This window comes from Ornithorhynchus anatinus, chromosome X5 (assembly GCF_004115215.2).
Source record: "Ornithorhynchus anatinus isolate Pmale09 chromosome X5, mOrnAna1.pri.v4, whole genome shotgun sequence".
NCBI classification, from domain to species: Eukaryota; Metazoa; Chordata; class Mammalia; order Monotremata; family Ornithorhynchidae; genus Ornithorhynchus; species Ornithorhynchus anatinus.
The window spans coordinates 16,363,307-16,507,485 of NC_041753.1; the positions used below are offsets into that span (position 1 = coordinate 16,363,307).

The 144,179-nt window shown below is 42.8% G+C and overlaps 1 protein-coding gene, 1 long non-coding RNA gene and 1 other non-coding gene across 3 annotated transcripts; all 3 read left to right on the top strand.

Moving 5' to 3' along the window:
- Nucleotides 1-6,262: 6,262 nt before the first annotated feature.
- On the top strand, nt 6,263-120,741 carry KCNN2 (potassium calcium-activated channel subfamily N member 2). The gene is made up of 9 exons (XM_029054937.2): nt 6,263-6,615; nt 6,688-7,695; nt 9,027-9,122; nt 33,855-34,273; nt 87,856-87,997; nt 97,710-97,820; nt 111,245-111,372; nt 118,057-118,126; nt 120,138-120,741. The coding sequence occupies exons 1-9, from the start codon at nt 6,310-6,312 to the stop codon at nt 120,423-120,425; spliced, it is 2,568 nt and encodes an 855-aa protein (XP_028910770.1). The 5' UTR covers nt 6,263-6,309; the 3' UTR covers nt 120,426-120,741.
- LOC114808477 lies at nt 25,234-25,370 on the top strand. The gene has a single exon (XR_003756325.1). It is a non-coding gene; the product is annotated as a small nucleolar RNA SNORA7 (small nucleolar RNA).
- LOC120638161 lies at nt 50,359-51,063 on the top strand. Its single transcript, XR_005659669.1, has 2 exons — nt 50,359-50,406; nt 50,741-51,063. It is a non-coding gene; the product is annotated as an uncharacterized LOC120638161 (long non-coding RNA).
- Nucleotides 120,742-144,179: the final 23,438 nt, after the last annotated feature.

The following is a 144,179-nucleotide window of genomic DNA, read 5'->3' on the forward strand; positions in this document are numbered from 1 at the left end:
GAATGGGAAAAATCAATTCCCCGCAAGTGGATTCATCCTCTCCATTCTCTTTTTTCAACTATCAATGTGGCTTCATCATTTTAACTATAAATTTCATTTTTATAATTTCCCTTCCACTGCACATGTGTAAAGGAATTTCCATATTTCAACATGAATTTGTTTCTATTAGTCAAGAGTTGATTTTAGGTTATTGCCTGAAATTTACTTTAGTTTACACAGCATTAGTTTCTAGCTGCCTAACGGTCTCAGTCCCTTGAGGGTAGCTGTATTGTACAGGTCTAGATCTCAGGGCAGGGAATGCTAACAAACAGTTAAATCACATTTGAGTTTGACCTCTTTTTTCTTCTGTTGCTTCTGATACAGAAAAATACTAAAGAGCAGTGGCTGAAAGGCTGACAGTGCAAGGAGAAGGAGAAAAGAAGGGCATCCAGGTAACTCACGAACTGGCAAATAAGACCCCAAATAATCATGAATTGCTTGTACAGTGCTTTCCACGCTACCTCTGTGGCCATATGAACTCAGTTTGTTTCCACTTGATTGGTTTTTCTGTTTAGTGTTTTGCTTTCTCCAAAAGTAGCCATGTTCAACCAGAACTGAAATAACTTTCCTAAATATACCTGTGACCCGGCTGGCATCACTGGAAGCTTTGGTGGAAAATTTTAGAATGGTCTGAGATTTCCCTGTAGCACAAAAGATGACCCTGCCTCTACCTACCCCCTCCACTCTGCCCTGCCTCCTGCCCCTGGCCCCCAACCCATCCCAGGCTTTAGACCCTGAGGGCCCTGCCCGATTTTTGGAGATGCCAGCTGCTACCTTTATAACCCAAACTATCAGCATGCCGTTTTCTTAGAAAATTTACTGTCGTGTGCCACAGGGGTAAGCTGGTTGATCTTGACCTGGCTTCGTGGCTGGATCCCGCTTTCCATGTTGGAATGATAGCTACGATTTCTGTTGTTGTGGAACTAATCAAACCCACTGGACTTCCAGATTTAAGGTCACTCCTCACCACCTTTTTTCCACAGATGTTCAAAGAATCACAGCTCTGAATGATTACTGCCCTCTTTTTTCCCCATTTTCTTTGGAAGGTAGAGAGGAAAAATGTTCTTATTCTAGGGCTACTGGAGAGAAGCTTTCAAAATGAACAGGAAATGAATAGGAAATGAAAATGTTCCATTGATTAGATTTGAAATGCATTTTGTGGAATAGTATGACCTCTTGTGTTAGACAAGGGAACCTCTGGTATTTTTCTGATTGAATGGAAAGATGAAGGAAGCAGCACAAAACTCAAAGAGCTATCATGCCAACTCCTTGGCTGGTTTTATCTAGAGACCATCAGTAAAGGAGAAGAAAAGGTAGCTTTTCTACAAGGAAGTCTATAGCTAATGAATTATTTTGAAATGATTTTAATTTGCTAACCTCAAGTGTATTCTGAAATTGCAAGTGATGACAGCATTAAGAAACACTTCAGAGAATGCCAACCTGGACTGTAATATAGGTCTGAATCATTAATAAGACTCTGATACAAAATGAAATGTTCCCCAGTCACAGGTATTTGAATATGTTCCTGGATTAATGAGGTTGTAATGGGATGTATTCCAAGTGAAGGGCAGGAAGCAGCTTGTATCCTTCATCTCGTACTTAATAGCAGATCATCCCAAAACTATGGAGCTGGATTTTACCTATGATGATTCCATCTGTGATAATTTATGGATAGATCAATGGCAATCTAATATATGGCCCTATTATGTAACACCCTCAGTTCAGCCTTGCATAAAACCATGGCAGAGGAGATAGACTCTGGGCAGTGTCAGCCTGAAATTTAAATGTCCTGTTGGCAGCCTGTGATACTATGAGCCAATTTCCCATTTCCTGAACTTCTGCACTTTATGAATCTTTTTAATGGGACTATCTTGGAGGCGGTGGGAATTCTGTACACCACCAACACCAAAACCAATTAAACACATATTGAGTGCCTTCCGGGGGGTTAGAATATGGCAAAGGGATGCAGGTGGCATAAGAGTTGTGAAGTCAAAACTCTGGGTTTGGTAAGACCATTTTAAGTTCTCTGTCTAAATTTCTGTCTAAATTTGAGGACAGAAAGTCCTAGGTCAGTTTTTGGAAATTCTGATTAACACAAGTGGACAAAACCATTTTCTCATACCTTGGAGTTTCATAAAATGCAGAACTCAGGCATAATTTTCACAACTATCAATGTCATCATCACCATCATCGTCCCCATTGACTGAATGTGCAGAGCATGGTACTGAATGCCTATGAAGGCTAGGCATTGTACCTAGCACTTACTAATAATTGTGGTATTTACTTAGTACTAAATATGCACCAAGCACTGTACTAAGCGCTGGGGTAGATACAAATAACCAGAGCAAACACAGTTCCTGTCCCACACAGAGCTCTCAGTCGAAGCAGGAGGGAGAACAGGTATTGAATCTGCATTTTACAGAGGCGTGAACTGAGGCACAGGGAGGTTCAGTGACTTGCCCAAGGTCACACACGAGGTAAGTGGCAGAGCTGGGATTAGAACCCAGTCCTCTGACTCCCAGGCCCATGCTATTTCCACTAAGCTATGATGCTTCCCAATGCACAGAATGCCCAGAGAATTCTGTTGGGCATCAACTGTGTGTGAATGCACTGACCTAGTGGTCAATGTCTTTAAGAACCTCAAATAGGGGAGACAAGCAGGAATACATTTCCGAGCACATAATAGGAAAAGAGTTAGGACACACATATAAACGATAAAAAAGCAAGAGCTGAAATCATTAGCTATATAGATTAAATACACAAATGAACAGGTGCATCTAAATGAGTGTTAGAAAGGGGTGGCATGGACAGGAAGGTAGGGCTCTCGATTATGATACTGTAATACCTGGTTTCTGTAGGAACGCTCATCTCTGGCTCTGAGAAAGATTTTGAAAACCTGAACTAATTAAGCCTGAAAACATCTCTCAGGAATGCTTAAGAGATAGGGAGAGACTATTGTGCCAGTCACTGTTTTACCCCATGGGCCAAAGTAGAATGTTACATCCAGTGAAGTGTATATGGAGCGAGAGGCTGATGGGATGTAATGATTTGAGTTAGGTTTTGTTCAGGACATTATAATGATCATCTCACTTCCTTTCCACTCTTTTGGCTACCACCCTGGTTCAAGCCCATGTCATCTCCCACCTTGATGATTTGTTATCCTGCCTCCAGCCTCTCTCCTTTCAGTCTGAAGCAGCTGCTTGGATCATCTTCTTCAAACACTGATCAAGGTCCCATCATTTTCCTCAAGCACCTCTGGTGGTTTACCATTTTTCTCTGCATTAACAAAATAACAACTCATAACCACGGGCTTTAAAGCTCTCCCTCAGCTCGCTCCCTGTTGCCTTTCCACACCCTTATTCCACCAGAGGGATCGGGTCTATCTGTCTCCCTGATCACACCCAATGCCTTAAGGACAGGGATCCCTTACTGACTTTTGTTTTTATTTTGCCTATTGTCGATTTGTCCTTAACCCTTATGCTGTTTTAATATTTAGGGGTTTCATTGCTTCCAGTGTGTTTGTCTCTAATACTCCTCCCCACCCACTTATAGATTAAGAACTCCTTGAGGGACAGGGTTCATGTCTAATTCCCAACCGTATACTCTTTCCCAGCAGTTAATACAGTGCTGGGCACATACCTAAGCATTTAATGAATACTATTTCTACTAGTATAAATGCTATTGTACTCTCCCTAGTGCTTAGTAGAGTGTCCTGCACATAGTAAGCACTCAGTATCATCAGTTGATTGGTTGAGACACCCCAGTTCACATTCCTTGTCCTTCCCAAGCCATTTGAACCCCATATGTGACTCTCCTGGGTTTGACCCACTGTTCTTGATTTTTCCCCTTCATGGAACTCCCTCTTTCTCAAAACCACGCAATCATGCCCCTCCCCACCTTTAAAGCCCTCCCAAAAGGTCACCTCCTTCAAGAATTATTCCCCAGTTCACCCACCTATTAGCAGCCACCTTAGCAATCACTCATTCATCTGTTTACTTTTTTGTTATTTATTTTTTTTCTTTCTTCATTTACAGTTACTTTACTTTTTAACTATCATATATTTAGCAATTCATGCCTGATTTTCTCCTGAATTATGTAGTAAGGGCCTTGAGGGCAGGGATTGGGTCCTTCTATAGCTAGCACAGCCTCTGCAAACAAGAGATACTTAATCAGTGCCATTGATGAAGATGATTATCTCCCTAGAATTAAGAAACATTCACTTGTTTACTCCCCTCCGGGTCCATGGCTTTGCTCATCCCCACTATTCCCATCGGGGTTTCTTCAAAATCCCAATGCCCTATTGAATTACCGAGGCGTCTAAGCAGTGCTGCCTTCGGAAGGACATAGGAGCAATTTGCATGCTACAGAAACATTTTTATCAGCACAGTTTGGCAACCCTCTCAAATTTAGTGAATATAAAGAAGCCAATTCTCTGACCAAGTAGGCACAGTTGATTTACAAAACAGATTTTGTAATCATGATAGGAAATGATTTTTTAAAGTATTTTTCAAAGCAATGATTTAAATTTCCTGATCCCGATAACATTCATGACTTGAAAGTGATGAAAGCAGACTCCTAATCCAATATTAGAGAAAAAAATACATCTTGGCTCAGACCTTGTATGCTTTGCCAATTTCCTGATAAACAGCCATGAAAACTGAGCAGCATATGCAAAGTTGGATTTGGCCTCAGCTGTACGGCGGTGAGGACTAGCTTGCTGGGCCTGTGCAATTTTTACCCCTTTCACTACTCTTTCCTTAAGTACATGTTAAAAAAAAAAGAAAATAGAAATGATCTTAGTCACACATTACCTTCTCTAAAGGATCCGCTAAAATGAATTACCCCCTCCGGGTCTTTGGAAAAACAGAACGAAAAAAATGCTCGCAGGTGACCAAGTTTAGAGATGTTGCAGAATAGGATAGCAGGGAATTGGATCTGGCTCAGAAACTCAATTACTTAATGAAAGTGATCCCATTTCACTCTGGTTTCTTCGGCTGACCCATTAGTCAAATCTCCATCATTTAAATCGTGCTGCGGACTGCTGCTGGCGGATTTTAAAAACATTAAATAAACTCCCACTGGCCAATCTCCTTATTTTGCTCCCCCTGCCTCTTTTTCATTGAGGGTCTTGTTTCTCTCTCTCTCACACACACACACACACAGAGGAGATCCCCCGGAACCCGCTTTGGGCCACAGTACTGAATTGGAGTCTGTGTGGATTTTTACAGGGCGACGCGAATAAAACAGAATCGACCGTACAGCGTATTATAGTATCATAACCGCAGTAAAAATCGGCACCCCCCGCCCCCGGGGCGCTGTGATTAATGTTTATTATGATCCCTATTAACACTTTTCTTCCCGCTGCCTGCTAGGGGCTTTCCGTCAGCACCGGGCCCTTCTCCGTTAGTGCCCCGTGGCTCTGCCTTGTGTCCGCTCTGCAGGTGCCCGCGGCTCCCGTCGCTGAGTAGGCGGCAGCAGGAGCGAGAGGAGGAAGAGGAGAAGAAGGAGGACGAGGAGGACGACGAGGAGGACGACGAGGAGGACCGAGAGCCGCGGCCGCACTCCGTTGGACAGCTCCCGACAGCTCCGCCTCCCCACTCTCCCGTCCCCTCCCTCCGGGCATCCGACGGAGGGCAGACTCTCCTCGGCGCCGCCGAAGACGGGGACTGGGGGGCGAGGGGCAGCAGTCCGGATGTTTCGGAAAAGGCGGAAATGTGAGGGGCTGTCCCCTGGGGGCCGGGGCAAGCCTGCCCCGCTCGGGGTCCCATCCGCCCCTCACCGCCCCCGTCCCGGCCCCCGCTGTAAAGTCCAGAGATTTCTCGGCCCGTCCCGGCTCTGCGGGAATCCCCGATACAAACTTCCCGGCCTCGGCCTCAGTCGAGCCACGCGCTCCAGGCCGGGGGGAGGGGGGGAGAAGGCCCGGGAAAGGGAAGGGAGGAGGGCAGGACCGGTCGGGCTAAACCAGGCGGGGACACTCACTTTCCCCTCTCCCCCCGTCTGACCCTGCTGGAGAGCACCCGGTTACCCTGGAGGAGGGCTGGGGAGGGCGTCCCGGGAGAGGGGTCGGGGGGGGTGGGGGGCGGGAGAGAAGCGGGCGGCTTCACCTTGGGGAGGGGGGTGGTTGGGTCCCGGGCCGGGGTTAATCCCCCGACCCCACCTCGGGACGCGCTCCCTCCCACTCTCGTCCCGGCTGCCCCAGTCCGTACCCCAGCTCGCCCCCCCAAAGACTCGCGCCCCACAGCTCCCTCTCGCGGCCCCGCAGGTGATGTCATGCCCGTTGTTTTGGTGCGCCCGACCAATCGGACTCGCCGCCTGGATTCTACCGGAGCCGGAATGGGCCCTTCCTCGCACCAGCGACAGGACTCCCCTCTCCCGACCATAACGCATTGCGCAGGGTGCACCACAGCCTGGTCCTCCTGCAGCTTTAACAGCGCTGACATGGACACCTCATTGCAGTTCCAGCGCGGCTTCTTCTCGGAGCAGCAGCAGCAGCAGGAGCACCAGCACCTGCACTGCCTACAGCAGCAGCAGCAGCAGCAGCAGCAGCAGCAGCGCTCGGACAAGCCGTGCCTCTCCGTCCCGCAGCACGCACTCCATCAACAGCCCCACCGCTACCAGCACCTCCAACAGCACCACCACCTCCCGCAGCACGCACCCCATCACCACCACCAGCAGCAGCAGCAGCAGCAGCAGCCGCCGTCGCCGCCGCCGCCGCCGTCAGCCAGCGGCGGCAGCAGCCCATGCCTCCCGTGCAACAGCTGCGCTTCCCCCGGCGCCGCGGGGGCGGGCGCGGGGGATAGCCTGCCCCTCCTGCTCCGCACCTCCTCGCCCGGAGGCGCCTTTCGGACCCGCAACTCCTCTCCGGTCTCCACCTCGTCCTGCTGCTGCTGCTGCTGCTGTTCGTCCCGGCGAGGCAGTCAGCTCAACGTGAGTGAGCTGACGCCGTCCAGCCATGCCAGTGCGCCCCGGCACCCCCAGTGCTCCTGCTCCCAGCACTGTGCCCAGCACCCCCAGTGCCATAGCCTGCAACCGGCAGCCAGTCCCACCGGCAGCCTCGGCAGCGACGGACTCCCCCACCCCTCCCTCCTCCTCCTTCACCACCACCACCACCACCACCAGCAGCAGCAGCAGCAGCCGCAACAGCCGCCGGGGCGCCGGGAAAGCAACCCCTTCACCGAAATAGCCATGAGCAGCTGCAGGTACAACGGAGGCGTCATGCGGCCGCTCAGCAACTTGAGTTCGTCCCGCAGGAACCTGCACGAGGTGGACTCGGAGGTGCAGCCCCTGCAGCCCCCCGCCGCCGCCGCCGCCGCCGCCGTCGCCGCCGGGCCCTTCCCCTCGGGCGGCGGCGACCACCCCTCGTCCTCGTCCTCTTCGGCCGCCGCCGCCCCGGAGATCGTGGTGTCCAAGCCCGAGCACAACAACTCCAACAACCTGGCGCTGAGCGGCCAGGGCGGGCCGGGCGGTGGCGGGGGCGGCGGCGGCGGCGGCAAGTCGACCAAGAAGAAGAACCAGAACATCGGCTACAAACTGGGCCACCGGCGCGCTCTGTTCGAGAAGCGCAAGAGGCTCAGCGACTACGCGCTCATCTTCGGCATGTTCGGCATCGTGGTCATGGTCATCGAGACCGAACTGTCCTGGGGCGCCTACGACAAGGTAGCCCGCCCGCCCGTCCCGCTCAGCCTCCCGCACGCACAGGCTTCGGGGCACGGGGTGGGGGCAGGGAGCGCCGAGGGAGGTGTCCGTGGACCAAGGTCACCTCCCGCGCACTTCTCCCGTCGGGGACCTGCCAACTGCCGGCTGCTGCCGTTTCGCTTGCTTCTCTGCCTTTCGGTCGTTCATTTCCTCTCTGCTCTCCGTCTCCCCCGTCTCCCCTGCCCCCTGCTCCTCTCCGCCGACTCCTCGTCTTCCTTTGCCCCCGATTCCTCTGCCTCCTCTGCCCCGGCTTCTTCCGGCCCCGCTTCCTCTGTATCGTCTCCTCTGCCTCCTCTGCCTCCTCCACCTCTACCTTCGTTCGGCCTTGGATTCTTCTGGTCCCGGCTCCACTGCACCGACCCGACCGCCTCCTTTGCTCCCGACTCCTCTGTCCCCCGTGCCCCAGACTCCTCTGCCCCGGACTCCTTTGCTCCCGACTCCTCTACCCCCCGTGCCCCGGACTCCTTTGCCTTTTCTGTCCTGACCTTCTCTGCCCCGCACTCCTCTGCCACCTCTCCCCCCCCCCCCCCCCCCGCTTCCGTGCCCTCTCCCAAGCGCGTATAACGATGTTCGGCACACGGTAGGCGCTCAATAAATACTAGTCATTGATTGATTCTGCCTCCACTGCGCCCGATTCTTCTGTCTCTGGCCCTTCCTCTGCCCTTGTCTCTAACCCTCTCCGTACCTCTGCCCCCCCCCCCCCAATTCTGCGTCTGTCCCTTTCTCTGCCCCTACTCCCAATTTCGCCCTTGACTCTGTTTCTGCCCCCTGCTTTCTGTTCCTCCGCTTGGTCGCGGCTCCTGCCTCCCCTTTTCAGCTCCGGTGTTTTGCCGGTGCCCTAAACGGTCGTTGAGGGGAGGCCCGGGAGGGGCGGCTGGAGAGACGGGACGGTGTCGGGTGGGAGGGTTGGAACGATCTTCTCTCGGCTCACCTTGGGACGGTACGGGAGTGAAACGTGTCTTGCTTGGATTCGGGAGGGAGGTGGAACCAGTCAACCAGGCCGGGTCGCCCCCTTCGCTCTGGGGTCGGGGTGGGAGTGCGGGCGCGGCAGCAGGCGCACGCCCCAGCCCAGGGAACCACCCCGGAGAGGATCGGCGGTTGCGACCGCCAGGTTCGATTCGGTTAATGATTCCGTTACGGGGGGCGTTCGGGGGAAATCCTCCCCGTTCCCGGGAGGAGAAATGACGTCTGAGCCGCCCCGTCTGTCCCGGGCCCGGCGGGAGGGGACACATCCCGAGCCGGTGGTCGCGGGGTAAGATGTGCTTCTGTGTGTGTGTGTCTCTCCGTTGCAGGCGTCGCTGTACTCGTTAGCTCTGAAATGCCTTATTAGCCTCTCCACGATCATTCTGCTCGGGCTCATCATCGTGTACCACGCCAGGGAAATCCAGGTAATGCCCTGCCCGACGGACCCGGCAGACGCTCGGGCTCCGAAGGCATTTCCCAGAGACTTTCCGTAGAGTCGCCCTCCCCTACCCCAGATGCGCCCCGATGGGCCAAACACTGCTGATGACTTTCGCAGCCGCCGCCGCGATGTGTTCTCTACGGGAACCAGAACCGCGAACCTCACTTTACCCCGCGGGAGTCATCCTCCTTTAAATTGCTCAGGATATCCCCTAGCTTCCTCCAAGTAGGAAGACTTGCTTCTCCCTCAATCTCGTTAACAGAAGCGATTTCTGCTCTCCCCCACTTTTTTCCAGGGCTGGGTGAAATACGCTTCCCCGCCCCAGGCTGCATCCAGCCTGCTACTTGAGCCTATTAGATGCCCATTCCTGTCCAGCCCAAGTCCGAATACATAAAACATCATCACTGCACATGAAAGTTCCAGGATCGAGTTTACCGGGATGTTTCGAAGCACCGTAGATTCGATAACAAATTTATTGCTAGGTACAGTGAACACCGAATACTTCAGATGTGCAGCCCTCAAATGCTTACCCGAAACTCCAGGGGTCCACCGACCCAAATCATCGCCCACTGCCTCTTTACGCCAATCCAGAAAGTGTTCCGTGCCCAGATAATAAGGTTCTTTTCACATCTCACAGTAGCTGAAGTCTTTAACGTCTCTGAATTAGTTGCTGCTAACAGTTGTAAAAAACACTAGTTTTTAATGACAAGAATTAAATTGGACCGTGAAACTTCAAATGAGCTAGTAGAAAAAATTTACAGCCATCTAGTGGGCAGATATAAGAAAAAGGAAATGATTAGAACAGCCAGCTTTTCATTTATTTCTTTAAAAAAAAAAAGCAAACAGAAAAAAACCCAACCTCTCCACCAAAAACCTCTAAACAGAAACAATTTTAAAAGGTGTTTTTTTTTTTTTGAGATCAGCTCGGCTTAGAACTAACACAATCCCACAAATTTTGTGGAATTCGGCGAAAATCGTAACCCAATTGAAACCATTGTCCAGTGCCCTTTGATGTTGAAGGAAGCTCTCCAGAGGTTCTGTGGGGGAAAATGAATCCCTTAAATTTAAATCAGTGGCATATTTTAGTTAAAGTCATCAGCATCATCTTTTAAGCCCAAGGTTAATTTTCCCAGGTAGAAAAAAAAACACAGTAGAGGAAAAGCAAATATAAATCACAAGCTTGTGCTGAAATTCTTCAGTTTGACTTCTTATTCCTGTTGGGAAAGTTAAAGTGTATTCTGGTGAAGATAAGTAGAACAATATGCCCTTGGTTTTCTTTGCATAAGTGACATTACTAAAGCATCTTCATTCTGGGATGACGAAAGATTTTCAAATGAAAATATTGGAGAACTTTTGATTTCTTTTATCAAAATGCTCACAAGTCATCTCTGTTAATGTTTCCTTTGGGCCAACTTTATGCAAGTAGATTTTATAATATATTAATGTAGACTTGTATTTTTGGTAATCGATTTCAAAACCAAAAAAAAAAAAACCAAACCCTCAATTTCAGGGTGAATGAGATGTAATGTTTGAATATGTGGCATGGAATTGTCCTGCAAAATGCATACGTGCATGAAATATTCTTTTAAACCAGCATTGATCAAGCATTTTCTAAACCTCGGGTGGGGAGGACTCCATGATGATTTTTCCAAAATGTGAAATCATACCTCACTTCAATTAAAATTCCATAGTTGTTACTTCAGATTCTGAAAATCTCCAAACCCTGGGCCCCTGAGAGACTGATAACACTGATTTCATCTTGGAACTTTGATCTTCAGTATTTTCCTGCTTTGATGGCAGAGGTAGTGTTCCTGCTACGATTAATTGATTCAACTTTAAGAACTTTCATCCTGGCTATTGCATTGCATAGCATTCAGAAACACCCGTGCACATTCTCGTTATTCACCTCATCAGAGTCTGGAATTTCAAAGTGCCTCATTTTTTTTAATGTTTCCAAAACATTTCAAATTAATTTTTTAACAAGATTATAAATTTGGTAGTATTTGCAAGTACCTAATTAACTGACCCACTTAAATTCCTATTTCTTCTCCCAAGCCTCAAGGCCCTGAATTAGATAAAGTGGTTTGCACTGAGGTTAATAGCAGTAGGGTTTTTTTGTTGGTTAGCTTAAGTTGTTGTTTTGGGGTTTTTTTTGGTTTTGTTTTTGAAGGTCAAGTGGCTTTAAAAATTGCTGGCCAGAGGAATAGCACTTTTAGGTTGGGTAGCTCAGAATGATTCCCAGGTAAACAGCAGCTCTTCAGAGCTCAATCTGGTCACTCTGAAAAACCTCAGGCAATCATGGGAAGAGCCACTTCCTGCCCTTTAAACCTGCCTATATCAGGAGAAAAATAATCCTCCTGCGGAAAATACTGCACTTGCATCCTCACTGTTTCTGTGAAAAGAAGGGAAGTGGGTGGGTTGAGATTAAAGGCTCAAACCAAAGGACACAAAATTAATTACAGGTCCTTGAGTAATTTTGTCACTTTAGATTGGAAAAGGGCAAAGCTCTTCTTCACACACACCCGCTGCATTTGGAGTACTGCACTAAATGGTTGGGAGAGTATAGTAAAAGTAAAAGGCATGGTACCTTGGTTCTTGCCCACGGGAAGCTTACAGTCTAATGGGGCGGAGAAAAATATGTGCATACAGTGGAAGTGGGAGAAAAAATAGAGATACAATTAGTCATAGCAAGAGAATAGAAAATGAAGTAAATGAATGAGTAAATGAGTACATAAATCAATATAGAAGTTCCTTCTACAAATGTAGTAAATCTCTTTGTGGCTTCTATAGGCATTCCACCAAAAGAATATTTTAGAAAACTAAGCTTGACTACTTGTTTATTTGTAAGCATCTTTCACCACAAAGCTCAGGTAACAGGAGGAGTAAATTAGCATGGCAAAACCCTAAAAGGGGAAGCATTCACTTGTAATGTTTGTAAGGCTATTCAATTTTCCTTCCTGGAAATCTTTAGAAATCTACCCTGGCACTCGAGCAGCAAAGTATGTTCTGAGTGCAACTAAAAGCCCGTTATTCTGTCTTTTTTTTTTATGACACATCGCAACATTATGCAAGGTCAACAAAACCTCATAACTGTATTATTATTACCACCAATATTCATTCAGAACCTACAATGGGCAGAGCTGGCATAATTATGTAGAATCATTTCAAACCTGGTTCCTGAATTGAACCAGACAGTGAGAATATAATCCAAGCCACAATAAAGGAAGATTAAAAATTCAACGATTCAAAAATATCAGCAATTGACTGGCAGAGTTACCCGCTGCTCATAGGGGCTACGCCTCAAATACCTCACTGCTCTGGGCAAGCTGTCTTTAGTGATCAATTGCCACAGCCTTTCCAGTGTTCTAAGCTCTGTGATGGTGACTCCCCCCCAACTCCCCCACCCCCAAACCTGCGCTCCTGTGGGATTGCAAAGGAGAAAGGAGGCTGCACCAGAACTCAGAATTCCAGTATCATGGAGACTCCAGGCTGCATAGGTTCCGGTTTTTGCCCACCCTCTGCTCCCAACCAACATTTAAATCTCATGATGTTTGCCAAAACTTTTTTTTCCCCCGAGCATGTTTTCATTAATGAGGTTGCTTTAATCTTAAATTCCTTCTAAATTCTCCTCTGAGAAGTGTTTTCACAGTAAGTGGGTAATGCAGAGAAGAGAACCATGTGTCCACTAAGCCAGGAGTAGGGAACTAGTAAACCATGAACAAGTCTTATTTTAGCTGCGGAATGAATTTAAATGTGGAGCAAGCATGCTTAATTCTAGTCTTTGCTCCAAGCGCATTGCCACTAATGAGAAAATAAGCATCTCTTGTGCTGCTGGGAATATGTAAAATGCCTCTACCTTAAAAGTTATTTCAAGGATGATTGCCCTATTTGGCATCAAGATGTCCATTTGAGTCACAAAAACCGTATTGATGGGAAACATAAAACATGAGGATTAATTTAGAAATTGGATCTTGAAAACATTCATTGGTCTAAATTGCCCAGGAGTTGGAATCGAAGCTTTCTCTTTACTCTTTCTCTACTGATTAGATGTTAGAAAACAGCCTATCCTCTCTATAGGGCATAATCGTTGTCATCATCACCCTTATCATCAGATCATTATTGAGCACTTAACGGTGTGCAGAGCACTATGTACTGGACCCTTGGGAGAGTACTATAAAAGTAAAAGGTGTAGTCCCTGCCCTCAAGGAGTCTTCTACAGAATGGGAGGAGTTTATATAATGGATCAACACGTTTGGGAGGCCTAAATTTTTTTCATCTGGTTAATATAGTATGAGGTAAATCTATTTAATTATTAATCAAGACATGCCCTGCTATTCTTGACGCATATTGTCCAGGAATTTTGGAATGCATGTTTCAGAAGAGAAGCAGCATTGCCCAGTGGAAAGAGCACGGGTCTGGGAGTCAGCGGACAGCGGACATGGGTTCTAAACCCGGCTCTTCCACCTGTCTGCTGTGTGACCTTGGGCAAGTCATTGAACTTCTCTGTGTCTCAGTTACCTCGTTTGTAAAATAGGGATTAAGACTGTGAACCCCATGTGGGACAGGGGCTGTGTCCGACCTAATTACTTTGCATCTACCCCAGCGTTTAGAAGAGTGCTTGGCACATAGTAAGAGCTTAACAAATACCCTAATTAATCAATTAAGTAAGTCACTCATCATTCTTGAAAGGCAGTTGCCCGGGAAATTTACATTTTGGCGGCACTTTTCGGTACCTCGGAGAGCTCCCCCGGGCTGTACAGGCCTAAAAAGTAGTCGCCACTTTCGAAGCAAGGTAGAACGAATTACAGGCCGCTTTTTGAGTAAGATTCAGTCACTTCCTGTAAACAGAATGCTTAAGAAAAATTTAAAGCTCGATAAGCAGTGATTTAGTGGATTTTTCTGTTAACTGTATCTGTATTTATAACATTTTGAATGCATGTTAGGCCTGGCATTGTAAATCCATTAGCAGGACAAATTCATTTTTGTGCTCCAGTAACTATATGTGAATCATATAGTTTGCCCATCCGTCAGGGCAAAGTAATATGAGAATAAGTTCCCTAGATTATTGAATGTAGCAGGACTAAATATGTAGCACTTTTTGAAACAGGTAAAATGCAAAAAAATTTGGAAAGCAATCCAACTTAGAATTCCAAATATAAAAATTTTGACTTCATATTTCATTATCTAATTCATTAGGGAAATTCATAGCAATATTAAGATGAGAGGGATTTGAAGTTCTAAATTCATTTGCATTTGACACAAATGAATGAGGAGAGTTATTTATTTATATTAATGTCTGTCTCCCCATATAGACTGTAAGCTCATGGTGGGCAAGGAATGTGTCTACAAACTCTGTTCAGTTTTACTCTCCCAAGTGCTTAGTACAGTGCTCTGCACACAGTAAGTGCTTAATAAATACCATTGATTGATTGAGAGTGAAAGGCACTTTTCAAAGATGATAGTATGCATACCAAAGATCAAATTCCATAAATTAATGCCGCTGTGTAAAGTTGCTAGCCTTCCAAACTTTCTGGCTCTCTCCAGAGCGTTGTGGCTATGGAGTTTACTTTCTGCTCTTGGTAGTACCTGAACGATCATACTGGCAATTTTCAGCCACCAGTGAATTCACTGAAGGTAATATCTACCTTAAGGAGCTGCATCTCCTGTCCCCAGCCAAGATTTAGAGCCAAAAAAATCCTTAAAAAATTTACAGCCTGGTTCCCTCCAAGCCTCACCCCTCCCTTCCTCAACCCCTCCTCACCTCGCCCCCAGTCCCCCTGACTGCCCCCCCCATCATCAGTCTTTTTAGTGTTACAATATTTCACTATTCCCATTGTAGTGAGAATATGTGTCTACCAACTCTGTTGTGTTTAACTCTCCCAAGTGCTTAGTTCAGGGCTCTGCACATGGTTAGTGCTCGTGACTGTGGGCAAGTCACTTAAGTTCTCTGTGCCTCAGTTCCCTCATCTGTAAAATGGGGATTAAGACTGTGAGCCCCACGTGGGACAACCTGATTCCCCTGTGTTTACCCCAGCGCTTAGAACAGTGCTCTGCACATAGTAAGTGCTTAACAAATACCAACATTATTATTATTATTATTAATAAATACCATTGATTGATAGTACAGGAACAATGCCAGAACATTGTCCCCTGCCAACCACCCAGGAGAAGCAGCATGGTCTTGTGGAAAAAGTGTGGGCCTGAGAGTTAGGGGACCTGGGTTCTAATGCCAACTCTGCCACAAGTCTGCTGTGAGACCTTGGACAAGTCATTTAACTTCTCTGTGTGTCAGTTACCTCATCTTTAAAATGGGAATTAAAGCTGTGAGCCCCATGTAAGATATGGACTATTTCCAACCTGATGATCTTGTATCTAACCCAGTGCTTTTTACAGTGCCTGGCACATAGTAAGTGATTAACAAATACTATATAAAAAAATAAAATAACACTTCTTTTCTCTGTAGCCAAAGAGAAGATTGCCTCCTAGGATAGTTTGAGTCACTTACCAGGCCGCTACTACTGGTTGGATTTTCCTTTTCCCCTTTCAGGCCATTCTTTCCAATTTTTCCTCAGTAATGACAAAATATATCTTCCGCATATTTTCTCATCTAGCTTGGCAAACCAAATAGATTCTCTAATTGCATGTATTTCTGGAACTCACAGAGAGTAGCAAGTAGAGTCGAATGAGTGAGGAGCAACAGTATGAAGACATTGTAAGAAACAGGTAGTGTCAGCAATAACGACTACTGAAGTTAGATGAGTAGGGGTTGAGGAGATCTTGGGCCCCTCACTAATACCCAGGTAGATGTCCAGGCCTGTTGACAAATGGCTATTTTTAAGTGTGTCATATATAAAACAAGCTTGTCTTCTATTAGTCAGTTTCACTCAGAACTTATTTTCTCTGCAGCCTTGAATAAAGACCTCTGGATTATTCATGGGAATGACACTAAATAATCCGTCAAATGTACTTATTGAGTGTTCACTGTGTGCAGAGCATTGTACTAAGTGCTTGGGAGAGTACACTATAGCAATAAAGAAGTTATCCTTATGTAGACCCAGAGTAGCTTAACCAATGAATTAGAGCTTAACAGAAATGCATTTGCTGCCTTTCATGATCTGCCACTGAAGGACCAGGAAAGTATCTTGGGTAAAATTCCTAAAATATGGAAAACTTTGATTAGAGGGAAAAATAAATATATGAGAGATATGGTGGTATTCAGTATTGATTTAAGCGGATGGAGATTACGTTCATATGTATATGACCCTTTGACTTTAGGGAAAGTGTTTTCGCTAACTTCAGATCTGTACTGAGTCACTCCCACAGTTTAGGACCCTTTCTTTGCATCTCTTTCACTCTTGGTATTTTCGACAACAGAGGTAAGGATGGAGAGTAATAGCTAAAAATGACTCAAAATCAAAATGCAAGGGAAAATGCTGAATCCAACCACATCAAGTAAGTGTAGATAGCAAGAAATTGGGAAAGAACTGAACTTCAGCACTGGAACAGACCATATTTGTAACTGCTATACAACTGACATTCAGGTAATCCATTGGAGAAAAAACTGTGGCAGAAATAGTAGTAATAGTCGTAGAAGTGCCTTAGACTCTGAACCCATGTGGGACAGGCACTGGGTCCTACCTGATTATCTTGTATCTACCCCAGTGCTTGGCACATAGTAAGGGTTTAACAAACACTACAATTATTATTATTAATTTTTATGATGTGGGCTCCCTGAGGACCAGCTACCGTGTCTAATTCCCAGTTGTGTTTGCTTTCCGAGTGCTTGGGACAATGCTCTGCCCACAGTAAGCATTTAACAAATATTATTACTCCTAGTGGTAGCATTTGTTGAGTGCCCACCTGGTAAATGTGCATTCCCTGCCCCCAGGGAACTTACCCTCTCAAGGCCAATGATTCTCAGCGCCCATTATGCTGGGCACAGCACCGAGTCCCACATAAAAAAAAACAAACATGGCTTTTCCCAATGTAAGAAGACCAAATCTCCCTTTCACCTGTGGAGCTTCATTGAAACCTATGCTGTGATCTTTTACATGAATGGGCATCTTCCTCTAGAACAGGCCTTTTCTAAGGTAATAATAATAATAATAATAATGTTGGTATTTGTTAAGCGCTTACTATGTGCAGAGAACTGTTCTAAGCGCTAGGGTAGATACAGGGTAATCAGGTTGTCCCACATGAGGCTCACAGTCTTAATCCCCATTTTACAGATAAGGTCACTGAGGCACAGAGAAGTTAAGTGACTTGCCCAAAGTCACACAGCTGACAAGTGGCAGAGCCGGGATTCGAACCCATGACCTCTGACTCCCAAGCCCGTGCTTTTTCCACTGAGCCATGCTGCTTATTTGCTTCCTGGCTTTTAGTTCTCTGCTCAGAAAAGTGACTTCAAAGGCCAGGAATCAGAATCCTATTCATTAGAATTTGTGAGCTGTTTCTTAGAATTTGAAAGAAAGCCCTGAGTTATGTCACTACAGAGTGTTTTCACCCCAAATTGGTGTTGGGGACAAGATATGGTGTGAGGGAGAGGTTCATTCTACTTGAAATAACACCAATATTATTTTCCTCAAATAGCTCCGGAATCAAAGCTATTTGTAGCACCATTTCCTAGAATCAACATGGGCCATCCCAAAGCCTGCTTTGACCCTTAGGAATGTCCCTATTGAGAAATAATTGGTTTTGGACTTGGTTTTGATGTGCCTATAAAGACTTAAACATAAATATTTTGATCCAGTGTTTGCAATACATCAAAATTACAATTTGCCAACTTGCATGTCCCATATAACCATATAAATACAACCACTTCTGTTTTAAAACTAATTTTTAGGAGATAAAATTGCACAAGTAACATTTAATTGGCCTTTATAAAAATGCCAATTTGGGTGAAAATTATAAATGCATAATTCAGATAACATTTAATTTTCTTCATCTTTAAAAAAATAACGATCACTTCTGAAAAGGAAATACACTATGTCATTTTCAACAAGATATGAAAGTGATCTGGGAACTGAAGCTTAATTGGGAAAAGCTTTCTGGAAGGTGCGGTATTGAGGATGGCTTTGAAATTAGAGAGAACTGTAGTCTGGCAGATTTGAAGGAAAAAAGGGAGTTTTCATTTTACTATTATTATTATTATTATGTGATTTCCACTGTTCTAAGCACTGGGGTAGGTACATGCTGATCAAGTTGGACACAGTCTCTGTCCCACATGAGGCTCACAGTTTAAGTAGGAGGGAGTAGGATTTAATCCCCATTTTACAATTGGGGAAATTGAGGCACAGAGCTATCAAATGACTTGCCCAAGGTCTCACAGTAAGCAGTTAGCAGAGCCAGGATTAGAACCCAGGTCTTCTGACTCCCAGGCCCATGCTCTTTCCACTAGCCCAGGGTGCTTCTCCAGGCAGTAGTAAGGGTGAGAGCAGTGGGTCAGAGGCAAAGTCAAGAACAAGGCACAGTGAGAAGGTTAGCTTAAGAGTAGTGGAGACTAGAGATAGAATGTAGTGAGAGAAGAAAGTTTATTACATAAGAGAGAGGGGTCTGATGGAGAGATTTAATGCCAGTCAGAAAATTCTGCACGATGTGGAGGAAGTTGCGACCACTGGAGACTTTTGAGGAGTGGAGAGATGTGGTGGAATGATGGTTTAAAAAAATGCTCTGGGCAGCAAAGTGAAGTGTGAACTAGAGAGAGGAGAGAGGCTGGAGGCAGGATGTCCAGTTAAGAGACTGATATAGTAGTCTAGCCAGGATCTGGTGATCCCCCGGAATAGAGAGGGGGTCGTTGGAATGGAGAGGAAAGAGTGGTTCTGGGAAAATTAGTGGAGGAAAATTTGGCAGGATTTAGCAGCAGACTAGATATAAACATTGAAAGATAGTGAGAAGTCAGGCTGGACAGTCTAGTTCTAGTACCACTTCTAGTCCCAGCTCAACTATATGCCTGCCGAAGGACCTGGGCAAGTCACTTGAAGGGTACATTTTTAGGCATATTGACCTTGAGGGGCCAGTAGCTCACCCATGTGGAGATTTTCTGACGCAAGAGGAGACGTGACATTGCTGGGCAGGTGATAGGCCAGGGAACCTGGGAGTCATCTGTGTAGATAGAGGTGGGAGCTGAAGCCATGTGAAAGGTGGGAGTGTAACGTGAGAGGAGTAAGAGAGTCTTCAGGGACACCTACAGTTAAGGGATGAGAAGCAAGGAGAAGAGATTGAAGAAGATAACCAGGAGGTAGGAGGAGAACCAGGAAAGAACCATTTCAGTAAAATTGCATTTGGATAGTGCTTGGGAGCAATCAATAGTGTTGAAAGTGGCTGAGGGGTCAAGGAGGATTAGGACAAAATAGACCCTACTAGATTTGGCAAGGAAGCACTCATTTGTGGTCTCAGTGGAGTGAAGAGGATGGAAACAGTGGATTAAGAAGGGTGTTGGAGGAGAGGGAGTGAAGGCAGCATGGTCTAGTGGATAGACCATGGGCCTGAGAGAGGACCTGGGTTCGAATCCCGCTCTCCCACTTATCTGCTGTGTGACCTCGGGCAAGTCACACTTCTCTGTGCCTCGGTTTCCTCATCTGAAAAATGGGGATTAAGACTGTGAGCTCCATGTGAGACAGGGACTGTGTCCAACCCAATTAGCTTGTATCTGCCCCAGTGTTTAATACAGTGCCTGGCACATAGTAAGCACTTAACAAATACTATTATTATTGTGGCAGTGGGTAGATTCAACCCATTCAAGGAGTTTGGACAGGAATGAGGACAGGGAGAAGTATCCTATTGAGTAGCAACTCCATTGGGGGAAGTGAGGGATAGCTTTTAGGGCAGGACCTTCTGTGCCTCTTGGGCCTGGAAGGGGCTGGAGTAATAACTATGGCAGTTATTGCTCTAAACACTGGAATGGTTAAAAGATTATGAGATTGGACAAAATCCCTGTCCCACTTGGGGCTTGCAATCTGTCATGTCTCCATTTTGCAGATGAGAAAACTGAGGCCCAAAGAGGTTAAGTGATTTGACCAAGGTCCCACAGCAGTCCAGTCGTGGAGTTGGCACTTGAACCTAGAACTCCCAACTCCAGATCCTATACTCTTTCCACTAGGCCATGTTGCCAAGGTGTTGGTTCCACCTCTTGTTCCCTGTCACTGGCTTCTGGTCTGGCTCCTGTGGGGTTTCTCTCCTCTTCCCTGCCATTCTGTCTCTTCCTCTTTCTTCTTTTTCCCTCATCTTCCTCCTCCTCCTCCTCTTCCTCTTCCTCTTCCTCCTCCTCCTAGAGGACTAGAGGAGTTTCTGGCCTGGCTTGAGGTTCAGTGAGGGTGAGGGAATTCCTGGTGACAGCTGGCAAGGAGGAAAAATCAAGTGTGTCAGGGAGAGTGAGAATGCTTTTTCCTTTCTCTTCCTTTCCTCCACTTCCTTCTTTCTCATCATTTTCCACCTCTGTCTCCTCCTCCTTCTTTTCTCCTCTCCCCCTCTTTATGCAGCCCCCCATGCCCCTCCCCCATACTGCCTCTTCAATACTCCACCCCAAGATGGCCCCCTGCTCAAAATGAAAATTTGGTACCCCTGTTCTATTCAAATATTTTCCAAAATCAAGGCCAAAAACCTTGTCTAGCTTTAAGTCTGAACCTTGACATCTTTCCACCAGCAGCTGCTTCAAAAAAAAAAAATCTGTGAGGCAGACTTGCCTTTGATATATTCAATTCTTCCCCTCACACCCACTGGCTAGAATGGTGTTCTAACAACCTTTTCATTTGTGTGACTGAGGTAAATAAGTGTTCATGACTCTTAGGATGGCCAGCAGCAGCAGCAGCATCATTAAACTGGGATACGGGGAGAGACTTATTGGCATATTGGATTTGGAGTATGCTGCCTGAGAGGTGATCTGTGGAGTTTGCCTCCTAAGGGAACGTGTCTGCAAATTCTGTTGTACTCTCCCAAGCGCTTAGTATAGTGCTCTACATAGACTAAGAGCTCAACAAATAAGATCGATCAATTGATTGATTGATAACGGGGAACCCAAGGGAAAAAGCATCAGTCTGGTGATTTTTCATTAGGTGATCAGCAGGGGGCACTGAGTATAATCATGGCAATGTTCCTGGAATACTGAAACTCTGTGACACCAAATCCCAGGGCACCGTGGAGAGGGAGAAAGTGATGGGTACTGTAAATTTTATTTTTGTCCTACATCCTGTCCAAGTGACAAGAAATATGTTGCTTTTCCTTAGGCCTAAACTGGGTTTACAGCTGTGTTTACAACTGTGGCATGTTACAAGTCATAGTACCCTTTCCTTGCAAATTGTGAAAATAAGGCAGGTTTTTTGGAATATTGATCGGTAAAAAGTGCACCTTCATTATTAGGAGCACATGGCATTGCTGACTCAAACTGTAAGCCTGCATGTGGATTTAGAAACCCTCAGCAGAATTTTCCCCATGCAGCCCCAGGGGAAGCATCACTTGCTGCTTCTAGAATCCCAAGGAATGCACAGCTGTTGTTCCACCTCCAGCTTTATCCCTACCCCTTACTTCACCTCTAGTTATTTTCAAGGATTTGAAGAATTGTTGTTATTATTATTATTATCAGTATTCTATATTTGTTAAGCCAGAAAACACTTTAGACTGTAAGCTCATTGTGGGCAGGGAAGATGTCTACCAACTCTTTTATATTGTACTCTCTCAAATGCTTAGCACGGTGCACTGCACACACTAAGCACTCGATAAATACAAATGATTAATTGTAAAAAAACAGTTTTAATTATACCTTGCTTTACAAACAAGTGCAGTCCAGGTAGTTGATGCATTATGCAGGCGGAAGACATTTGGGCCTGACTCATTTCCAGAGAGGACCTTGTCCCTGGAAAATTCTAATGGTGACATTAAAGTAACCAGTAAATAATACAAGGGCAAGGAGAAATTGCAGATTTCTGTAGCTGAGATTAATTTATTTCCCACGTTAATTCTCTATGGGGGTTGAAATGATATGAAAATAATCAGCCTGGTTGAGTGTCTCCATGAAAAGTGAATTTGCTTTGTATGGTATCGTCACTAAGCTACCATGCTGGATTGACTAATAAGAGTATTCTGGAAAAATGGCTTACCACTCTGCCATTAAGGCAAGCCATTTGGAGAAACACTTTATGTTTATATATACACATGGGAAAGAACGTGTATATATACAGTGATGGTTTTAAAATTTTTCTGGAGCATTTATTCAGTAGTATTTATTGAGCACCCAAGGTGTATTTCATGCCTGGGGTAGTACAGTAAAAGACAATTTTTATTGATGAAGGCAGTGTATTGGAGGAATTTGCAACCTTTTACCTTTTCTGTCCTATGATTGCAAATAGCCAGCCATTTGTTGTATCTCCATTTTGGAACAAAATTTGTTGAGATGTAAACTTTTCTTTCTAAAGCTGCATTAGGGGTGGGTGCAAATCAACTCAAGAAATGGTTGGATTTGGAATATCAGCTCAGAAGTGGAAGGACAGCAATATTTTGAAACAGGCTTCCGTGACAGATCTCCATGGCTTGGAGCTGCTTTGTTTTTAGTCCTTAAGTTTAATGAAGAGGAAGAATACTCCCTAGAGTATGTCTCTCTCTGTAATAAATATGTAGTTATCATTACTATGGGTTTGTGCTAAGTAGCTTGGTAGTTGCATTTATAGTATTTATTTGCTATTTTGGTGTGATGTAAGTTAAGCTAGGCCTGATGAAAGACTGGCACGTCTATCCACATTGTTTTTCCTGTTCTCCAATCTGAGTTGATCTTGATATTCTGGATGCTTTAAGGGATCAAATATATATTAGAGAGTATGCCTCTCTCTGTAATAAATATGTAGTTGTCATTACTATGGGTTTGTGCTAAGTAGCTTCGCAGTTGCATTTATAGTATGTATTTGCCATTTTGGTGTGATGTAAATTAAGCTAGGCCTGATGAAAGACTGGCACGTCTATCCACATTGTTTTTCCTGTTCTCCAATCCCAGTTGATCTTGATATTTTGGATGCTTTAAGGGATCAAATATATATTAGTTCATTTAGTCTGGCATGCGTCATCTGTGTGTCAAAAGGCTGGAACTGTTGAATAGATCCTATTGATTCATAAGGGGAATAGATTGGTGCTCTATGAACATCCACTTATTTTCAGGTTTTGCATTCTATTAAAAATTGGAATGTAATTAAAGATTTTCTACCTCTCCATAATTAAATTGGATTTCTTAATGGCCCGTATGGACATGTTGCTATGCAAAGCATCATATAATACAAGTTACAGGCATGGTTTCATATGTTCTGCTTTACTCTTCTGAAATGTCAACATCACTGGTATTTCCTCATGCTTGCTTGGACAATGACTTTTCATTGGGAACCTAAATCCATTTAGGTGGCTTCAGATAAGCAGCTTGGCCTAGTGGATAGATATGGCCTTGGGAGTCAGAGCTGGGTTCTAATCCTGCCTCTGCCACTTGTCTGCTGGGTGACTTTGGGCAAGTCACTTCACTTCTCTGTGCCTCAGTTTCCTCATCTATAAAATGGGGATTAAGACTGTAAGATTCATGTGGTTCATGGACTGCGTCCAACCCTGATTACTTTGTATCTACCCCAGTGGTTAGAACAGTACCTGGCACATAGTAAGTACTTAACAAATACCATAAAAAAGATAAAAAAGATTTATTAGAGCATCTTGGTTTTTTTAGATACTTACTATGGGTCACTTCTCATTTCAGCATTCTTTCCCATGTTAAAGATAATATAAAGCATGAATAAGTCCCTGTCATTCGAAGTCTTAGTATTTTAAACTAAATTTAAGTAGCTGAAGTCTCTGGTAGTTTAAAGTTTGATTTTAAACATCTACCTGTGTATTGCATTGCAAAATTTTGAAGACTAGGCCTGAAAAGATGGTGAATTTAGGTTTCCTTTCTTTCCCAGAACTCTTTGCTTGAGAGCCTTGCTAATTGTTCTCATTTATCAGTGTCAAACTGCAAACTTAATGAATACATGCTTTTGTAGACTTTTTAAAAGCTGGTACCTAAAGGAAACCATCTAAATGTTGATTGAAAACAACTGTAAATCTTTGGGGCTGGAATGCAGTCTGCCCTGTGGGATCTGATCCCCGTGATCTAAAAAACACTAACTTGATCTGAGATTGTTTTGAAAAATAATTTTTTAAAGAATCATGCTTTGTAGATCCATCTATGGAAGCCATTTCTGTTTAAGGTATGAATTAGGCACCTGTTTTTACCATGTATCAAACATGGTAAGATTCTTGCTTTCCTTTTGTCTTTTTGGTCTTCTGCTTCCTCCCTATACCTGGCTTTTCCCCCTGCAGAAGAGAAGGAAAGTTTATCTGAGGCTGAGGGGAGGTTGCAGGTGTAGGCCTGTTGCATTTGTTGTCTTGGGTGGTTGGACATTTTGTAACCTGGTTTTGTATGGCAGGAGTTATTCAAAAATAATATAAAAAGCCAGGTTCTTAGGTATGAGTCTTTCCTTTATGTAGTCAGTTCTGAGAGTGAGAAGCCGAGTTTCCAGAATTTAAAAAGATGAAATAATGAGAAGCAATGTGGCCTAATGGAAAGATCACGGGCCTGAGAGTCAGAAGACCTGGGTTCTAATCCTGGCTCCTCTACCTGTCAGCTGTGTGACCTTGGGCAAGTCACATACCCCTCTGGGCCTCAGTTACCTCATCTGTAAAATGGGGATTAAATCCTACTCCCTCCTACCTAAACTGTGAGTCCTATGTGGGACAGGGACTGTGACTAGCCTGATTACCTCGTATCTACCCCAGTACTCAGAACAGTGCTTGGCACATAGTAAGCACTTAACAAATACCATTAAAAATTAATGTTTGTAGGTGAGAATATATATGTATATATGTTCTAGATGCAGTACTCATATTTTAGTAAACAACAATGTAGAATTTTCTATAGAACAGTGTTGCCCATTTTGGTCATTCAGTGAAGGAGACAAAAAGGATTCTGAATTGCCTCTTAATTTGGTTAGTGTTATTTTATCCTTTTCAACCCTGTGGCAGGCCAGGTTCTGGACTGAATGTGTTCCCTGCTCAGAGCTCCAGACATTTGCACATTTGCCTTCCCTAGGGAGTTAGGTCTACTCTCAGGGTTGCACCTGGAGTGTTTCCAGTACTCTACCAGTCTCGGCTATGGGAGGGAGAGTCAAGCAGAGGCCTACCATTCCATTCCTAGCTTGGGTAGTGGCTAGCAAGTGGAAGGCAATCTGCTACAGTTTACCCATGCTGGGCAGCAGCGGCATGGGAAAGAGTCGAGGGCTGAGACTAAAGTTTACTGCGTGGAAGGAGGCGATGGTAAACCACTTCTGTATTTTTACCAAGAAAACTCCATGAGTACACTACCAGAATGATTGCAGATGGAGAGTGGGGCATTCAAGGAGAGATGTGTCCGTGGTTTTGCTTTGGGTTGGAAACGACTCGACAGCATAAGACAAAGGCAAAGACAAAAGGGAGTTAGTTACCTGGGTGAGTATGGTTTATAGGCTTTTTATCCTTGTGATTGTTGATTAAATAAGAGGTTGAAGTTCCAATTCTAGTCCCCAAGTGCTTTGAGGATTTGCGGTGATCTCCAGAAAATTTCGGATTCATAAAACGAGAACATCAGAGAGGTAGGGAGAGGAGACTGCTCCTCCTGCCCTAGAGTTTGAGTTGGGAAATTGGCCATTTAATGCAGAGTCAAATTCCATAAAGGGAAAAAGCAAGAGGTGGTATTAAGCAAAGAAAAATCAGATTTCTTCTTCCTGAAGGGCAGGTTGTCTTGTACAGCCATGTGGCAGATTTGAATTTGCTTCGATACATGGTCCAGGAATCAAACTGTTACAACAGGAATTGTTGTTTGCTTATGTGTGACATGGAAGGTGGTGGGTGGAGGACTTTTATGACATTCCTCAGACAGGCAAATGGAGTAGAAGCCATTCTATCCACATTACTTTTTATGAGCTGTGGAATGTTTTAGAGGTGATTTTGGAACACAGGTAACCACCCTCATTTTTGTGAAATGGTTTTGATTTGCTTTTTGTTTCTGAAATGTGGATCATGTTTCTCAAAAGACTCAGATCCCCTTCACTGTCTTGGTGGCAGTGTTAAAGGACCAACGAGCCGATCAGGAAAGGCGTCAAAATCCCGAGGCAAGGATGAGGACACAGGGAGATAATTTTTTTTCCCTCAGACACATCCCATTCTTGATTGGTACAAAGTGAAATACTAGGTCTCCTCCTGGTGTCTAGGGGTGAAAATAACAAATGTCTTTTATCTGTAAGGAAAGCTGGTGTTGTAGGGGGAGCATGCTGAGGCACTGAAGACTCTGGTGATAAGCAAGCAAGGGTGGGGAATGGTGTTCTCCAAAGTGGGAGAGAGCTACTCTGACTCACCCTGCAGCCCAGTGAGGACAATGGAAATCTCACAGGTTCCCAAGCCAAGCTGAGCTCAGGGTCATCATCCTACCAGCTGAAGGAGCTGGAGCAGTGGGAGTGTGGATAACACCTGCTCATGCCCCAAAACACCTCACAGACTTGGTGAAACTTCCCAGAAGAGGCCTGGGACCACACAGGCTTGGGAGAGGGCTAGTCTCCATTCTTAGGGCTCCATTTGGTGGATCAGACTGGCCTAGACTCTGAATTTTCAGTCTTGGCAGACTTGGGTTGTGGTTAGGCTCTGTGGGTCTCAGAAACCTCAAAAGTGGGTGGTTGTAGAAGAGAGACTAAGGGGAGGCTCAGAGATTGGCCAAGAACTGCTGCTTCTCCAAACTCTCCAACCTCCTCTCCAGACTCCTCAGCCAGGGCTTTGTGAGGGGTGCTAGGTTTGCAAATACAGAAAGATTGTCAGAGGAAGGATTTCCTTTTATGCTGAGGGGATGGCAGTATAGCTTAGTTCATTCATAGAGCAGGGAAAATGGGAACACATGCTCCAGGCCCCATGATTTAGGGGGGCACACCCCACCTGCTTCATTGGCAGAATCATGGGACAATTGGACGCAGGAACCAACAGCTCATGAGCTCAGTCAAGGGGGTTGGGGAGTTTACAGGCCATTGACAAATAGTTCTCTTAAGCTGTTCTCCACTTCCACCTCTCCCATCCCCTACAACCGAGCCCTGAAGTTGAGTTGTCCAGAACTCTGCATGCCCTTTATCAGCTATTGAGAAGCAGCATGGCATAGTGGATAGAGCACAGGCCTGGGAGTAAGAAGGTCATGGGTTCTAATCCCGGTTCTGCCACTTGTCTGCTGTGTGACTTTGGGCAAATCATCTGACTTCTCCTTGCCTCAGTTACCTCATCTATAAAAAGGGGGTTGACAATGTGAGTCCCATATGGGACAGGGACTGTGTCCAACTTGATTTGCTTGTATCCACCCCAGTGCTTAGTACAGTGCCTGGTGCATAGTAGGTGCTTAATGAATATCATTATCAATTATCATTATTATTAATAATCACTATCCTGATTGTACTAACTACTTCAAGAAGAGATAATAATTATAATAATAATTATGGTACTTGTTAAGCATATTCTATGTCCCAAGTACTGTTCTAAGTAGATACAAATTAGTCAGGTTGGACACAGTCCCTGTCCACATGGGGCTCACACTCTTAATCCCCTTTTTTCAGTTGAGGAAACTGAGGCCCAGAGAAGTGAAGCGACTTGGCCAAGATTACACAGCAGGCTTACGGCAGAGCTAGGTTTGGAAACCAGGTCCTTCTGACTCCCAGGCCCATGCTCTATCCACTAAGCCCCACTGCTTCTCCACGCTGTCCACGATGTTGTCCCATTGGTGTCTTGGATGGGGGTTCCCTCCCTCTCTGGGATACTCCTAGAAAGTGATATTGGTATATCTGGTTCAGATGGCAATGGGCAGGTTTCTTCTGAAGCTCTCTCCCCACTCAGCCTGCTGATGTTGACAGCCTGTTACATGAGAAGTCAGCTTCTCCAGTGTCAGGATGAATGTGATTGAGTGACTGGAGTGTGGAGAGATAGAGCTGTTTCACTGCTCTTGAGGAGAGTATCAGAAAGTCATTCTTTTGGCCTCCACACCAAAGTGTTAACCCCTCCTGATCCTCCCATCAACTTCTTGAAATGGGAGAAGGGAAATGTCAATGTAGTTTGGCCAGTGACTTTCCTTTCTCTACAGCTGGGCCTCTAAATATCTAGCTCCTTAGGGCCCCAGTTCCTTATAATAATAATGATGGTATTTTCTTAAGCACTTACTATGTGCCAAGCACTGTTCTAAGCACTAAAGCACTGTTCAAATCCCGAGTCATGAGCCCAGACCTTTTTTCCCAGCAGGGTTTCTCTAACATTCCTGCCTGTTCAAGTTGTGTTATGATTGTTCAGTTGCGTATAGCCTCAGTTGGAATAGTGAAATGACAGCAGGAGCTAATCAGTCGATCAGTGGTATTTTTCAGTGGGCTAGTTAACTCCTTTACTAGATCTCTTCCTGAACTGAGCAGCCATGCAGATTTTCATTTCTGTCTTTCCCCATCTTTCTCCACATCCGAATGGACTGAGTAGTTAGGTTTTACCATCTTCCTCCTCCAAAAACAGATCCAGTCTTGGCACACTGGCAGAAGGGGTGGGAAAGTTTGCTAAAATATTTAGCCAAGGGAATTTTGCTCCTTGGGCCAGGTTTATAAAAGCCTCTAAAGCAATTCTGGCAAGCTGAATTGGGAGCACTTAGTAATGGTCTTTGGATGAATGGCTCATTGACCGCTACCTTCTACCAAGCAGTGAAAAGGACGAGGGGAAACGTCAGTTAAAGAAGAATGTTCAGTGGTATTTACTGAGTGCATACTTTGGGCAGAGCACTGTACTAAGCACTTGGGAGAGTACAATACAACAGAATTAGCAGACACGTTCCCTGATCCTAATGAGCTTCCAATCTAGAGGGGTTTGCAGCCTAGGAAGTCCAGCCTGGAGTCTTGCTCTGCTTCTTTTTGACCAACCACATACTACATGGTGAGCCTCAGCCAGAGAATCCTTTGTTTACCAAGTGAAGAGAGTTAGGACAGATTGCTTCCCTGCTCTGTGAAACTGTGAGATAGACCCCTAGCTGGGCTCACCAGGGTGGAAATCAGGCAGATATTGTTGGTGCTTACATATGGCATTTGAGTGGAAGTGTGACATCAGCGTGTGTACATCTCTCTTTGATGTGGGTCATGTAAGCAAATTGTGGAGACTGCTGTCTCTTTTGCCTGTTTAGAGCAGGGAAGGATTCTGAGTGCCTAATGTATATTTGGTTTTCAAAGCTTGGACTTTTGCTCATAAAGCAGCATGATCGAGTAGAAAGAGCACAGGTCTGAGACTCAAGACTCTTGAGTTTGAGTTCCAGCTCTGTCAGTGGCCTGTTGTGTGACCTTGGCATGTCATTTAACTTCTCTGAGCCTCAGTTTCTCATCAATCAATCATTTGTATTTATTGAGCACTTACTGTGGGCAGAGCACTGTACTAAGCACTTGGAAAGTACAATTCAGCAACAAATAGAGACAATAGAGCCCATGTGGGAGTGGGACTGTATCCAACCAGATTGTCTTGTATCTACCCCAATGCTTCGTACATTGCTTGGCACATAGTAAATACTTAATAAATGCCATAATTATAATTGTTATAAAAGATCTGAGGTTCCCCGAGCCTGTAATTTACATCTGTCACCTCCTCCATCAGGTGCACTAACCCCAATCCATACAGATGCAAATTAATCAGGTTGTACACACTCCCTGTCCTACATGAGGCTCACAGTCGTAATCCCCATTTTTCAGTTGAGGTAACTGAGACACCAAGAAGTTAAGTGATTTGGCCAGGGTCAAAGTACAGACAAGTGGCATAGCCGGGATTAGAACCCAGGCACTTCTGACTTCCAGGCCTGTGCTCTAACCATTAGGAAACACTGCTTCTCCACCCTTCCCCAATTTCTCTCCATTTGCTTCCTCTTCTTTTCTAAATCCCCCTTGATAGCCTTAAAACTTACTAAGGAAATAATCAAAGAAGAGAAGGTAGTTTGCATCCTTTCTATCTTATGCCTTCATCAGCACCATCAACAAGTATTTATTGGGTGCCTCTGGGCCAAGGACTCTACTAGGCACCCTGGAGAAGAATCATGATTTAGTCCCTGCCCCCTGGAAGCTTTCAATCCAAGTTGAAGATTGACATAAAACCTAACCAGACTTGCTTAATTTTTGAGATCAGGTAAGATTGGGCCTGTTCAGAGAAATAGAGCTGTAGTCATCCCAACCACCTCCAGGAAGCTAGTGGATGGTTGAAAGGCTAAGCCCAGCTAGTGAACTATTTTTTCCATAGCCCTTGTTGATTTTGTTCAAATTTTAGTTTTCTTCCTAAGGCCCTTGGTTTCCCAGACCCACTGCCTTGAATTCCCACCCCATAGATCTTATGACGCCTTTGGACCAGACTCAGGTATTTATCTTGTTCAGGACTCTAGAAAGGGATGTAGGTAAATGGTGGTCAAGCAAGGAATCAGGGAAATAACTGTCCCCTTAGTGTTGGGAGTGAATTATGCGCTTTCCCAAGAACCTGTTTTTACCAGGGAGTGACTTTGGCACCGAGGAAGACAGTACATAGTTAAGATTCACTTCTGATTTTATATGGTGGATACTCTGGTCTTTTGTTTACTTGAAACTGACTTTTTAATACCAAAAACCCAAAGGATTTCCAATTCAGATCCTTAAGGAATATTTTAGATTTCAAATGGTGTCTTAATTCAAGGACTAAACGATTCGGGGTTGATTTTGTTGAGAAGAACAATAGGGCAAACTTGTGCTGTAGCCCTTTTGATTTCTGGAGGTAGATTCTGATTGACTCATGGAATTCATGCTGAAACACTTCAGAGGGTCAGTTGGTCAGTTTAGCACTGACTGTTGTAGTTCACTAGATTGGGCTGGGTCACTACACTCATAGCCTCTTCCCCCAAATCTTTCTGCTATCAATCAATCAATCAATGGTATGTACTATTTACTATATGCAGAACACTGCACTAAGCACTTGGGAGAGTACAATTCAATAGAATTCTTAAAACTTCTGCCACCTACCTCCAGAATTCAAATAGAATGTAACAGGGTTGTGATGATTGAATGCATTTCAGAATTCTCTCTCCAGGATATACTCGAAACCTAATGTCCATCTCTTTATATAACACATCTCATGTAATTTCTGTGGAGTCAAATCTATCTTTCATTTTGATTAGAAGACCAGTCTCTGAGTGAGTGCTGGCATCCTATCTTCCTTACCGAGTATTGTTCTTATTGACCTGTCATAAGAAGAAATAGAAAAAGAAACACTGTAACCACCATGCCAGTGCTATCTACGGTAGCCAGTGATAAGTCTTTTGGGAGTTAGCTCTTGGCAGTGCTACTTAAGTTTAGAGATGTGGTTTTTATAAGGAAGCGGATAGGAAATTAGGTAGATTTCACTTATAGTGTCACCTCTTCTTCACGCCTTCACTATGGAGATTTGTGTTACGTGGTCAAAACAGTTGTTGAAATGCTAGCTTTCACTGTCCCACCTTTTAGAAGGCTGTTTTCCTCATGAATCCTTAAGAGCTTGTGTGCATCCTCAGTCTCCAGAGGCTCTTTGTGGTGACGGGGATCCCTGAAAGTGTTAGTGTTGGATTTGAAATCTTCCTCATGGCTGTCTTTGACCCACTTGGTGACTTTGGGCTAGGTAGTGCTGGGGACCATTTTTTCAATTGGACAGTTGGGTCCAGAGTGCATCTGAGAGCCATGAATGAAAGGCATCATTAAAACGCATAAATGGTTGGACCAGTTAAATGTTATATCATTTGCTTGCTGAGCATTTGGGTATTCAGTGGCAACATCACTGCCAGTTTGTTTCAGCTCTGGGGCCAGATTGGAAATGACTGTTTTGCTTTTTCCCCCCCTCCATCGTTGCCCTTTAGACTGTACATTGAACTTGAGGAGATCCAACAGTGGCGAGTTTTGAGCACAAGAGGAAGTGGCCAAACTTGAAACAATTAGATAATTACTCTTCCAGCTTTAAAGCCTTATTGAAGGCACATCTCTTCCAAGAGGCCTTCCCTGACTAAGCCCTCATTTCCTCTTCTCCCACTCTCTTCTGCGTCTCCCTGATTTGTTCCCTTTATTCACACTCCCCTCCCCTGACTCAGTCCCACAGCAATATGTACATATCTGTAATTTATTTATATTAATGTCTGTCTCCCCCTATAGACTGTAAGCTCACTGTGGGCAGGGAAAGTGTCTATCAACTCTATTATACTGTACTGTCCCAAGCATTTAGTACAGTGCCCTGCAAACAGTAAGCACTCAATAAATACGATTGATTGAGAACTTCTGCTCATAGTGATCAGAGATAACAGACTATCTGTGCCTAATACTGAAAGCCACAATCTGATCTCTTCTTTACACTGCACTACAGAAAGGGCAAGCATTAGAGGTTTGGCAGCCTGAGCAGATCACAGGGTTAAGACCAGGATGGGTTCTGATGCAGAGAGTGGGAATATGAAAAGCAGGAGCACTTGCTGGAGCAGTAGATTTGCTCCTTAAACCATCTTGAACTGAGCAAGAGACTCCTTAATTCTTGGGGTCCTGTCTGTCATCAGATTTTTCTTAATCTTGGTTTCTGAAAAGTGGTGGGCCTGGGCCACCCCCCACTTCTCCACCCCTAAAATGGGTTTTATAGTCCTACGTATTTAAGGCCAACAAGGAGCATCGTCTTTGACTGCTAAGACTATTTTTGCTACTTATGCAGTACAGAAGAGGGTGATGCTCATCAGAATGCATTTTTGTTTACCTTATCTAGAATGGCACAGCCTCTTGATTATCCAACCAGTTTGTGATGTAGACTACTCTTTGTGAGGCTGGATTCCTCTTCCATTAACTTAGAGTTGGGATTTTCCTCCTTAAAGAACTCTCCTTAGTTAGAATCAAGATGACAAACCAAAATATTCCACAAAATGGTATTTGTGGGAGTGATATAGGAATAGGACAACGTGGCCATTCTTCCCTGTAGCATTGAAAAGATTTGTTGTTTTTTTGTAAGCTGTTGAACTTTTTTTTGTTTTTTGCTTTGAATGTGAGCTTTTTGAACAGGAAAAACACCTATAAAAACACAAAGATATTCGGGGGTGTAGATTATTTGAAATGAGGCACATTCACAAGCCTCCCAAAGTCCCCTTTCATTCCTGAGGATGGAGTAACTAAAGCAGATTCAGAGCAGGTGGTCTCAGGTCAGGAAAGATAAGAAACAGGTGGGCCATATGCATCTCACAGGAAGCAGACAAGTAAATCTAGTAGAAGAGGGGAGGCAGAGGCAAAAGAGGGGAGAGGAAGCCAATTTCCTATCCTAGAATCAAATGTTTATCTCTGGAGCCAATCTCATTTCACACAATGGCTGATGTTGCTCTTGGTAGGTTGGGCTCACTTATGTTTAGTTCTCTGTGGTTTTTGTGTGAACTCTGGCATTCTTCAACTAGGTGAGAGGTGAGGTGATGCACTAGAAATCGATTTCACTGGGGCTGCAGTAGGAAGAGTGAAAATAGTATATTTTCAATTTATATGTCTTATTTCCTAAGGACAAGGTGATGATTTTCTAAAAGCACACATTTAGGCAGTGTAATTAAAAAACATTATCTTAGCTTTCCCCAAATGCATATTGAGAAGTCTGCACTATCACTTGTAGAACATTCGTGCCATACTGAAGTTGATTTTCTACTTTATTTTTTCAGTTGTTCATGGTGGACAATGGAGCAGATGACTGGAGAATAGCCATGACTTATGAGCGTATTTTCTTCATCTGCTTGGAAATTCTGGTGTGTGCTATCCATCCCATCCCTGGGAACTATACATTCACATGGACAGCCCGTCTCGCCTTCTCCTATGCTCCATCCACAACCACTGCTGATGTGGATATTATTTTGTCTATACCCATGTTCCTAAGACTCTATCTTATTGCCAGAGTTATGCTTTTGCATAGCAAACTTTTCACCGATGCCTCCTCGAGAAGCATTGGGGCACTTAATAAGATAAACTTCAATACCCGTTTTGTTATGAAGACTTTAATGACTATATGTCCAGGAACTGTACTCTTGGTTTTTAGTATCTCATTATGGATAATTGCCGCATGGACAGTCCGGGCTTGTGAAAGGTAAGTTCCTCACTTCTTTCCATGTGATCATGATGAATGATGTATAATCTTGACCACTCAGCTAGGAACCAGAGAATTTGCTAGGCTCTGGGGAGGCCTGAATTCTTGTTTTTATTTCCTCTTCTGTCCTCCAGAAGTTCATACCGAAGTCTGTATTGCTATGTTTCTCTGTCAAAGGGCCCCAAAGAAATCTTTTTTCCATGCCTCGTGCAGGGCATTTGGTTATGATGACTGAATTCCACGTTGGACCTGGGTGGAATTTTCATCAGGGTTTCATTCCAATCTGTTTAACAGTATGAGTTCATAAAAATGGTATTTATTACTTCACTGAAAATAAGTTTGCCAGCTTTGAAGCATATTGATCTGTGATTTACTATAAGCATCAGAGTCTCATTCCAATAGCAGGCAGAAAACCACAGAGGATTTTAGAGTCCACTGTATTAATTGGTTGAAATTCCCTAAAATGTAGTCTTTTGTTAGTTTTAGTGTCCAATCCTAATAATGCTCCAGTGGTAATTTGAAAATAGCTTGCAGATGTACAGCTTAGACTCAGTGCCCTGTATGGGGGAGGGGAAGAGCTCCTGGGAAAGCTTTGTCCCCGACAGGCTCACCAGAGCATTTGAATAGAGAACTCTGAAGAGGCTGAATGCTCTGTTTGCATTTTTTAGGCTTCAGGAACCAATCAGCCTTGAACCAGAACTGATCAGTTCCAGCACTGGCAGCTCAGAATAGTTTTTCCACACATGAAAAAAGGACTTGCAAAAAGCAACTGCTGTGAAATAAACAGGATAACCTCTAAATGCTTTGGTGAGGTCAAAGCAGACGACCCTGGTCCAGAAAGGCCCCACTGTTGAGAATGGAAGGATACATTGCAGGGGTTAAAATCTATTTCTAAAGTCAGCTTGTGGTTTTCTGCTTCAAAATAGGCAAATAGCAATTTTGAAGCAATTACCAGAATAGTATGGTAATTTCATGGCAACTCCTAATTAAGTATAGCCATCTGATTTTGGGGGGTTTATTGGCATTCTTTACTATACTCCATCTTGAAAACGTGTATTCATCTAGGTATAGCTACTGGGAGAAGGTGGGTTTGTGTTTTCATTCATCCTTCATAATAAAATGACCACTTTTTTTATCCTAAGCCCTACTGAAAATCTGTTAATATTTCTCAATTAGATAAAAATTCATAAAATTTATGCTAAAGTAGACATTGATGACCACTGTCCTTTAGTTTTCATTTAAAAAATGGACAAAAGGTGTGTATTGGCAACTGGAATATTGTGACGTTTTGGTGCTTGGTGGTGTATTCAGGCAATTGAGCCCACTAGTCCACATTTCTCTTCAGACAGTGTCATTTGTAGCAGAGGTTTCCTTGGTCTTTACCATCTTCATTTTTATATGTTTTTATCTTTACATAGATGAGTGGTATGGCCTTTGTCTAAATCATTCTTACGGAGAACAGTCCAGCAAAAATGAACTATGGTGATCAAATTATTTCATGTCAGCTACTTGCAATCTCTTCAGTGTTTTACTTTACAGCTACTTGAGAGGGTGTAACAGATTTTCCACATTTGCTTTGCACTGAACTCATCAAGGTTAAGAGCACCAATGCATTTCTGTCAGGCTCAAATTAGAGATTTGTGCCCAATCCTTTTTAAAAATTTGTCTCTGCTGATTCTTTTATTGGGTAAGAGGTGAAAAATGTTTCTTTGGCTGTGGTTAAGCATGACTTTTTTTACTGGGACTATATCACAGGGTTGGTAGAGGCTTATGAAAGAAACCATTCAGACCATAAGCACCATGTTTAATGAGAATTGGTTTTATAACTCAATATGCTGGTGGTACTGAAAGAAGCATATTGGTGGTCTTCCCGAGGGGTGGTATTTTGTAAATAATTTGCAAAGTTATGGCAGAGATATTTCCTATTTGGTCTTTTTCCAGTAAGAATCAGGATCAATAGGGTTTATTGAGTGTCTTCTGTGTGTACTGTGTTGGTCTAGGTGCTTGGAGAACACAAAAAAAGAAATAAAAGATGCAGTGATGCAGTCCTTGTCCATGAGAAGCTTACAGTCTACATTTCTGCTGATTGACACTGAATTGGACCAGAGGGTTACTGTGGTCCAGGGTCTGCATTACTAAATTTGAAATATACTCCCGAGAGGGATTTTCCTACCTGGCAGTCCCATGCGTTTCAAAACTGGGGGATGGGCAGCTGAATTCTATGGGAGTTTTTCTGTATTTCTCACTTGTGGCTAGTCACAACCTATGTATATATCTGTTCTGTCAGCACATCCTTTGTCCTTCTGAATCTTCTTTCTGATCATTTTACCACACTCATTCATCTTTTCATTCGCTGTAGGACTAATGTCTGGCTTGTATTCACTGGCCCATTCTCCAGTAAGTTGTATAACACTCCCTGACTTCTTGTGTGTCCTAATGGTTCTCTTGCATTGGATTCACAGTGGCCCCTATAATGTTTCATCAGATGCAGGTGGAGCTGAAATTGAGACTGGTATCGTGCTTATAGGACACTAAGAACAAGTAGCCTCATCAATTTTGAGGTGAAGCCACATCACATGCTTTATGGAGCAGACTTTTGAAAGAAGGTTGTGTCAAATTGCATTTGATTCCTGAGAAAATCAGCTGAAATAAAAGATTTTTTTCACAGACTGCCATTTGTAAACCTCTTACACAAAAGTCTAGAGGAAGGGATGGTTCTGGTTGCTCAGCCCTCCAGGGGGAACTAGCTAACTGAGTCAGGACCTCCCTGGAGAATTGATTGTCATGGTAGCTACCTCCATAGGAAGAAAGACTTCCCCAAAGGATCTCAAAGTGATTGGGTGTTTGTGCATTTCTGGTTTCTTACTCATAAAGTGATTCTGACACAGAGGCACAGATAAAACAGATGCTAAAAGAGAAGGGAAATGTACTGTTGGCTTTAGGGCACATCACTTCTTTAAAGACACTTGACATTTGAGACTGTAATAATTTATTGTGTGTTGAGTATTTGAGACTCTAGTAACTTATTGTGTGTTGAATGATCACTCTCTCCAAATCACCGGGTATTAAATGTTTGAGGACAGAAAATAATGAAGGACACTTGAGGGTTTGAAAGTAAAACTAACAACCTGTGGTTGAGTGAAAACTACCTGATTTGTTTTGTTTTGTTTGCTGTGGCTTTATTTGCAGTGGAAAACTGGTGCAGTGGCAATTGAAAATATTTTTGAAAACTTATCAGGTATTTCCCTAATGTGAGCCTGGACCAGGAATGAATTATTTCAAATATGAAGCATAGGATATCAAAGGATAGAATCAAATCTTGATGTTATAAAATGACTAGCCATCTCTTTGGGGGTAGTAAAGGGAATAGAGGAAAGACAGAAACACATGTCTAAATTCTAAATATTGAATTCAGATAATTGAGTGTATTCTCTTCCTTGAAAGGTGGAAACCAGTTAGACTTTTGTAGACATTCCCTATTTTCTTATCATGAATAAATTTTGCTACTTCGGTTTTCCATGCCCTTTTGGTCTCGTGAAAAGAAAAAAAAAACCTTTGAAAATATTCTCCTAAAAATATGTCAGGTTAAAGATTTGTACAATAAACTTAGAAATCCAATGTGTCCAGCAAGGTCTTGAAATTTGAGACTAACAACTTCGAGCCCCTTAGCCCCAATTCAAAAGAAATTTCTGATATCAGATTTCACTTTCTTATAGGGCTTAAGCTTCAGTACCTTGTAATTTCAGCATAAAGGCATTCGTTTTATTTCTTATGCTTAGGATAAACAAACTGAGAATAGTGTGGCTATTTTTTTTTTTTGCATCATGTTTGATTAGGTGCTTTTTCCAACTTGGCTGTGGATTTTACCTCTTTAATAATAATAATAATAATGTTGGTATTTGTTAAGCGCTTACTATGTGCCGAGCACTGTTCTAAGCGCTGGGGTAGACATAGGGGAATCAGGTTGTCCCACGTGGGGCTCACAGTCTTAATCCCCATTTTACAGATGAGGGAACTGAGGCACTGAGAAGTTAAGTGACTTGCCCAAAGTCACACAGCTGGCAAGTGGCAGAGCCGGGGTTCGAACCCATGACCTCTGACTCCAAAGCCCGTGCTCTTTCCAGTGAGCCACGCTGCTTCTCTTTCAGTTGTAACATAAAGTTTTATTCCTTAATATGTTCAAGATAGAATTGCTTTAGACAAAATTCAGTAAAATTTTTATTTTTCCCAGAGAACATAGAGTTGAAAGACAAACAGGGATCCACTCCTCAAAAACCTCATATAGTGGTCTTGGCCTCTCCTTATTAAGCAGAAATCCTGACCACTGATTATCAGACACCCGATCAATTCTCTTTATCCTACTTATCCGTCTTCTGCCACCACACCCTAGCCTGCAATTTTCATTTCTTTCAAGCCAACCTACTCCTCATGCCTCATTCTCATCTCTCCCATTGCCAACCCCTTGCTAACGCCCTCCTTCTTGCCTAGAACTTCCTCCCTCTACACATCCAGCAGACCACTGCACTCTCCATCTTCAAATTCTTTCTGAAGCTGCATATACAGGAGACCTTCTCCAGATGATTTTTCCATCTCCCCACCTTATATCCCCCAACTGCTACTTCAACATATTCACCCTTTCTAGTAGCACTTACATACATATCTTTATGCTTTATAACCTACTCCTACCTGTAATTTATTTTACTGTCCCTCTCCTCCACTAAATTGTAACCTCCTTAAGGGCAGGGAGCATGTCTATTAATTCTACCATACTTTCAGTAGTATTTATTGAGCGCTTAACTATGTGCAGAGCACAGTACTAAGTGCTTGGAATATACAATTTGGCAACAGATAGAGACAATCCCTGCCCAGTGACAGGCTCACAGTCTAAACCCAAGCACTGGGGTAGGTACAAGATAATCAGGTCTGACACAATCCCTGTCCCATGCCCAGCTCACAGTATGAGTTGTGGGGAGAACAGGTATTGAGTAGGCGCTTAATTTTTTGATTGATAAACACTTAAAATTACCACTTTCTTTTCGGTATTCATCATGGATGAGGAGGATTGATTATTCAGTGGTATTTATTGTTTGCAGAGCACTGTACTAAACACTTGGGAGAGTACAATACAATAGATTTGGTAGACGTGTTCCCTGTCCACAAGGAGCTTGCAGTCTCGAAGGAGGGAGGATTTTGTTTTTTATGAGGCTTAAAATTAGTGCCGGTTTTATTTCACCATTCTTGCAGTTTTTCAAGAAAAATTACAGTGGAAATTATTCTTTTATATGAACCCTGACCATTAGAGATGCGTCATTTCCTCTTGATTTATGTGAGTCAAGCCTCTTCAGTAGTTGTAAAATGCCATAAAATATGCATTGCCATGCTGATGAAAAATATCCTATTGACACCTTGATTTATGATACAGTGGGTAGGCAGCTCATTTCTGTTTCCAAGTTCACGTTTCAAATGCACCAGAGTGACCATTAAATGCTTCATCTAAATTTTTGGCATTTTATAATATGCATACCTGGTTTGTGTGTGTATGTAATGATATTAGTTGTGCTTACTATGTGCCAAGCACTGTTCTAAGTGCTGGTGTGTGTTCAAGCATATTTGATGTGTTCAGTGTTGATTTTCTGGTGTCAAGATGATATAATGTGATAGTGAGATTAGTATCAATATGTGTGGGTATGGAAGAAATGATCTGGAAGAGAAAGTGCACAGTGAAATCTCTAAATTTTCAAGTGACCCTAAAATCTTCCAGGTGGTGAAATGATGCTTTGATGGGAATAAATTGTAAGAAGAGTTCATAAAATTGAGTAAGTGAGCAGAAAAGCTGCAGATGTAATTAAAAGTGAGCAGTGCAAGGTAATGCATCAAGCAAACTATATGATGATGGGTCTTGAGCTATATCAGTCATGACTCTGGAAAGACAGCTGGAAGTCATTATTGACTGTTCTCTTAAATCAACAACCCAATGTATGGTGGCAGCCAGAAAGGCCAACAAAATGCTAGGTATCATCAGGAAAGGGATGAAAATAAACATCCAAAATAGTAATTCTGGTTATCACTTCTTCCTCTAGACTGTAAGTTTGCTACGGGCAGGGTACATGTCTGCTAATTTTGTTGTATTGTACTCTTCCAAGTGCCACTGTGCTTGTGCTCAATAAATATGATTGATTAGAGGGGACAAAGAGCAGGAGAAGGTACAAAAGGGCAACCAAGATATCCTGAGGTATGGCGCAACTTCCATTTGAGGTTGGTCTGGAAAAATAAAGGCTGAGAAAGGACAGGTTACAGAATACAGTAGGAGTGGGCAGCATGAGCACAGAACTGTAGTTCACCAAATCCTACCAGACCAGGATGAGAGGGATCCATCAAAGCTTAGTGGAAGTGGGTTCCAAAGAAAACATTTCCTACAGAAGATAACCACATTTGTTACCACAGGAAGTGATAGAGGCAGAAGATAGAGATAGGTTCAAGAAGGGTTTGGGTAAATTTGTAGAAGAAAGGACCATAATAGGACGTTAGTACAAATATAACCACAAGAGTGGATGCAAGCAGGGCAACCATCACTGTTCCTCCAAGAATATTTTGGGGCTGCTGAAAGAAGCAGAATACTGTTCTGAACAGACTTTTGGTTTGATACAGTTTCAACATTTCTTATGGTTTTATGTAAAAGCAGCAGTTCTTCCCATACTGGGCACATGTGAAAATTGCCCTTTTTTTGTGCTTTTGCATATGCTATTTGCAGCGTTTTCTGTTGCCTCTGTTTACCTCTTCCTATCACGATCCTCCCAAAGTCAAGCTCGTTTTTCTTGCCACCATTATCTGCTGGCAGTCTATAGCTGTACCACAATGAAGTGGTACTTTATGATTCTTTAATTTTTTAAAAGTTTTTTTTATTAATTTGTCTTCTGACTATGCATTTACACTTCCATGTGCTTTAGTCATGAAAATTGTCAGGGCATTCTGAACCTCATAATGATTCCCTTAGACTGTGAGCCCCCTGAAAGATGGGACAGGGACTGCGTCCAACCCGACAAACTTGTATCTACCCCACTGCTCAGAACAGGTTCTTAACAAACACCATTAAAAAAAATTACCAAGTAAGTTGTTACAAGTGACAAAATTCAGTAGTTTCCAAGAATGCATCCCACTTACTGTCTTCTGAAGCCCCAGACCATAATGTTGTTTGTCACATTAATTGGCCAAAGAACACTTTTTGTGAAAGGGAAACGGCAGAACCTCTTAGATTCCCTCTGGGTGCTTCTAAAGTGTTAATCATTACCTCCCTGCTTGTCTGGGGAGTAGGAGAGGGGTTAATGTATAAGGATTAGGGTTAAGGGTAAACACTCCTTCCAAACCCTGTATCTTTGGTTCATAATAATGATAAAAATAATGATGGTATTTAAGCACTTACTATGTGTCAGGCACTGCACTAAGCACTGGGGTACATAATAATGATGGTATTTGTTAAGCACTTACTATGTGCAAAGCACTGTTCTAAGCGCTGGGGAGGGTACAAGGTGATCAGGTTGTCCCACGTGGGGCTCACAGTCTTAATGCCCATTTTACAGATGAGGTAACTGAGGCACAGAGAAGTGACTTGCCCAAAGTCACACAGCCAACAAGCAGCAGAGCCAGGATTAGAACCCATGACCTCTGACTCCCCAGCCCGTGCTCTTTCCACTGAGCCACACTGCTTCTCAGCGTGGCTCAGCTTCTCAGTAGATACAAGCAAATCGGGTCAGACACAGTCCCTGTCCCATGTGGGGCTCACAGTCTCAATCCCCATTTTACAGATGAGGGAACTGAGGCCCAGAGAAGTGAAATGACTTGCCCAAGATCACACAGCAGAAGAGTGGCAGAGCTGGGATTAGAGCCCATGACCTTCTGATTCCCAGGCCTGTGTTCTAGCCACTATGCCACACTGTTCATGGCTACTGGGACTCCTTGTCACTGGCTGCTAAGGCAAGGCATGGGTCTTCCCTCCCCAGTTGGATCTGTAGGCCTTTGCCCAGATGTGAGGTTTTTAACCCCTTTTTCCTATGTAATAAACATCAGGTCCCATTTCCCATTCTTCTTACAACTGTGTCATTCATTAATAACCTAATGGTATTTTGGATTTGCCCATTGTGGATAAAAGTGCTTTGGCTATAAGGTAGCAAAACAGCACAGTTCAGCTTGCAGTTCAGTGGAGTCTCCGGGGAGGCCTGAGTGTGAGAACCTGTTCTGTGGAATATGAGGTTTATCAGCAACTCCGGCGTGTAACAGAGGGAGGCAGGTGTCAGGGATTCCCTTCTCTCAGCCTCAGGAAGAGATGGTGTCCTCCAGTGTCTAATTCTAGTAAGGCTTCTCAGGTTTCCGTTCCTTTACTTTCTCAAGCACTTATTATTCCAACAGCAATAAATAAAATGGCATTTTATGGTAACATTAGAGAGTCTGACTTGATTATATTGAAATTTTCTAATTGTGTCTGCCGCAGATCAAAATAATCATGTTATAGGCTCAATTAGGTCCATACATAATGCTGTGCTAGTGGCTTCAAAAGTCCATTTTGAAGAGCAGATGTTGAGAATACAAATACCCAGTGCAAAATAATGGAAATCTTGTAATCCCATGAATGAAGGTAAGTAGGTCCAAATAAAATTCTCCCTATCCAGGATACCTGGAAAAACAGCTCATTTAAATTTTTCTCAAGAATTTTATGGGGTGAAGCCAATTTTCAGTATACACCAGGCTTTGACCTAGTGAAAATGAGGATAGTCATGAACAACAAAGACTATTCAAGGCTGCATAATAATAATAATAATAATGTTGGTATTTGTTAAGCGCTTACTATGTGCAGAGTACCGTTCTAAGTGCTGGGGTAGATACAGGGTAATCAGGTTGTCCCACGTGAGGCTCACAGTTAATCCCCATTTTACAGATGAGGTAACTGAGGCACAGAGAAGTGAAGTGACTTGCCCACAGTCACACAGCTGACAAGTGGCAGAGCCAGAGGTCGAGCTTATGACCTCTGACTCTGAAGCCCAGGCTCTTTCCACTGAGTCACGCTGCTTCCCAGCATGCATAGGCACTGGTGCTGAGTGTGGTGATACACGGGGCAGTTTAAAGCACCTTTTATTCAAGAGTTCGCATTCTCAATCTTGGGTATTTTCAGATTTGTTCAGCAGTTGTGATTTATAGTCAGTCCTCTGTTTACTTTTTGTTGTAACCTGTTTCATCTAAGATATGTACTCCTTGATTGGGGTGAGTTTATTGTAGTTGGGTAAAATTAGATCTCCTTGTCCTAAATTGTGCTCTGCAGTTTGGATGCTTGCAATGTGGTCCTTTTAACATTCAACTCAGGAATAAGTATACCCTACTAGTTTTTTTAAGTTTTTATTGGCTAGTTCTTTAATAAGGAAACATGATGCTGTCTTGTTTTCCACATTCTACATACCCAGTTGTTTCAAAACTAGAATGGAGGTTTAAGAAATTACAAATGGTATATGGATCAACCACACATTCTCCCTTTCTTGCGCCTTCCACTCCCAGCCCCTCCACTGCCTCTCCTCCCATGGCCTACAAATCAGTCAATCAATTGAGTGCTTACTGTGTGCAGAGCACTGTACTGAGCGCTTGGGAGACTACAGTATAACAGAGTTGGTAGACACATTCCCTGCCAACAGTGAGCTTACAGTCTAGAGTGGGAGGCAGACATTAGTATAAATAAATTACAGATTTTTATGGTATTTAAGCACTTACTATGTGCCAGACACTGTACTAAATGCTGGGGTGGGACAAGCTAATGGGGTTGGACACGGTCCCTGTCCCACATGGGGCTCACAGTCTTAATCTCCATTTTACAGATGAGATAACGGGGCAAGTCACTTAACTCCTCTGGGCCTCAAAGTCACACAACAGACCTGAGGCATAGCCAGGATTAGAACCTAGGTCCTTCTGACTCTCAGGCCCATGCTCTCTCCACTAGGCCGTGCTTCTTCTGTGTACATAAGTGTTGTGAGGCTGGGGGAGAGGGTGAATAAAGGGAGCAAATTCAAGTGCAAGAGTAATGCAGAAGGGAGCGGGAGAAGAGGAATGAAGGCTTAATCAGGGAAGGCCTCTTGGTGGAGATGTACTACCTTCAGTGAGGCTTTGAAGGTGGGGGGAAAGATTGTCAGATATGAAGAGGGATGGTGTTCCAGGCCAGGGGCAGGATGTGTGAGCCCGTTGTTGGGTAGGGATTGTCTTTATTTGTTGTGAATTGTATTTTCCAAGTGCTTAATACAGTGCTCTACACACAATAAGCTCTCGATAAATACTATTGAATGAATAGGTGAGATGTAGGCCGTGAGATAGATGAGATTGAGGTACAGTGCATAGGTTGGCATTAGAAGAGCGAAGTGTGCAGGCTGGGTTGTAGTAGAAGAGCAGTGAGGTACCTATCAAAATCTCAGCCTCTGGTGGCAAGCAACACTGCCAGAAATGACCCTACCACTAAGGTGGCCACTGACAGCAGTGGAGAATTCAGGACACCCCTTTGTTGACCATGGTCCATCCCTTCCAATCAATCAATGGTATGTATTGAGTGCTTATTTTGTGCACAGCACTGTACTAAGCACTAGGGAGAGAATAATACAGCTAGTAGATACAATCCCCGCCCTCAAGAAGCTTACAGTCACCCCCTCCCCCTGAGACCATACACACACACATGCACACAAATCTTCTGCTTCCATATATTTTATTTCAATGTATTTTTCCTTTCAAATAATCATGTTCTAAAGTATTTATAGCTCTGTCAGGAAAGAACAATAGTAGCAACAAAAACTGCAGTAAGAGTAACAATGGATACTAATTGGTATTTAATATACCAAAAATAAAACCACTTTATATTGAACCCCAGCCTGTACAAAAGTACCAACAGAAGTGTTTCTACTTCTCTCCATTTCTGCTTGTCTCAGCTCCCCTTTTCTCGGTGGCTAAAAGCGATATCGAGAGATTAGGGGAGGGAGAGAGGTTCTCGAGCTCTGCCTCGTGGCAGAGAGGAGAGAGTCGATCGCCAGGACTCTGGGTCCAGCTGGACAGGGAGGCCAAGTGCCACGAAGCTCTCTGTGTGTGATCCTAGCTCTGGGCCAGTGCCAGGCCTCAGGAGTGGAGCAGCGGCTGAAATGATTTGGCTTGACATTCCCAGGGCCCAGTCTACTCCCAGTTCAGGCCATCCACCATCAGAATTTGTGGGCCCCAATCTTTCACTCACCAACCAACAGCTTGGTGGGAACTGGGGAGGATAAGGGGGGAAGGGAGAGGGGTCTGGTGGGAATTTCTCCACCTGAGTACAGTCCCGTGCCGCTGGGGCCCTGGGAGCATCCCCTTCTTCAACAGTGCTGCTATCACCACCTGGCCTGGGGGGTTTTGTACTGCCACTCGACAGCCCTAAAGTATAACACCAATAGGGAATATCGTACAAAGCCTGGCTGTACACCTCATGTGGGACATCTGGTCACTTTGTCCAGGTGCTATATGACTAACAAGCGTGGGCACAGTTCTGACTGTCGCTGCTGCTGCTACTACAGAGACAGATAGTGGAGGAGGTATCAGAAGTTGGTGAGTGAGAACGATGGGAGGGGGAAATATTTTTAGACATCCCATTTTATTAATATTCCTAAAATAACAATATCAAGATTGAGAAAGTATTTGAGTATTTTAAATTTTTCAAAGTGACTCGCTATGTACAGATATTTTTAGTTAATTGGTTTTTTGTTGAAATAGGAACTTTGTAGTCATGATCCATTAATGGAAGAAAAAAATGGACTTTCCCACTATGTTGTAAATTTTGTTTACAGCAAAATTCCAAGACTTAACTTATAATCAATCCACAGGTGCTCCCCCATAGTTGTAACTTTTATAGCAAAAGAACAGTTATATATGCCAAAGTTTTTTGCCCATGTTGGGCAAATGGTTGGGCTCTGTGCTTTGTCTTGGCATTATTGTGGAATATTTGGAAGCTCTTATCTCAAGTTACCTGAATCACTTGGTGTTCAGTGGGATAGTCTTTGCTTGGCTAATGAAAATGGGTTGGAGGTTTCAAGATGACTTTGTGAGTAATTTTGCCTTGTCTGGCCACATGCAAGGGGTTGTAAGGTCAAAATTGCTCAGGGAAGGAAACGATGGAAAATTAATGCTCATAGGTTCCAGCTAATCATCACTTGTGGCTTTGCAAAAAGTAGGGACTATGAAAAAAATACTTTAGCAATTCCTTGTGTTCTGCAGCAAATTTCCAAACTATCACCCCTTTCAATTTTTCCACCTCCAAGCCATGGCTTACACCTTTTCCCCCTTCCTCTAACAACCTCCCTCTTCAACTTCACCAAACCATTTCCCTCCTCCCTTCCAAGCCTTCCTAAGAAGTCATCTCCTCAAAGAAGCTTGACCTTCTTTGAAGAAGGCCAAGAAAAAGAGAAGGCCAAAAGAGGGTGTAATACAGTTTTTCTTCATATCCCCAGAGAAGCAAATGGGAAGAAAAAGGCATGCTTTAAAGCAGCTGAGCTCAGTTGAACTCAAAGAAGAATGTCTTAGCTATTTGTATGATGATAATTGTAATATTTAAGTGCTTAAGTGCTTTCCACCTCCCTGGTCATGCCATCCCATCAGCCACTTCACATTGATGATGTAGCTGGTTATTTGTTGCATTCTCTCACTCTTAACTCTTGTGTATTGTGCCATTGACTATAACCTTCTCAAGGGAAGAGATTGTGCTTTTTCTTCTTTTGGATGTCTCCCCATGACCTAGTTCATTGCTCTGCACACAGTAGGTGCTCATTCAATAATGGCAATACTGATTCTTTAGATGTTATAGAACACCTGAAGTATTGCTTATTTGTTTTAGCTGCCATGAACAAAATAATTACATTTTCAGAGTGACTTCTCCACACTTTCCTAAGTGACCTCTCTAACTTTGATCTCTGATATCCTCTTAGATGGACCACTGTTTCTTCCTTGTCTGTTTTCTCTTTTTATCACACTGATGTCTATCCTGCTTAACCAAAGGAGCAACTCACCCATCTTTTTTTCAGCAAGAAGCAGTAGTCGAATGTGAATGGTGCCTATAGTTAGAATGTCAGTGTGGGGTTTGTAGAAATCATCTAGTTCTAATTCCATCACAACTGAGCACAGGATAGTTGCTTGGAAAAACCAGTATTGTAAATTTTAAAATCTGCCATGTGGGACCTCCATAGCAGTCATCTGCATTCTGTGACTTATAATTTCAGCATTGCGTGTATTCCCTCCAACAATCACCTTTCAACATCATTCACTTCTTAGATAAGTCCATGGTACTGGTTGTAGTAACAGGAAAAAGATCTTTAAGGGCTGGCATGTAATCATGCTGTTAATACTCTGCACTGGTCAGAACGTTTTTTTTTTTTTAAGTACTGTGATCGGTTTGGGTTACCACACTTTAAAAAGAACTGGAGAAGGTCTATAGATAAGTTACTAAAATGAGTTAAGGAATAGAAGCCAGGTCTTTTGAAGAAAACTTAAAGGAATTGGGGTGGATAAGCCTGGAAAAAGAGAAGGCCAAGAGAGGGTGTAATACAGTTTTTCTTCATATCCCCAGAGAAGGAAATGGGAAGAAAAGGGCATGCTTTAAAGCAGCTGAGCTCAGTTGAACTCAGACAAGAATGTCTTAGCTATCTATATGATGATAATTGTAATATTTAAGTGCTTACTATGTCCCAGGCACTGTACTAAGTGCTGGGATGGATACAAGCAAATTGTGTTGAATGCAGTACCTGTCCCACATGGGGCTCACAGTCTCAATCCCCATTTTACAGATAACTGAGGCACAGAGAAGTGAGGTTACTTGCTCAAGGTCACACAACCAACAGGTGGCAGAACAGGAATTAGAACCCATGATCTTCTGACTCCTAGGCCTGTGCTCTATCCACTGTAAAGCACTGGGCTGGGTTACCAAGGAAGGATGAGAAGTCTTCTTCCTTAAAGATCTTTAGGAAAAGAGAAGCACCATCAGCTTGGGTGATGTATGCCCTTTTAGCACTTGGCCTATACGTTTGCCAATAGAAATTCAGTTCTGATTGAACTCAAGCCATAAAGGAATTTATTGGAACAACACATTGCTATCCTCACCAATTCCTCTTAACAAACATGAGAAAAATGACATCCAGGCTCAATGGAAGACCCACATTTATTTTTGTTGGCAAACATTTCATCATTTTGGCCCTAGGTGGGGATTCACACTATTTTGGATTGGTCAATCTAGCATTTTTACCCAAGCCAGGGGACAGCTGCTTTATGAGGTAAACAAGAAACAGTATTGAATTGTTAGCTTCCTGAGAGTAAGGATCTTGTCTTTTGCTTTTGTTATATGTTCCCTAGTGTCTAGTACAGAGCTCTGCATACAGTAGGTGCTCGATAAATTCTGCTTCAGCTGCTGCTTCTGTTGATCTCTCTGGGTTCTGATTCCAGTTCTGGCAAGTTTTGCTAAGTGTCTTTAGACAAATCACGTCTGTGTGCTCATTTACTCATCAGTACAGTGGAGGATGATTATTCTGTGATCATTTATTTAATTTCTTCTTGGTAGTGGCTGTAGACTACGTAGAAAAATAGACACTGCTTTCAAACCCCTATATTTCAGTGCAATAATATTGATCTACTTACATCAGAATTATCGGGAGAAATTGACAATACTAGCAGATCTACTCAGGTTATGTCTGAGAAAGAGAAGTTAGTCCTATTCCCCTTTTGCTCCATTTTTCCCAATTCCCACTCCCAGCTCCACCTGGACCCCTTTCCTGCTCCTCTTATTTGCAGCCAATTAGAGGTCCTGGATCCACTTAGGGGCCTGTCAGCCAATTTGAGGACTACAAAGCCGCTAGCCAGATCATGAAGCATCCTCTTTTATGGCTATTTACAAGTGTATGAGTGGAAAGTACAGTTTCCAATATTGCCATTCCATTTTAGCTTCCAGTGGATTGTTCCTTTTCAATTCAGGATTTGTTTGCTTAATGAGAGTGACCAAGAATAACAAGGAGGGGAATATCATTTTAAAATCTCTGCTGCTGATCTTAGAAATCTTAAACCTTGGTTAGCCTGAGAAATTCCACCATCACAGAAATGATCAAAGCTCTGCTTACCATTCTGTCTTCCTCTTTCCATGCCTCCCTGATGTTAACAATATTCATTTACTCAGTTTGAGGTGGCTGCCTTGGTAAATATTTTCACAGGCTATCTTTTTAAGACTGTGCTTAACAACAGCAAAACTGCAAATGCCACATATGACCTCAGCAGAGGAGATACCCAGGAGTTGGGGGTATAGGACTGCTCTCAGATTCCAAAGGGATTTTGTGTGTTACATTTGGCAGTTCTTTATGCTGCACAGCTGGCTATGCAGTAGAACATGGCGGTCTGGTTTTGCTCAGAAATGTCTTCATCTTTTCTCGTGCAAACCTTCAACAGTTGGAAGATTCTTTGCTATTGACCTCAACCACATGCCTTACTTCTCACCATATATTTCATTATAGAAGTACGACCTGAAAGTCAGTCAAGTTAATAAGTCCTGAAAGGCAAGTTCCACATTTCATCAGTCAGGAGAGGGTGTATAAGGGCCCTCTTTCCCTGATGCAGCAACTGGATTTCTTCAGGGAGTCGGCACCACAGCCACCTGGTGAAGAAGACTATTCTCAACTGGCTTCCACATTTAACGATCCCTTAAAACCACAGCTGTGGAAGCCATGTCATTGAATGAGGCCAGATGATCTATTTGGAAGACAAAGTAAGAGTTTTTCCATAAGCTTTACCCAGTTTTACCTTTTTCGATTGTCCATATCCAGTTCCATACTTCATTAATTCATCACTCTTATCGATCATCTCTTTAGGAATCCTGAAGGGAAAAAACTCGGTGAGTGGAATAACAGGTGGAAAACTAACCCCTTTCAGCTTGACAACAGTCCTGACATTTCCAAGGTAACATGCTTGAATTTCTATAGGATTTGTTTCGAATCCAACTTGGTGAGTTGTGGATTAAATATAAACTTTCCAATTTTATTCTTTTCTGGGTCAGACAGTGAGCCAAGGAACCCGCGCAGTGGTTGTCAGCAAGGCCGCAAACTGAGTTAGGACTCCCTGTCTAAGTAAGTACTCCAGTTGTTATAACAGTAAATATAAACTGCTTTTAGTGAAATTTGATTCCTGAAGGAAATTGCTGTATATTATGTGGTGATATTGTGCCCAGAGACTTAAATTCTGTCATTATCTCTCAGAGACCTTGGACACACTCCTTACTCATTTTAGACTCTATTTTCATCTGTAAAATGGATGTGAGGCATGGCTGTCTCAACCCAGTTGGCAGTAGGGCCAGGAGTTGTCCAGAGAGTCCTTTAAGCTCTTTGACAAGAGACATGAAAAAATGCAAAGCAGTCCTGCACACTGTCCCTTGAACTAAACCAAAATTATTTTCTTTTTCAGGACCCTGGTCTTTGACCTTGCGTAGCAGCGGTGGAAACCCTGTATCAGAACCGAGGATAATTAGCAAATAAAGGGCCCTTTAATCTTTGGATGGTGGGGTCTAGGAATAGGATCCTTGCTCTAACCCTATTCATGGAACATTTGCAGAACATCTTTCCTGTGATGGGAATAGGTCAGATGTGTTACTGGAAGGACACTCGCTAGCAACACACTGCAATTAAACTTGGAGCGCCTTGTGGGAAAAGGCATTGTAAATATGCTGCTGCTTGCCCTGTGGTTATGTAAATGCATAGGTTTCTCATAATAAAATACTTTGGCTGCTTTTTCTCGGTGGCTTCTCTACAAATCAGCACCCATGTTGATTTCAATGGAAAGAATCAGCAGATAAAGGGGTAGAATGGGGACAGCCTCCATTCAGTATGAAAGATCTCCACTCTCTAGAGGTTCGCACTCACTCCTCTATAGCCTAATCAGAGGCCTATTAAACGGGTGCTTGTTCTTGGTAAATTAAAAGCTCAGTTTGGCCTTGATGCTAGGCGACCATGATAATGAGTGCTCCATTGGGTCCTCTGGCTGTCAAGACATTAAGTTCCATGGTGAATAATAAAAGTATTTTTTTCGAGCTGCTTACAAGAAGGTGTGGAACATTAGTGTCATTTTTGAATAACAATATCTCTATTTCTGAGCTTCTGTGCCCCACTCTTCTTTCTTAATGTCGCTGAATGCCTGACCTGATTCTTTTCTCTCAGCATGGTTCTAAGCCACATCTACTGTCTGTCTCTGCTGCCACAGTATTTTCATTGCAGTGTTTGAGCTACTTAAAGCTGCTGTTCCCCTTTCTTCAGGTCCGTGGCCAAATTCTGACCGATTAAGCAAATGGTGTAGCAGTGCCTGGGAAGCACTGTTTTTTTGTATTCAGAGACAGCATTATTGACGATTTGATCTTATCCATGCTTGTTACTGTGGCTGAAAAGACCTATGAGCAACTGACAATCCATTCCACCCTGTAGGCACGAAAATATGATCTTTCGACGCAGTAAAGATTGCCACAGTCATATTGTTTTTCTTCCCCAATGTTCTCTTTTTTAAACTGGTGTAGACATTGCACATCTAATACTATATTTCTGTGTCTAAATCCATGGCTTCTCATACTCCGGGGCACACAGTCTCTGATAAGAGGGTGAGTATACCCATCATAAGGGTGAGTTCTAGACAGTAAAGTTTTCCTTGAACAAGGAAGAATGTTTTTGTCGTTCCCCCCCCCCCCCCCAAAACACCAGCTGGGAAAGGAGAGAAAAGAAGAGACTGGAAAGGATCATGAATTGGATCGCTCTCTCTCATCCTCTCCACCTCTTCCCCTCCCACCACCACCCACCACCTGTGACTGTACTTGGAAGGACTTTATTATCATTTATTGTGGGTTGTTTGATTATTCATAACAAGAGCTATTTTAACTATCTCCCAGGAGAGGACAAAAGCACAACATCAGTTAGGATTTGAATGAGTTCTTAATCAGCCAGTGGTGGCTTTTCCAGGTTTCTCTTTCTCCTCCTACTCTAAAAAAAAAACACAAAATCATATCTGAGAACCAGCAGGAATCTTTGCCAGACCATGACTTAAAACCTGGGCTATGATTGTATTTCACAACTGTTGGAGTATTGGCTACCATGGGATCAAGGAATCTGCCATGTTTTAGAAGGGATGGGGCAAAAGGTGTGAACCCCACTTGCCAGGAGCTAACTCATCCTTTAGTTGAACTGTTTTGGAGATGTCTATGTAATTTGTCATATGTGAAAGCACAGCTGATAAATACCTTATTCACACTATACTCTGTGGGAGGGGAGGTGGTCAATAGGTTTTCAATAGCTGTTGTCTTTGCAAAGCATTGTAGGTCTTTGTTTCTGGAATTTAGAAATCTAACACGTAAAAGTATAGCTAGAGCAATTCTTTTGCACCTGCCGCAAAGCAGATTTTGACAGTACTTTTGGTCAACACCCGGCTTAAACTTTAGTACTGCATCTTGGCACTCTTTCTTGGCTTTCTTAGTGTCCATTCACCTGTGCTCCAAGTGACTAAGATGATTGTGGTATTCGTTAAGCACTTACTATGTTTCAAGCACTGTTCTAAGCACTGGGGAAAATGCAAGATAATCAGGTCAGGCATAGGGCTATTTTTTCCCACCAAGTGCTCATAATCTAAGTAGGTAGGACGAAACCAGTCATTAAATTCCCATGTTACAGATGAGGTAACTGGGACACAGAGAAGTTAAGTGACTTGCCCAAGGTCACACAACAGGCATGTGGCAGAACTGGGATCAGACTGAGGACCTTTGACTCCCAGTCCCATGTTCTTTCCACTAGGTCATGCTTCTCCTGAAAAATGGGATCTGAAATTCACCTACAGAAATCTTGTGTAGCTTTTATTGTCACTGAAATAGATGGGCTTTTGGTGCTTGGGTCCCCATAGAGCACTTGGGAAACTTAACTCTTTGGCTGCAGCTGATTTAAGAGCTCTGGACTCCACTGTCATTTCCATTTCATTGCCTGGTTTAATTCTAAAAGGGACTATTATGTAATAATTTGAATGTATATTCTCAGAATGAGTCTAGCTGTCACATTCCTATTAGTAGGAGATATGGGGTCCAAAATAACTTAAAACTCCTGTTCTGGAATGCCAAAGTACTGATCCAAGGGATAAGTACTTGAATGAGAACAAAATGCCACATCTCAAGTAAAATTAGGTAACTTATCAGAACTACTGGTGGGTGATTTTAAGTCCCCCGCTCTTAATCAGCAAACACAGTTCTGAGCCCCAAACTGTTTTAAAAAAAAAGGCTATGAACCCACACCCAGAAAGAGCTATTGAGGAAAATGGTATTGTCAGCCCAAATTGTGGGCTGCCTAGGAAGGTCTTCCAGGTGTCCATGGTTATGATGGTAACCATGCTGCTGGTAAAATAGCTTGGAGCTGAGACCTTGGTGCTGAGTATGTCTGTTCAAGAGTGATGGGAGGGTCTACATTTCCTCCCCCTTCTCCTCAGGGAGAATGTCTTCATGAATTGGGGGGGTGAGGGTTGGGGGATTTTGAACAGAAAAAACTTGAAGAATATCACTAGGATGAATATGTGTGTTCTGTGGAGCAATTCCTGCTCAGGGTGCTGGTACTTGAGCCCTACCTACAGAGCTGGTGGCACGAGACTTTTTACTGAGGTCTGAATCAGACACAGTCCCTCCTCCTTAGAGGTACAATCTAGACCAGGTTAGATTGGATGTGAATGCGTCAGACCAATTTAGTGATATACGCTGCAGTTCTACTCAAGCATATGTCCCTCTGGCTGTAGGCTATACCTTTCCTCTTATTTTTGAACCCTTAAATTCTATGAAAAACAGGCAGTCTTGTTCTGATCTCTTGCTGAAGGAGAGCCAGTAATGCCATTCATTAGCAACTTTGGTTTTCAGGCAACCCTATCTAAGGATGCAGTGCTCACTCCAAATGGGGAGGGGCTTGAAAAGGTGTCTTACTATGCTTTTGTGTGTCCAGTGTGCAAGAGATTATGTCTCAACAATGTGCATAGTCATGGATGTAATCTGAGTCATCAGTATCATCTTCATCTACAAAGGACAGCTCTACACGTTCACTCTAGAGAGAGCCATGAGAACATGGTGGGAAATAACCGATATGTCAAGTTCATTGTGGACAGGGAACGTGTCTACCAATTCTGTTATTTTGTACTCTCCCAAGTGCTTTGTACAGTGCTCTGCACATAGTAAGTGCTCAATAAAGTGATTGATTCATTAAGGAGTAGCCATTAAGCATTTTAGTCACATGTTCTTTGCTCAGTGTTGGTGTGCCATGACAGCTCTGGGTTTGAATTCCTTCTTCTATCAACCCTTTCTAATCAGTTAATGAGCCTGCCTCTTCCCTCTGCCAGGCTCTCTGGAAAAGGAAGAAAGGTGATATAATGGTGGAAAGCTCCAGAGGGCTATCCTCAGTGGCTCTCTGTGGATCACTGAAGACATCCATCTTGGTGTCTTAAAAGTTTACCCAATTATCTGTAAGCTCTTTAAGGGGAGGAGATCATGTCTACCAATTCTAAGTGTATTGTACTCTCCCAAGGTAGTATTACAGTGCTTGGCACACAGTAAGCACTCAATCAATCAATGATATTAAGTGCTTACTGCGTGCAGAGCACTGTTAAGTGCTACAGCATTGGTAGACACACCATTGATTGATTATCTCATGGAACTTCCCACCTCTTATAACAGTGAACCTGGATGTGCATGGAATTCTTATAGGTTGGTTCTCCTAAAACATGAGGTTTAAGGTTTTGACGTACGCTGCATTAAGGAAAGCTCAGGCCATAATATATGTGGCTTCACTGATGTGCCACATCTACAGCCCGTTTCTTCCAAAACTGCATTGCGTTCTATCCAGATAGACGCAGGTTGCTGGGAGAATAGTCCCTTCTTCCCCAACAGAATTCTCTCCAAAACATGTAGTGAAAACATGCATTATGAAAGAACTGAGTATACTTTCTCAAAATAGCCACCCAGCTGAACGAAGCAGAGCTGAAGTTAGTTCAGTTTCTTAAACACTGTCTATCTAGGGCAAACCTAACTAAGTTTGGTGACCTCATCCTTCCATTTGTTTATTTTTTAAAATGATTTCTAGCCAAAGCAGCCTGAGTTTGGATAACTGGGGTTCAGATGATGGCTTTTCTATTGTATGATCCCTGGCCTAAGTGTCAAACTGCCCTTCCTTCAAATAATCAAGTCCTTCACATCTGTTGATGGAGGATAGTAAAAGTTGAGAAGACAGTATTTTTTGAGTTTTTCAGTCTCCTCTGTGTAGGGAAAAATGGGGAGCTGTAGGGAACCAGATCTGAATCAAAAATCAGCCCATTATATTATTTTGGCTTAAATGTTTTTCAGTTAGCAGCTTGAATTTAGCACTTGCACTGTCTTGACACTTAAGAATACATAGGGCTTATTTTCTTAGTATTTATTGAAATGACCCCTTTCTGCCCAGAAAGATAGGAGGCTGCTCCACTGTTGTTATTCCCTCAGAGCAGAGATGAAAACTGAAGCTTGGAGAGATTAAAGCAGTGTTGGGGACTGGGCTAGAATGGAGGGCTGTGGACCCCTCCCAAATCCAGGGCTGTAATTCCTGAACCACATCAGATCACAGCTGCTTCTCCTGGGACCCCTCTCTACAGATGGACAGAAAGGAGGTTGTGAAACTGAGTCAAGGATCATTCCCCCACCCCCAGGTAAGGATGTCCCTTCCATGTCATTGATGAGGCAAAACTCTGTCATACCCATGAACCCTTCAATTCAGCACTTTAATGTGGGGTTTTCCAAGGACTCTGGACCTATCCAACCACTAGACTGTTTCCAGTGCCCCAGCATTCCTATGGCATCCTCCTTTGATTTTCATCACATGTACTGCAAGACTCTTAAATATTTGAAACATTTTTATTTAAGCAAATTCAGAGCTGGTCTTGAGCCTGAATTTGAATTTAGACTCAAATTCCAATATTTTCACTAATAGGGAATGTCAAATCCACATATGGCCCTTGGTTAATTTCAAAATGAGGCATAGCTCTGTGCATGGATATTTAGTTTATTAACAGAGTTGTCTGCTAATAGATATAGTGAGAAATAAAAATAACCAGGGAAGGGAGCACCTACTAAGTTTTATTATTCTTATTATTCTATTTAACAATGGAATTCAGGACAAAATGCAAAGCCAGAGTTCTATTCAGTATATACTTCCTAGTGTTAAATGCACAGTGTTCTATATTTCTATCTAAAAGTCCTGTAATATTCCATTTGGCCAGTGCCAGAAATATAGATAGGACTAATTGGTTTTTAATGATTTCCAAATGAGGGATTCTGATTATTGTATTCTCTCTACTTTTTGTTCTTTTTACAGTGTTTATCTGATACCATAATGGGATACCTCATATTTCTGTCCACATCCACTGTTCCCAAACTTCCACGTCCTCACTGTCAAGGTCTTTTGACAAATTTTGAGCTCTTGAAATATATCTTCATTCTAACAATAATATGTGCTTCAACACCCACCAATTATTAAAGGTCTCTTCCCTGACCTGGCTAATATAATAATAATACTTGTTAAGTGTCACTATGTGCTAAACACTGGAGTAGATACAAGCTAATCAGGTCAGACAGTTCCTGTCCCACATGGGGCTCACAGTCTTAATCCCCATTTTACAGGTGAGGTAACTGAGGCCCAGGGGAGTTAAGTGACTTGCCCATGGTCACATGTGTCGGAGCCAGGATTAGAAACCAGATCATCCTTACTTCCAGGCCCATGCTCTATCCACTATGCTACTTTACTGATTACAATCCTAGTAATGACACACTTATCAGCTTTATCTGCAAACGGTCACTTTTCATTTCAGGTTCTGAGGAAGAGAATTCTGAATAATTGTGAAAATAAGGGTCCCTAGCCCACATATTAGCATGATCTTTTGGTAGGAGAAAACAAGTTTACTTTAGTCATGTTTGACATTTTCTTCAGATACAGGTAAAACCAGCAGCCACTTTACTATGCAAAGAAAATGTATAAAGATTTAGTCATCCCTTCAAATTTGACATATTCTATGTGCCAAAGGAGAATCATTTAAACTGAGTGATTGCAAATATTAACTTATGAACTAGATAACCTCTTGAAGTCCCTAAAGTATGATTAGATTTGATTATTAGTTCATGTTGCTTTTCCAGGTCAGCCTACCAGTAATAGACTTCATTGGGTTTTGGGTTTGTTCATTTAAAGTTTCAGAAAACTTGGACTGACAAACTGAAGACTGAAGTTTTCAGTCTATGAATCAGGTGGCCCACAGTGGTAGATCATGTTAATGAACTCTCTCTTTTCCTTTTGCCCTCTTAGCAAGATGATGGCTTTGAATCCTAGACCAGGAATATGTTGTTTGTGAATATTTCTGAGTATTGACAATGAATGAAGCAATAGTCAAAATGTACAGAAAAACTTGCGATTCTTGTCTGCTGAGACCCCAATGACTCCTTTTAGACAAGATCAAGGATAGAAGTTATATTTGGAATATGAACCTTTGACCTAGATGTTAATAAAATTCTTCACTATTTAATAATATTAATGGTTATGTTTGTTAAGCACTTACTATGTGCCAAACACTATAGAAGCACTGGGAAAGATACAAGTTAATCAGGTTGGCCACAGTCCCTGTCCCTGGGGCTCACAGTCCAGGTAGGAGGGAGAAGAAATAATCGGGTCCCATATTGGGCTCACATTCTAAACAGGAAGGAGAACAGGTAGCTGAGGTAACTGAGGTAAAGAGAAGTTAAGTGACTTGTCAAAGGTCACATAGCAAGCAAGTAGCAGAGCTGGGATTATAACCTAAATCCTCTGACTCCCAGGCCTATGCTCTTTCTACTAGGCCATGCTGTTATTTCATCTGGATTTCACTTGTAGATGAATTTGATTTCTTCGCATGATTGAACTTTAAAATCATTCTGAACTCCTGAGAAAACTTTTCCATAAAATAAACCAAGTGAGATTAGACAAACCTGAGAAAAATCCCTAACTAGGTTTTTATATTTCATATTAACCTTTATAAACCTTCAAGGTGTCTTCATGCTCAAATCATTATCAAGTTTAATGATATAATGAGATTTGTTCATTCAAATTACTATCAATATCTTTAGACAGAATATCTGGGTTATATGTATTGATAGAGAGACTGAAAGTACAGTTCATCTCCAACAGTGACATCTGTTCGTCCTCAAAGTCCTATGACTAAAGTACTTCTACTTTAATAATGACACACCACAGCATCTTGCAGTGTTCCTGACCTAGAGCACCAGGGAAATTATAAAAGAGGGAATGAAACACGGTTGGTGTCTTTTAGACTATAAAGGGAATTCAGCCCATGAAATATCTAGGAATTTTAAAGAAAATGATCTAGTGGAAAGAGCAAGGGCCTGGGAGTCAGTGGATATGGGTTTTTAATCTCAACCTCTGCCACGTGTATGCGGTGTGACCTTGGGCAAGTCACTTAATTTCTCTGTGCCTCAGTTAGCTCATCTGTAGGGATTAAGACTGTGAGTCCCATGTGGGATAGGGACTGTGCCAACCTGATTAACTTGTATCTACTCCAGCGCTTAGAACAACACTTGACACATAGTAAGTTTTAAACGAGTACTATAATTACTAACAGTGCTTGGCACATAGTAAGTGCTTAACAAATTCCACAGTTATTATTAGGGAATATTTTTGGTGCAAGTCCTTTGTGGGAAAGTATTATGTCTACCAATTCTATTGTATTGTACTCTCCCAAGAGCTTAGTACAGTGCTCTACACACAGTAAGTACTCAATAAATATCACTGATTGATTGAAGAGGGTCTGTCAAGGAATTAATGGATCAAGACTCAGAGGAAAGTGATCTACATTCACTGCTGGTATGATTCGAGGAATAATTTTCAGTCAGAACCATAGGAGCCAACTTTTCATTTTGAGCCCAGGGGCAAAAAGGGGGCAGGGATTTTCATAGGGCTGGTAACTGGGAAGGGCCAAGATTCCATGAGCAAACTGGCTCAAAAACCACCTTGTTCAGTGTTTTTCCATCATGATTAGTAACTCTAAGGCCTTGTCAGAAGGCATGAGCCTGGAAAATTTTCATGGGGCATTGCCCCCATTGAGTTGATGGTGCTTATGGCAAGAGCTGCAAAAGATCGAAAATAGTCCCAAGGAAGAGCTGTGAAATGTTTTTTCTGGGGATCTTTCAAAAAACAGGATCGACTCCAGTCAGTTTGGGTTGGCTTAGGTGTGGCTCTGCTTGAAGGCCCAAGGACGGATTAGATGATCTCTTTGAAACCTCTTGCAATTTAGGTTTCTGTGATTTGGGAAAGTCATTTTTCAAATCACATGGGCAAATTGACTGAGCTTCCTCTCCGAGTTTCTTGACATTTCAAATGTCAAACTACAGTAGCTAAGAAAGATATTCATTACTACCTCCCGGGAATCTCGTGTGCTCATTGTCACCCAACCATCCACACTGAAACTGTTCAGGTGGAATTTGGCACAATTTGGTGACAGCTCTCACCTAAACAGTACTCATCTTCAAAAATGTCATAAATATTTTACAAAGTCTCTTTGGATTCCATGGGTGTGAGAATTGTAAAAGCTCCCAAATAAAGCCCTTTAAGATAACGGGAGCATTTAAATTGTAAACTGGTAAAATATTTTTGCCATTTGAGACTTTTAGTCAGTTGAAAAGAAATGGATTGCTTTTCCCCTTCAGTTTTAGCTTCACATCTTCACATCTTGCTAATTTCTGAAATTAAGGCTTTTGGTGAGTCCTTGAAAATTCTGAGGCTACTCCCCTTAGCAAGTTTTTCAACTATATGAACTCTGCTTTTATAGGAATGGAGTGCTTGTTATATTTCTGTTTCCTTATAAGAAACAAGGAAAATGAATGATGACATGCAAAATTAATTCCATAGTCAAAAGCCTTCCCTTGAGACTGTTCAGTTTGACACAGTAATTAGGGTACTGCTTTTCAGATGTCAGAATGTAAACTGTTGCAGTTTTTTTTTCCTTTTTTAGACTGTTTTTATGTTCAAAATAGAAAACGTGTTTGTCTTTCTCTATAGCTGTCTTTGTGTCTCCCTATTCCCCTGTTTGACTCTCTACCCTCTGTTTGGCTCCTCCACAGATATACAGCATGAAAGAAGACATTCAAATAATCTGAGAATATGAGACATAAACATACATAAGGGCAATCAACAGAAGCATTCAGGCAAATCTACCACTCTTGCTTTTTTTTTTTTGACCCAGTTGCACTAGACTGTAATCTCGTTGTGGCCAGGGAATGTGTCTATTAACTCTGGTATGTTGTATTATCTCTAGGGCTTAGTACAGTGCTTTGCACACAGAAGACAATAAATACCATTGATTGATGGATTGATTTTGGGTCTACTCCCAGAATGGAATTTATTGCCTTGAATCTCCTACCCGTCCCAGCTCATCATGCTCCCTCCCTTCTATTGAGGGTTTATGTCAGTCAATCCCACCTCTTTCAGTAAACCTTTCACCACAAACAAGAAGTGAAATAACTACACCATCCTAATCCTCCCTTCTGAAGCTTCTGAGAGGAGCTTGATGTTTCACCTTCTATACCTCTTTCCACATAACAAACCAAACATGCACTATAATGCATTCACCATCTAAACACTTGGATGCATTTATTAAGGGTGGGATTTTAAAAATATTATTCAATATTAGTATTGTCTACTTCAGATTGTAATCTAACAATAAATGGCATTTATTGGGGGTACTTACTATGTGCAGAACACTACTAAGTGCTTGGGCGAGTACAGTACCAGAGAGTTGGTAGTCATGTGATCTGCCCACAGTTTTGTACAGCACTCAATATGGTGCCATGCACATGTAAATGTATTTTAATAAATTACAATTGATTGTGACAGGAGCATAAAAATGCTGGAGACAGAGCAAGTGAGTCAGTGATCCATACAGTCAAGTCCAAGGAAAACAAGGATGCAGTCCTAATTAATTTGTTTTGGGTTTGGAAGTTTATTTGGGATGGGGTGAATGAGAGAGAGCATCAACTCCTTTTTGAGATTGACACAGCCCTTTTCCAAAACAGTGAGACTGAAATAACTCAGACTTGCTAACAATATGAATGTGAAAAATGGTGGTTACTGATGTTAGAGAAAGCAGAAGTTGAGAGAGGAAGAGGTCTTCAATTTTGGAGAATTGGATCAAAATTCAGAATGCTCAGGGTGAGTTGGACAAGACAAAGACCTGGGAAAGCCTTAGGATTTGATTCATGTTGGCGGCTACTTTGATAATAAATTGTCACACACAAGGCCTCATTTTCCCATCCAAGCTCCCAATAACGTTACCATGTGCCCTCAGAAGCTGTGTGGAGAAAAAAAAAACTTCTAATTTTCCTGAAAATTCTCTTTGGGTGGCAGCTGTCTGTGCTTTTGTCTGCTCCGGATCTTTACTGAGGTGCATTGAAAAGTTATTGGAGAGACAACAACAGTGAGTCTGGATTTACAAGTTCCTTGTGAGATAAGGGGACCAGAGATTCTGATTTAGCCCAGTTTGCCTAGATGTTCAGGGTTCTGTCCCACATCCCAATAGGCCTAAGGTGAGATCTGTTAAGAGTGCTACTGCAGGCCAGGGGACAGGACAGAATCAATCAATTAATTGTATTTGTTGTGTGCTTACTGTGTACAGAGCACTGTACTAAGAGCTTGGGAGAGTACAATATGGCAATATTACAGACACGTTCTCTGCCCACAATGAGCTTACAGCCTAGGAGAGATGGACGATAATTTAAATAAATTATGGATATGCATGATAAGTACTGTGGGGCTGGGAGAGGGGATGAATAAAAGGAGCAAGTCAGGGTGACGCAGAAGTGAGTGGCAGGAAAGGAAAAGAGGGCTTAGTGAGGGAAGGCCTCTTGAAGGTGTGTTGTTTTTTTTTTAATGGCATTTGTTAAGAACTTATGTGCCAGGAGCTACATTAAACGCAGGGGTAGATACAAGCAAATCAGATTGGACGTAGTTCCTGTCCCACGTAGGGATCACAGTTTCAGTCCCCTTGGTAGAGTTGAGGTACAGAGAAGTGAAGTGATCTGCCTAAGATCACACAGCAGACAAGTGGCAGAGCCAGGATTAGAACCCATGTCCTTCTGACTCCTAGGCCTGTGCTCTCTCCGCTGCATCATGCTGCTTCTCTTAAGAGGTGCCTCCAATAAGGCTTTGAAGCAGGGGAGAATAATTGTCTGTTGGATATGAAGTGGGAGGGCGTTCCAGACCAGAGGCAGGACATGGACGAGAGTTTGGTGGCAAGATAGATGAGAATGAGGTACAGTGAGTAGGTAGGCATTAGGGGACCAAAGAGTGAGGGCTGGGTTGTAGTAGGTGAGTAGCAAGGTGAGGGAGAGGGAAAGGTGATTGAATGTTTAAAGCTGATGGTAAGGAGTTTCTGTTTGATGCAGAGGTGGATGACCATCCACTGGAGGTTCTTGTGGAGTAGGGAAACATGGACTGAACATTTTTTGTAGAAAAATGATATGGACAGAATCCCTTAGCCGTACTGGTAGCTGCTGTTGCCACAACTGAAGAAAAGGAGGAAGCATCTTCTTCAGCAGTGGCAGCTGCAGTTGCCGCTGGCATACTCACCACACACAACTAGCCCTCAGGGCCATAAGCAAGAATTCCCAGTGTGTACAGTTGATATATTTCCTTGTCACTCCAGAAATTCTTATTTATAAACAGAGATCTGGTTTGAATGTGACTGGGAAGCTGTAATTGCCGCTAGATGGATCACCACCAAACTCCTCCACGGCCGCCACCCGGCTGGGGTAGAACTACTAGAGTTGGAATGGTGAGAGGTGAGTGGCACCTGGAAAGAGTGAGTAGCAACAGCAGTGGTGTCCCAGCTCTAGTAAAAGTTCTGGGACCCAACAGTGGAAGGAGATGTGGCTTTAAAAGAGGAGGTAAATTTGGCCCCTTTGCCTTCTGGCCCAATTTCTCCCTTTTTCCTTTTCTTCTCCTTTCTCTCCCTTTTTCCAATTTCATTTCTCCATTTCTCTCTGCTTTCTTCCTCTGCCTTTTCCATTCTCCTTTCGACCCCTCTTCCCCATTCGCCCTTTTTCCCCACTCCCTTTCCCTTTTCTCCCTCTCTCCCTCTTGTCTTTCCCTTTCTTCCATTTCTGGCCCCATCCCTTCAGGTCTGGGCCCATACCTGCTTTGTGCCCCTCTTCTCCCCCTTCCCCCACCTCCCACCCCCATACTCCCATCTGCTTATCTTAGTTGTAAGGGCGAGAGCATTTTGAACATAAACCTCTGAAGACTTAAACAACTAACAACTTACTCTGATCCTTGGGTTCATTGATATGCCTTATAGCTAACTCTATGCTTCCCCCTATTATAGTCCAATATTTGTGTAGGCCTGGATGTATACACTTTGGAGAAAGGAGCCACAGAAATGTCAAGAGAGATGAATAATAGAAATGCTAAAGCACCTTTCTGGATATAGATTATATCTGACTGTGAGTCCCTTGTGAGAGCATGCCTCTTCTCTAATGAGCGATGCTCCTTATGAAAGAATAATATATGAATGATAGGATAATAAAAAACAATTTGAATATATCTTAGAGCTATTTCTGTGACAAGCGAGGCCATTTAACCTTGTGTATTTCTATTTGTATTTTGTCTGGTCATCTGATATTCTCCTACTCCCTTTTTTATTATTACTTTTATATTAGATGATAGGTAACTTTTGGAAGAGATTTTTATTACCCTTTCCACATAACTGGCTGTATTTAGTATGACAGACATAATTTACTGTATGATCATTTTCATTTGTCACAATTCCTATTTTGAGACCATTTGCTGTTTGTACTAATGAAATTATATAACTGTCTTTAATGCACATGATCCATAATGGCACGGATTTAATCGCTCCACTTACCTGCTCTTTGACTTAAAGGCAACTTATTTGCTTTATTTCACCCATTGATGTCTAGAAGTGATTTAATGCTGAAAACACATTGAGCATATTGCAAAGTGTTTGTTACATTGCAACTCATTTTCCCTGGTCTGTATTCAGAAATGAAAACATCAACCTTTCTTTATTTTATGGAAATTTGTTTCTTACAAAAGCATTGTAAATTCGTCTGGAAAACCGTCTGTGAAGTGATTTCCAAATGGGTAAGAAACGTAGGTGAATGGGGGCTGGGTTGAGTGTGGGAGCAGGAATGTCTAGGCCCCAAATGGCACTGAACAAATACCATTTATCATTATTATTATTTATATTATGATATTATTGTTATATTATTTTTGTTATTATCATTATTATTGTTCCCACATTTAGAGTTACAGACAAGACCCCGGGGGGAACACTGTAATGATATGATAGTGATTTCAGCAGCAGCCTGTACTTTGTATATTTTGCACTAGTTCAACCTTTCTGAGAAATGACTCTAAAATGTAAACGGATTCAGATTCAGAGGATTCAAATGGAATGTAGGGGGACTCTGCCGTAAATGACGCCAATGTGTACTTATCTCATATTTGCATATGTCCACCCTCAGCACTTGTGGGCATATGCATATTCAATATTTCTCTATTTGTCTCTCAGGATAAACTGTAAGCTCCTGTGGGCAGGGAGCCTATGTGTGTACTGAGCATGGTCCAGCCCAGATGTGGCCATCCAGGAATTTGAAATGAGCAAGAGTAGCTGAAGATCAATGCAAGATGGTTCTAATTGGAACATTGGTATATTTTACTATAATTACCTGGGACAACTGACAAAAATTTAGTTCACCTGACTTTTCATTTTTATAGTCTAACTGATTTAGTGCAGAGAGGAGGTTATTTTTTTTCTTTTCAAATTAATATTTTAGCCTTTTAGCATTGAGTTATTGTCTAGGATCACTCAAATTTTCTTTTCTCCAGGTGTTGTACACTTTTTGTAAATGAAATCTAGGGCTTTTTAAGTTTATGGGTGTAGTACAGTTCTTTGCCCAAAATAGACACTAGATACTTTCTTAATGATATGATGACTTATTTTGTTGTAGCCTGCTCTAGATGTGTAGGTAGCTAAAACTGCCATTCTTATCCATCCCTTAGTTTTACTGTAAACAGACATAGAAAGCAATTTCCTTTAGTGAGGTTTCACCTAACACAGTGTGGGTCTTTTTTCCTGTGCTAAACTGAAACTTAGACACCCCTGTGGAAATATCCTTTTTCTTAAAGGCTACTCTGAGCAAGGGATTGAAAGCATCAGAATGGATGTATGAGACATTGGTCTTTGTGGTGCATTTTTTAGAAGGATTCATCAAAGCAACAGGGCCAGAAATGATTTTGATTCACATGCTGGTTTGGAGTTTAGATCTGTCATGGAGTGTTCTTCAATTCTGCCTTTAACAACAGCTTCAGGCAATCCAATATCCCTCTGCCGAATGGCTGCTGGAACCAGCATGCTCTGTGGAGTGGGGTCGTTGGAAGTATAATCATAAATTTGTCCTATAAAACCATTGCAAAAAGGACTCTGGAAGAAAAGTGCTATGGAAAAGCAATATATCATTATTGTGGTTGCAACTATTATTTATACTAAATGCTAACTAAATAATGTTATAAAATCCAATTCATCAGGAAAGGAAGCATAGCTATACACCCACTGAAGCTACATGGTGAGTTGATATGTCTCCTGCTTATCAGGATCTGCTCTGACCTAGGTTGAATCCCACTGGGGGTGCCCTCTGAGTAGCGGATAGAGCATGGGCCTGGGAGTCACAAGGACCTGGTTTCTAATCCCAGCTTCACCACCTGTCTGCTGTGTGACCTTGGGCAAGTCACAACTTCTCTGGGCCTCAGTTACCTCAGCCGTAAAATGAGTATTAAGAGTGTGAGCTCCATGTGGGACAGGAACTGTATCCAACCTGATTAACTTGCATCTACCCCAGCGCTTAGAACAGTGCTTGGCACATAAGAAGCACTTATCAAGTACCATGATTAATTATTATTCCCCGGCTGCCCTGAGTCCTGCACACCCAAGGCACATGCCATTAAATTAGATACCTCTGGTGGCCCCCGAAGGAGCATCAAGGCAGCCGAGGCACTGCCAGCAGGTTCTCTATGACTCTGGCAGCTCTGCCCCTCGCGTTCCTTCCAACCCCACTTCCAAATGGCTCTGCCTGCAATTGTGGGTTAGTCTGCACACACCCTGTGCCTGCGGGATGTGCAGTGTCTGTTCAATTGTATTTATTGAATGCTTGTGTGCAGTGCACTGTATTAATCGCTTGGGAGAGTACTGGGAGTTTTGTCATATTCACATGCAAAAGCCGTGGACCATCCCCACCCAGAGTGGGCAGAGAACAGGACTTATTTTCACTCCTATGCCATTCAAAGTGCAGAACAAGAATGTGATTTTCCTTAAAAGCCATCTCCCTTGCAAGGTTTCCTGACTGTATATTTAAGCAACCTTACTTTCTTTTCATAGGTTAAAAAAATCTATTCTCTGGAATGTTTGCTTTGCCTCATATATTGGTGTTTAAATACATTCTTTGAAAGTTTTAATTTTGTCCCATGACACAGTGTAGATTTTATTCTTGCCCTCTTGACACCATGTGTTAACAGTTGCAGTAAAATGTAGACTATGTGTTGGGGAGTAACCTGTCTGTAGGGGGACTGATAAGCCAGAATGGATTTGTACACGCTTCCTTCCATGTGGTGTTGCATTTTTTTAAAAAGCAGCTTTTCATTCCTCTGACAGTTTTTCTCATCCATTCCTCCTTTTATTTAATTTATGGCATTTAAGTGCTTACTATCTGCTAAGCACCCTTCTAAGCACTGGGATAGATACAAGATAATCAGGTTAGACACAGTCCTTGTCCCACACGGGGGTCACAGTCTTAATCCTCATTTTACAGATGAGGCAAATGAGGCAAAGAGAAGTAAAGTGATTTGCCCAAGGTCACACAGCAGACAAGTGGTAGAGACAAGATTAGAACCCAGGACCACTGACCCCTTCCACAAGACTGTACAGATCCTCTATCCTCTATTCCACTAGTACTTTGTGGGAAGGCAGCTCAATTCCCAAAACAGCAATTTTGGCACCAGACCTTGTGCTTATCCATTGCATCCCCTACCACTTGGCATTTAGGTATTGATTTTATCCTGCAATAGCAGCCATAAAGGTAAATAATGTATTATGTATTAAAAAGGAGTTATAGCTATTTAGATTGATGTAGCCCCAAACCATATTTGAAAAACAATCCATTGCTGCCTCCACCAACTGTATCAAGTATACAGTGTTAATGTGTGTGTGTGTTGAGCCTACGGGGGAAATTCACTCAGAAAAATTGCCAGCAACTGGGATTTAAGCTTTATGTGAATTTGCCTCCTGGGTCTGTGAAGTACCTTTGGGATACAGGCAATGTGAGGCTCAAGAGAAAGGCACTTAAAAGGATGAAAGGCAGAAAAAATATTTTAAGCTAGTAAAATTTCATTAAAAGCAGTTTTATCTTCCCATATTCGGGATTTCTTATTGGATCCTGCTTCCTCTCATTTATCTCCAGGAGATACATGTAGTCCGAGACAGCCTATATGATGAAACCCTCAGATGTTCAAACTTTTGTCCTACAGTTTATATTTGGGCTGTAAAGTACATCTATGTGATGTTTTCAAGCCTTTAAAAATACATGTTCAGTCTCTGGTGACATCATTGGCTTTGTCCCCATATTTTTTTGGGCAAGAAGAGTAGCCTAGCTAGCCTGTTTCCCCTTTGGAATTAGAAAATAATTGAAGGAGGAGACAAGATGGTGGCTCTTCCTCTTGTCCCTTGATATCTGGGGCTGGAGGTCTCATGGAGCAAATGAGGCATGGGTTTTCCGCAGCCTGAGTGGGAGCTGAGTGCTGGCTGGAGTCCTCATGGCACAAAGAGAGATTGGGGAACTTGGGGTGCAAATGGGGGCTGGGTTGGTTTGGCATCACTGCAGCTTGGTACGAGCAAGGGTTGGAAGTTTGGAGCTATGGCAGCCTTGGAGATGGGATTTGTATAGTCCTGTGGGGCATGCTAGTGAGCGGGCATAAGGCAAGCTGGCAGAATTGAAGAGAATCTGGTCCCAGTGCCTGGTGAAGCACTCTGCAGTTTGCACCTTTTGTTCCCTCTTCCTTCCCCTCTTTTACTCTTCTTCTCTTCCTTTCATCCCTCTTCCATTCCCTCCCCCTTTAATCAATAAATGGTATTTATTGAGCACTTACTGTATGCTGTGCACTGTACTAAGCACTTGGGAGAGTACAATACAAAAGAGTTGGTAGACACGTTCCCTAATGACAATGAGCTTACAGTCCAGGGGGTTAGACAGACATCGATATAAATAAATTACAGATATGGACAAAAGTGTTGTGGGGCTGGGATTGGGGTGACTATCAAGTGCCCAAAGGGTACAGATCCAAGTGCATAGATAACGCTGAAGGGAGAAGGAATCAGGTAAAAGAGGGCTTAGTCAGGGAAGGCCTCTTGGAGATGTGATCTTAATAAGGCTTTGTAAGTGGGAAGAGTGGTGTCTGGCATTTATAGAGGGGGAGGGAGTTCCGGGCCAGAGGGAGGACGTGGGAAAGGGGTCAGCGGTGAGATATACAAGATAGGGCACAGTGAGTAAGCTGCCACTAGAGGAGTAAAGTGTATAGGCTGGACTGTAGTAGATCAGTGAGGTAGTGAGGGCAAGCCCCTCCCTCAGCCCTGCAGTACTTATGTACATATTGGTAATTTATTTATTTACATTAATGTCTGTCTCCCTTGCTAGACTATAAGCTTGTTGAGGGCAGGGAATGTGTCTGCCAACCCTGTTGTTATTGTACTCTCCCAAGCGCTTAATACAGTGCTCTGCAGACAGTAAGTGCACAATAAATACAATTGATTGATTGATTGACTTTAAGGCATTTATACTTCTAAATCCAGTGAAAGAAAAAACGAATCCAACTGGCACAACAACTCCTCCCAACGAGTTTAATCAAACAGGTTTAAATAGATTTAAACAAACACCATCTTACAGAGTTTGTTCATCTCAAGGAAACTGATGGCTTTTCCAAATTGAAAACAGAATGAATGGAAAAAGGAAATGATGAAATGTCTCAGAGAAGTTTAAAAGCCTTGGATGAGTCAATCAATGCTATTTAGGGAGCACTTACTGTCTGCAGTGTCCATGGGAGAATTGGTATACTTGATCCTTGCCTACAAGGAGCTTACAGGCTAGAGGTTGACAGGATGAACTGAAAAAGTTGGTTAGGGGTTTTTCTGAGGTAATTTTTCTTTCTCCCTAAAGATAGCTCTCCAGGTATTGTCCAGGTTTTTGTTTTTCTGGTGTAGGGCCTCCACAGCAGTTTTGACATGAGGGCCTCAACTGGCATATACTTGCTAACATGCTGGGCAAAAAAATGTTCTGCCAAAAAAGAAAACTAACAGTTATTCTGTTTCAATTTAGCAAAAGCAGGAAAAGGATCCTTCATTTCACCTTTCTCAGCCTGTCAGCCCACCAAAGGAGGCATACAGCTGTTTAACTTATTGTATGCACCCTTTCTTGCAGAGAACAGATGACTAACATATTTGAAAATTAATGAGTGTGTCACTTCAGGCCACGTTATTCTGATAGAAAGCATATCAGTGTTCTAAATGGGAGTTCAAATTTTGTTTGGGAAGGTGACCTGATTCTAGCAACAAAATTATGTCGATCCCAATCACCTCACAGTTAAGTAGTGAAGATGACAGCCCTCCATCATCTCCCCAAACTACCAAACGGGCCTGGCCTTGGCTTGGCCTTGGATTGGTTCCAGGGCTAACACAGAGGTATGGTTTGGTATGCAGGACCAATTTGTTCCAGGATTCCCAGAAATGATCTAGCATTCCATTGGCAGATTGGACCTCCTCATACCATTCTGGACCTGAAGAGAAGCCTTAGCCTGGCCCTGGCCCAAACCCACACCCCCACAGGTCAATCCAAAACCTATTAAATTGTGAGAGTGAATGGAAGGAGTTGCCATTCAGTGGCCCTCACCAATCGTCACCTGGGACTGTCATCTCATGTGAAAATAACGGTTCTGTTAGGTCCTGAGTGAACTTCATGAAAGGTACTGGAAATGACAAGGCATTTCCCATCACAACTAGCAGAACCTCCAGTGGTTGCCAATCTACTGCCACATCAAACAGAAACTCTTTACCATTAACTCTAAAAAAAACCTCAATCATCTCTCTCCCTCCTACTTTACCTCTCTGATTTCCTACTACAACCCAACCTACACACTTCACTCTAACACCACCTTATTCACTATACCTAAATCTCATCTATCTCACTGCCGACACCTTGCCCATGTTCTCCCTCTGGCCTGGAACTCCCCCTTCATATCCAACAGACCACCACTCTCCTTACATTTAAAGCCTTATTAAAAGCACATCATTTCCAAGAGGCCTTCCACAACTAAGCACTCATTTTCCCTACTCTTTCTCCCTTCTGTGTCATCTATGTACCCTTGAAGCACTTTATATTCACTCCACCCTCAGCTCCATAGCACTTATGTACGTATTTGTAATTTAATGTCTGCCTCCCCTCTAGACTGTAAGCATTTTGTGAGTAGTGATCATGTCTGACTCCAGTGTAGACTCTTTCCCAAGTGCTTAGTACAGTGCTCTGCACACGGTAAGCACTCAATAAATTCATTCATTCATTCAATAGTATTTATTGAGTGCCTACTATGTGCAGAGCACTGTACTAAGCTCTTGGAATGTACAAGTTGGCAACAGATAGAGACAGTCCCTGCCCTTTGATGGGCTTACAGTCTAATCAGGGGAGACAGGCAGACAAGAACAATGGCAACAAATAGAGTCAAGGGGAAGAACATCTCATAAAAACAGTGGCAAATAAATAGAATCAGGGTAATGTACATCTCATTAAACAAAATAAACAAAATAAATAGGGTGATGAAGATATATACAGTTGAGCAGACGAGTACAGTGCTGAGGGGGTGGGACGGGAGAGGGGGAGGAGGAGAAGGAAAGGGGGGGAGAAGAGGGTTTAGCTGCGGAGAGGTGGTGGGGGTAGAGGGAGCAGAGGGAAAAAGGGGGGAGCTCAGTCTGGGAAGGCCTCTTGGAGGACGTGAGCTTTAAGTAGGGATTTGAAGAGGCGAAGAGAATTAGATTGTCGGAGGTGAGGAGGGAGGGCATTCCAGGACCGCGGGAGGACGTGGCCCAGGGGTCGACGGCGGGATAGGCGAGACCGAGGGACGGTGAGGAGGTGGGCTGCAGAGGAGCGGAGCATGCGGGGCGGGCAGTAGAAAGAGAGAAGGGAGGAGAGGTAGGAAGGGGCAAGGTGATGGAGAGCCTTGAAGCCTAGAGTGAGGAGTTTTTGTTTTGAGCGGAGGTTGATAGGCAACCACTGGAGGTTTTTAAGAAGGGGAGTGACATGCCCAGGTCGTTTCTGCAGGAAGATGAGCCGGGCAGCGGAGTGAAGAATAGACTGGAGCGGGGCGAGAGAGGAGGAAGGGAGATCAGAGTTGTCTAGCCGGGATAAAACGAGAGCCTGTAGCAGTAAGATAGCCGTTTGGGTGGAGAGGAAAGGGCGGATCTTGGCGATATTGTAAAGGTGAGACAGGCAGGTTTTGGTAACAGATCGGATGTGTGGGGTGAACGAGAGAGACGAGTCAAAGATGACACCGAGGTTGCGGGCCTGAGAGACAGGAAGGATGGTCGTACCATCCACGGTGATAGGGAAGTCACTGATTGATTTGCAAAGGGTAAAATAAATTTATATCTGTGAACAAATGTCTATGAAAAGATTCACAGTTACTACTGACAATCACTGTACTCAACTGCTCTCAAATCTTAAGGTAATTTGAAGGGTCGGGGCATAGGGGGAATACTTTTCATAGACTGTAAGCTCCTTGTGGGCAGGGAGTATGTCTACCAACTCTATCGTATTGTACTTTCCCAAGGGCTTAGTACAATGCCCTGCACATCATGAGTGCTCAATAAAAACCCTTGATTGATGGATTTTTCAGAAACTTGCAAGGGCTGTTGAAGATCATCAAAATTAGGACATGTAGGTTTCTGATCAATGTGATGCTTTTTCCTAATTCCCAGTTTTGAGAGGAGGCTGATTAGATGATTTCCTCAGAGATCCAAAAATGGCTGCAATTTCCCCTTTGTCAGCTTCCCCACCCCTCACCTGTCCCCACCCTATTTGGGCTCAAACTCCAGCAGGATTTCAGACATTTGACTGATTAGGTAGGAGCTTGTTAGTCCTTTGGGTAGGTGTGCCCAGGATTGGGCAGAATTCAGTGGAAAGATCCTGGGTTTGGGAGTCAGAGGTTGTGGGTTCTAATCCCAGCTCTGCCACTTGTTTGCTGTGTGAGTTAGGGCAAGTCACATAACTTCTCTGTGCTTCAGTCACATCATCTGTAAAATGGGGTTTAAGACTATGAGCCCCATGTGGGACAATGTGATTTCCTTGTATGCCCCCCCAGCGCTTAGAACAGTGCTTGGCACATAGTAAGTGCTTAACAATTAACATGATCGAATGAATGAATGAACAAATAAAAAAAAAAAAAGCATGTCCTGGCAGTCCTAAATTCACTGCATTGTGGAAAGCTCAACATTTAGTCATTTTCCTATATCTTGCAGGAGTTGCTTATTTTTATTGTTGGCTTGGTTCTGCAGTAGTAAAGCTATTTCTATTTTCTCCTCAACCAATAGATGTACATTTTAATACGGAGCAGCCACTTTTTAGGATGATATTCTTTTACCCATTCAAATTAAATAGCCAAAACATGCCCACTCCCTTTCTTCTCACTGTGTTCTCTAGCAGCCTGCTTTTATCCATCACATGCCCCTCTTCTCTCAAATCTCCTTCAGTGATTTAAAAAAAAAAAAGCTTTTTCCATAAAGCCTTTGAGTCCCTGCTGGCCTCCGAATGGCCACCGAAGCTAGCAAACAGAGTGAGAAACCACTAGCTCCCATGCAGTAACCATTGTTTTCCTCTTATGAGAGTTTTATAACCAAATTGCTTTGTGAGTTCAACAGCTAGTGTGCCCTTAGTGTGCAGTAGATGTATTGTCTCACAAAATACACAGTTAGCACTCATCATTGGTACCAGACTTAAATGATGAGACAGTGCCTCATGGGAGAATGAAGGGGTTTGGGGATCATGTTGTATGCCTGAGCTGATACGATGGCAGATGACATATTAATAATCCTCTCACAAATATCCCTCAGGTAGTTTGTTCTGTCTCTAGTGAATAGTCTACTTTAGAAATTTTTATAGAGTTGGTATTCATTCTGATTGTGAGAATTAGTAAGAATCTGCTTCTTTGCTCTCAATACATTCAGCAGTGGACTAAGTACCCAGCCCTGATTTACTGCATAGTTAATGGGGAAAAGATCAAACAAGGCCCTTTGGATCCTGATGCCGATTCTACTTAGTCAATCAGTGGTATTTATTGAGTGCTTACTGGATGCGGAACATTGTCCTAAGCAAAGAAGCAGCGTGGATTCGTGGGTAGAGTATGGGCCTGGGAGTCAGAAGGACCTGGATTCTAATCCTAGCTCTGCCACTTGTCTGCTGTGTGACCTTGGAGAAGTCACTTAACTTCTCTGTGCCTCAGTTCCCTCATCTGTAAAAAGGGGATTGAGATTGGAAGCCCTATGTGGGACAGGAACTGTGTCCAACCCAATTATCTTATATCTCCCCAACAATAATAATAATGTTGGTATTTGTTAAGCGCTTACTATGTGCCGAGCACTGCTCTAAGCGCTAGGGTAGACACAGGGGAATCAGGTTCTCCCACGTGGAGCTCACAGTCTTAATCCCCATTTTACAGATGAGGTAACTGAGGCACCGAGAAGTGAAGTGACTTGCCCAAAGACACACAGCTGACAAGTGGCCGAGCGGGATTCGAGCCCATGACCTCTGACTCCAAAGCCCGTGCTCTTTCCACAGAGCCACGCTGCTTCTCTGGCTTAGGACAGTGCCTAACACATAGTAAACACTTAACAAAAACCATAATTACTATTACTATTACTGGGGAAAGTACCATACAACAGCAACGAGCTTATAGTCTACTTATTTGATTGTACTCTCTCAAGTGCTAGCACAGTTTTCTGCATGCAGGGGGAATCTCAGGAAATACCATTGATTGGTTGATTGATGCAGCCAGGTATATCATTGTGGATTAATCTTAGTATCTTGATCAACTACTTCTTGGACAGTGGGCAATGTATTTCAGAGAGGATTTTTACAGAAGGGTTATTTGTCTTGGCCCAAAGATAGATAATGAGAAACAAACCTCTGGGGTCAAACAAATGTCTTTGGGGTTTTCCCTCTGCAGACAAGGAGAATGCCTTTGGAGTCAGGAACTATTAGTCCTGCCTAATGCCTGCCCTGGGAGTCGGCATGGCCAGCTGACCATAAGGCTTATTGCTCGGCCTTTGGTTGCCCTCTAATTTTCCTTACATCTTTTCCTTTTTGTTCTCTCTTTTTAGTCCCTTGCCTGGTAGTTCCCTGGAGCTGTAGGAAGTAGGGAAGAAGGAAAAGAGTAGGGGTAGTGTATATCCTCTGGGGGTGGGTTGTGAAGCACCAGAGGGAAGAGAAATTTTCCCAATTGCAGGTTAAAAGAAAGCTAGCATATAGGATATTAAGCCCGCTTTTTCAATTTAAGGGCAGTTCACTGCCTGTAGGCTTAACTTGGAGTATAATATCCCTAAGTGACATTTGTAGATAAAATCCATGCATTCAGATGTAACTGAAAAGACTTATGCACAGCCAATACTTCATCCTTTTTTGTAGAATGTAAAAAAAAATGGCCTCTACTGTGATGATACATTTCATTGTAATCATCAGCATGTAGTGGGCATCTTCTGGGTGCAGAACCCTATACATGGTGCTTGGGAGCAGACAATAGAAGGAAAAGACAGTGGTCCCTGTCCTAGAATAATTCTTAATCTAATGGAGGAGACAAGCCAACATAAATTGTTAAAATAAAAGAGTAACAGCATAGCATAAATGAAAAAAAAGCGAGAAAATAGATAAATGGAAAGATAAACAGATAAACACATGAATGTTCAGTTAGGCTTGGTTACCTAAATGATTGGCTCTTGGGTGATTCTAAAAACTGCAACAGAAACCACTGTAGTCAATTCCCCTTTTGTTACATTGAAAATAAGACAGCAAATGTTTCCACTGTTAAAAGAAATGGAACTTTTGAATTTTTTTTCTGAAATGGATGTTTTTTCTCCTTTGGCCAATATAAAATCCATATTTGCATCATCATTGTGCACTTATTGGGCACCCTCAGAATGCACAGCCCTACCTTAGGTCCTAGTAGATTGTCATTGAAATGCTCCATTTATAAAAATGGAAATCTTCAGTAACAAAATTTCACTAAATGACAACACAGAATGTAATTGAAGCAATACAATTATATTATAATAATAATTGTGATATTTGTAAAGTGCTTACTATGTGCCAAGCACCATATTAAACACTGGCTTAGATACAAGATAATCAGGTCCCAAATAGGGCTCACAGTTTAAGTAGGAGGGAGAACAGATACTGAAACCACATTTTGCAAATGAGGGAGCTGAGGCACAGAGAAGTTGTCAGCCAAGCTCACACAGCAGGCAAGTGGTGGAGTCAGAATCAGAGCCCAGGTCCTTCTGACTCCCAGGCCCATCCTCTTTCCTCTAGGCCCTGCTGCTTCTCTATATGGAAAACAAATTGAAATCCACACTGAGTTATGGTAGGAAAGTATTGTATCTCAGTCACCAAAATCCAATTTCCAGAAAACATATTTTCCTTTCTGCATTATTTTTATTTAGTTAAATATGTATATGTTTTATTGCTGGTAAGATCCCCTTCGGTATGTTTGCTAAAGCACAGTCATATTGCATATTAAGTTTCATTTTCCAGGAAAACTAGTGCTTCTAAATTGTAAGTTTCTTTATTGAGCAGTATAAAGATTTAGTCCCAAGCAGGGGCATCAATTCCATAGCGGCAAGAGAGGCTATTTAAAAAGAAGCAGCATGGCCTAGTGGAAAGAACACGGGCCTGGGAGTCAGAGAGCCTGGGTTCTAATCCCGGCTCTGCCACTTGCCCGTTGTGTCATCTCAGGCAAGTCACTTAACTTCTCTGTGCCTCAGTTTCCTCAACTATAAAATGGAGATTCAATACCTATTCTCCCTCCTACTTATATTGGGAGCCCCATGTGGGACAGGGATTGTGCCCAACCTGATCAATTTGTATCTACCCCAGCACTTAGAACACTGCTTGACACATAGTTAGCACTTAACAAATACCATAAAAGGCTAATGACTTCTTTTGGCTCCACCTCTTGCCCCTGCCAGAGGGACTTGGACCCTGGTCTGGCCCAGGACCTGGGGTGTTCCAGTCACCCTTATCAGGCTTTGAGGGCCAGAGCAGAGGCTCCTCCCTCTCATCCCTGGCCCCAGAGGCCATTAATTCGAGCCATCTGAAGCCCTTGCAGAAGTTGTTTAAAATACGCATGGTCAGACAGTTTACACACCAGTTTCCTGTCATGTGTCTTTACTGCTTGGCTGATGATGGCAGCAGCACATAGGCAGTGGTGGCACCAGGCCAGGAGGGGGCAGGGAGACTGTCCAACCCCACAGGACATGAAAGAGTCTCTGCAGTAGTTCCAGATTGCTTGCTCTCTGGGGCCAAGAGTGATTGGAGCCTCTGGTCCAGCCCCAGAGCCCTTTGAGGCTCATGAGAGAAGGGGCACTGGTGAAGGAAGAGGAGGAGACCACACAGCAGAGAAGCTCAGCTGGTTCATTTAAGTGTATTTGTTGAGCACCTACTGCTACCCAGCACTTTATTAAGTATGAGACGTCCCTCTCTTACTTATTGAGTGCTAAACTTGGTGCAAAGCACTGTGCTGAGGACTTGAGTAGCCTTGTCCCCAATATGGCACTTTCCAACATTCTGCCCATTCCACCCCATGTCATTTCCCACTCAAGTGAAAATTTCTACCTCTGGTCACAGGCTCGTCAGTTATCCATCTAAAAATAAATGGTGTATTTCACTTGGTATGGGGATAAAATACAATTAAAAGGACAAAGTAGTACTTGACATGGCTCAGTATACTAACAAACTAAAATTCACCAATAATTTAAAAATGTTCTGCCAAATGGCAAATGTTTTACTTTTTGTTTTCCAGACAGACTCAAGGTGCCCTTTATCCATCTTTAACATAGATTTATGCTGTGTGAAAGGTAGAAAACTATTCTTGTCCAAAAAAAAGAGTGGGCTCTGGAATGCTCAATATTTTCCCTTTCTAAGTGCTTCAGCTTGAGAGTTGCTGGAGGTGAAATGCAGCCTTTCTGGGTTCTATGTGTAAGTCATTTGGAGTTCAGAGATACATGAAATGGAAGTGGAGGAATTTAAAAAGAAAAACTGAACAGTCCTCCTTCACCTACCTCGTCTCCTCTCCTCTTCACACACCCCCAGTCACCTCTGTTGGGGGTAATTTCAGGGAAGCTAAACTCAATAGACATGGGAGAACAGTTTGGAAAAACTCCTCTAAAGCATGCCCCAGATCAGAAGAAAGGGCAGCCTGAAGTTCTTTTTGATCTCCGTGACTCCAGGTATGAGAACAAGGAACTGCCCTGTGAGAGGGAATAATCCTCTGTAGAACTGGATTGAAGCAAATGGACATCCTAAGGGAGAGGTCTACTCACATAAAGAAATGAACTGATCTCAGACACGAGAAGGACTTCTGAAAACATGAGGCTGCTCACTGCTTCCCATCCAAATGTATTCGATGGATCTGCCTGCTGCATCTGAAAAGGCATTTAGCAGTTTAAAGACTTAATCTGGTGAGAGAATTCTCATCACTAGTTAAAATCACTGGATACTGAATCTTGTCTGAATCTTGACATGTTTCACATTTAGAGGCCCCCAGTACTTTAAATCGTTATGGTTTAACAAGACTATTTGGATTGGATTTTCAGGGAAAAGGGATTACTGACAGGGCGTTTATTTTCTCTGCAGGAGGGACAGACATTGCAACTGTCCAGCCTTTGGGTGACTGGATGTCACTAGTTAAGTCTCAGATTGCTTGTCCCTTGCCTGTCAATCAGTTATGAGCAAGGAGGCCATTTTCACCTAAAAAAATCTCTGGCTGCTACTTCCAGATTTTGTTATGGTGGCAAAAGTCAGTCTCACTCTCATTGAAGACCCAGCTGGGACTACGAATTCCACCTGGAAATTGCAGCTGCTGTATTCAGCAAGAGCCTTTTTTGCCTAAGAAAATTGGTTCCACAGAGCAAGTTGCACCTGTTTCCACAGTCTCTAAGGGCTTCCTTTATTGCTATTGAAAGCAATAAAGATTTAAGGGCAGAAACAGACACCCTTTAAACTTCCACAAATACAGTACTGGGTATTGAGGAAAACAAGATGAATATTCTTTTTTGTCTTCCTCCTTTTTTCCTCCAACTTTTCAAACTCAATTGTTTAAATAAGACCAGCTGGGTGTGGGAAGGGAGAGAGGTTTGGTAATGTTATATGTGTACTATCAATCAATCAGTTAGTCAACAGGTATTTATTGAGCCCCTGCTGTGGGTATAACCCTGAACTAAGGGCTTGGGAAAGTAGGATAGAATTAGTGAACATAATCCCTGCCCTCAGGGCCTGACATTCTAGCTGGGGAAAGAGACACTTAAACTACAGATTGGTGGAAGAAATAAAGTGTATAAGATATGTGCATAAGGGCTACAGGTTAGGGGTTCTGAGTATTTAAGGGCTTAAGTGGCTCAGAAGGGAGTTGAGAGTTGAGGGAGTGGCTCAGAAGAAGTGGAGTTGGAGGGATACAAAATGGGGACATTTGAGATGCTAAGGGAAGGCCTCCTAGAGGAGATTTAACTTCAGAAGGGCTTTGAAGATGGAGAGAGAAGTGGTCTGACAAAGATGAAGTGGAAAGGGATTTCCAGACAGTGGGGAAGGCATGAAGAAGAGGGATGGGCAACCATTGGAGGTTTCTGAGGAGAGGGGAATCTTGTGCAGAATGGTGTCTTTAATAAAAGTGATGCGGGAAGCAGAGTAAAGAATGGACGGGAGCTGGGAGAGACAGAAGGCAATAGGATCAGTGAGGAGGTTTGATGTAGTACTATAAAAAGTGAATAATGAGTTTATGATATATTATTTGCTTCATCAGTAAAGTTCTAATTGGCAAGAACTAATGATGGTCAGTAAATACCTGTTCTCAATTGTCACTTTTTTCTAGCTAACTTTGTTTATTCTGTGAAGTAACTGCAACTTTTAAATTTATATGATAAATAACGAATACTGCCTGTTATGAGCAGGGAATGTTTCTGCCAACTCTGTTGTATTGTACTCTCCCAAGTGTTTAGGACATAGTAAGTGCTTATTAAATACCATTGATGATGATACTGTATATAAATTAGTATAAACACCTGTTGTTTGCCTAGGTTGGTTAGATGATTTCTCCTTCTCTTTATGTGACTTTTTTTCTTCTTGTATTTCTCTTAGTATTTTCATCCTGGGATTTTCCAAGTGCCCCTCTTTGGTTCTTGGTCTCCTCTGATTCTTAATTTTATTCTGCTGCTCTTCCTCTCTCTGTTCCTCATGTTCCCTTCTATGTCTCCCTTTCTCACCTAATTCTTGGCCTATTTTTCTCTTCAACTTAATGTTTCTCTCCCTTTCTTATCTATCCAACTAATCTTCTTTCCCTTTCCTCATTCAGATACCCATGTGTCCTTCAATCTGGCTTTCTCAGCCTTACTTGGTTACAGAGGACAGGTGTTGGGGTGTTTCTGACTTCTGGTGGAGGTTATATTCCCCAGGAAGGATTGGTTTGGGGAGTGAGGGAAGGGAACAAAATGGCTTGGGGGAATGGAAATATGGAGCTAAAAGGGCCAGATTCTGCTCCCACATTAGCACAAGTGTAACTCCACTTTTAAAATACTCTCTTTGTCCCCCTTCTTGTCCCTTCACCCTTTCAAACTCTCCAGATAATTTTCTTTCCAAGTACACATTAGTCCCTATAGCATGATATGCCTGCCTACTCCACTTGAATATTAATTCCCAATACCAACTTAAGTCATTTGGATGTCCCAAGGAGAGGATAAATTGCACCTCTGTATCCTTACTCCATATTATTTATGGTTCTTGTTAAGGATTTACTATGCACCAAGCACTGGGGTAGATACAAGATAATCAGGTTGGACCTAGTCGCTGTCCAACATGGGGCTCACAGTCTTAATCCCCAATTTTGACAGAGGCACAGAGAAGTAAAGTGACTTGCTCAAGGTCACACAGCAGACATGGCAGACATGTCAGCAGTGTGGCCTAGTGGATAGAGCATGGGCTTGGGAGTCAGAAGGACCTGGGTTCTAATCCTGGCTCTGCCATTTGTGCTCTGGGTGACCTTGGGCAAGTCACTTAACTTCTCTGTCCCTCTGGCCCCTCATTTGTAAAGTGGGGATTAAGACTGTGAGCCCTTTGTGGGACATGGACTGTATCCAACCAGATTAGCTTGTATCTACCCCATTTTTTGATTCTTAAAGGTCTTTTCCAACAGAAAAAAAAATGCTATTAGAAACGTCTTCTTAGCCCTTCAGAAAACAAATAGGGGTTTTTGCACTGATGGTCAGGTCGATGAGTGATACTTTTGCTTGCCTGCATCAAATTAGAGATTTTATGTTTGGGTGAACTACATTACATCTGCATGAATCCTCCTAGTTGAGGTAGGTCCATGCTTTAGTTCACTTTATGTGTGTGGTCGTACAAGATATTTAGCGGATTGGGTTGAATAATGAACAGCTCAATTAGCAGGAGTCATAATTAGCTAATTTTTGGAGTTGCAAGGGGAAACTTTTCAGGTGACCTTCCAAGTGCTTTTGTGACTTGTTTTTTTATTTATTAAATTCAACCCCCTCAAGTATTTTGCAGTTTTCAGGCCTCTGGGAATGGCCTGAAAACATTAATCCAAAAGACTCATTGCCTGCTCCAGCGGGCTTACATTGTAAAACAAACACCTTGCCAATTTTAGTTCTTTAAAATACATGATTGATGACTGTGTGTGGAGGATGCTAAATAAGTGACCCACCTGTCCTTATTTCCCAGGAACAGAAATGCTGGCAGTGAGGATGACATTATATGCCTAAGAGCGGGACACCATTTTCTCAGTGGAAGTACATTCTTTCTCCTCTTCCCTACCCCTATCTCTTTCCAGGTGTTTCCTTCCATCCCTCAACTCTTCCTTTTATTCCTGTTTTCTCCATTCTATACATCTCTTTCAATCCTGTTCTCTACCCCTTCTCTTTATTCACTCCCCTCAATGCTCCAGTTCATCTGTGGCCTCTCCTGTTCATCGAGTTCCTTGTCCTTCCCAGCAAAATGAAGGAAAATGAGAAAAAATGCTTAGCAAATACCTCCTTCATTTGGCACAGCATGGCACGGGCCCATATTTATAAGTTTATCTCCCAGAATGTAAGCCCATGGAGCCAGTGATAATTTTTTTCCCCTGGGGTTATGTTTAGAGCTACTTGGTAAAGTGAATTTGGGGGAAGCACTGCTGAGTACCCTGACTCAGGCACTGTTTCCTAAATGGCTACCAGCTTATAGTAACTACAGCTGTACAGTTAAGAAATCACCCCTATAGAATGTACTACTGTTGGAAGAATGACTAATATATCCTGTGAAAAACCTGCATTGAATGCCAGTGGGGTGAGTGGATCTCTGTCCTTTGGTTTTAAGAAGTCAGTTTGGTTTCAGACAGCCTAAGGATTGTGAATTTGGGCAAAAATAGGCCTGATATGGGGTAAGGATCTGTTGTTATCCTGTGTGGCTTAGTGGATAGAGTACAGGCCTGAGAGCCAGAAGGACCTGGGTTCTAATCCTGGTTCCACCATTTATCTGCTGTGTCACCTTAGGAAAGTCACTTAACTTCTCTGGGCTTCAGTTACCTCAGCTGTACAATAGGGATTAAGAGAGTGAGCCCCATGTGGGACAGGGACTATGTCCACCCTGATTTACTTGTATCTACCCCAGCACTTAGAACAGTGCTTGGCACATAGTAAGCACTTAACAAGTACAGTAATAATAATAATGATAGTTATTATTATTGGCCTTGGATCATTCCTGGACTAGAAGGCCCCTGAGAGATGGATGTGGCTGACTCCAGTGATGTGGGCACTCTCAAAAGATAAGGTCTGGATGAGGATTGGAAGTCGTGGCCTGGAGAAAAAGTGCCCAGGTTACCTACCCTTCAGGGGAGTGAATACAGGAACCTTCTCTTAGTACAGTTACTTTCTCTACTCTGTTTCTGCCAAACATAAATCGGGAGAGGAGAGAGAGGAAGAGCATCTTCTCTGAGCCATGCTGCCTCTGCTGTCATTGCCTGTTTTTCCCTCATCCCATTCCAATCTAACCCCAGGTTTTGACCCAGACTTTGTGACCCTGAGGAGGCAGAGATCACTAGACAGGAGGGAGGCTAGCATGGTGGGAGAGGCAGGAGTCATGGGGTCCATTGCATTGGAGCTATGAAAAAACAAAAGTTACAGAAAAAGATTTGCTACAGAGGGAGACCCAACTTGGCTAAAGTGGATACCCACACTTCAGTCACTTCAGGAAGAAGGGATTTATGCTTTGGTGTTGTGGAATCATGACCCAGCATCTTAGAAATCTTTTGACCCCGAGACCCTGATTTAGGCTGGACATATCTGGACTAATCCAAAACGGAGTGTAGCTTCTGATTCCACCCTATGAGGACTCACACATCTGGGGTTGTTAGAAGAACAGCAAGCCCCAGGGGTTCAGTGAAGGGAACAATTCATCCAACTGCACTCGGTATCTGGGGTGTTAAGGACTCTGCATGGCAATAAAAAAGCCTCTGCAATAGAAAGAGCCTTGATGTAAAAGTATAGTGTGGTAGTGCCACCTAGTGGCTTCTGGCCGCAACCGAATTCTCCACTTTCCAATAGGAACCTTGGACCACCCTGCTTTTACAAAGCAATAGGGGCAGTTTCTTAAAATGCCCACAGTGGATTAGTGTAGAAACATCTGTATGTCATGTTTGACACATAGCACACTAAGGATACTTAATAAATTTTAAATTCTTAAGTTTGGTACTCTTGGGAATAATATACATACTGTTACGGAAACCTCCACTTTGAAGTAAAATTCAGATTTATTCATTCATTCAATCGTATTTAGTGCTTACTGTGTGCAGAGCACTGTACTGAGCGGCTGGGAGAGTACAGTACAACAGTAAACAGACACATTCCCTTCCCAAAATGAGCTTACAGTCTAGAGGGGGGAGACAGACATTAATATAAATAAATAAATTACAGATATGTGCATAAGTGCGGTGGAGCTGGGAGTGGGGAGGAACAGAGGGAACAAATCGGGGCAATGCAGATAGGAGTGGGAGAAGAGGAAGAGAGGGCTTAATCGGGGAAGGTTTCTTGGAGGAGATGTGCCTTCAGTAAGGCTTTGAAGGAGGGGAGAGTATTTGTCAGATTTGAAGAGGGAGGGCATTCCAGGCCAGAGGCAGGACGTGAGCAAGGGTTCAGCAGAGAGATAGATGAGATCGAGGTACAGGGAGAAGGTTGGCATTAGAGGAGCAAAGTATGGGCTAGGTTGTATAAGGAGAATAGCTAGGTAGGAGGGGGCAAGGTGATTGAGTGCTTTAAACCCAGTGGTGAGGAGTTTTTGTTTGATGCAGAGGTGGATGGGCAACTACCGGAGTCTTGATGGCGGGGGGAAATGTGTTCTGAATGTTTTTGTAGAAAAATGATCCGGGCAGCAGATGATTCTTGTCTACCCATGCTGTCCTTGACTCCATTTATGCTATGTCTGTGTGATGCTCCTCCTGCAGCCTCCCAGGCCCCTTTATCATATAACAGGAAGGCAATTACTTGAGGCTTACCACTTAGTGATTCTTTTTCAGTTATTATTGACAGAGCAATGGAACTCTTTTATTCAGTGAACCATTTAACCTAGAAACAATATGGGCACATCACTCTATTTGGCCTCTATTGGGGTGAATCTGTTGTTTGATGTTAAGCTAAATTATTTAAAGATGAAGAAACCATACGCATCCTAAAAACAACCTACTTTTTTTTTACAGCCTATATCTTTACTGACTTTTTTTTAAAAGTTGTTAGTATTTCTAGAGTGAAAATATTGCCATTTCTCTTCAAACCAAAGTTACTTTCTAAATAAATAAATCATCTTTGGCCATTTTTGAACCAAGAAAATCTACACAACTGGTAATTTTACTGACCTTTTATAGCTTTGCATCACAGAGAAGCAGTATGTAAGAGAGACCAAATCTCTTTCAGTTTCAGTCCAAATTGAAAATTGAGGCAGGGATTTGAAAAAAATATATTTTTGTATTTTAGAACTAATGCATGTTTACCACTTCTTTAAAATGAGTAACAACGCACCTGCCCAATGCCTATGAAAAATCAGGGGGAATTCAAAAGAAGTCATGAGGCAGGCCTAAAACAAAGGTGCTATGTTAATATATAAAATAAGCATAATTTACCCTTTTCTCCTTCCTGCCCCTTTTTAGTTTGCTGTTTATGGTAATCTGTGTTTGTGGTGGCAGTTGAATATTTTCTGCAGAAACAGACTTATGAAGATCAGGAGAGGGAGGGAGAGGTACAACATTGGGAATTGTGGGTCAGAGCAACAGGAAAGTTGGTTCCAGGAATTTTTGAAAAAAATATGCATCACTACTTGACATGTACAATTAAAAACTTCTGACTTCATATCAGATTGTTCTTGGAACATTCTGAAAGGTCTTGGGTAAATTGTCTTCTGACCTCGCTCCATCTTTTCTTAGACTTTTTATACTTTTCTTTAAAAATCTAATAAATAACCCACAAATTACTTCATTATTTCAACATTAAGTTTGAGGCATTCATCATGTAACATTAAGGACATGCCACATTAGTCATGCTGAAAGGGGAATCAGTTTGCACAAGTTTCAGCTGTAGATACTCAGCCTTATGTCTGATTGTACATGCTAATTGAGCTACTGTTGAGTCCCCTCGGCTTGGGGATTCAAATAGAAATAGCCTATCTCCATGCAACTGGGCATGCACTGCATCATTTTATTTCTTCCCTTTTGGGTATGTTCTTTAAGCATTTCCGGATTGTGTTCTTAAACACACACCCAAGAAAAGGCCACTGAACTATTTTGAATTTTAAGCAATTCAGGGTAGGAAAAGATAATATTACTCAAAGAAATCTTTATTTTCAATACGTTCAATGTACTGACTTGTGGGCTTCATAAAGCTAAATTGTTTAGACAACTCAAACTTCTACGTTGAAGGTTATTTTATTTGGAAAATGAACCCCCAAATCTCCCCACTCTTCATGACTACCGATCAAGACAAGAAAAAAGCTTCTGCTCACAGAAAGGCCAAACTTCACTGAGTAGCATATAAAGTTGATGTATTTGTGATGGCCATCCAACAAACCAAGGAAGTGAAGATATTTATCTTTTAACCTGGAATCAGCTTGATAAGGGCTAAAACAAAGGCTTTCAACTCCCCCTTGTCAGGCATCTTTGACAATTATGTCCATCTTTAGTAGATATTTCCAACTAAGTCATACCTTCCTAATAATTACAGTATTAAAGTGCTTGCTATATGCCAAGCACTGTTCTAAGCGCTAGAGGAACTTGGATCTCAACTTCTGGGTCACTACTGCCGGCCTCCCTATGGAACAGAGGCGGTACAGAGTAAGGCCTGCAGACTCTGCTTGAAATAGATACATGTTTAGAAAGGGTTTTTTTTTTCCCATTTAATGAGTATCCACAGTTCCCAAAGGTATGAGACTGGCACAGTTTCAGAAGCTGGAGGTGTTCTTACTGAGAGTGTCACCTTCTTCATAAACCTAATATCTGTGTCTGAGTTGTTGAGAAATAATCTGGTAATTAGTATGAGCTCGTAATTTTGTTTTTAATGAACTCACCTAAACTATTCACAAGCGAGACGCTCAGAATGTAATATTGACCTGGTTCTGAAAGTCTTCCCAAGAGAAAGTGGTAATGTTTTTTGCATTTTTTTACAAGCAAGAAGGATTATTTACCATGGAGTGTCCAAAACCTCAAGCACCCAGAAGAGTTTTTCCTAGAAAAATAATGTTTTTCGTGGTAAATGAAGGCTTCATGAAATCAGCTCCTAGCCTAGGGTTGTTGTCCACTAGAGCCCTGCATGGGTTGGATGCAGCCTGCTAATCCCAGGCCCTCAAGGCTGGATCAGGCAGGGCCACAGAATTGTAGGGCTTGGGCCAGGTCTCCTTCAGTCACGGGGTCAGTGGCTTTCAGCATGCATATGTGCATTGCTCTATGCAGACAGAGAAGCGCTTTGCCCTGTCTGTGACTTCAAGTTCCAGAATCCAACAAGCACATCCACTCCTGTATGCAGTTCTGTGCATGCCCAGATTGATTCTCTACTCAGAAATGAGTCCCGGCCTAGTACCAGTCTGCACTCCCAGGATGCAGTTTGAGCTGAACTGGAAAGTTCTCCACACAGGCTTTGGCTGGTTGGAAAAAAGCTACAGCAATTTTTAGGAAGGAAGAGGATTAACTGGTAGATTTATTGAACTCGTCACATGTAGAAATTGCATCCAAAGAAGACTCACAATTGAATTGGTTTTTAGTGGCTAAGATGTAGGTACTGTTATTTCTCTCAAATAGGGTAACTGAAATCAAGTCGTGGCCTGTACATAGATGTAAGTATTATAATCTGTTCATTTCTACTCTTTGAATAGTTCCTTTGGTGGTCTTGTCCAACACCTAAAATGCTTTTTTCCTAAATTTCTCCATCTGTTAAAGCAATTAAAATACTACTTCATGTTTTAGGTTAGATATCAGATTTGTGGTAACTCCTTTTTCTTGATAATTTGTGTGGTAAGAAATTGAATAATCCATACATTCTTGAGATTATATTTATATCTGAGTAATCCCTGAGTAATCATTATTATTATTATTATTATAAATCCCAAAATGGAACAGTGAGCCCTATTCTTCCCTGACTCAAGTCACAAGACACTCCTGGTAAAGAGTTTATGGAGATCACATTTATTTTTTCAGGCCTCTGAATGTCCATTTGGTGCAACATTTTCTCTAAATACCTAATTTACTACCAGTCAGGGTCTACACCGAGAGGAGACTCTCACTCATAAGAGAAGGAACTACTTCATCTCCCTGAGAGATTTAGGAGGCACCAGTACTCTTCTCATTTTACAGATGGTGAAATTAAGGTCCAGGCAGAGAAGCATGTCAGTTTCCAATTTAACTGCTTGGTGGAGCCAGAAATCAGCGGGGTCTTCAGATTCTGAGAAGGAGGTCCCTTTCTCTTAGATCCCTAGGCCTATTCTCAGATAGTGTTATAAGCCACCTATAATTTGTGTCTAGTTTCAAAACGAGAATTTGTCAGCATGAAACTAAAGAAAGTTTAAAAGTTTGACCTTGGAGGCCTTGGGTATAGATGGTTTAATTAAGGACCATGTATTTTTTTTTCAGATATCATGATCAACAGGATGTTACCAGCAACTTCCTGGGAGCCATGTGGTTGATTTCAATAACTTTTCTCTCCATTGGATATGGCGACATGGTTCCCAATACATACTGTGGGAAAGGAGTCTGTTTACTCACTGGAATCATGGTAAGTACACTTTGTCATTTTTACTGGTTTTTAATTTGCTGTTAACAGCACCTTGAGTGGTGATGGAGACATGCATCGAAGATGACTAGATTACCTCAAATTTTTCTGCTTTACAAGAAACAAATCTAAAGAAATCTATCCTACTGAGAGAAAGGAAATCATACAGAATTTTTCAGTGTAATAAAGAAGTACATAAGAGATCTGACTTCTGCTTACCCCATGGCCAGGACGGCACTAACCTGTCCATGGGCCTTGATGCTAATTTTGTGAGACCTCCCCACGTGGCCTGCGGCATTATTATGTCACACTACCTATGATGATATTGGATAGCTGGTTTACTGGATACCTGGCCTCAGTCAAAGTCATTCTCTTGTCCTGTGGGCAGTCTCTTCCTCAAGTGTCCACAGAGATACACACAAACACACACACCACACACATTTGAGGGCTTGGACGGTTCAGCAGCTGGGGCTGGTCTCTGGTGTAGGGGTGTGTGTGTGTGTGTGTGTGTGTGAATGCATGGGGACTTTTTGAAATTGTGGATCTCTGAGATCCACGCCCAGTAAGGATCCTTTTTACTCCCCATGCTTGTTCCCCTGCACCATTCTCCCACCCTATCGGGACTGATCTGGACTGATCAGTCCAGAGCAATGTACATGCCCTGGGCATCGTTCCCATTAACAATTGCTAATGGGGGATTAATATATCTGGGCCCTGAGGCTGGAGCTTTCTCTGGGACTTGTAACTGGTGTGGCTCCACCTGGGTCAAGTCCCTTGTAGCCCAAGGTTTGGGGAGCAAGGGAAGGGGAGGAGAGGATAGGTGAGGGGTTGATCCTCTCCTCCAGCTTCTCTCCCTGCAGGTTTGGGGAATCTCTCTCCTTATCATCTTATTAAAGCTGAGGCAGGGTCCTCTAAGCTGAGGCAGGGTCTTCTGAGCCGAGTTGACCCGGACTGTGGCGGGTCCCACATGGTTCGTGCACTCTGTCCCTGGCAACAGGCCAGAGCTGAAGGGAAGGGGATTGGTTAGGAGAGAAAGTAGTATTTATCTGGCTGATGTGGGGGAGGCTTTTGGCGGGATGGAGGATGGTAACTGGTGTGGCTATAGCAAATATCACTGTAGTCCTTCTTTGGTATTTGCCCAAACATTACTCAGAACAAAAGTTTTAGCCAAGCTTAGAGCCTAATGGATTTGATTGGGGCAGGAGAGAATAACTCGAGGATAAGGATGTCAGATATTCCTCCCCTCCTGCTCAAAACAGTGCCAAACCACGGTTCTCCCCTCAAACTGGCTGTGCCCACTGATGAACCAGTGCTGCCTTGTCACCTAAGGCTGGGTGATATGCCGAGCTCAAAGTAGGAGCTGGTTCTCAGGACAGTTTGCTCTAAAAGATGTCACCCAGCTTGGACTCTACCCAGAAGCTGCCCGTCTGGCACACAGCTAAGCTGAACCAAACAGATGTCTGACTGAAAGTCCTGCCAACAGTCTTCAGGCAGAATTTTATGGTCACCAGCAGCAACCTGGTTCCCACAAATTTAAAGCCCTGATTGGCAAAACAATCTCATTTTGGGGTAAGTCACATTTTTTTTAAACATACTATCAGATAACAAACCTTTTCAGAATTATCATCACCATCTATATTGCTTGCAAAGAAAAGCCTAAAATTTGCACAGAGTATTATACTTTCCCCAATTGTTTTTATATAGTGACATTTCCTTTCTCTTTATAAAGTAGACAGCATACTTTAATGTTTGAATGAATAAAACTGAGCTAGAAATCTCTTTGAAGGGTCTCCTAACGAGTCCCCAAGGTACATTCAATAAGGACGCTGTTTGTAAAAACGGTGATGAGAGAGGCTCTGTAACTGTGAGTCTTGTGAAATGTTGAAATGACATAGCTGAAATAAAATTCCCAAAGCCATATTTCAGCCTATGAAGTAGCTATGACTGAGGGATTGCATCTGTTGTAATGAGAATCAAAGCCAAATCCATCCTCGCTTGAATCAGTTATGGTTCATTCATTGTTCCCTGATTTTTGCTTTGCCTTGAAGAGACTCATTCATTCTCTTTTCAGTAGTAATGGTATTTATTGAGTGCCCTCTGAGTACAATGAACTTCAAGGATTACCTGGCTGGCCCAGCCTCTGATTGAAGTCTTTAGGCTTATGCCTACATTATAAGCATTTACTATATACCAGGCACTGTACTAAGCACTGGGGCAGATACAAGCAAATCCGGTTGGACACAGGCCCTGTCCCTCACCGAGCTCACACTCTTAATCCTCATTTTACAGATGAGGTAACTGAGGCCCTGAGAAGTGAAGTGGCTTGCCCAAGGCCACACAGCCAAGTGGCGGGGACAGAATTAGAACCCATGACCTTCTTACTCCCAGACCCATGCTCTATCCACTGTGCCATGCTGACTCAGACAGCAGTACATCATAGCTATTTTTTTAAGCATGTAGCCAGATAACAATGGTCAAGTGCAATAGGGTAAACAGGTCTGAAAGTTACTCCTGAGTGCAAAAATGAGTCTTCTAAGTGTAATCAGATAGTATTTGCATGAACTTTCCAAACAAAAATACTTACTTTAGGTGGTGAATCAGCAGAGAATGGATCCACTCGAAGGAAACATTAATTCTAAAGTACCTGGTTGAAAAGTGAATGAATTTTTAAGGAACACTGCAGATATTGATACACACATCAAAGAACACAGAAGTTCTACTTCAGCAGGATGAGAAAAACAAGGGCTTGATCTTAGCCAAAGAGGGGAATATATTCAAGTAAATAAATAATGCCTTCAAAAGAAAAGCTGTTTAAAGTGATAACCTAATTAATCCTAACTAATTAATCCTAGGGATTAAGTCAGGAGCTTAAGGAGGTACTAAATCCATTGCAGGTATTTAGTAAACTGAAGAAATCTTAATATGCAGAATTTACTTGGTTAAGCAACAGCATCTTATGGGGTCATACATTAGGCCTTTCAGAAGAAATTTTCCCATCCAACATCTCATTGGCTTGTGGTCTGATAACAGTGACATACAAGTCATGTAGGCTACTCCATAGAGGAGGGATTATTGGACAATGAGGGGTTAATGGGGAGGGGCTAGGAAGGAAAAGGAAAAAGGCAGATGTGTAAACCATGGAAGTACAGACTGAGAAGGAAGTATTTTCAGAAAGAAGGCCAAAACAGGCATAATAGATCCAGTTTGGGGATTATGAAAAAGATGCCCCTATATTTGGGAAGGAAAAAAAAACCTTTCCAAACCTTTCTACATTTTATGGACTTAAATGATGAAATGCTGCAAATTGCTGATCCTGGGATGATTCTTTGTTCCTGGACCTTTGTTGATGTGCCAGCTCTTGCATTTCCCACCATAGTAAATTTTAAATTTGTTCTTCATCAGATTAAATACGCTTGGGAATTGTTCCCTGTCCAGATATCCTAAATCAAGCATTTTGTTGGAGCAGGGGGAGGTTGTTAGGTGTAATACTGTGATTTCTAAGGAATACTTTGTCATGCTTTGGATCATGTTTCCAAGAGGGAAGCCAAGATTAAAATGCAGTATACAGAAGTGCTGTTATGCAAGGAAGAACCAACTGTCTTTAATAATACCAAGGGGGAAACAAATGGCACTGACCAAAAAGGTTATGCTCTTTGCTCTTCCACAATCTGCAAGGTGCATTTTGAATTTATAAAAGTGATGTATAAATGCACAGGGCCTCCTCTTGTTCTCGGAAACACTAAGAATATCCCAGAAATTCTGTAATAGTTACTGAAAAAGCTGAACTGGGAGCTCTTAGAAGATACTCTAGCCAACTAAGCTATGCAAAAAATTACTTTCTTATTAAAAAGCACCATTTCATTTCCTCCCATTAAGTTCATAAACAGGGAGATTTATTAACACAATTCCAGAAATTTAATAAAATGTCGATGACCTCGGAGAGCAGCACAAATTAGAAATTTTACTTAACAGGGCTAACCATCTAATTTTATCCAAAATTAATGCTGCTCTTTGAGGAAAAATATGTAAAAGGAAATTAAGTCCCTAGGTTTGGTGATTTGGTTATGGGTTTTGTAAAAAGTGACTATGCCATTAGAGAGGATGCAGCTACAGACTTGGAAGCTGGATATACTTCTGGTGTACCAGGCAGCTTTTCCAATTCAGTGGGAAAGGAGCATAGTTTATGAGCCAATCATCTAGGAATTACTGTATGCTGCGGCTGACTGTGCTCTTGAGGCATACACACACACACACACAGAGAAAGAGAGAAGCAAATGGGCATGAATCACTTCCAAGATTCAGCACAGCACTCTGGACTGACAAGTCTGAAGAAATCCAAGGTTATATATATGCCTTCACCTGGGAAACTCTACACACAGACCCTCCACCCAATCAACCAATGAATGGTATTTATTGGATTCTCACTCTCTGCAGAGTACTGCACTAAACACTTGGGAGAGTACAATATAACAGAGTTGATAGACACTTTCCCTGCCCACAATGAGTTTACAGTACAAATTTACGGAACTTAATGAAGATGTTCTTATTTAAAGTACTAAGAATTCATAGATTTTTATCAACATATGATATATCACAACATAAAAAAATTATTATCTACAGGGACAGTAGTAGTAATAGTTTGTATTTGCTTACTCTGTACAATGCCATGTACAAAGGAGCACTAAATTATTACTTGAGGCTACGGTAAATTCTAAAAATAGTGAAACATTTTATAGAGGTGCCCCCTCCCCCTTCAATTCATTTCATTCAACTCATTCATTGAGCACCTACTATGTGCAGAGCACTGAATTGGGTGCTTGGGAAAGCACAGTGAAAGAGCTTACTACCTAATAGGGGAAGCAGGAAGACACAAATTGGTATAGAAACAACTGATCATAATTCCTTTTTCTTCTACTGTTTTTCAGTGATTCTAGCTGGGAGTGACATGAATGTTCCCTCTCCTTCAGAAACCAGAGGGGCATGATGATAAAGTCATTATTCATGTTCAACAAAATAAAAAATGTCATTGTAGGTAATGGGAGAAGTTAGGGTGTGGACCATCTTTTCTGTCTTTTGAGGGAGCACAGAGTAAAGAAAGGTGGAAGGGAGTTTCAATTAAAAGCCAGTCAACAGCTAGATGATTAATACCTCCCAAATCTATCAAACATGTAGGATAGCATTAATAACACATTTTGTGGGCTCACATAGCCCTGTTTAAGCTGTTAAATTGGTAAGTAATTAGAGATAGGAAAGATAGTTTGTCTAATAAGGGAAAGATAAACCATTGTGAAATTCTCTGCTACCTTTTCTCCTTTCCAGTGGATGAGTCAGGTGGAAAAACTCAGGATTACATGCTGAATGGTTGATGCCATTTCCCCCATTTTGTGTTCATCTCCCCAAGGAAACCATCCTGAGTAGGGACCTGTTTCATCTGTCAAAGGCTGTTATCAGATATCTCTGACATCAGAGAAGAAGGGTTTTAGATGTTTGGTGCTTGATCCATCCTGGATACAAATAAACATTGAGGTTTCTCTGCCCAGAGGGCTGATTGAATAGTGTGGTTTACCTTCTTACATAAGGTTTCATGTCATGCCCAACACGGAATAAGATGCTGGACCTTTTGGGTAATAAGCTTATTTTCACATCAATGTCTTAAGCTGACCTCACTTTCTCCCTCAGTGACCCCAAGAATGAGCTAATAGTAGTGGTAGTATGTATTAAGAGCTTACTATATGTAAAGCACTGTACAAAATATTGGGAAAAAAATCACAGAGATGAAATATAGAGTCCCTAGCCATCAAGGGACTCACAGTCTTAGAATAACAGGGAGAGGGGGCAGCTGTGGACATACAAGAAAGACGAAACAAAAAATATTAAAAAAAAAGGATGATAAACACAAAAGAAATGCAGCTGCTGCTTTGTCATGGAGTTACTAAGCATAGTAAGTGCTTAACAAATGCCATAATTATTAATATTATTTTCATGGAACCTATCAAGAACACAAACCGAGGTGTAATAGTGTATATAATAATAATTCTCCCTCTCTCTGAGTCTCCTTAACACATTGCATTTAGGAGATCTTAGCCCAAAAAGCAACAAAGAATACAGCCAGTGTTTTACATAGAAAGGTGTTAGGCAATTAGGGAACTCCCCTCCGACATTTACATCTCTCCTAGATAGGACACAATGTGGTGTCAGAGGAATTGGTTGTATGCATGCACGTGATTTCGGTCAAGTTTTCTTTAGCACAGTGTTCCTCGGGAACATAATTCCCATGTTATAGGAGATGTGCATATAGTCCATTGCAGCCAAGTGTGAGAAAATAAATCTGATTCACAGTTTCCAAGCTCCAGTGGGGAAGCATATGTTTGGGGGAAAGTACCATAGTTAACACCATTCAAAAAGATCTCCAAGTGTCTGAATGAAGCCATAACAACCACATATGGTCTCTGATTATGTTCCTGCATTCAATTTGGGCTGTGAATAGGGTTTGGAGAATTTCTAGTGTCCTAAATTATAAATTTAAAGATTTTGTTATTTAACAGAAAAATGATATCTTAGAGGTCAGAAGGATGCTGAGCCTGCCAGTTGCCCTTAATGCTCTGACTGTGACTCCAGTGATCCTCTGCAGAAAGGGCGGCATCTTGTATTTAGTTTAATCATTTGCCCTAGTTTTGCTATGAAAATATAACTGTAGTAAGAAGCAAGAGCTAAAATATATTTTCTAACTTTTGGGGGGATTTCAAAATAAAAGGAAGCTGTGTTTATGGTTCCATCCACAAAAAGGTAGTTATTTATTTTCCCAGGAGAGTATATGTCAGTATAATGAACCTTGTTTCTGCAGTGCTTCAAAGAGACAAAACTCAGTTATATAGTTCATAGTGTGACACAATCATCATACTGACTGATTACAGGTTCCAAAGTGCCTTTGGACACAGCATTTTTGCCTTTTTTTTTTTTTTTAAAATGACTAATCTGGCAAGAACTTCCCTTAATACGAACAGAAAGCTGTTTGGGTCGAAGTCATTTTAAACGTTACCTTTCTTGGATTTTTGTTAATTCCTTGAAATCAGGGCTTATGCATCCCAAACGATCTGGCAGTGTTCTCGTAATGCTAGTTAGAGTGAAGTTCCTGGAGCTTGGTATTATCCTGGTCTTGGGTGGTACTAGTCTCCAAGTGAACCTGCCCAGTGAGGTCTGAGAAATCCAAAAGAAAATGGCAGGCAGGAGTTGAGCCTAATACTCAAAAATATGGATTATCGAGATCCCACCTCTACTATGAATGTGAATACATGCACATCCACATACACCCTATTGCTTTTCAACTGCCCTACAGTTGGTCCAGTGAGAAGAGTACAGCACTGGAAATCAGGTGATCTGGGTTCTAGTCCAGAATCTGCAGTAGAGGGAATCTTGCCAGGATTGTGCCATGAGTGGTGAAGATATTCATTCATTCATTCATTCAATAGTATTTATTGAGCACTTACTATGTGCAGAGCACTTTACTAAACGCTTGGAATTTACAAATCGGTAACAGATAGAGACAGTCCCTGCCCTTTGACGGGCTTACAGTCTAATCGGGGGAGACAGACAAGAACAACAGCAATAAATAGAATCAAGGGGATGAACATCTCATTAAAACAATAGCAAATAAATAGAATCAAGGTGATGTACATCTCATTAACAAAATAAATAGGGTAATGAAAATATATACAGTTGAGTGGATGAGCACAGTGCTGAGGGGATGGGAAGGGAGAGGGGGAGGAGCAGAGGGAAAGGGGGGAAAAGAGGGCTTAACTGAGGAGAGGTGAAGGGGGGGTAGAGGGGGAGCAGAGTGAGCAGAGGGGAAAGGGAAAAGATATCTGACCAAAGAACCACCAAGGGTGTTCTGTGAGATGGATGGGCCCAGGAGCAATCCTTTGGTACCAGCCTTTATAAATGAGTCCTGGAAAACCACTACATGCACTTCACAATGTGCTGCACACCTGACCGCCTACTAACTCCTTGCACTCTGTACCCCGGTGATAGCACTACTGGCGGGGATGAGAGAATGTGGAAACCACTATCACTATAATCAATTTTGATGTGGGTTCTTGGTTCTGAAGTCGCAGGACCAAGACCAATCTGTTGTTCTTGTCAGGAGACTCCATCATTATTTTCATCATTTTCATCATCATCAGAATGCCCGACTTGAGGTCTGGTTAGTCTGAATCCCAAGCACATGGACTGGACCAGGTTAAGCTTAACTGGGTCCAGATTGGGTCAGGGCCCCTCCCTGGTACCCCCAAAGCTATTCCATTTGGCGCCATTTCAGGCAGGAGAGGGAAAGAGAGGGAAGGGGAGAAAATGTATCGCCCATTTGGGGCTTAGTAAATATCATTACTACTACAGAGCAGTAGCTAAGACATTGCCACTCATGGATTGTGGTTTTGTGCATTTACTGTTGCTCCTCAGATTTCTGGAACTTCACTGAAATCATCAATCATGTGTGCTAGTGTACCTGAGACCTAAAGCCCGAACCTAATTCTCTTCTTGCTTGGACCGTTTATTTGCCCCACCCTCAGCCCCACAACACTGATATATATGTCCGTAAGCGCTCAATGAATACGATTGAATGAACAACGAACGATCAATAACCTTGTATCTACCCTACTCCTTAGAAGAGTGCTTGGCACATAGTAAGCATTTAATAAATGCTGTCATTATTATTATTGAAAAGTTCTTACCACCTCTTTTTAATGTGTATAATACTTGGTCACACTTCTTCACCTGTTCAGATATCATATTACAGCTTTCTTGTTAAGAGGACACATCAAATGTGCGTTGCAGTGTTGATTTCCACTGCCAGTAAGTGACAATACAGTGAGTGAATGCTGAGTTTGTTGAATGTCAATTATTCATGCCATTTCAGTGGCCAGTTTAGTCGATCCATGGTTTCTTTTGAAAAGTAATGCTGACGTGTCTATGGAGATACCAAATCTCCACCATAATGTACTATGACAGTAAAAAGGCACATAGGAAACCACTGGCATGACAGCATGGTCTGGGGACATAAGGTGGTTAATGGAGAGGGAGCAAATATGAATGTAATCCTAGATCTTTCTTACACAAATTTCTTGCATCTCTCTGTGCTGCCATTATGATGATACCAGTAATGACTTATCTCACAAGTTTGTTTTGGGAAGTTACATATCAGTGATGCTTAAGCCCTAAGAGAAGGTACTGAAGAAGGACTAATAGTTAATGACTTTTCAAATAGGGATGGAAATTAGTTCTTCAATTTCCATTTTTTACAAAAAAAAAGACATTTATCATTGAAAAAAGTCTGATAGATGGGAAAAAGGAAAGCCTAAGGGCTAATTTTTTTAAAAAATCTACAACTATTGTCTTTTTCCATAGGTGGAAGAATACTTTTTTTGGTCTTTACTCGGATTTTCTTTATTCTTTCAGAGAAATAATCATATCTATGGTATTAATTAAAGATTTAGTGTTGCCTCTGACACTTTACAAATATAATTCTGCCTCTCTCTTTATGGTGGTACAAATATAATTTAGTCAAACGAAGCTATTTTGTCACCCCCCCCCAAAATCTGTATATCTCAGGTTACGTTCTCCCCAGTTACTGATGAACAGATGGAAAATTGTACCTCTCTACTTATATTCCTTTGGCCGTTACCTTGTTCTCATGAGGATTTTCTCTGATTATTGTTTTCAGGGTGCTGGTTGCACTGCATTGGTGGTAGCTGTGGTTGCAAGGAAGTTAGAACTTACCAAAGCTGAAAAACATGTGCATAATTTCATGATGGATACCCAGCTCACCAAAAGAGTAAGTGATTATCCTTCATGCAGTATCTTGAAAAAGGACAGCCTTCTTAATACATTTTTCCAATTCGCCTGACCAAAATCATCTTAGTTTCATACTTTTGAGCTAGGCAACTGACTCTTTTTTAAATATTTGTAGAACCACTTAATACATTTGGAGAAAATGGGAAATTGGATGATCTTTTAACTTTCAATGCTTTTCAGAAAGATTCACAGATGGAATTCTAGTGTTTATAATGTACACAAAAGACGCAACAGACCAAATGATCGTTCATTTACTGGGAAAGCCCCTTGTTGGCACTTCGCAACAAGGCATCAGCATCTGTGATCTTTCGTATGGAACATTATAATTCTTGAACAAGAATACTCATTTTTCTCATTGTCTAATTAAATTACCATTTCTCTGAGGAAAAAAACACATATGGTACTTAGATTAAATTGCTTCTGTTCACGGTAGGTTTCAGACCAAGGTCAGATGATGAGAGCAATTATTATAAACATCAAGCTAAATGTGTATATTCAGTCTTTTTCTACTCTCTAGCTGTACCTTCGTCATTCATTTTGGCTTTCTTTATAGAGGCAAATACTTGTTTCATACAATTAACGTTTTATTTGGGCATAACCTAGTTATCATTGTGTGTTACAAGCGATCTATTCTTGGGCAAACATTTTCAAAACAGAAACTCTTGTCTCAGCAAGTACAAGCATTTGTGTTTGGACAGTTAAGATGACCAGATGTTCCTCCAGATGATTTCGCAGGCTGACTGCCATTCACCGTCACTTGGCAATTGTTCTGTTGATCAGGAATTCCTGCTGCAAGGTGGAAACCATTGAAAAAAATATTCTGTGGGGTTGGCCTATTGGTTTCAAATGTTTGCTTGGCTAGAGTTCCCCAGAAAATGGATTTTGTCTTCTCAAATTTGTTTGAAAATCTTGAAATGTCCCCATACAGTTTTCTTTGAAGGTGAAGTGTGGCTGTTTTATAAGGCAGTAACTAAACCAAACTTTCCCATTTTGGGGCATTCCATGTTGATTTTTGAACTTAACTTTTCCATCATCAATAGCATTTTATTGAGGACCTGCTTTATGAGAGCACTGTCCTGGGAGATTCTGGGACACAAATCAAAGTAAAAGACATAGTCCCTGCCCTCCATAGCTTACAGTTTTGTTGAGGAGATAAGTGGCTAGTGATTAGCACCAAGGCAAGTAAATGTTACCTTCCAGCCATATCATGTCTTCCAGACACATGTGAAACTGCCAAACCATTAGTGATGTGTACAAGGCCATGTGTTCCAACTTCAAAGTTGGGCTGACTAATCCCCTTAAGATATAATACAAATGGAAGGTAACATTTAACTGTCTTGGTGGTCACTTCCAAATGAAATGTTTGATTTGATTTCCACCTTTAAGACCGACTCACTTGTCTCTCTCCTTACCAACCCATTATCTATTCAGGGGTGATACTGAGGGGAAAAGCCAGTGAAACAATTTACAGAGTAATTGGAGCCTGAGGGGGAAGCCCAAGATGCAGGGAATACCCAGGATGACATAGTTTTTTCTTGTTTTTGTTTTTTACCCACTGTATTGGGTCAGGTCAGTGTCAAATCTGAACAGTTAACACTCAGAGACCATCCTGAATATGCCTATTGAAATATTGCACAAAGTGATGTCAGAAGACATCCAACTAGTTCAGTAAATTGTTTATCTGTGCTACTGATTTTGAAGTTTTATCAATAAGTTTGAAGAAATCAATACACAGCTGAGAGCCCCTACCTCACACATACACACAAATCATCATTTGCTGTGCTGTTACTTTGTTGTTAGCAGTGTTTTTGAATCTGGCTCTTTCTAACATGATCTCTTAGACACCTCTGCTCTGAAAGAACCCAAACCCTAATCCTTTTCCCACTACAAATTCCTGCCTACCGCACATCAGACTTGTGTGTCTGTTGTGTTGTCTCTGTTGTGTTGTGCTTCACTGTGTCTTTAAATATTTCTTCCGTCCTCTCCTCCCCCACTCCCCATGCTCAGAAGCACCTTCAGTACAGATACACATTCCAGTGTGACTGCTTTTTAAAGAATGGCACACCTTAGCTTGATTTCAAGTGTCAAAAAAATGGTGGCCTTTTTAAAATCCTAAGCACTCTGTAGTCTCATCCCAAAGATAACATTTATGCATAAGAAAGTTTTGTTGACAATATGAACTGATCATATTTGATACATCCCTTTGAAAGTCAGCACAGCAGGACTGGGATTGTAAGGTTTCTATGTTTTAGGAAAACCATTTCCCAACTTCCCCTAATTAGGAGTGGGTGTTGATGCTCTGTTGAAGCTAGGCAATAAATAGATTTGCTGTTTTCATCCTGTAAGAAAACACTTTTGAGAAAGAAGGTAGGCAGGAGCTTGACTTGCTAGAGCTTAGACAGCATCCTTTGCCATTAACTGTTTGTGGCCTGCTTTTCTGCAGGCATCCAGATTACCCTGAGTTTCATTTCAGTCAGTGTATTTTTGTAGTGCTGTTCCATTTGCTGAAACTCCCTGTTCCTCCCCTAGATTTTAAGCTTCTTAAAGATAGTGATAGTGTCTTCCGATTCTATTGTGTTGTACTCTCCCAAACGCTTAGTACAGTGCTCTGCACACAGTAGGTGCTCTATCAATAGATTGAGAAGCAGCGTGGCTCAGTGGAAAGAGCACGGGCTTTGGAGTCAGGGCTCATGAGTTCGAATCCCAGCTCTGCCACTTGTCGGCTGTGTGACTGTGGGCAAGTCACTTAACTTCTCTGTGCCTCAGTTCCCTCATCTGTAAAATGGGGATTAAGACTGTGAGCCCCACGTGGGACAACCCGATTCCCCTGTGTCTACCCCAGCGCTTAGAACAGTGCTCGGCACATAGTAAGCGCTTAATAAATACCAACATTATTATCAATACCATTGCTTAAGTGATCGATCCCAAGTTAGCATATTCCTACCTGTTGAAGGAGAGTTAGATTGGTTCCAGTGGTAGGTACTAATTAACAAGCACACCAGCCTTAACAAAAACTTGATTTGGTTCCCCTTTTATTATCAAAAGCCATTTCCTTTAAAAACAAAAACAAAATCTGTGACATACCCTGGTGTGCCTGCTTCCTTGTCAAAGTAAACATGTTTTCCATCTTTGACAAGATTTCAAGGAAGTTCAGTTGTTCTGGTGAAAGTCTTCCCTCAGCAAGATAAAACTTTTTCCTAATATCGATGGTCAAGAGTCAAAAGACCTGTGGGAAAATGTTTCTCCATTCAGTCCTGGTTCCAGACTCTGGATTCTCACTTGTCATTGGGAATACCTGTCTCCCGCTCTCTGTCCTTCTACTGTCATAATATCTCACCCTCATATAAAGGAACAACTCTGGTAGCTTTCAGACTCTGAATATCTTGTAGGTCAGAAAATATACTTTCAATGGATAACATATATTTTGGCCTAATGATAAAAGAGCACCATTAATATTATTCATAGAAGCTGACAGTTTTATTGTAATTCTGTTGAGCAGTACCCATGCTTGATTCTCTGTGCCTGTCACACTTGATTCATGATGCATAAATAGTGAGTGAAAATGCTTGAGCTGTTCTTGGACCCAGAAGCTTCGAAAACCTCTACCGTCTCTCAGCATTGGTTGGAGGCACGGCTTCTCCCAGGTGGTCTGGAAGTAGGGAAGCAGCATGGCCTAATGGATAGAGCATGGGTCTGGGAGTCAGAAGGTCCCGGGTTCTCATCCTGGCTCCACCACTCGTCTGCTATGTGACCTTGGGCAAGTCACTTCACTTCTCTGTGCTTCAGTTGCCTCATCTGTAAAATGGGGATTAAGACCATGAGCCCCAAGTGGGACAGGGACTGTGTCCAATCTGATTTGCTTCTATTTAGCCCATTGCTTAGTACAGTGCCCGGCACATAGTGAGCACTTAACAAATGCCACAATTATTATTATGGGTCATCCCAACCATTCTGTCACAACCCCCATGTTCTCCAGAGTAAGTCAGTCGTATTTCTTAAATGCTTACTGCATGCAGAGCACTGTACTAAGTGCCTGGGAGAGTACAATATACCAATAGAACAGAGACATTTGCTGCCCACAGTGAGCTTACTGTCTAGAAGAGCAAAGACAGGAGTGATGCAGGTGTCAGTAACTGAGGTCCTGCTGGCGAGGAGCTCCAAGGCTTTCAGGAGGCAAGGGAGGCCTGATGACAAAAGCAGGTGTCTCTCCTAAACATCAGCACCCAAGGCAGGAGCCCTGGAAGTGGGAGATCATCCCCAACTCTCCCCAGTCCTCAAAACTGCGAGCTGATGATCATCAGCTCCCTATTGCAGCTTTCCATGCCTTGACCAGGTGTGCAGGGTTGAGGTTATATCTGGACTTTTCTATATATAGTGGAACCACAACATTTCCACTGTTCAATAATGATCTTTATGTGGATCTCACTGGTTTTACAAGTGAATCTACTTATCAGAAGCCCCATTCACTAATTTAAAAATGTGAATTTGTTTACAATCGTCCAAAATAAAATGGGAAAACCCTTATCATCATCCCAATTAAAGATGGCCCTAAAAGGCTTGGTTTAATATTCGATGTGTTTTTGAGCTATTACCAAGTTTTGATATACTATTACCAAGTTTTGATATACTCAGAAAGCAGAAGAACCATATTTAAGATGGTTAAATAGTCAATATTGAAATTAAGCTTGCTTTATGAAGTAGAAAAATATGTGTTCCCTAGAGATACAGCCTAGAAAAAAGCACTTTTTGCTGGGTTAAGAGGCGATAATAACAGCCATTGTGCATTTTAATATGACCCTGAAGAGCTACAATACGGTTCTCACAATAATGGGTTGTTTTGCCAGAAGAAAATTTACCTTTCTTGGCATTCGTCTTATTCTTGGAGGGGTCTAAGTACCCTGAGCATTTAGCTGAAAAAGCGTACCGAAGATATAAATGTTCAAAGAAGCAATTTTATTAAGAGGTGATCTCAAAGGCCGTGACTGCATTGGCCAAATAAAGCACCGGATGTACAAGTAGGGCATTTCATTCAGCTTGCATAGCTGTGCTTGTTTTTCTTTCTCTTTCTTTTTTTCTCAATTTTACAATGAAAGAATTCATTCATTCAATCGTATTTATTGAGCACTTACTGTGTGCAGAGCATTGTACTAAGCTCTTGGAAAGTACAATTCAGCAACAGATAGAGACAACCCCTACCCAACAACAGGCTCACAGTCTAGAAGGGGCTCACAATTAGCTGGAGTCACTGTCTTTTTTGGCAACACAGATATGTTTGCTTTCACAAGTGCTGCAGTTCTATCATGTTGTCACATTTCTGAAATCCGACAACAGGTACATGTGGACTGAGCAAACTCAGGAGTCATTTTTTCTCCTGTTAATTCCAGAGTGAAACCCTGGGCTGAAAACTCAGCCTCGAGCCAAGCCAAAGACTGGCCAATTTGGGAATCTTGCATTTCCCCACTCTTCTACATTTTCTAACGTTTTGCCCTCAGGAGGTGATCTGTGCCTCCTATGAAGCATAAATTATGCTATGAAGGGGGCATGAATATCTGTTCATAAGTGATGCCAAAATAAATTATCTACACTTTTACCCTCAGACATCCTTTCATTTAGGATTTGAAGTCAAGTAATAAACATGAAAGTAAACAATTTTCTGGGAACCTAAAATGTAATTTTTAGGATTGGGGCTTATGCCCACTTTAGGTGGGCCTGCACTCAAGATTGCTTCATATGAGATATGCAGAAGATGGTAAGGTCCTGGTGGGTAGGGCTTTTATCTGCTGTCTCTAATGTACTCTCCCAAGCACTTAGGCAGTGCTCTGGACCCAGTAGGTACTTAATAAATGCTGATTGATGTATTAATAGCTTGAGTTCTAGAGAATGCCAACATTATCCATTAGCACCCTGCATGGGGCCTAATCCTGCTGGGATCAGTCTGGGCAGCATTTACGTCATCTGGGCTTGGGCCAAGCCTTTCCGAGATCCATGGCTAAGACATCTTCAATGCAAGACTCACACATGTAACATTCTACCCTCTCAGGCACTTATCAGTCCATTTAGAAAGCGGGCTGTTAATCAATCTTATTTACTGAGTGTTTGCTGGGTGCAGAGAGCACTGTACCAACAGAGTTGGTAGACAGGTTCCCTGCCATTCCCAACAGCCCCTGCATGTCAGAAAAGCTTCTGATTAGGCGTGACATTACTACCAGATATCCATGCTGCATCCCCTCCCTTGTGCCCCTCCTGAAAATCAGGTAGGGTCTCCCCAAAAGGAAGGCAAGTGTCAGGCAGTCATGGGTCCCCCATTTGTCATTCTGGGCTCAGGTTGAACAGGGGTAGGCCTGCAAATTTCAGCCTGGACATGACTGAGCTCTACAGGTGCATAGGAAGTGGTGGCAGGTACAGCTATCTGCAGCACACCATCCTCATAGGCCCTGAGTTAATAAAAGCAGTTCTATCTTGTGAGTGTAGCTTATAATAATACTGGTGGTATTTGTTAAATGCTTACTATGTGCCATGCACCGTTCTAAGCGCTGGGGTAGATTCATTCATTCAATCATATTTATTGAGCGCTTACTATGTGCAGAGCACTGTACCTAAGCACTTGATACAAGGTAATCAGGTTGGACAAGGTCTCTGTCCTACAGGGGGCTCACTGCCTTAATCCTCATTTTACAGATGAGGGAACTGAGACACAGAGAAGTTAAGTGACTTACCCAAGGTCACACAGCAGACAAGTGACGGAGCTAGGATTAGAACCCGGGTTCTTCTGACTCCCAGGCCAAGCTGCTTCTCTAATAGTGAATCTCCCACTTCAGGAATAGTCAGATTTTGATTTGTCGTGAAACTTAATATACTAGTGGGGATACAATTAGTCTGCCAAATTCTTACATTCCCATCTCGGGTGTTTTGTCATGTCCATAGCTCCTTCCAGTTTAATTGAAAGACACAAAATGTAGGAGGAGCTTTTCTATGACTTAAGACCTCATCCCTTGTGTTTCGGGGAAATGGCAGGGTGGCAGAAAAACAATTAAAAAGCATTATATAAGGAATCGGGGACTGAAGCAAGCTCACCCCCTAAACTGAAACTCATTGTGGGCAGGGAATGTGTCTACCAACTTTGCTTTACAGTGTTAGTACAGTGCTTTGCGCACAATAAGAGCTCTCTATATACAATTGCTTGATTCACTGAAGCAAGATCTATTACTACTACAACCTGATACAATTTTGTTGAACGCTTTCTATGTTTTATCATTTTTATGGTGTATTTTTAAGTGCTTACTCTGTGCCAAGCACTGTACTAACCTCTGGGATAGATATAAGCTAATCAAGTTGGACCCAGTCCCTGTCCCACATGGGCTCACAGTCTTCATCCCCATTTTACAGATGAGGTAACTGGGCCAGTCACTTAACTTCTCTGGGCCTCAAAGTCACACAGCTGACAAGTAGCGGAGCCGGGATTAGAACCCACGTCCTTCTGACTCCCAGGCCCGTGCTGTATTCACTAGGCAATGATGCTTCTCCAGTTATCCAAGGATCATCAACCCACTCTTCTGTGACCATATAAAGTATGAATGTCATTATCAACAGTGTCAATTAAGCATCTACTAGGCACAGAGCAGTGTACTAGATGCTTGGGAACATATGAGACATTTTCAGAGCTTTCTTGTAAAGTGTCACATTTGGTCATCTTGTTTTCTTTTTGATTTAGAAAAATGCTATGAAATCATCTTTTAAAATTCCAACTGAAATAGAGGGAATGTGAATTAGATTGTAAGACCCTTGAGAGCAGAGGCCATATCTTTTTCTTCTGTAAATTTCCTGTATCTAGTATTATGCTTTACACCCCAAAGGTGCTCAAAGAATACTACTGGAAATGATGTTGGTGGTGAATTTAACTTTTCCACCTTCCCAATTTGCTTTTTAAAGAGAGATGGTAAAGATTGGTGGGAAGGAGTGTCAGGTGCAGGGGAGTTTGGTAATTTATATTCATTCATTCAATAGTATTTATTGAGCGCTTACTATGTGCAGAGCACTGTACTAAGCGCTTGGGATGAACAAGTCGGCAACAGATAGAGACAGTCCCTGCCGTTTGACGGGCTTACAGTCTAATCGGGGGAGACGGACAGACAAGAACAATGGCACTAAACAGCGTCAAGGGGAAGAACATCTCGTAAAAACAATGGCAAATAAATAGAATCAAGGCGATGTACAATTCATTAACAAAATAAATAGGGTAACGAAAATATATACAGTTGAGCGGACGAGTACAGTGCTGTGGGGATGGGAAGGGAGAGGTGGAGGAGCAGAGGGAAAAGGGGAAAATGAGGCTCTAGCTGCGGAGAGGTAAAGGGGGGATGGCAGAGGGAGTAGAGGGGGAAGAGGAGCTCAGTCTGGGAACGCCTCTAGGAGGAGGTGATTTTTAAGTAAGGTTTTGAAGAGGGAAAGAGAATCAGTTTGGCGGAGGTGAGGAGGGAGGGCGTTCCAGGACGGCGGGAGGACGTGACCCAGGGGTCGACGGCGGGATAGGCGAGACCGAGGGACGGCGAGGAGGTGGGCGGCAGAGGAGCGGAGCGTGCGGGGTGGGCGGTAGAAAGAGAGAAGGGAGGAGAGGTAGGAAGGGGCAAGGTGATGGAGAGCCTTGAAGCCTAGAGTGAGGAGTTTTTGTTTGGAGCGGAGGTCGATAGGCAACCACTGGAGTTGTTTAAGAAGGGGAGTGACATGCCCAGATCGTTTCTGCAGGAAGATGAGCCGGGCAGCGGAGTGAAGAATAGACCGGAGCGGGGCGAGAGAGGAGGAAGGGAGGTCAGAGAGAAGGCTGACACGGTAGTCTAGCCGGGATATAACGAGAGCCCGTAATAGTAAGGTAGCCGTTTGGGTGGAGAGGAAAGGGCGGATCTTGGCGATATTGTAGAGGTGAAACCGGCAGGTCTTGGTAACGGATAGGATGTGTGGGGTGAACGAGAGGGACGAGTCAAGGATGACACCGAGATTGCGGGCCTGCGGGACGGGAAGGATGGTCGTGCCATCCACGGTGATGGAGAAGTCTGGGAGCGGACCGGGCTTGGGAGGGAAGATGAGGAGCTCAGTCTTGCTCATGTTGAGTTTTAGGTGGCGGGCCGACATCCAGGTGGAGACGTCCCGGAGGCAGGAGGAGATGCGAGCCTGAAGGGAGGGGGAGAGGACAGGGGCGGAGATGTAGATCTGCGTGTCATCTGCGTAGAGATGGTAGTCAAAGCCGTGAGAGCGGATGAGTTCACCGAGGGAGTGAGTGTAAATGGAGAACAGAAGAGGGCCAAGAACTGACCCTTGAGGAACTCCAACAGTTAAAGGATGGGAGGGGGAGGAGGCTCCAGCGTAGGAGACCGAGAATGATCGGCCAGAGAGGTAAGAGGAGAACCAGGAGAGGACAGAGTCCGTGAAGCCAAGGTGAGATAAGGTATGGAGGAGGAGGGGATGGTCGACAGTGTCAAAGGCAGCAGAGCGGTCAAGGAGGATCAGAATGGAGTAGGAGCCATTGGATTTGGCAAGAAGGAGGTCATGGGTGACCTTAGAGAGAGCAGTCTCGGTAGAGTGGAGGGGACGGAAGCCAGATTGGAGGGGGTCTAGGAGAGAATGGGAGTTAAGGAATTCTAGGCATCGATTGTAGACGACTCGTTCTAAGATTTTGGAAAGGAAGGGTAGTAGGGAGATAGGACGATAACTGGAGGGGGAAGTGGGGTCAAGAGCGGGTTTTTTTTAGGATGGGGGAGACGTGGGCATGTTTGAAGGCAGAGGGGAAGGAGCCCTTGGAGATTGAGTGGTTAAAAAATCACTGATTTTGTTCTGTTAGTCTTTTCATCTCTGTCTCCTCTGGCTTTATAGGTTTGTGGACTATGGCATTTCAGAGTGTCTCTGTCATCTGTTTGGTCAGCCCTGCCTGTACAGTATTTTCTGAAGTTATCATTTTTTTCTACCTTTAATGTAACACACCATTGTCCCCGAGGTGTGAGCTATTTTAGGATCTTAAATCAATTAATAGTATTTATTGAGCCTTTATTGTGTCCCAGGTCCTAAATGCTTGAGAAAGTACATGATAGAGTTGGTAAATATGATCCCTACCCATAAGGAGCCTAGAGAAGCAGCATGGCTCAGTGGAAGGAGCACGGGCTTGGGAGTCAGAGGTCATGGGTTTGTATCCCAGCTCTGCCACTTGTCAGCTGTGTGACTGTGGGCAAGTCACTTAACTTTTCTGTGCCTCAGTGACCTCATCTGTAAAATGGGGATTAAGACTGTGAGCCTCACGTGGGACAACCTGATTACCCTGTATCTACCGCAGTGATTAGAAAAGTGCTTGTCACATAGTAAGCACTTAACAAATACCATCATCATTATTATTATTATAGTCTACAGGGGGATTCACAGTCTGCATGATGCTGGCCCTTTCACTCTTCCAATAAATAGAACCTGCCTCTAAACTGCAACCTTAGTACATGAATCATGAAAGAATCTGATGTGCCACTAAGGGTACTTTGACAGACTTATTTGCATTTTTGGTTGGCAATTTGAGAAATTTCCATGGTGACAATCATAACGTTGGATGAACCTTGGGGGAGGGTTGAGGAACATATTGTTAAGGAAAGTAAATGGAAGGGCTGTCAAAACAGCAGGTTTGTTATTAATAATGTTGTTATTATGCTTTAGTCAGATGGAAGCAAAAGGAATCTCCTTCCCCTGTTGCATCCCCTACCTCACCACAACACACACACACACACCCTACACTCTCCTTACTCCCCCACAAAATATCGGTTCCCCAGATCTAAGGATTTACCAGTTTCCCTGTTTCCTTCATTTGCATTATCATGGTCTAATTGAACATGACCCACAACACTTATGTACATACCCATAATATCTGTCTCCCCCTCTAGACTGAAAGTCTGTTTGCAGGGAACATGTCCACCAACTCTGTTATATTGTGATATTGTACTCTCCCAAGTGCTAAGTAAAGTGCTCTGCAAACAGTAAGCATTCAATAAATACAAATGATTGAATGATCGATTGAGAGTTGCCATTCTCTGTAGAATTTGAGTCTTTGGGGCTTTTAGTATGTTCCTTTCCACTCCCCTTCTGTCAGGAATATTTTAAGTCATTGCCTCAGATTCGCAGATGTGGAGAAGAATGGAGCAGGAATAAATGTATTTACACTCATAGTTCTTTGAGAAATGTAGCAGAAATGCTCAATGGAATTTTGCAGAGCTTCTTTGCACATACTGCACTGTGGCTACCATTATGAAACTAGCCATCCAATGAGATGCCTAGAAGACTTCATTTCAAAGTTTAAATGCCTGCTGGGAATGAGAAAAGAGGTATTTTGAAAGGAATGCAAAACTTTCAGTACTTCAAAAGCAGCTGTTGGGATTCCATTTTAAGACAAGGAATCCAACGGGTCAGCTAAAATGAGGGCTAAGGTCTGCAAATCCTGTAATGTGAGACCTCAAGGGAGCTCTGCATCCCACCGAGTTTTAAAGTAAAGAGCTTGAGCTACCAAACACAACTTGAAAAATCATTTCCAATAGATCAAGACGGGAAGTGATTCTCCCCCAGAAAAAGAACCATGAGATGGAAAGGGGCTATTGGTCTCTTCTTGAAGATTGAATCTGAGGTGGAATCTGTATGACCTCATATCCTTTGCCACTGAGCCCAACCCCTTCAGATTTTAACTGGGTTAGAAGAGAAAGGCAGATCTGTCAAATGGGCCATCAGCTGTTGCCATTCCAGGCACTGTTCACACTGTGATTTAGATGCCTGAGAGAAAGCTAAGAACTAAAACATGTGTACCCCAGATCAGTGCTTCTGTTTGCCTCCTAAAGCATTCAGCAGAACTCATAAAAACAAGAGCTCTTTCCCCACTCCCTGATTTCCTTTTTATAACAGAAGAGCAGCAGAATATCCTCCATCCCAGCATTCCCTTTCCTTCAAACTTCTTCCTGTCTTAGTGAGCAGCAGAGATTAAAGAAACTCTCTACTCCGTCTTTATTGCTGGCTTTTGGATAGAAATAATATGAAATCCTGACTCCCAGATGCAAGCAAAACCAGAATGGTCCACTGGGATTTGGAAAATCCCTAATTTGGAAAAATTCCAAATTCCAAACTGAGATTTGGTCTGGTGTCCATTTGGGCCATCACATTAGCACCTACTAGCTCTGTGGGGCACCTTGGTTGCTTAGCACTTGCAGCAAGGAAGGAGCTATTTGGAGCCAGTTGAAATGGTATAGTAATTGGAAGTGGATTATCCCAGCAAGAATTTCTTCACTAGCCAGGTCTTGGGTGAGAACCCAAACCTCCTGCTGCTTGGTGTGAATGGATAAATATTAGTGTGTGTGTGCCTGTGTGCAGACATATGTGCTTTGTAGGATCTTCTCTTTGTCCTTTTCTGTCATGTTTGTGTCTAGCTTCAACGAAGAACATAAAAGTTTAGAAGCTAGTCCTATAACACAGTGATGCCAAACTCTGGTCAAGAGATTACAAGGACCACAACAGAATAGGCTTTCCATGGTCCTTTTCTAGGACTCTCATACTCTATAATTTTGTGGCCCATTTGGGAAGTACTAATTATGTCACACACACACAAAAAAAGTGTAACATTAGACATCCATTGGTTCAGTTGTACTGTTGGGACACTGTCAGGTCAGCTTAGGTGTTTTTTGGATGGTGTTCAGTTCCATGCATTCTATCCCGGAAAACTTCATCTCCTGTGGTACACTTACCAGCAGAACTGAGCACATTTAAAGTGGAGTAGATTAAACTTGGAGCGAAAATAGAACAAGAGGTGTAAGCCCATCATTTTATGGTTAAAAGAAAATCTCCAAGAATTGGGAAGGGGCGTTAAGAGGAGAACAACTTAAAATGGTGAATAGTCAAATATTTTTTCTTGTAAAATTATTAAGTATAAATAATGCCTGTGTGATGCATAAGTGGAATTGCTGAATGGAACTGATTCTTCACATAGCTTCAACTATTCAAGTCTCATTCTAATAAGCTAATGCATTCAAATACTAATAAACTTCCTGTTTGGAAATTAATGTACTAATATCATTTTCCAGTCCTTAGAGGAAACTTTTCTCATTTGTGATCACAGAGATGACAAAATTGAGGGGGGGGGGGGAGTGCTATTGTCATACAAAGCAGTTTGTGTTTTCATAGAATGCTTAATATTTGTCACCAGTTGGAAATCTTGCAGGTTCATGGAATAGGATCTACTACATTTTCTACTCTCACCCTGTCTTTGGATTTGTTCAATGTAGCAATATACTTGACCCACTACAGGCATTGGTAAATTAGTTTGAGATGAAATGCTAGAAAATTATCAGAATGTTTTGTTATCCTTATGATCAAACTGCTGTTTTTGCTTTTCCTTTTAAACAGGTAAAAAATGCAGCTGCCAATGTACTCAGGGAAACATGGTTAATATACAAAAATACAAAGCTGGTAAAAAAGATAGATCATGCAAAAGTAAGAAAGCATCAGCGTAAATTCTTACAAGCTATTCATCAGTAAGTATATTCTTTCCACATCTTAGCATTCTGTCGCTTTCATTTGTGGTTCTTACAACTGAACATTCCCTTTGGTTCCTGTTAGGAAAACTTTTACAGTAATATTTATTCACGTGGACAAGTTGTGATGTTTTTTCAGATGTAGTTTTTGTAAACCATCAGAATCGTGGAGTTCTTTACTTGTTATAGAAATTAACAAGATTTCTGTGTTAGTGTCAGCTGTTGGTAAAGTCGATGATCTGCTAAATTTGTGGTTGTCCAAGCTTTTAAAAATTGAAGAATTGCAAATGTCTTCATCACAGTCTAGGTCTTTGACTTTCAAAATTGTGTCATCTAAGCTAAACTCAAGGATCCTTGGAATGTCCATGAGACTTATAGTTGATAGAGAAGTCTTGTATAACCTTCTCATAAGCCTGATTTTAAACTGGGGTTGGGGGAGAGAGAGGCAGTCCCGTGGTTCATGATTACATTCTCCTACCTTATGACCCTCATAAGATTTCAAAGTAGAGATGTGTAAACAGTATTTGCCAGTGTATTGGGCACATTGGCATATAGGACACAGATACTTTCTCCTCATAGAAAACACCATCTTTACTGTTAGTATTGTTCCTTGGGTGTTTTTTTTATGAAAAAGTGTTTTAGTTTTCCTGAGAATCCCAAAGGACTCTAGACACAATCCCTTTATTGGGATAGCTGTCCTAGTAGCAAGGGGACAGATGCTAATCCCCTCTTCTCCCAAGGGGAAATCTGTGACACAGGAACAAATGAATTTTCTGTGTAATGGGAATGATGGAATAAAAATAGATTTCCTGTCTCATAAGCCATAGTGTTTCACCTAAGATCTGAAATGTTATATGAGATGAAACAGAAATTCTGAGTCTCCAAAATTTGCACCTTTTATGCTGACAAAAATGGATCCCAGACCTTAAGCTGTCAGGACATGTACTATTTAATACTGAAATCTAGTTGGTGCTGAATTTAAGACAAATCCCAGGAAATATGATGCTTCAGCATGGAAAAGTGCTTTTATGAAGTACTCTCACCCATGTGCATATATGCTGCTTTGGGCACTTATGCATATGTACTTGTTATTTTTCCCCCTCACTGTCATGGTAACATTGACTCTTACTCCTTTTCCTCTCGAAGTCAGCAACAGTCTGGTCAGTAATATTATGAAAGGGAGTTTTGAACCATTTAGTGGTAGGTTGCCAAGTGGATGAAAAAGGGCATGGAGCAGGCTTTGAAGCTTTACTTACAAAGAACCACTGCTCAGTGAAAGATAGTGGAAAGGAAGAGGCATCAAAAGAGTAAAGGAAAGCAGACTGCTTTCCAGTTGTGATATGAAGTCATTTCTTTAAATATCAATTTGAAGATTACCTATTATTTGGGAACACTAAAAATAGTACCTAAACCTCATCTTGGTTATAAAGTCATTCAGCACCACTTCTCTCCACATCTGAAGGCTACTCCTAAATGTGTTTATGAATGCAATTCAAATGACCTGAAGACCTGCTCTTAGGATCAGAGTGCATGTGGTACCCAGGTCCCTGGCCCATTGTGATTCTTGCACCTTTCTCCAGTTTTGTCTTTGTGTTTCTCTAGCTCTGTTTTTTTTCCCAAAATCTTGATTTTAAACAAAGGTCTTCTACCAGCTTTGAAAGATGGCAATTTTTATTTTACTAAAATTTAATGCTCTAAATGCCACCAGAAAACAGAAGAAAATCTAGAAGTTCAGCAAGAGGCTAGGTGTTCTTGTTTAAGATCATTTATTTTCCCTGCCTGGAAATGTTCAAACCTGTTAGTTTGTGTGCTACAAGATTGATTTCTCCGGTCACATATGATTATCTTTCCTTTTAACATAGTTTTGTTGAACTTTATAGAAAGGTGGATAAGTCTTGATTCTTAAGACAGTATCTTTGGTTTGACCATACACTAAGATGTCAAGAGTCCCAACTCTCTGTCGATCCAGACTCAAAGCATCTGACTCAATTTAGCTCTGGCTAGTTGAGTTAATATCTATAAATTAATCTCTGTAAATGTTTCTGGCCTTGTTTCTCTAGCTCTGTTTTTTTCCCAAAATTTTGATTTTAGCAAATGTCTTGGGCTAGGAATGCTTGGGCTAGTAATCATAGTAGATGTCCAGTCCTGATCAACCAGTGGTTTCTTGGTTCCACTCAGCTCTCAAATTTTATTTTATTTTTTCTCTTTTCAATAACAGGGTCTTTCTTTTGGATGGATAGCTCAGTGCCATCAAGTTGTTAGTTTCTCTATGCACTTTTCTTTTTAACTCACAACAGCAACTTTGATGTTTTCAATATCCCAGTGTCTGCTCCTTCATCAGTGTGAAACTTTCTGGAACAAATTAAGGGACCCAATATAGGGTCTGCCTGTGGAAAAGTCTTGATTATCCAAGCTACAGAAAGGCTCACTTATGGAAGACCCAAAATTAAGAAAAAGGGTAGGGCCAAGGAAACTCAAACAATAACAATAATGATTATTATTATTGAATTTATTAAGTGCACATACTATGGGCCGAGCACTGTGCTAAGCATTGGGGTGTATTCAGGGTAATCAGATTGGACATAGTCCCTGTCCTACATGGAGTCCACAGACTAAGCAGGAGAATAGGACTTTAAGCACCTACTCCCAGGTTAGACGCCTAGTAGAATGTTCAAAACACAGTAAATTATCAATCAATGCCACTGATGGATTAATCTCCATTTTACAGATGAGGAATCAGAGGCCCAGAGAAGTTAAGTGACTTACCCAAGGTCACAGAGCAGGCGAGTGATGGACCCGAGGTTGGAGAAGCAGCGTGGCCTAGTGGAAAAGAGCACGGGCCTGGGAGTCGGAGGTCCTGGATTCTAGTCCTCATTCTGTCACTTGTCTGCTATGTGACCTTGGGCAAGTCACTTAACTTCTCTGTGCCTCAGTTACCTCATCTGTAAAATGGGGATTAAAAATGGACTGTGTCCAACTTGATTATCTTGTATTTACCCCAGAGCTTATTACAGTGCCTGGGACATAGTAACTCCTTAACAAATACCATTTAGAAAAAATCAAAAACTCATATGTCCTGATTCCCAGGCCCATTCTCTTTCCATTAGGCCATGCTGTTTCTTTAACATAACATCTGAGGTCCTAATTTGAAGACATTCTATTACACCAAATCAAGTGCAAAAGGCACCTTGATGCCAAAATGTTTTTTTGTTGAATTCTGGGTGCAAATTGAAATGCACCAAAACACACCTTATACTGGCCATGTCTTAGTAACCCAGTTTTCAGTGAGCCAGGCTACTGACACCCCCATAATACCTTGAATAATCAAGACTGCTATATCACGTAGCCATGAGTTTTAGGTGAATCTGCTGTCAAGGCGGGGAGAAGTAGGAGCAACATGGTGAGTGTAAGATGGAGTGTGGCTACCCCAAACAGCTTAATCCCTGGTTTTTGGTGAGGCAGAGAAGCTCCCAGAATCACTGCAGGATTCTTCCATCCTTCCCTCTTCCCCTTCTGCATCCTGGCTGGAGAATCAAATTCACCTTACCCTCTTGTCCATCTAAAAGCCACCCCGTGTTGTCTTGTTCTAGTGTATTTTACAGTTTCTTTTCTTTTGTTTTGTCTTTTTATTTCAACAAAATGAAACTAGAGCTCGGAAGTAAGTTGTGTGAGCTGCCTCTTTCTACATTTGCAGAACTTTCTACCGTCTGCATGCAACCAGCGGAATCTTTATTTGTGAATTTCGATAGTCTATTGCTGCCATGGAAATGTGATCCAAAATCATGATCTTTTTCTGTGATAAGTGAAGTTCATAAGGAAGGAATTGTTCTTTTAAAGATAAAGAGCCACATGACCACAATTCTGCATGTTTTCTTGAATTCTGCAGCGGCAGCTAAAGTCACCATTTTACTTAAGATATTCATCCTTGCCCCTAGAAACAGCATGTCAGAGCACAAGGGAAAAGGCAGAAAAGTGCAGAGGCTAAAGGAAGTTCAAGCAAACATAGTGGATCTTTCCCTATTCAACCATACCATAAAATTAGCACAAAATAGCAAGGGCAAAATTATCCTTTCAGGGCAATAGTAAAACTTGTTCTAATGGCTGCTATAGTTATCTGATGCATTTCAGAATTCTCTCCTCTGAGGGTGTGGATCTCCCCACTGATACAGTGGATTTGCCCTTGTACTTGCTAAGTCAGAAAGATCTCCCACAAGTCAGTGCTGTCAGAGGGAAAGTCTGCTACATTTTTTTTCTTCTGTTGTTTTTTTTTTCAGCAAGCCCATGGGGCTGGGAAGGTACAGCCCTAGTGAGTTCCATGCTGGTAAATTTCAGAGGTTGTTGGGCTGGCGTATGAAACTGCACAGTCCTTAACCCTAGGTTTGAGTCTTTCCAGGCTATGCAGTGGTGCTTCAAGAGGACCATGCTTGCCTACAAAGTACAATTAAGTGACTTTAAATAGGGCCTGTTTACAATGACGACCCCTCCTCCATCCATCATGGATAATTTTTTAATTCAAACTGGGGACGATCATTGTAGAGTATTGGGGTTTGCCTCTCTAGGACCAGTGAGCAAGTTGTATATTTGCCTTTTGGGAGGGACATACCAGGAGTCAGAGACAATGATAGCATCTTCCTTGCTGCACGGGGGAATTCCAAGGCTGACTCTTAAACTCACTGACAAAGTGAAGTGAAAAGTAGAGGTAAATTATCTGGATGATTCAAGCCAAAAATCTCCCTTTTACTTCAATTACATGTTTTTGGTTTTTTTTCAGGAAAATGTGGGATATGGGCATTGAAGCATTCAGATAATTGCTAGCATATGCCTAGTCTTAACTCCCATGAAAGAAAATGCATTTGGAAGAGTGGGGAATAGTATTTTAAGCTTCTAATTAGGTCCACTGATGCATTTTCATGAGGCCCTCTCTATTTTCTTTTAAGTCTGGTTTATGGCCCAGTACATTATTTTCATACTATAATAAGCTAGTCATCACAAGCATAATAAGCATATAATATAATAAGCATCCAGTCATCACAAACCTTAGCTTTACCTTTATACCACAAAAGACTTTCAGGAATTCCTAGAGCTACTGTTTCAAATCTCATTTCCTGAAGAAGAAAACTAGATAGGACTTCATATCTTGTACAATAATAAAAGGGAGTTTAAAATAAGTATGGACATTTGGGACATTTCAGTCAGGATAATGGAGTATTCTTTCAGCTTTAGTCTTCCAGGATAAAAATGTGTTTCATGTAGTTCAATTTCTTTCCTTTCCAATGAGCTGTTTCTACTCAAATAGTTTCTGATCTTACAAATAAGAAAAATAGGTACATTACTGCAAATCCTGATCTGGACTGCTCTGTAGTTTTTGGAAAAAATGCTTTTGCTAAAGTTTGCTAGAGAGCCAGGTACCCACTGGAAATACATCTTCATGCTAGGGCAGAATTTGGAGATACATTGTGTCTTGGTTGAAGAGATCCACTGGGCAACAAGAATTAGGTTCAGATATGTCATTGGCAGTAAAATCTTGACCTGTGAGTCATGTTCTCCTTATGTAACTAAGTTTTCCCTTGAGTCTAAATTCTATTTTGATTTCATTAGGAACCAGATAGCACTCTACAGCATAGACCCTTTTATCTGTCTTCTAAAATGTATTCCATCAAATGACTGATGTTTATCAAAATGGTAATGTAGCCATGAGAGACGTTTTCATGGAATTTACTCTGGCTGAGCAGCTCACCATTTGCAGAGCAACTTTGTGTTAAATGGAATCTAATTGGCTTGAGGAGGGTGGATATTTTTTCCCTCTTCCTTTGAGTGCCTAAGATAATAATAAAAAAGAAATCTACACAATTTCCCTAGTGTATCAAGGAACATGTTTCTCTGAAAATGTTCTGTAGTCTGAGGCTAGGCAACTGTAGAGTTTTCCAGACTCTCCAGAGGGCATACCAAGCAATTCTTTAAATTAACTGAATTTAAGCAGAAACTTTAAGGATTTTGTCAGTCTTCCTGTACATGTCTATTCTAAAGTATAAAGAGGCCAATGTCAGGGAAATGGTTTGATACCTCCTTTCAAAGTTAATGGCAGTTTGAGGTAAATTGCAGGTTAAGCTGAGTTAGTCAAAGAAAAGGAGCGACATGTGTCTTAGATATTTGGCTGCTGGTTGAATAAAAGCTTTATTTACGCTAATGAGAATCTCACTTATCACTGTGTCTTCATCAGGTTCAAACACCCCAAATCAACCCATTTCCGACAGAAAAGGGCTCATTCCTGTATCTAGTCATGTAGGCATAGGAAGGTGCTGCATTGCTACCACATGGATGAAATCCCAGTTGCTTTGTATATCGCTTCCTATGTCTACTTGTCAGGATACCGAGGCTTTAAGGAATGTTCTGGCTTTCTCTCATGTGGATAAATCCTTACCTCTCTCTTGAAATTCAATTTTAAGCCAATGATGAATAGAAGTCCTGAAGACATCACATTTCTTGCGCTCTCTTTCCTTTCTGTGGTGTTGAGGAAGCATGCTTCTCATTGTTCCAGGCACATAAGCCGTTTGGACTTCCCCAACTCTGTAAGGCATTATTCATGCAGTTATTCGCTCTTGTTAGTTTCGTGCATGCTCTTTGGAAGGTGTGCGTTCACCCAAGAGGAGACAAACCTATCTGACTTCAGCTTCCACCTTTTAGATTAAGAAGTGTAAAAATGGAACAGAGGAAACTGAATGACCAAGCGAACACCTTGGTAGACCTGGCTAAGGTAAGTCCCTGGTGGTCTTCAGCACCGAGTCTTAGAAATTCAGGGGTCCTTTGGTTTCTTCTAGTCTGTATTTTATTTTTTTCACCAAGGGGTATTCTCTTTAGACATGGAATGGTGAAAAAAGCTCCTTTCATCTTTGAGTAAAACTGGTGTCCCCAGGCATGGGATCTTGGTATTATGGAGACAGATGGAAATGGGCTATCAGTCCTTTAAGGTCATTGACCAACAAACTGCCTGATGCAGTAAGTAGGTGGTGCTTCAGAGCAAGGCCCAAAACTGTGTGGATTAGGACAAGCCCTCTTGTGTCTGCAGGCCCTTGTCCTTTCTTTCCAAACCTCGAGGACCTGAAATGATGAAAGGTATCTGAGGTGGGTTGCCCTGTGAGGCCAGCAGAGTTTGAATTTGCTAAGGAGGATGAACCATCAGAAGGAATTATTCAGACCTGTAAACCAGATTCTGAGGAAGTAGTGCTGTTTCTTAGATTATGGTGGGCAGGCCTACACTGCACATTCCCAAGCAGAGCTCATTTCTGCAGAGTATGTTCACCCTCAGTAAATACACACCTCATGCTGTACCATGCCCTTTAATGAATAGTTCTCAGTCTCCCACTACTGAGAGCAAGGGGAGTTTGATGTGCTCCTCTGTAAGTGGGAGAGAAGTGTTGCCTCCCACAGAAATACTTGGGCTTTGAGCCTCTCTCTCCATGAGGTGACAGTATCAGGGAGTATCTCTTCCCAGCTCCAAAACCGTACTTCATACAGCCCTGACAAAACTCTGCTGGGGAATAAAGACCCAATTGTAGAAGACAAGTTGTTGGCATTCCTATTGAGTGTGGACTTCCATCAGCTCAAGCTTTAGGGCAGTAGCTTTGAAACCCTGGATTACCCGCAAACCCAAGTACTTTCTGGAAAAAGAGGGTGGGAGTGGGAGTTACGAAGGAAATGGAGGAGTGGGCAGAAGGGGAAGAGAGGAAGGAATCTGGTTCAGCCTTGAGTGTGGACAGTAAGAAAGTCAGATACCCAGAGGAGATTTTTTTTTTCCCCAGTGCACCCAGCATGATCTCAAAATGTCCTACATTCAAGCCCTGGGTCAAATGCCTCCATCTCCTCTTCCTTTCTATTCCTCCCCACTCAGTGCCTGAAGAGGATTAAAACCAGAAGTCAGAACTGAGAATGCCCAGCAGCTAAAGCAGGTTTTCATGGCAAATAGAAGCTGCATCTGGTAACCTGTGATGAGTTTCTGGGTCCCCATGACCCCTTAAACAGATTCCTGCGCAAAGGGCAGAACAGCTCCAACAGCATATGTCAACCAGAGCAGTTTGCTGGGCTGAGCTCTAGTCACGGTCAATATAGCCCTGCCCAGCACTTCACCCACCAGTCAGCTAAACAGTATTGAGGTAATGGTGGCATGATGGAAAAAGTGACTAGGCGTGCAAGCAGCGTGACTTAGTGGATAAACAATGGGCTTGGGAGTCAGAAGGAGCTGGGTTCTAATCCTGACTCTGCCCCTTGCCTGCTGTGTGACCCTGGGCAAGTCACTTCACTTAACTGCCTCTGTTACTTCAACTGTAAAGTAGGGATTGAGACTGTCCAACCTTGCTTGCATCCACCCCAGCACTTAGTACAGTGCCTGGCACATAGTAAGTGCTTAATAAGTACCACAATAATGATGCAGTCAATGAGGGTGTTTTGATTATATGAGATCATGGGTTAAAGTAAAGCTTAAAGGTTTTAAACCAAGAACTTAACCATCCCACCAAATTGGCCATTGCTTTAGAATGTGAACCATTTTGGGACAGATTAAAACAAACCTTTCCCAGGTTGAATTTAGCCCTGGCAGAGGATTTATCTTCAAGCTCTGGCAATTGATCCTTTTAGAGGTTGGTCTATTCACTAGTGTTCATTCTTGAGACCCAGCCCCGACGGGGGAAAGATTTTTGGATAGATACATGGAATTAAACTACTCTAAACAGTCACTCATGTCCATGCCCACTCCTGTCCTTCTCTTTCAGACCCAAAACATCATGTATGACATGATTTCGGATTTGAATGAAAGAAGCGAAGACTTTGAGAAGAGGATTGTGACCCTGGAAACCAAATTAGAGACCTTGATCGGTAGCATACAAGCCCTTCCTGGACTGATAAGTGAGACAATCAGTCAGCAACAAAGAGATTTCATTGAAGCTCAGATGCAAAACTATGACAAGCCTGTTGTCTACAGTGCCGAGAGGTCTCGGTCCTTGTCCAGAAGACGGAGATCCTCCTCTACAGTACCACCAACTTCATCAGAGAGTAGTTAGAAAACAATACGTTAACCACAAAATAAAAGACTTTTTGCCATCATATGGTCAATATTTTAGCTTTTATTGTAAAGCCCTATGGTTCTAATCAGAGTTATCCGGGTTCTGATGTCAGAATTCTGGGAACCTGAACACAAAATTTTAGGCCAAAATGAGTGAAAGCTCTTTTTTTCTTTCAGATGCACAGGGAATGCACCTATTATTGCTATATAGATTGTTCCTCCTGTAATTTCACTAAACTTTTTATTCATGCACTTCAGACAAACTTCTTTACTACTGCAGTATATGATATAATAAAGAGGTTAATTTCTGCACATATATGCTTGGTCAATTCAACATAACATTCTGGAACGACTGCTTTGCAGAAAAACAGAGCCTGAATTCATCATCTATCATGTACTAATAATTACTTCTCCCAAGGTCCCTCCAGATGAAGTGGGGCCAGGTCAGGGGCTGGGTAGAGGAAGTCGAAGCAGGGTCGGTGGGAGAGGTAACTGGAGAGACCTGGCCCAGGAGTGTTTGGGGAAGGAGGAGCAAGAGGATCACTGAGACACCAAGATCCTCCAGAGGAGTCAGCCTTCTTTCTGGGCCTCTAACACACCCCAGGAAGACCATCAGGACTGATGTTAGTTAGATGCTCCTGACAAGTGTACAGGAGCTCCCGCTAATAGCATACTTGCTGCATCAAATATATAGTTCATTGTCAAAGTTCAACATGCAGCTACTTGCAGGATAGTTTTCTAGTGATGTTCCAAAGACATCTGTTGGGGTAGAAAACTTTCCAAGCTCTGAGTATTAAGAAGAGAATTTGTGTCATTTTTTTTCACAAGTCACAAAGTATTTTCGCTCCCTTCAAGGGGCATACTTAACCCGAAGGTATTTTGTATGCTATGGAAGAAACTCTCACAAATCTGATTAGCGGATAGTTGCTGTGTCAGAGGTCTGAATTTTTTTCAGCTCTGCAAGGATTTGCTGTAGACTATCCCTCCCCATAGCCTGGTTCTCCAGCAGAGGGCGGGGTAAAACAAACCACCTCCCTCCCGAGACCAGTGCTTCAGGGGAAAGAGGGAATGCCTGGTTCCCATTCCAGACTCTGGGATAGAGTCTGAGGATCTTTACCCTGGAGCTACCCCCTGGAAATGGATCTCAGGGGTTCCCTGCCTCTTAGGTGATCCAATGAATCGGTCGGCCGAAATAGGCTCGGTCGCGATCGTTTTAGAGTCCTGAGGGTTAATTGTCCGCCCTCAGGGCAAGCAGGGGTAAATCTGAAGTGTAGTTTAGGTTGCAGCATGGACTGCTGCCATTTAGAGTAACAGAGGGAAAGTTAGAGATGTGAGATGGGCCATCTCAACAAAGCAGGTGGATGTCAAGGAGGACAACCATCACCCAGTTCCTCCCAACATCCTTCATTGTCACCACTGCCAGAGCCAGAATGCTGGATGGACCATTGGTCTGACCCAGTAGGCCATTGGTTATTGTTTCTAATGTAACAGAATTGGGGCCGCTTAGGCCACAGATAAATGAGCTGAAAATTGGTCCTACTGGTCTTTAGCCTGTTGACCTATGGCACTAGTGGGTGAATGAAGGCTGGTACATTTCTGGTGTCCTTACACTTTCTTTCACCTACAATTCAATTTTGCTTTAGTGCAAAGTAGACTGATGGTTCAGGACTGCAGAAATGACTTCTCTCAATTTAATCGATCCCATTGAGATCCAGTTTTCCCACATTGTTCGCCTGGGTGCGTGGCTTTCAAATGGGCAAGGGAACCCTACATCTTTGTCCAAAGGAGATAGTTCTCTCCTTTCCAGTTTTAGTCAGTGAAACTCACAGATTGACTTAGGGAAAATCTGAAGATATCTTTCCAAGGAACTGACATTTTTCCTCAAGCCATCTTGCTCTGTCTTGCCTGTATCTGGTCTTAACTTCTTGCTTTACATAGACATTTATGTGATGGTTTTGGCTTCTCTCAATTCTCTCCTTCAGTACACGGTCACCTCCTTTGTCAGATTTTGGCCCATCCAAGTTGTCGGAATCTGCCTGTTTCCTCCCCTCGGTCGGAGCTGGACTCCTCTGCCTAGGGACAGCCTGCCTTTGGCTTGAATCAGAGTTAAGGCGGCTAAAGTGGGCTGTGCATCTCTGCTCCTGAACTGAGACATTGCAGAGATGGATCTCTAACCAATCATCTCACCACCACCCGTGGTAGGGAAAAGATCGCCTAGTGCCCGTCGCCCAGACTTCGGCCTGGCACACCTCACTTTCAGAAGAAGAATCCACGCGGGAGACGTAGGAGAGGAAGTGGCACATAAATGCCTGAGTGCCATGGAGGCTGATGGGACGGCACCATGGGAGAGGAGCTCAGCCCCTGTGGGAGCAGTGGGCTGGCAGAAGTGGCCAACAAAATATTTGGAACGTTGGGAAAACTGTGACAGAGTGGACAGAGTAGCCCTGCCTGGAGCATTGAGGAGTCTGAGGACTATTCCCTCCAGGCAGCAATGAACCATTATTCTTACTGTTATTGCTTTTAAATGGTTGACTTAACCTTCTTCCCTGTGTGTCCGTTCCCTTCCCCATCTAGATTGTGAGCCCGCTGTGGGGCAGGGACCATATCTGAATGGTGTATTCTCCCCAGCGCTTAGGACAGTGTTTGGCACACTGCCAGCGCTTAATAAATGCTATTCATCGGTCATCTGATTGAAACTGATATCAAAAATGATCCCAACCTCTCTGGACCTATGGCCTGGCCAGCGAAGGGTGTTGAGGGGATGAACAGACAACAAAAGAGTCCTCCCCTCAGGGCTTTTGCACGCCAAGAACCAGCCAGAGCTCAGCAGACACCGGCAGAACTGGTGAGGCTTTTCAAAGGTCTCACCCTCTCTGGGCAAACCCTGGTCTTTCACAAAGAAGAGGTGCCAAGAGGAAGAATCATAGAAAGAAATATCCAAAGGCCAAACGATGAAACATATACTCATCCCTCACCAAAATGTAAATAACCCAGCTCTACTCTTCAAATCAGTGACTGCACTAGGGCTGAGCACATGGGGCCTCTGCCCTCGACGCAGGCCTCTGAAGGGTACGCAGAAACAACTACGGACCTAGAGGCTCAGGAAAAATGACATGTCTCAGTAGGCTGTGCTGTGCCGTTCTGTGTTGTTCTGTGTTGTGTCGTGCCATGCTGTGCTAAGGGTTTAACTCTGCACAGATGAGGGGAGAAGGAGAGAAGCGTTTCCTCCTCATTTCCCACGGCTCCAACTGGTTGCTCGTGGAACCCTCCCCAAGGCCATCCAGAAGGGTCTTTGGGAACCTTCCTCACTTTTAAGGATGGCTGAAACTCAAAATTCCTGGCATAAGGATTCTCAGTTACACCACTGCCTAATATGGTTCAAAAATGAGAACTGGATCATATAAAAATATCTTAAGCATCCTCTTAGGAATGTACAATAATCATTGCATGCATACATGTGTCTATGTGGATAGGTGTGTATGTGTATATATACATATATATATATATTTACATACATACATATATATATATACTTTATAAGTATATATGTGTGTATGTATATATATATATGTATGCGGGAGATTATGGTTGGGTTGCCCGGAAGGTTCGATGGGTATTAAAGAGAAGCTGAAGAATTTCAACTAAGAACATCTCACCGCAGAGAAGACTGAGTGAGTTCCTGCCTCAACCCTAACTTCAATTTTGGAGTGTGCTGGTCACCCAGGATATCCTGCAGATGGGTATGTTTGGTCTGGATATAATATTCCAATGTGACTTCACTCTAGGATCCCCATATTCTTGACTGTTGTGAGATTTTTATAAAGCCTGTGCAAGCTCTGTGAGTGGCTTTCAGTCACCTTAATTAGAATGTCAATCCACTTCACTGGCAATTCTCGATCTGGGCCTTGTTTAGAATCGACGAGCCATAGACTCCACTGGGTTAGATGTTTTTTGGAGTGGATGTCTGACTCAGTTCTGTAAAGTGAGTCACTGGGGCCCGGGGCCTAATGGCTGAATGTCCTAAAGCCTAGGCGTTCCACTCTTGGCTTTGCCCTAAATTGCTGCACGACCCCAGGCAAGTCATTTAACCTGTCTGGGCCTCGCTTTTCTCATCAGTAAAACAAGGCTATTAATACCACTCTTGGAGTGGTTGTGAGGGATTAAATCTCTACAGAGGAAAAATGGTATTCAAAATATTCTAGAGATCCCCTCCCCAAAAACATGGAACTGGTGAACAAGTGAATTTATATCTTGCAGTTAATGTTGATTTCTATTTTTTCACGCTCCTTGCTCCCGTCTCTCCATCCAGGCTCCTCCCTCCTAAGCCCCTTGTTTGGCAGATGGTAGTAAAAGGAAAAGCTACCTCCAATTCCTGTAATGGGGAAGAATGAAGGGGAGGGAAGGGGAATGAATGGTACCCCAACCTCATCAATCCTGCCCCTTTCCCTTTCCCTTTCCCGGCCAGTTGGAATGACTCTTTGCCCATCTGGGATTCCAGTGCTTCTCCTGCTGAGAAGAGAAAGAGGAGGACAAGGAGGAGAAGGAACTGGGTGCTTGAGAGAGTCCATCAAAAGGCCACTGTTTGTGCACATATATGTGTACAAGAATATGGGCTGTATTTTCTCATGGAAAAAGATACAAATCTTAAGGGACATCCTGACTCTTGGCTTTATTTGGAAAAGGTCAGCAATATGACATTTGACTGAAACAAACCTGCCTAAAATACAAAAATTTGAATAGCTGTCCACAAAAATCCATAAACAAGAATTCCATCCCAGTGCCCCAGGTCAGATATATCCTACCAGGTGCTAGAATTTCCTTCTACATTCCCTTATGCTCAGCACAAAGTAAACCCTCAATAAATACCATTGATTGATTGGGCAATCAGCTTTCACTTTTTGCCCTACTATTTCTGTTTCCCCAGGATGCTTAACATGGATTATTTGGGTTAATGTGCTGCAGCAGGTAGTACGTATTTGGGCTTGTGCATCTTTAGGCCTCAGGGAGCTTTCCAAGGAGATGCTACCACTCAAAATAGCATCTCTTGAAAACAGCTCTCTTCTCTCAGGCCTCTTCTTCCTATGGTTAGGGAAGCTACACTACAGCTCAGAGTAAAGACAGCTGTCATTAAAGACACTACCTCCATCAAGCTGCTCACTCTCCCATCCACTCAGCTGCAGGTGGAGGACTCTGAGTTTAATCCTGGCTCTTTCTGTCTCTTAATGAGCAGTCCAGCTCCCTGACCCCCCATGTCAAATGGCTCAGCTTCTTTACCAGTAAAATGTTCAACCCAAGAGGCCTCCTTGGACTCTACACAAACTGTGAGGAATTCAGCCTCAAAGCAGCACTTGAGCTAGTGTATCAAAGAACCTCGGCCCCTGTGGGTGAAATTAAAGGACAGATGTTTGGGAGCTAAAAAGAGTCCACCACAATAAAGGGTGAAAGAACCTCATTACCCAAGTGACCTAGAAATCATTGTAATGTTAGAGGAAGCCTGAGCCTTCTGGGACCAAGTCCGCAAATCTCAAGATCCCAGTTTTCTGACGGTGACTTCAAATTTCTCCAGAGTCACTTAAGAATACATTGCCAAAGGTTTGACATTTTGATTAGGGTCCTTGGTTTCACTATGTTTCCCTAAATGTCCCTGCCTAATGTGTGTTATTGACTGTGTAACCTTTTGTTCACCCACCACCATTATCATCAGTAGCTTTGATTGAGGGCTTCTGTGGGCATGGCACTGTACTGGGTGCCCAATGTATGAGGAGCACATGCTAGGTGCTTAGGTACATAGCCTCAGTAAAAGACAGTCCCTGCCCTCAAGGAGCTTGCAATCTAATAGGAGAGAGAGAAATCTACAAACTGCAGCACATAAACCAGGTAAAAAAGTAAAAGGATGGATACAAATGATAAAAACAAAAAGTAAATCGGTACACAAGTAGATAACACTAAAGAAATTAAACAACAGATATGCCCATCATCGTGAGGGAAGCTGATGGGATGACAGGACCAAAAAGGTAGCATTAATCAGGGCATGACTCTTGGAGAAGATGGTTTTCTGAAACGATTTTTAAGGTAGGGAGACACACACACACACACTTTTGCCATTAAGTTAGTTGCCACCTCATGTGTTTCTGGAGGATGTAGAGGGGCAGGCAAGTCCAGGACTTCAGGTTGAAGCAGTACAGCATTTACACCATCTTTCAGTGTGTCCTACCTGTTCTTATCTAGAGCAGAAACTCTCAAGGACAGGGACCCTAAATGCTCTCTGTTCTGTCCCTCCCTCCTGCTTGACACCCTTTGGCCCCATAAATAGCAATCGATATTTTCACCTTGAAGAACTGTTTTCCTTTCCTTTAAACTACCTGACTCTGAAATTGGGGTGAAAAGAAAGTAAGCTCACAAAATATTTTTCCTCATGAATTGAAACACAAATAGGGTTATTTGAAGCTTAACACCCTACAAAAAAGAAAATGGAATTCAATTTTTAAGACTCAAAGACTCAAAAGATTTCAGAGAGAAACTGGAACCTCTTTGGGAACTCTTGCCTTTAATCTATATCCTGCTATGCTGATATTTCTGTTGGGTCAATATGCACTGAATGAGCATAGCCACCCTTCTGTTTCATTTAACAAATCCACTGCCCTCTACCTGGCTAAACAATGTCATTTATCAAACAGAGTACATTTTGGGGATTAATAATCAGTTTCCAGTTGCCAGGTCATCGATGGCATTAGACATCTGAGGTAAGACTTTGGTTACATGTAACTAGCAAATATGAGAAAGAACCAGCATACTGGTGATGGGTTTAAAAGATAATGGCCTCTGATTGTATTGTACAATTGTTTGATCTCCAATTTCTGGAACATAGTGTTGGCTTTGGATCTCATGCAGAGTGGCTAATCTGTTTCAGGTGCAAAGATGGGGTAGGCTGAAGGCCTTTGGCTCAATCAAAAACTCATTCATACCCATCCTCAGCACTTGTGTTCATATGTATATTCAGTTGTACATTCAATTATTTGTTCTGTTTCCAATATTTGTAAATATTTTTATGTCTGTCTCCTCATTAGAGTGTAAACTCCTTGTGGGCAGGGAATGCGCCATGTGCTTCTGTTGTACTTTTCCAAGTGCTTAGTACAGTGCATTGCACCCAGTGGGGTGCTCAATAAATACCATTGCTACTTTACTCAAAGACTCAATGGAATAACACACAAACACACAGCTATCTAACCATCCTTCATTTTTAAAGATGATGATGCATAAGAGTCCGGCTGAAAGGGCCAACACAAGACCGACCCTTTCCTCTGCACTGTGTGCCTGTAAATATAGATCCTAATAGGTTTGTCCCATAAAAGGTGTGTCTCTGTTTTCAAGGCTTCTGCTTGGTAACCCAATCTTTGCAAAGCTCTTGCTCAAAGAAAGCATATGGCCAAGGTTCAGTTCTTTTAGGGTGGTAAATCACTGTTCAAATCAGCGTCGGCACAGAACTGGTCCATGTTCTCTGCAGTGTGTCTTTCCAAGACTATGAACTATGCCATGCCATGGTTCTGGGTCAGATCAATGGATCCTTCAGCCCAGTACTTTGTCTCCAACAATATCAACAGGATGTTTGGAGGAACATTGTGATGGATGTTCTATAACCACCTGAATGGTTATAGATGTATCTTTTAACATCCCTGACATTTTCCTCTCTCCTCATCCCTCATGGTTCATGTATTTATCCAACCCCCTTTGGGATTTACTGATATTTTTGCCCTTCCCAATTTCCTATGGGAGCCAGTTCCATCTGCTTACCACCTGCTGAATTTATATTTTAGCTATAATATTATCTATAGATACCAATGATATTTGTGGACAGGGAATGTGTCTGCTACTCTGTTGTGTTGTACTTTCCCAAATACTTAGCACAGTGCTCTGCAACACAGTAAGTGCTCAACAAATACCAGTGATCAGTTTATTGAAGATTCAGAACTCTTCCTGCCCTTCACTTTGACCCCTGCCTCCACTTCTCTCAGCTTTTTTTATATCTTGTCTTATTCCAACTGGCCTGCTTTTGAGTAGATTATGGTGGGGCCATAGAGTCCAGGGGATCATGAGTTAGTGCCTCTCGCATTAACCATTCTTCATTGGATCTGTCCCTGTGTATCACTGTATTTCTTAGCCAGGGTGGTCCCTTTACTCAAAAAGAACCACGTGTCTCAGATATGCACCTGCCAGGTTATTGTGTCTACTTCCCCAGCTTCCCAGCAGTCACTATGGGTCTCAGTAGAAAAGGCCAAAGGCCAGGCCAGTTCCAGAAAGAACAACTGATTTACAGATGTGATGTATGATGTAGAAATGAATATACTCATCAAAGAGCCCCCAGGAGGGAACAGCAGGAAAACCAACTGGAGATAGCTGGCTGTATGGGAGCTTGAGGAAAGAGAGACAGGAAAACGCTGAACAGGCCAACCAATTACCAGACCAGTCTCCTCTGACATATCTCTGGCTTCCCTAGCCCTGTTGCTTTTCTCTTGAAAGTTCTCCTGGCTCTCCCCTTGCAGGGAGCAGCAGGATAGATGGTGATTGGTCATGATTGTCTGATAACCAACCATTGTGCTTGCTGCAATTTTCTCCATCCCCAGCTTGGAAATGTGGCCATTGGTTTTACCTAGTCCAAGGCAAGCATCCTGTGAACATATCCCATAACCTAAAGTGGCCTTTCATTTAAAAGAAGCTATCTCAAAGCCTCCAGTCAAATGACAAAAAGCAACAGGAGAAAGACTTTGGAAATGATCTTATTTTTATCATTGACATTTTTAGAAAGGCAGGACTCAAAGCCACCTACATACCTTTCATCAAGCAAACCATGGCACTTGGATATGAGATCTCAGTAAGACACTTTAGCACACACATTAAGTGATTGCTGTAAATACTAGGAAGTTCCCATAATGCCCTGAGTCTCAGCTGGAAATTCAGGCAGAAGCTCTGAGATCATGAGCCTTCTTCTCTCCTGTCCTCCTTAGATCATCCCTGGGAGGAAGCTAAGCACTCAGCAGGTGTAATATCTTTTTCAGTCTCCCGATGAACCATAGAATGGGCCATAAATTGGACTCAATGGATGCACCTTACTTAATAATAATAATAATAATAATGTTGGCATTTGTTAAGCGCTTACTATGTGCAGAGCACTGTTCTAAGCGCTGGGGTAGACACAGGGGAATCAGGTTGTCCCACATGGGGCTCACAGTCTTAATCCCCATTTTACAGATGAGGGAACTGAGGCACAGAGAAGTTAAGTGACTTGCCCACAGTCACACAGCTGACAAGTGGCAGAGCTGGGATTCGAACTCATGAGCCCTGACTCCAAAGCCCGTGCTCGTTCCACTGCGCCACGCTGCTTACTTCTTACTTCTCCTCAAGTGGCTTATAAATCCATCCTTCCAAGCTATAGAAACAGGTGTGAGTTGGGTTCCAGTCAAATCAGAAAGATTTTCTTAGGTTCATATTTTTTCCCAAACCTAAGGGAAGGTCAACTGTGCTTCATGTATGGATTCCAAAGGGAAAAAAACAACTTACATAAAAGCAAACAAAAAAAATGGATTATCAAATTTGTGGCTTTCAATGAAAGTGGCTCCTTTCACTACTTCCTCTATTTCCATATTTCCATTTCTACTTCCAAAATTTCCATTTTTTCTTTGTCAAAAAATCTTGTGTCATTCAGTGCTGGGATGTCAACTCTAACTCTTCCCCACAACATGGACCAGGTTGTGGCAGCAGGCAGGAGGGGTGGCCAGAAACTAACGGCAATTGTCAGTCACCCAGCAGCAGCACCAGAACCAGCCCTTCCTGCCACCTGGCCAATAGTGAGACCCTTAATATGTTCTGCTTAGGCTTTTTGGATGGCCTGATTGAATGCCCGCAAACCCGACTGTCCCACCTAAAGCAGAATGTCTTTGTAACCTTCTCCTGAATGATCTTCTCAGTATACCCTGCCCTAGCAGTCACTCAGAAAATTGGACCAGGATCTTGAGATGAGTTGGGCCCAAGTGTCCAGAAATTGATTGTAAGCGGCTAAGGGTCAGGAAGCCATTCATTCACTCATTCAATTCATCCATATTTATTGAGCGCTTACTGTGTGCAGAGCACTGTACTAAGCACTTGGGAGAGTCCAATACAATCCTCTATCAGGGACTGAGAACTAGAGGTGTCTAGCTTCGTTCAAAGACATAGTTAGGGCTGCTGGTGGAACTGGGGACAGTGCTCCAGCACTGGCTTTCTTCCTAGCCCACACTCCACTCTGGAGTCGCTAGTTCTGAGAACTCCCTCCTCAAATGTCAGGCCTATCCATCAATCTCTTCAAATGGACAAGCAAGCAGAATGCTCAATGGGTTATCATCATCAATGGTATTCACTGAGCGCTTACTGTCTACAGAGTACTATACTAAGCACTTGGGAGAGTACGATACAACAGAATTGGTAGACATGTTCCCTACCCACAACGAGCTTACAGTCTAGAGGGGGAGACAGATATTAATCCACTGGAACAGGTTCATTTGGGTTTTCTCTTTGCTTTTTCTCATTCTCTGCATTAGTCACGTACCCTCACTGGGACCATCCTTAAAGGGATATCCAAAAGGGGTGTCGTTTTGATGAGATGGGTAACTATTTATAACTACTAGCACTTGAACATCCTGAATTATGAGACCATTTTTCTTTCAAATCATTCAACTGAACCCTCCACTTTTTGAAAATCTAGAATACTTTAAACAAATAATAATAATTGAGATCTGTTCATTCATTCATTCAATAGTATTTATTGAGCGCTTACTATGTGCAGAGCACTGTACTAAGCGCTTGGGATGAACAAGTTGGCAACAGATAGAGACAGTCCCTGCCGTTTGACGGGCTTACAGTCTAATCGGGGGAGACGGACAGGCAAGAACAATGGCAATAAATAGAGTCAAGGGGAAGAACATCTCGTAAAAACAATGGCAACTAAATAGAATAGATAGAATAAATAGAATAAATAGAACTGTTAAGTTCTTACTATGTGCCAAGCATCATACTAAGCACTGGGGTAGATACCAGATAATCAGATCCCACATGGGCCTCAGTCTAAATAGGATGGAGAACAGACAGTGAATCCCCATTTTGGAGATGAGGGAACTGAGGCACAGAGAAGCTAAGTGATTTGCCCAAGGTCACAGAGCTGATAAGTGGCAGAACTGGGATTAGAACCCAAAGCTCTGACTCCCAAGCTTATATTCTTTCTCCTAGGCAGTGCTGCCCAGCTGCAACCCACAAGCCCTCACAGTTACCTAAAGGAGACCCACTTCCAGATGTCTGCTACCTAACCAGGCTTTCTAGCCCCCATGATTTTCTTCCCCTTCTCACCCTGTCCCTTCATCCCCTCTCACCTCCTCACTATATTCCCAATCTTCGATGTTACAAACTTTCCACATTCCAGTCAGGATGTTAGGAATACACTCCACACCCTCTGGTGATCACCTGATAAAATGTCACTGGACTGGTTCATTTTCAAGTAAATCCTCCCAAGGCTTCTTGGATTTCTAGCCACAGCTGCTATCATGTGATCCAATGGACAGCGTTTAAGGAAAAAAAAAACATTGTCCCTTGGTGCTCTACTTCACTATAAAGATTACTGTAATAACATCCTGAAGTCTTAAGATCACAGGGAAACTCTCCAAACGTGTTTTATTGCACTGGGCTGGTGATATTTTAGATAGCAGGGCAAACATGTCATTCTAAGAAGAAAGAAATGGCATTCGTGCCTCATGTATTCACTAAGTGCAATTCCAGGACGTATAGCTGCCAGACAGTACAAAAAGAATCCATGATGTCTCAGAGTATCCCTCTCTCTCAGCTGCTACACCTCCTGCAGCTTCCGTATTACTCCTTGTTCTCCACTTAGAGAACTCAAACTGGAGTTCCTAAAGCTTGGAGCATACCATCTTGCAGAGATTCTGAGGGCTCCGTACTCCTGCAGCCTTTAGAGATATTTGCTTTCAAACATTTAACATTTGCTTTGTTTTGCCCTTTTATTAGGAAGATTAAAATGAAAGGGGAAGCATGTGACGCAATGGGCTGTTTTTTTTCCTTTTAGTAGGAACAGCTTGTTTCCATGACATTTATACAGTGAGCTTTTTCTAAATGACAAGCAGATTGTTCGAAGATGTTATTTTCTGTCTTTTTCTTGGGTTCTTTGCTTAGCAGATGTAATGCAAGAGATTTAGCCATACAGTGAGCCCTCTACTGTTAGCAGTGTTGGCGACATCAAGGTGGGGAGGGGAGGGTGAGAGGAAACTACTTTCTATTGGATTTGTGCAGTAGTAGAGTGATGCTCTATTCCTGAAAGTCGAAAGACAATTATTGTTATGATTATAAGTGTAATAATCTTTCCCCAGTCAGCTCTCTGGCTGACTTTTTCTCCTGGCAATTGAGATTACTGCTCCAGACAGATGCCAGAGGATAAGGATGTGATCTGAACAATAAAGAACTTGCATTTGGCTTTTCTGGGCCCCCTCTGCCACTCACTCTCACTTCCTGCCTTTTTGAGCTTTCAATTTCCTAGGCGAACTCTCTCAGCAGTGACGTGGGGATAGATTCAGTGATGCAGCCAGCAAAGAAGAATAGTAACTTCTTACCAACATACACAGTCCAGTACTTAGTAATAATAAGAATTGTGGGATTTGTTAAGCATTGACTATGTGCCAGGCACTGTTCTAAGTGCTAGGGTAGATATAAGCAAATCAGGTTGGACACAGTCCTTGTCCCACAGAGGGCTCACAGTCTTAATCCCCATTTTACAAATGAGGTAACCGAGACAGAGAAGTTAAGTGTCTTGCCAAAGTCACACAGCTGACAAGTGGTGGATCTGGATTGGGATTAGAACCTGGGCTAATGGCTCTTGCCACTAGGCCACGCTGCTTCTTAGTAGTAGTAGTTAGGAGAAGCAGCGTGGCTCAGTGGAAAGAGCCCGGGCTTGGGAGTCAGAGGTCGTGGGTTCTAATCCCGGCTCCGCCGCTTGTCAGCTGTGTGACTTTGGGCAAGTCACTTCACTTCTTTGGGCCTCATTTACCTCATCTATAAAATGGGGATTGACTGTGCATCCCAAGTGGGACAACCTGATCACCTTGTATCCCCCCCAGCGCTTAGAATGGTGCTTTGCACATAGTAAGCACTTAACAAATACCAACATTATTAGTAGTAGTAGCAGCAGCATTTGTCAAGTAACCACTTGGTGTGGTGTACTATACTAGATGATTGGGAAGTACAGAATAACAAATTAACACACTCCCTAAACACAATTTGCTTTCATTCTAACAGGGGAGGCAAAACTCAAAAATATTTACAGATAGGTCAAAAATAAATAAAGCAGACATATATGCACAAGTGCCAAGAAGGGTATAAATAAGTTCTTAAAAGTGTTATAGAGTTGGCTGAAGGGATTATAAGACTCAGGACATAGAGAAATGAATCAGGGAAAGATTTTAGGAGGTGGGACTTTAGGAGAGCTATGACTGTGGGTAGAATTGTGGTCTGTCTGAAGTGGGGAGAGAGGCAATTGCAAGCTGGGGGAGCAGGGTGGGCAAGGGGACACACAAGGAGGTGGGAGAATCAAGGGGGAAGTAAAGCTAGAAGGTTGGCTGGCAGGAACAAAGAAAGCAAGTTGGGAAATGCCAGTTGAAGAGAGCAGAGAGGTAAAGTTGGTGCCAGATGATAGAGAGCCTTGGATCGGGTTGTGATAGTTTTGTTTTGTTCTTTTTAATGCAAGAGACAGAGGGAGCCAATAGAAGTCTTGAAGAGAATAGTGGTGTAGGCCAAGTGATGTTTCGGGAAGATGATCCATGTAGCAGTGTTGTGTAGAAAAACAGGCAGGATTATGCATTAGACTGAATGTGAGATTTGAATGATTGCAAAGACTAGAGGATGACATCAAGATTTCAGAGTATTGGGATGGTGGGGAGGGTGGTATTGTCGACTGATATGGGAAAGTTTTAGGGAGGAATGACTTGAGGGGAAAAGATGAGGAGTTCTTATGGAAAAGTTGAGTGAGAGGTTGAGGAGAATGGTAAGGGAAGGGAGCAGAGAGCCAGCATTTTTAGTTAATGAGAGGTGATGGGGTCGGAGGAACAATGGGGGAGACTTGGAAAGATTCCCCTGAGAAACAGCTGGGAAAAGAGGGGAAAGCTGAAGTAGCAAAGGAGAGAGACATTGGGAAGTTTAAGCCTGGTAGTTATTAGAAAAAATAGAATGGAAAGTTCTAGGTACTACTGAAGACTGAAATGCAGTCCCTGGGCACATGTTATTAGAATATGTTCAATTGTATTAGAGCACAAGAAATGCCATACTGAGTCCATCCAGACCAGAATTATGGCTCCAACACTGGCTACAAAGAATGCTTGGAGAAACAGTGTGGGTTGCTCACTTTGACATCTTTTCTCTTTGTTAGAGAAGTGTATTATCTAACAGCCATAATTTTTCTTTGTAATAACCAATCATGCTTTGATCATCAATCATTTTTCAAATATAACCATTTCGATTGCTCGTGCAGTATGAATGTTTAATCATCCATTTATTTGTCCTATGATCTCAAAGCAAGAATAGTACACTACTTAACATCTCATTATCAATTGGACTAGACTAGATGTTTGGGGCACATTCAGCAGAAGTATAAAGAGCCATTCCTGTCCTTTAGGATCTTCCACTCTAACGAGGAAGACAGGCAACCTAAGTCAACAAATATACGGTAGTTAAAGAAAAAAAAGTGCAAAACCCCAATCATTAATTTCATCTAACATTTGTCAGGCCTTAATTCATGTTATTCCACATTGCTGTTTTTCAAACACAAAAGAAAGAATTGGTATTTCTCATCCTATGCTATTCTAGGTACCTAAGCTACCTATCACTGCACATTATAGCTACAAAACCTGGAACATAAAGAGAGAGAACCCGGCAAAGTCCAACACCCTTCTTACTTTAAAGAGTTTCTCTTACTGCATCCGTAGGCCTTATTTTTTCCCAACAACAGGGATTTTCATTAACTTTTTTTAAGTCTTCTTTTCCAGAATAAAAGCTCTCACAAAATATCCCAGCCTATAATTATAAAGTCAGTTACATATCCCACCATTGCATTCTGCTTAAAGTCCAACAGCTGGAGAAACACAGTAGCCGTCAAATCATTTTAACGTTATTTTTGTTGCTCTCATAAACCAGTAATTTATCTTACTTTTCAACCCAAACAGAGTGACAGTCACTTCCATGGAGGATTTTGGGAATGTTGCACTTAACACTGTTGTGAGCTGCCCAAGCATGTTATTTGTGAAGAATGGCCATTCTGATGTGGTGATTAAAGAAGCAACACATCAATGACATTCTCCCTGCAGCTCTTCCAGAGAGTAAAAGCAATCTGCCAATTATCTCCTCAAGATAAACAACTGGCTTGGCAGTTTGCACACTAATAGAAAAGTCAAGTTAGGGGGGCAGCAGGTTATTGATTTAAGAGGAAAAAGAAGATAAATGTGAATACCAAAGTCACATGTATGGTTCATGTGGTTCATTAGAACTGAGCCTCAGGTCACCATGGTGACTTTCCTCCCTCATTGTCCCAGTGGCTAGCATCAAGTAGGCAAACTTGCAATACTTGCAAGTAGGACAGAGGTGGAGGTGGGGGAGGTTGAGTGATTACAGGGTGCAGAGTACTGTACTGAGTGCTTGGGGGAGTACAATACAACAACATAAAAGAGATGGTAGACACATTCCCTGCCCACAACCAGCTTACAATCCCGGTTCATTACTCCAAGGGTTCCTGGGCTATGTAGTCCTGGTATGGCTAGCTGCTTCTTGAAAAACATGGCCTACGTTCATTGAAAGCGAAGAAGCCCTGCCCTGTTCTCTCTCCCTTCCCTGGGATCTACCTCCTGCTGGCAGGATATAGAAATCATCAATCTGATGATTACTTCAGTGCTCTGCATACATTAAGCACTCAATAAATGAATATGGTTGATTGACTGTTGTGCACTAGCAGCCAGAAAGGCCAACTGAATGCTGGGCACCATCAGGAACAGGCCAGAAAACAAAGCAAAAGACATCCTTCTGACACTATGTAGCGCCACATTGCAACATGCCTGGAACACGGTGTACAGATTTGCTTGCCGTGTCTTTACTTAGAGCTAAAGAAGGCACAGAGAATGGCAACCAATATAATCAGGAGCTGGAGAAGCTTCCATATGAGGAGGAACTGGAAGAATAAAGACTCCTAAATCCAAAAAGGTACAGGTTGAGAGGGGACATGATTGAAGTCTACAAAAAATCATGAAGGGATTGGATAAAATCAACTAGGTATTGCTGCTCACCAAATCCCACAGGTCCAAGACAAGCAAGGCTCCCATTAAAGTTCAAATATGGTAGCTTCAAAATCAACGAAAGGAAACATTCTTTGTCCAGTGGGTGAGGAGCCAGAGACCAGGTCTATTATTGCTCACCTAAGTAGTTTTCCCTGTGCTTTGTACACAATTGTCCCTCAGCAAATATTATTAAATGACTAAACACATGGACTTTGTTATTAAAGTTAATGGTGCAGCAGAAAATATCTTCAGATTCATGAGGATTTGGGAAAAATTGATGCCTAATATGTAAATTCTGAATTATTAGAGGGAAACATTAGGATTGTTAGATGGTACATTCCTAATCGTTAGGATGGACAGATAGTCTGCCCCACTATGGCAATGCTTATGTTTCTCTTAAATGCAAGGAATCCAGAGGTAGAGCACTGGTCTGGGAATCAGACTTCTTGAGAACTATTTCCATCTTCAACCTTTCCTTGTCCTTTTTTTATGGTATTTGTTAAGCACTTACTATGTGCCAGGCACTGTACTGAGTGCTGCAGTAGACACAAGATAACCAGGATTGGAGACAGTCCCTATCCCACATCTTAATCCCATTTTACAAATGAGATAACTGAGGCACAGAGAAGCTAAGTGACTTGCCCTCAGTCAGAAAGCAGACAAGTAGTGGTGCTGGGATTAGAATCCAGTTTCTCTAATTCCTAGGCCTGTGCTCCCTCTGTAGGGTTAGGGAATTAATACGGACCACCCCCCCACACACCCCCAACACCTTCTAAAGCATGCTGTGATTCGCTGAACAACATCAATCAATGGCATTTATTGAGCACCTATTGTCTTAAGCACTTGGGAGAGGACACTGCAACAGAGATGTTAGATATGATCCTTGCCACAGAGAGTTTACAATCCAGTGGGCTAATATTCTAGGTTAAAGGTAATAAATCAAGGCTGTGTTGTCAGGGGTGAATACTAGGGACAGGGTGCCTCAAGTCGGACAGGAAAGGCAAGTGGAAACCCCACCTGGCCCTGTGCCTCCTCTCCTGCAAGGTAGAGTTGTAGTATAAGAGAGCTAGTATAAGTGCCTCATAAAATCACCCAGACCAGGATTCCCAGGCCACTCCATGCATCCAAGCACTAATAGGCCCTGACTCAGCCTAACTCCTGGGAGCAGGCTCAGGTAAGCCAAATAAGATCCTTCCTCTCTCTACCTGGAAAATACAGATGATTCAGCCACACCACCTAAGCAGAGGCTCCCAGGCCTAAAAGAAACCGGACTGCATGTAAAGAAGACTAGGCTGCAAGCATACACACAGTCTGCACTCCCAGAATAGGGTTTCCCGAGGCTCTCGATGCTCCCATCATCCTGGGAGAATCGCTGAGGGGAAAGGCTTGTTTTTTTTTTCCCCTGCTAGACCAGCCACGGGGGCTAAAGGGAGCGAGGCTGCCAGAGAAGCAAGCTTGGCATGCTGCAGGTACCACCCGTAGGAGACTCCCACAGGTTTCCTGCCTTTGAAACTGGGTCAGGCTGTACCATGGTTGGGCTCCTAGCAGGCTCCAGGTCCATCCACACACCCACCCCACACAGCCTATTAAAAAAGCATTAGAATAATGACACTTAATTGCACTTCACTTGTCACTTGAAACCCTTGGGAAAGTGTTAATTGGTGAATTAGTAAGCGTGACTCTCTTTAGAAAGACCTGTTTCAGAGGGAAATTACCATAAGCAGTTAGGATGTGGAGTTTTACAGAGAACTTAAAACCTGCCCAGGGAGAGTGCCAGGGCTGGGGCTGTGATGATTTACTGAGGTATTGTCAGATCTTTGGAACACTGATGTGGCTGCTCTAGGGACAATCCTCTTGCCCTCGTCCACCGGCAGAATTTACAGCACAATTCCTGTCCAGTTCCCAAGGGCCAGGGACTTGCTTGGGCTTGGCCCAGGAGCCGGTGCCCTTCTCCTGAGCTCTAGAAAGAAGAGGCTGGGTTCAGGGTCAGCCTGGGTGGGTGAGATTGCAAGCACTGCCTACAGGGACTCTAAGTCTGTTGCTCAAATTTCACTGGAAAATAAATGCCCCTCTCCCACTATTACAGGAATAGCTTGCCACTTTGCACAAGCCACTTGCCCTCCCTTGTGCATGCCTTTCGTCATCTCTGTCACAGGGCTGACCTCTGATGATCTTAGAGTTTAGAACAGTGCTTGATACATAATAAAAATCATCAACATCATCATACTAATAATAACAGGGCTAGGTAGCAATAGCAATTTATTTGGCCAAGGAGCCACAAAGAAAAATGCTTGCAAAACATTTGAAAACCGAGAAAAATCATTTTGGGAAGCAGTGTGGCCTAGTGGATAAAGCACCGGTCTGGGAGTCAGATGACCTGGGTTCTAATCCCAGCTCCACCACTTGTTTGCTGTGTGACTTAGGGCCAGTCACCCAACTTCTCTGGGCCTCAGTTTCCTCAGCTATCAAATGGGAATGAAATCCCCCTCCCTGTCAGCTCCAAGTGCAACAGGGACTGTGTCCATGCCCAACCTATCTTGTACCCCAGGGCATAGTACAGTGCCTGGCAATTAGTAAGTGCTTAAAAAGTACTATTTTTAAAAAAGGATGTTTTTACACCAACTCTTGGGAAGGTAAAGAGTTTTTTGAATGAATTTTAAAAGCACAGTAATCAGGGGCCCCAGTGGCATGAGAGTCTCCAATTTGAGGCTCTCTGCTTTCCTGCCTGCTTCTCTTCCATACCAAAGAAACTTTAACTTGGATTCTCATTTCCAGAAATGTACATCTTTGGATACGCTTAAGCCCTACCTTGAGGATTAAGGTCTACATTTGGCAGAGATCAGGAATATAGCAGTTTCTGTAAGCGTTCTTAACCAGATGTAATTCATGTGTTTCTATCTGTTCACCTCTTCCTTTAATTGTTTTTACCAGGCAGAGTATTACTTTTTACAAAAGAGGGTAATACTTTTAGCTCTTTCTGGAAGATTGTTTCCTCAATACTTAATAGGAATGAAATGCAGCTTACTGCCAGGCTGAGTACTGAAAGTTTTCCAGCTAGACCTTCTCTGATTTGCTTCAGCTGGTGTAAAATCTGCAAGTTTGAATAATAACTTGCCGGATCAATGAGCCCTCTATCCCTAGTCAACCTGAACTGTGTACCATGTGTCCACGGAGCTGTGCAGGGAAAAATGGTATAGAGGCTCCCTTGCCTGACAGGTGGAGGCCAGGGAGGAGGTGGGTAGAGGTGTCTCATTACATCCATTTGACAGCGTTCCTACTTACTACCAAGAATTCTTACCCCTCCCCAGATATACCTTACTATTTCCCGATCCTCTTCCCTTCTGTTGGCCATACTGGGGGGAGAAGGATTGGGTGACCCATCGGAATTTACTCATTCCGGTCTAATTCTTTGGTATTAATTGCTCGCCCAGGGTAAGTAACACTGGGAGGTATGGGGAGTGCGTTCTTAGGCAACTGCTTCCTATCACGCCCAACCAATCCCTCCAGCATTAGTGAACTTAAAGCTTGTTAGCCTGGCCAAGGCCTGACCGATCACAGTGTAGAGGGGTGAATTTTTTTCCTTTCACTCCTACTCCTTACCTATGCTGCACTTGGGGAATCACACCTCTAAGTTGGGGAGATAAACAAGTTTCCTGATTCTGACTTTATTCCTGAAAGTGGCATTGCATCAAAAGCCAAAGAACTGAGGGATAGGATGGGTAATTTTTCAGATAGTGGATTGACTGACACATTCATTATTCTGGTACTTTCTGTCACTCTTTTTTTTCATAGTGACTTGCCCATATCTTCCCAAGTTACGCTAAAACATCTGGTGACAAAGTAAAAACTTCAGGTCATTAAAAACACTGGGCAAATATTAAAAAATAAACACAGAGCTGGCTGCAGGAGATAAATAAGCATGACTTCATTTGGGGCTGAGCTGTATCTCTGCTAGAGTAACTGCAAATCTTTTCATTTGCTATGAAAAATATTCATTAAGTGCTGGGAACCCATGAATGTTATCTGGGGATATGCAGTCTGTACAGTATATCAAATTCTAACCACATTCCACAGGAATTAATTCAGTAGCATCCAGAGTGGCATATGCCAGAACAGACTTCAAGGAAGAGAGAATGTTCACTTTTCTGATCCTCAGAGGGCTTAAGGGGATTCCCCCCTGGCAATTCCCTTAGCTTTGCTCCAAGGTTAAAAATGTAAGTCAGATGTTTCCTTGCTCCCCTGCAGCCCCAGCCCTCTAGAGATCAGGGGTGCAGGGGAGAGCAGGGATCCCTGGGTCCTCTTTCTAACCCTGGAGTTGGGGCTGAGAGGCACAGAGAGAGGACAAAAGGAGAAGATAAATTGGCAGAGGGAAAGTAGAAAACTGTATAGCCAGAGGAGAAAAAGAAAACCAGAGATGGGAATGAAGGGAGATGGACAGAGGAAATGAAAGAGGAGAGGGGGACAGAGCAACTAAGAGAAGAGATTTAATAAAGTGGGGCAGGGGTGGGGTTCTGATGAAGTGCTACATTCAAAGCCATGAGGAAGAACAAGTTCTCTGCATTCTTGTAAGAATCTACAGGCAGCATAGAGGGTTTAAGATTTAATACTTAATAATAACTTTTAAATAACAATTTAAACTTAATAATAGTATTAGTAGTATTCCCCATTTATACCTCTTGGAGAAGGTTTAGTCCTCCACAGACAGGAGGGAATAAAAACTCAATAACTGTTTTCTGGGTCATTTTTCCATTCCAAGATAGACAGACTCTTAGCAAGGAAAGAATCTGATAGAAATCAACAGGCCTGTCAGTAACAATAACACCATATTTTAAGCTCTACTGGAGCTTACTAGTTAGACACCCCCACCACCCACCTGGACGTTTGACTGAAATCAGAACAGAGCTCCAGGAAATTTCATTCCCCTGTGCCTACCACCACTCAGATTTGTAAGAGGCCAGCAAAGCCTAATTAAAAGCAGGTAAATTTGTACGGAGGATCCCAACCATAAATAAACTTGTGTAGTCTAGAGGAGAGAGAACCTGGGCTGGATTCCAAAGACTTGGGTTTTATTCTCAACATCACCTCAGCTTAGAGGTCTAACCCAGAGTAAGTCATATTACAGCTTGCTTGCCCTTGGCAAGTGGGGCAAAAACCTCTGTCCCAATCCCTGCCACTCAGATAATAATGTTGGTATTTGTTAAGCACTTACTGTGTGTCAAGCACTATTCTAAGCGCCGGTTCCAGGCCATTCCTGCCCAGAAGCCGCTGGCGGCTGGCGCGCGGCGCGACCAGCTCCTCGGGGATCTGCAGGGACCTTTCTGACTCTTGGTCCGGCAGAAAGCCCTCCGACCCCCGCAGCGGGACCCCTCGGAAGCCCAGGCCGGGGTCATGGAACTCCGCCTCGGCCGGGGTCGGGCCAGACGGACCCTTCCGCCGGTCGACTTCCACCCAGGGGGGACCAGCCTCGGCCGCTTGGGCCGTCCTGCCCGCTTCCCCCGACCCCGGCCCCATTTCCTCTCACCTTATTAAAACCAACGCCCCTGCCCTCCTACCTTCCTTAACTTCTATTTTTAACCACTCAATCTCCAATGGCTCCTTCCCCTCTGCCTTCAAACATGCCCACGTCTCCCCCATCCTAAAAAAACCCGCTCTTGACCCCACTTCCCCCTCCAGTTATCGCCCTATCTCCCTACTACCCTTCCTTTCCAAAATCCTAGAACGAGTCGTCTACAATCGATGCTTAGAATTCCTTAACTCCCATTCTCTCCTAGACCCCCTCCAATCTGGCTTCCGTCCCCTCCACTCTACTGAGACTGCTCTCTCTAAGGTCACCCATGACCTCCTTCTTGCCAAATCCAATGGCTCCTACTCCATTCTAATCCTCCTTGACCTCTCTGCTGCCTTTGACACTGTCGACCATCCCCTCCTCCTCCATACCTTATCTCACCTCGGCTTCACGGACTCTGTCCTCTCCTGGTTCTCCTCTTACCTCTCTGGCCGGTCATTCTCGGTCTCCTTCGCTGGAGCCTCCTCCCCCTCCCATCCTTTAACTGTTGGAGTTCCTCAAGGGTCAGTTCTTGGCCCTCTTCTGTTCTCCATTTACATTCACTCCCTCGGTGAACTCATTCGCTCTCACGGCTTTGACTACCATCTCTACGCAGATGACACGCAGATCTACATCTCCGCCCCTGTCCTCTCCCCCTCCCTTCAGGCTCGCATCTCCTCCTGCCTCCGGGACGTCTCCACCTGGATGTCGGCCCACCACCTAAAACTCAACATGAGCAAGACTGAGCTCCTCATCTTCCCTCCCAAACCCGGTCCTCTCCCAGATTTCTCTATCACCGTCGATGGCACGACCATCCTTCCCGTCTCTCAGGCCCGCAATCTCGGTGTCATCCTTGACTCGTCTCTCTCGTTCACCCCACACATCCTATCCGTTACCAAGACCTGCCGGTTTCACCTCTACAATATCGCCAAGATCCGCCCTTTCCTCTCCACCCAAACGGCTACCTTACTGTTACAGGCTCTCGTTATATCCCGGCTAGACTACTGTGTCAGCCTTCTCTCTGACCTCCCTTCCTCCTCTCTCGCCCCGCTCCAGTCTATTCTTCACTGCACTGCCCGGCTCATCTTCCTGCAGAAACGATCTGGGCATGTCACTCCCCTTCTTAAACAACTCCAGTGGTTGCCTATCAACCTCCGCTCCAAACAAAAACTCCTCACTCTAGGCTTCAAGGCTCTCCATCACCTTGCCCCTTCCTACCTCTCCTCCCTTCTCTCTTTCTACCACCCACCCCACACGCTCCGCTCCTCTGCCACCCACCTCCTCACCGCCCCTCGGTCTCGCCTATCCCGCCGTCGACCCCTGGGCCACGTCCTCCCGCGGTCCTGGAATGCCCTCCCTCCTCACCTCCGCCAAACTGATTCTCTTTCCCTCTTCAAAACCCTACTTAAAACTCACCTCCTCCAAGAGGCCTTCCCAGACTGAACTCCTCTTCTCCCTCTACTCCCTCTGCCACCCCCCCTTTTACCTCTCCGCAGCTAAACCCTCTTTTTCCCCTTTTCCCTCTGCTCCTCCACCTCTCCCTTCCCATCCCCACAGCACTGTACTCGTCCGCTCAACTGTATATATTTTCATTACCCTATTTATTTTGTTAATGAATTGTACATCGCCTTGATTCTATTTAGTTGCCATTGTTTTTACGAGATGTTCTTCCCCTTGACTCTATTTATTGCCATTGTTCTTGTCTGTCCATCCCCCCCGATTAGACTGTAAGCCCGTCAAACGGCAGGGACTGTCCCTATCTGTTGCCGACTTGTTCATCCCAAGCGCTTAGTACAGTGCTCTGCACATAGTAAGCGCTCAATAAATACTATTGAATGAATAAATGAATAAGCGATGGGGT

Bases quoted from the DNA above. Each gene is read 5' to 3' on its own strand.
- KCNN2 (XM_029054937.2), top strand. From the start codon at position 6,310: ATGCCCGTTGTTTTGGTGCGCCCGACCAATCGGACTCGCCGCCTGGAT. The intron at 6,616-6,687 runs GTCCCGCAGCAC...CACCTCCCGCAG, and splicing joins CGGACAAGCCGTGCCTCTCC to CACGCACCCCATCACCACCA. The intron at 97,821-111,244 runs GTAAGTGATTAT...CCTTTTAAACAG, and splicing joins ATACCCAGCTCACCAAAAGA to GTAAAAAATGCAGCTGCCAA.